Raw genomic sequence first — 144179 nt, 5'->3', positions numbered from 1 at the left:
TCCTTCTCTGTGTTATCTTGGCAATGAGGTCGAGTTCTCAACGTCATTGCAGTCACCTGTTTGGGCACTGTCTCACTCAGCTGCAGTCGCTATCTCACCACCGATTCTCTTAGCAAGCCAGGTCTCCACTGAACTCCAGACATGCACATATCCATGTATGCAAACATGAGCACACACATGCAATGGGCACACAGGCTAAACATGCATACGGAAGTACATATGCACAGATATTTCACACTTACATAAACACATACAGCAGCAGCATTGACTTAAATACACATAAACATTAAGTACATCACACATGCACAATATACAAACATTACTAAAGCATTGGCACAAACAATATGTATTTGATTTGGGTATTTTCATGCACGTGTATGTCCAGTATGACAACATTAGCATATAGTATCACTCACCAGGAGCCATAGAGGAGCTGTGCTTAAACTCCTCCACAGCTGCAGCCAGCTGCTCTGCATCCTTCCGCTGCACCCGAACCTTCAGGCTGTGAAGTCTGGCCAGCTCTATGTCGGGCATTGTCCCATTAGAAAGCCTAACGAAGAGCCCTTCCACTGTGTCAGGGCACAGAAGTGGTCTATCTGCAGTAGATGTGTCTGATAAGAATGATGGAAAAAGAAAGGTAAGTTAGCAGTGTTAGGGAACAGGTAGGTTAGTGGAGTTATCAGACATCTGATAACCCCTCGCCTTCACAAGCAAAGTCAAAAATACATTCTCTGGTAGTGATAGAGTTCAATGTGGTTAATGCTGAGAAAAAATCTGGAGCGTATGTATACCGGGAATAGATTTACTCAGAACTGTGAACTTCACCCTCCAATGAGAGGGTGTGCACTCTTCATTTCAGTAAGAATTTCTCCCTTAGATATTTAAAACTCTGCACAGGTCTCGTGTCACATCTATAGCAGGAAGCTACCCACGCAAACGGAATTGAGTTCAAAGCTTTCCGGGCCTCGGGAATACACATGGGACAGTTTAGTGGCATACTGGGGCATCCGTGTTCATCAAGGGGAGGAGCCCTGAGCCCTGAAACCAATGTAGCTCCTCTGAGCAGGACCAGAGGCCAGTCTGTAGTGGACTACACAACCAACCATGAACTATGTTCGACAAGCCTTAATGTCTCAAAGTGAGGCAGTGAAGGATCAAAGGCTTACAGATTGGTACAAACACTGGAACTTTCCATGATTTTTTTAGCACTTAACCTGACCTGATGTTGAGAGGTGATGGGAGCTTGCTTACAAATGTTGCTACAATACCAGTTACAGTAGGTTCCCATAAGGACCTGAAAAGAGGAGGCTCAGTGTAAGCTTTACCTCAGCCTCTGTTGACACTTAAGGTGTTTTTATTTCTATTTATGAACTGTTTTATCTTTTTTATCAAATGCTCACATTTTTCCGTACAATTTTACATTTTGTTTAATAACTGAAAACACACTCAAAACTACACTGATTAACAGTATTATTGACAGTGGTGCCTTTGTCTGTGGTAAATTTCCAAATAAACAATAAATAAATAAAAAAATCTGTTTCATGCCAGTGCACCATCTTTTATGCTGTGTGTAATCTTGTTCTTACTGTTCTCATTTGTAAAGCCATTTTTGCTCTGTCAGCCTTTGACTTTTGATACAGATTTGTCCCCTCTGGTATAGTATATAAAAAAATAATATCAGCATTTTAATGACAAGGATGTGACTTCTTAAGTGGGCCTATATGTCAACAGGGGAGAATCTGTCCTTTAAATGTGACTGAGGGATGCATATGGAAGATGATTAACTTTGAGCATATGACTATAATCGTTCATCCAAAAGCACTGTAATTGACTTTGTAATGCATTTGTTTTATAGCCTGCAGGGTCTTTAAAGTCCTGTTTTGATCAAACCAAAGCTTAAGCAGAACATAACAGCTCATTTACAGCTTTAATGAACTGTTATTGGGTAGAACTGCTTATACTTAATTGCTCTTTTTCGTGCATTGTATTAAATCAGATCCAATACTGGATGCTGTTGGAACAGATTAAGTTGGTGAGAATGAGGTCATATCATTCTCTCTCACTCATGCACTTACTGTCTGAGATATAGATCCTCTGAGTGGTTCTGAGGAAGTCCAGCACCTCTGCGGTTCTTTGCTCTCTTTTCTCTTCCTCTTTCAACTCATCCTCCTCTCTGCTTTGTTTGTAGGTGAACTCCAGAGCTGTAGCACGAGGTACGAGTCCCAGAGCCAAGAGCTTCTCTTTATGTCTTTTCTTCTTCAGTTTTCTCTTCTTATTTCTGCTTAGTCTTTCTGGGCCATCTGTGGAGTTTAGCTCCGTACACTGACTGGTTACAGCTGTTTCTCCCTGTATACCGCCCCCTGCTGGAGAGCTCACAGTCCTCTCAGAATTATGCACGTTGGTTCTCTCAGGCAGAGGTCCCTCTCCTAAAACTGAGGCTGCCTTCTTCTTTCTCCTTCGCTTTCTCTTTCTCACTTCCACTTCATTAGTTTGACAGACATCTGCATCTGAAAGAGCCAAACAGAGTAATGGCTCACATGAGCTTAAAACTGAACAATGTAAGCCTCTGGAACTGTGTCTGCTTCAAATGGAGTATTAATGGGGTACACTTTGAGCTTGGATAAATGTATAACTACTAATCTAACAAGGATTTGTCCAGTTAACAAATGCATTCTTAGCCTCCTGCAGCAATGACAAGTGTACACCCACACAAACGCGCACACACACATTAACACACACAAACACAAACACATGCAAACACACACAAACACACACACCTCTGCTGTTGAACTTATCAGTTTTTGCTGGCTCTGTCCCCTCTCTCCTTGCTAACTGGGGAGGTGGGACAGCATATGGGTGCTTTGTGTTCACAGAATGGCATAATTGAAATGTCTTTCAAAACATACCCTGTTATTTATTAATCTCAACCCAGAAAAGGAACTGGGAATTGGCCACAGAGCAGACAAATGGTAGCTACTGATTATAGAGGTTATTACCATAACCCTAATTATAATAAGAAGAAACAATTTGCTGGTAGAAGCAAATGTGGTAACAGTGGTACAGATGGGGGATGGGAGGTGGGGTGTTACTCAATAACACAAGCTTATTTGCAGCAATTCAGGTTCAGCAAGGTCCACAGCAATCAATAGCAAACGCGCCACTGTGCAGGCAATGAGCAATCTGCATAACCCTACTAAATCATAAGGAGATACACAAAATACTTTCAGAGTAAAAATAGGGTAACCAAGGGATCAGTAATGGTAATGACTGTGGTAATAACAATTATTAACAGTTACTTACTATTTGGTACAGCATAACAGACAATAATTTGCTTCTACATGTCCATTACACAGCAATGACATCCAGACATGTTGGTAATGTACAAGAATTTAGAAATGGATGAAGATATAATATCATTAAAACAGGTACCAAACATTGTTTAAAAAAAAAAAAAAAAGTCCCTGAAAAGTCCCTTAGTTTCAAGACTACACTGCAGTCTCTGGGACCAACCCCGGTCAGCAGACGTTTAGAGAACCTTATGTGGTAGAAGAACAGATGATTTCCAGGCGCAGCATTTGCGCAGTGCTTATGATATCATTCTTGGCTTAAAGATGTAAATTAACAGAGTCCCGTTAATTAGGAGATTAATTCCCCCCAAAATTAGGTCAACCCTGCAGAGAACAGTTTCAAACAAAATGTCACCAGCACCATCCATTTCATACAGAACTGAACTGCAATCTGCAAAACTCATCTTGAGAAAATGCAGGAGCTCTGAACACTATGTAGCAGTCATAAAAACAGCCACTAATGAGTTCATGCGTGTCACTTTCTTCCACTTGCACATAAAATAATCTAAGTGTATCTAAGCATGGAAATATTCTGATTTACCTTCAAATGTACTGCTGTAGAGAAAGAAATCATGAATAACTTGCAAGAGATAATGTATCGAACACTGAGTCTTGTGTTTAAAGTGCATTGCTAAAGCCAGATCTGAGAAAGTAATGATATCTGATCTTCTCTAATCTTTAGTGACTTAGAGAGGCTGTGAAGGATGTTTACTATTGCCTCTTTCCTGCTCACTCTGAATGAGGTGGTGCTTTCTTAAAAGCTAGAGGAGAAAATGCAGCACCATCATACGATTCACACACTGCCACTAATGGCCTAAAACCATTTTCTCCTCTTTTTGTGATTTACCTTCTAACAAAGAATACCACGTCCCAATTTCAGTCCTGGGGACAGGCTTAATAGCATGTTTTAGCCAAATACTAATACACGTAGTGCTCTTAATTAAGGGGATGTTGGACAAGCTGAATGAGGTGTTTTGATGCTGGATTAGAACAACTAGGTCCTAAAAAGAACAAGATGATTTAGATGAGGCAACTGGTTCTCAGCTGAAATCTAATTTGAGATGCCAAAATAAAAAGAAGAAAGGAATAGCTCTGGGTACTGAGGACACAGTCCAGCATTACCTTTTCATGCATTCCATAGTGCTTTATAATACTTCACATATACAAAAATAGTTCTACATGCAATTAGGTGATAAAAACATTAACATATTAAAAATTCTAATTGATGAACTTAAGGTGAACATTGTGAAAACACACTGCCCAGACTGATTTAACCAAATATTACTAAATAAAGTCCTGTTCAGTGGAATTTTCCACAAGTTAACAGTTTATTGAATTGACATAGCACTGTCAGGTAAATGGCTCACATTAGGGGTATTTGAATTTGTCTCTCAAATACGAATTCAAGGGTAATTAACAGAACTACCGGTGTAATTGACTGGAAACACTGAAATCAAATTTGGCCAAAGGCAGACAATTTGCAGTGTCTGATCCTTGAGGACAGTGAGTTCAATAGCCCTGGGTTATGTGAATCACAGATTTTCTGAAATAAATGTTTTTCTCTGTGAACTGACAGAGGAGAGAGACAAGACACAATGAAAACATTTATTTGCTTTCTCATTTGACCAACTGTACGTAGACAGAGCCTGTGGGAGATACAGCAGTGTTAAAGTGCTGACTGCTCTTTCCGTCAGTCCTCTGGGCATGTGCATCACATTCTTAAGAGCCACTCATGTAACGTGGCCATATGTGTCACTCCTCTGTCCCATCTGAGAGTACCTTTACTATGCAATATTTAAGATGACTTCAATTAGTGGTTTAGTGGTTGATTAAATATAGAGTATAGAGGTAGCAGCAATAATTTTGCACAGGTTTAAATAGGAGGTATACCCATTTTTCAAAGCTTTTTCAGATGTTTATGGTACATTAGCATGCACTTATTTTTAGTTCAGATCCTTCTCACCATAGCAACAGCAGAGCTATAGACAAATATATCACCTCATATAAGGTGGTGCAGAAGTACAAGAAAACATTAGAAAGGATGTACAAGGTACATAGAACTCTGCTCTTCTTCTTGTTGCCGTTTGAGGAACTACTGAAATATAAAATTTTGTGGGAAATCTATGTGAAACCATTAAAAAAGACCCAGAATCTCTTGTTTATAGGGCACACAGCATTGTATACATTATGGGAAGTGATGTGTTTGTCACATCTATTTTACAACACTTCAGTGTCCTCTACCTGAATGGCTATGCTCGGGTGTCTGGCATCCAGTGCTTCTCCACTAATGGAAAATACTTTCCATTCAAATCAAATTAAAGGAATCAGAAAAAAAACTTAAAACACACTGACTGATATTGCTCCGAGGATCTGAGATAGAAAAGTGGATGAACAAGTCCACTGCATTACTTCACAGTGTTGACTGTTCAGAGAAAAATATAATGCTCTTACCATCCGGGTCTGTGGCACTGTGTACGGGCTCCAGCTCAGGGAGTGTGGCAGTTTCCTGTCCACTGGTGGCTCTGAAATCATCAGGAGGTGGAAGCACAGTGTAGAGTCTCCGTCCTGCTAATGCTGGCTTCCCTCCATCACCTAGGAAACCAGAGCAATACACAGGTTGACAGTGCACTGTGCTGTGCCTGCAAATGCTATATGCTGAGAAGGATGATCATAGAATCAAATGTAGAAAGCATCAGTATTAGAGTTTGAGGTTGGTGCCGTTTTTCTCCTCTGCATCAGTCTGTATTTCTGAGTTAGGATAGCTTGTGTCTGAAGCCTGTGTCTACCAGTTTGTTCATTACAGGTCAATATTTAAAGAGGGGAAGGAGAAAAACACAGATACAGCAGCAAAGCCATTTTGATGATAAACCATCTATGCATGAGAGCAAATACCTGTATCTTATGAACTGTTCCTTGAAACATTTTATGACAAACAAGTAATACAACACTCTCTTCACATATACGTTGCTACGAAACAATCTGAAACATTTTCTTACCAGTCACTTTGCCTGTGAGAGGCTGTACTTTTTTATTTATTTTGGTGTTTGGTTCAGAGGTCCATGAAGTATTGTTAGGATCCTGGATCTTTTCAACCTTTGACGGAGTACGGTAAAGTTTTTGAAGTACTTTAGCCTGGAACACTATAAGAGAAAACCATTTCAACAGAGAGAATGCACAGAGGGCGCACATTTGAACAATAACGTGCTTTCATCAACATTTACCGTCCAGATTACTAAACCGCACACATATCAATGTATATCTTTCAAACGATACAATGCAGCTATGTTGACATTTGCAGACGTTGTACGAAAAGGTTACGGATTGGGTAAGCGACCCAAACAGGCAAATATTACTCTGGAAAGTGTTTCGTAGTTGATGCACACATTCACTTAATTAAACTTTTATCCCACACCTTTTATCTAATTAACTTTTAACGTTACATCTCACATGACTTAAACTTCAGCTCTGGACAACTCAAACCTATTTTTATATTCACGTAAAACCTCACCTTCTTTCCTGTTAGATATATCCATGGCTGTTTTCATTAGGTTCAGCAGAAGTCATAGACAGTTTTGCCAGCTTTGCATAAGGTCAGCTATCGAAGTATCTTCTGACATTTTGTTGAATGACTAGCACTCTTACCTTGATAACTCTTACACGCTCCCTGGATATCATTTAAAATCTAGCCAGATAGCTACATAGCTAAGCGGTAACCAACAATTAAAAAAACGACCCACGGTTTTTGTTATTACAGTCCCTCCCAAACATCCAATAACTAGACGCTAGTTTGAACATACATGCCGGGGCAAGATATGCATATTTACCAACCAAAGAATTTTCTTGTTCAAGAGAAACAACTGATGTACAACGCTTGTTTAGACCTCACCAAGATGGCGTCATGTCTGCACGTAAGTTCCTTTTTCTGCGTTGCCGCCTCATTGACATGCGCAAACAGCGCCAGCTATGGGGATGAGTTTGACAGCAGCGCATGGGAACCAAGACGGGAAAACCAAATAGGTGGCACTGCCCCAGCATCAGGACCAGTGCACGCCAATGTGCACACTCTCAAAACTTAATCGGCGATCTCAGCATGTAAAAGGAATTCGAGGAACAGGAACTACTTAGGATGTCAGCGCTGAAGAAGGTAATTAAAGCTTATAAGCAGATATTTATTCTTTTAGATCTATTGGAAAAAGTCACAGGGGGTGGTTTTGTATGCTTGGCATGCCTATATACTATGCTGCACGCGAACTCGCCACTGGATGATACTTGCATCTGTATATGGAAGTGAAAGGATGTTCCCTCGTCGCATTATTTATAACTGTTCGGTGTGAGACATTTGCTAGAAAAGTCATTCTTTGCTATAGAATGCAAAGTTATATACTCTTTCTGGGTATTTTAACACTAAAATGTAATACTGTGGCATGTATAAACTTCTCTGAGTCTTTTTCAGAGGTTAAAAAGACTGATCAAACTTTTCCAGAAATAATGGGGCAAAGGGTCGAGCACATATAAGGTTTCTTAGACATCTTCCTTCTGATATATAAACAAAAGGGGTTAGCACTCACAGCATTTTCTTGTAAAGTGGTATCACTGTACAGTGCTCTAATTATATACTGTCACTGGGCCAGCTTGGGCATTATAAAATGTCTTGTACTCAGTACAGCTTAGATGCTCATGTAAGTCCCTGCTTACATTTTTCTGAATGGATTCCATGCTGACTCGAGAACTTTTTGTTGTCTCTGCTGGACATGAATTCCTGAAGTTCAGGCATTTCATCCATTTCATCTCAGGCATCCTTTGTTGTTTCCTGACTTGGTTTCGTGAGTACTGTTGGATGAAAGACAGTTCCTTTACCTTGCAGCACACAATGGGGATGACAGGGTTAAAGATGCTGGCAGTAGCTGAATAGCCCTTTCAGAACAGAGCTGAGAGAACCTTAGTAAACACGTTACATAAAGTCAAATCACTGAAGATTCAGTAACAAAACACCTGAGACAGAGCAGCCACAAGAAGAAGAAGAAGTGAACACAGTCCATCATTCAAGACAGTGGGAAAAGGATGAGGATGAGGATGGACACTATGAGGATAGTGTGTTCAAATTGGCATAATGTGTCTAGATGTCACTTTCTGGAAGTGTATGTTACATTGGGTGCATGTGTTTATTTGTAGTGGTGACCATGCCCACATACACTTTAAGCAATGTCCTGTGTCAGTTGTCTCATTGAGGGAAAATAACAAAGAATATTTTTGAGGTGATCATCATACCACTGCAGAGAATGCTGGTTCTATTTAAAGAGTGAATGAAGTTATATTGAGATATTGAATTATGGATTTAATTTCCGGGGTATCAACATGGAGGTCACTATTAATTTTCTGAGCAAAATTTAATCCACTTGCATGGACAGTAGAATACATCTGGTGAATTTTCTTTCATTTGAATACTCTTAGGGGCTCTAATCAGATCAAATTAAAAAAAGTTACAGTATTACCGTACTTATAGATAATTACAGATCTTCATGGGTGTGTGTGTCCAATATTGAAAGGTAGAGAAACAGGTTATTCTCATTTGTCCCAGTTTTCCCTAAACACTTCACAGATGTTATAACCTTTTGAATAATACAATGAAGGAGACAGACTTTATTTTTAGCACATAATGGCAACTTTGTCTGTCAAGCTTGCAAGGCAGTGCCCAGAAATCCGCTTTTGAAGTGGTTTTTCATGTTGTGTTGAGTTTGTGTGTGTGTGTGAGAGAGTGAGAGGGAGAGAGTCAGAGAGAGAGAGAGAAAAAGAAAGACATACATATCTTGAATAACCTGGATGATGATGCATATCCAGTGATGAAATTGTTCAAGAGACTGTATGGTCTATGGACCAAGTTTATTTTTGTTTTTAAGGTCTGCATTTTTGTATATGTGCATTTTTGTGCGTCCATTCACTGGGAGGTTGCATGTGAGCTGTAAATGTTGTAACCTTATGCTGTGCATATGAGTTGGTGTGTGCAGTGGTACGTGTGTGTGCGTGCGTGCATGCGTGTGTGTGTGTGTGTGTGTATGTGTATGTGTGTGCGTTTGACAGGGCTGCATGGGGCATGACTTGGAGACTGGTATGTGCACAGAAACTCTGAAGCCTCACATTAGAGACGTCCAGTGCAGCTGGGCCAGGGCATCGCATGTCTTCTGTGTAGAAGTGTGTCCATGCGAAGTGCCTGTGAAGGGTCTCACATTCATTTGTTATGCGAGCATACGCTAGAGCTTTCACCCAAGAGTGCCACAGAGGAGCTGAGCTGCATGCACAGAAAGCAAACGAATCAATGAAGCGGGTGGAGGGACAGGCTGGAGGTTGACGAAAGGATAAAATCACAGTTGGTCAGGTGGAGATGTTTTAAATGCAAGGCGTATATGATTTGATGAAAAATCATCAATAGACCATAGACCGTAACCTTCTGGGATGCGTTTTCCCCTTATTCTCATTACTTTCACCCATGGCCACCCATCTTGGCTTCCCATCAGCAGATTGGCACCGAAATACCAATTAGTAGTGCTAGCTAGAAAAAAACAGACACTTTTATTTAATTTTTGCTTTTTTATTCTCAGTAGATGCTCAGTTTTGAAAGTAAGGAGTCTAATCAAAGGTAAAAGAAAATCACATATTTAGCTGACTAGTAAAATAAAGCAAGATAAATAGTTTGGCCAGTAGTACGAGAAACTGACATTTTTCAGAAATATGGAATTATATGAACCGTTTTGTCGAGCTTTTCCTCAGCAGGTGTGAGAGCAGGTTCTTCAGCAGAATTATGTATTGGCCTCGCTCAAACTGTGATTGCTTGGCACAATTAAGTCGTTTTTGAGAGGCATCAAGCTGCGATGAGGAACGAGGCAGTGATGTCATGGTCTGCATGTCATGCAGCATGATGCACATTCTGTTTAGCTGCTGCCTCATTTTCTCTCTGTCTTTCCTCTCATTTTGTTGCATCAACCCCAGCCCCCCTTCACAAACATGCACACATATATATATACACTCACACCTACACACACACCGAATGTCTCAAAGTATCTCCATTAGTATGGCTTCAGAAGAGCGTTGAAGTCCAATTTGTTGCAGAGAGAATATTTAACTGTACTCAACTGGAGACTGTACATGAAAAATGTGAGGATTTATATGTGTGTGTGTGTGTGTTTGTGTGTGTGTGTGTTCATGTGTTTTTTCCTGTGTTCCTGTAAGTCTCTGTCTCTAACTGTTTTATGAGTTCATTCACATGCTCAATGTATGGTCAGGTACACCACAGAAAACCTTTAATTCACTGAGGGCAGTGATGGTGGTTGGCTCACATTGTCAGTAGCTCATTATTGCCTATGTGGGCAAAAAATGCTGCCATCCAGTCTTAGGATACAGTAACTTTGTAAACATGTCTGTTAGAAGCCATTTCTTCGCAGTAGGAAGTCATAATTGTGTATCTATACATGGCAGTCAAGAGGTGTCTGTTAGTTATGTTTCAATAAAATTAAAATATGACATTTTGAACATTGATCAGTTAACAGGGTCATATGAAACTATAAAAAAAAATACCATAATGTCCCTACATATTACCCAGATGAGGCCAAATTACTGCAGATAGATGGAGTATTGCGGTGAAATCAACTGCAATCCGACTGACATCACACAATTGGTCCGGAAGAAATGAGAGCATTCGATTAGCACATTTATATCTAAAGACCACTTTAGCCATTATGGACTACATCGAAATGTCATTAGCCAGATAGTCCAATAAATAGCAGCCTATTTTCCTGGTTGATCCCCGCATACAGAGAGTGGGATGTTGAAAATTGTACAACTCATTAACGGGCAAAGCTTTGAGTGGTCCTGTCTTGTCAAACTTTTCACAGGAGCTAAATTGCAGTCTAGTTCTCTAGTGTTACTTTAACGGCTGACATGCCCTCTCATATTCATCTTCAAATTGTGGCAAAGCCCTTGGGTTTATTGCAGCACTGTACTGCTGCATGCTCTGTGCATCACTGTCAATGGAGCAGAACCCAAAATGTGACTATGCAGTTTCCTCTGGAAAAAGAAAAGAAAGAGAAAAAAAATGAACTTGCAGAGTTGACAGCACCTTTGAGGCTGTCCTTCTCCCTTTTGGTCACAGAAATGGATATTTAGCTGAAATGCAAGCATGCCAGCTCATGCAGAAATTAAGTTTCTTAATTGCTGAGCTATGTCTTAATGATTTAATATCTACCTCATTTTTCCCTGTTTCTTTCAAATCTTGTCTCTAGAGAAGATACAAACTGAAACAGAAGACACAATGAAAATGAAGATATGATAAAGATTTACATATTAACATGTTATGACTAGCTTTTTAAATTGAATGTTAGTGGTTCTGTGTAGTATTTCATCTTGCCACATTTCAAACGGATGAACATTCTTATCTGCCACGACCAAAACAGAGCAAAAGAAGTCTGGAGTTATCATCAAAACATTCTCCTGATATTTTGATATTCTTCTGGAACTACTTTGTTTTTTTTTAGTGGAAATGCTCTGGTATGTTTTTAGATAAGACAAGGGATACTTCCCAATAATTTCTTCCTGTTCTTAAATACATTTTATCTCCCATTGCTCTCCCCCGTCCATGGGTGAGAGGTGGCAGTGGTAGCTCACTTCCCTTGCTCTGTGATGTGATGGTAGTCAATGGCCTAACAGGCTTCATGATTTAAATCTAAGAGCTGACAGCTTTGGCAGTACTGTAGAATCTTTTGGCAGCGCTGATTTCCCCTCAGCCACATTTCTCCCTTGTCATGCGGAAAAGGCGGCAGGAAGCGGCTTGAAGTTCTTTTTTTGCCAAAGCACTGTGTTCATTCAAAGCTGCTTTCCGGTGTCAGTAACTCAGTCTTACATTGCTTTAGTTCTGGGGTGTTAACGATGTCGGTAGAATCTACTGGAGGGAGGTAGATTCTGTTGACATCTTTTCGACTTGGCGAGCTGTGGTCGATACACTTGGCACTCCATCAAACCAAGGAGGTGCTATAGAGCATTTTTCCTTCTCAAACATTTTCCGCCAAGGCTGTGTCATGGTCCCCTTTTGTCTAATTTCTAGACAGTACTCTGTTCCTCATGGTTTCCTGTGTTTATGGTTCTCTGTATTTTTGGAGATAAAACTCAGGAAATGTTCCAGGTCTCAGCATGTGAACTGAAGCAGCAGTCCATTGATGGGAGGAATATAGACTTCTGTTATCTAGTAGATTCAGATGAATAAAGTCTGACGTTGCAAAATAAACAGATACAGAAAACTCCGTCGATAGTGATGCTAGAACCGTTTGTTAGAGTGATGCTAGAACCGTTTGAACTTCTGTAAATGGAGGTCAGTCAGTCGCAGTGTTAGGTCAGTGGCAACGGTATTGGTTGTTGTGGACCCATGTGGCAATACTCACCTTTGATGTCATAGTTGTGTGACCAGGCAGTCTGTTGGATTGCATAAAATGTGATTTTTTTTTCTCTCCTGTTGTGGCTGAGTGTTTATGTTGTGCTCAAAGCCACTCCCAGAGTTTGGACTTGCTCTTCCGTGAAATTACTCTGTGGCCAAGCACCATCTTTTGTCAGTCAAGAGCTAACTCTGAGTCCTGAAGTTTCTGCAGCTGGATTTGCATTCCAAACATGTCTGTAGTCCTCTGTAGAGAAACAGCATATCGATGCATGCAATTGGTCAACTGTTTTCAAAACTGTCCATCAAATTCAAGATTAGTTGATTAGACATGAATGTATTCTCCAGTACTGTTTGTTCTCTGTAAGACAGACATGGGAGGGATGTTTGTTTATTTTGTGAGGCTGCCCTTTCTTTTGTGTTGCCCATAAAGAATTTATGATTAGAAGATTTTTAATGTAGGAGTATAAGAGGCATTGTTTCACAAGCTGCACAATAGTTGTTACCTTGTAGTTGGTAGAGTAATAGTAAATATTTTGATAAAAGTTCATTTGAGATGTGGCATAACTCATACAGAGTTTGGGATTTGCATTGCGTGCTATAATGTGGGTGTGTTACTGGGACAATATAATAAGGCAGCTATTAACTTTTCATAAGCACAGCATTACCTCCACTCACTCACTCACTCATTATCTAAGCCGCTTATCCTGATTAGGGTCGCGGGGGGTGCTGGAGCCTATCCCAGTGCTCATAGGGCGAAAGGCGGGGAAACACCCTGGACAGGTCGCCAGTCCATCGCAGGCGTTACCTCCAGGTGTCTGAAAATGCTTTATAGCTAAGTTATGAACACTAATAAAGGTAATGTTCTTTTACTGTGTCTTCAGCGTTATTATTCATCTCTTTTGTGTAAACCTTTCCCTCTGAAGTAACTCCTATTTGACAAGTACACAGGGAAGTGTTGTATGTTTTTAGACACTGTTAGGGCTCCATTCTGAGTATGATGCAGTGAACACATACACAGCTGAGCCGCAGAGGACGAACCCATGACTATAATCAATAGCCAAGTAATGAGGTCTCCTCCCACCCCCCTTTATGGATCATACACCCACCCAAACATATGCCACACAGTCCAAAGCAAGAACTTACAGAGATCACCAGGACTGGTCCAGAACCTCAAATATCATATTCTCATCAACAAGAGATTCCTTTTTAATCACTGATTGTTCTCAATGTCACAAGAGCATTATAAGAAAATGCAGTTTTAGGGATAGACTGAGAGTGATTCTCTTGGATGTTGACATTGTCATAACTCTTGGTCATTGTGTACTGAACTTGCCCATCCAGCTGCGTGTTCTGATTCTGTTGTCACTTACATTCATACTTCTCTTACATACCCAGGAGCCAAGATTTTTATGATTGGTCTGTGTATGTGTATTTCATATCCACAAGATAGTCAGAGGGCAAAGATTTGCAAAGTTTAATATTCAGATGCTTTTACTGCTCATACCTTTACAGGGGAGCTGAAAATGAAAATGAGGCGCAATCTTAGACCAGCAAAATACTCCGTTTAAAAATGAGCACCCTTCTGTTTTTCTTTTCTTTCTGTCTTTCTTTTGCCTTGTCTGTTTCAGTTTTAATTTAAGACTTGGCCCATTTAGAATGTGTATTTTGTGTTTCCTGTAAACCAGCTGCCTTGTTAAGCAGGGCGCCATAAATCCTCTCTCTGCAATCATCTTCTGTAAGAAACTAAAAACAACAAATGAGCACTTCAGGGCATTTATGGGAAATTATGTGCTATGGCCACAGGCTATCTTTCTGAAGCCGCGGTAGATGAAGGATCTCTTTGTCTCATATGTACACATTTACAACCATGTTCACACACAGAGAAAACACATGCAAACACATGCAAACACACAAACACGTACACACACACACACACACACACGTAGGAGTGTCTCTTCTCAGAGCTTTGCTCTCTGCCAATGCCAGTCATCACTTATCCCATTATGCTGAGTTTGATCAATGCAGGCCAGAATCCTAATCACTGACCCTTTGTTGGGTCTCTTGATCACCTAAACCCCAGCTCTCTATCCAGTCATCACTTCATGGTGATATTTTAATTCACAGAGCATCAGCATCTAACGTCAAGAGGTGGCAACTGATAAACTGACACCCTGGAAGATTGAGAGAGACAGAGAGAGGAGGGAAGCTAGTTCTTATATTCTACGAATAATAATGACACCACAATAATAATGACACCAAAGCACTTAATCCTTTGGAAGTACAAAGAGCAAATGTGTTGGGTAAACTGAATAATTTCTTTAAGATTTACTATACTGAATTGACTGATTGTCTTGTAGATTCGGCACATTACCTGGATTCTGAATGCAAACAGAAACTTGATCTCTGAAGTTCTGCTCATGTCTGATAAACTCTGATAAGCTCATGTCTTATGAGCCATAATTTAAGCAGTATCCATCTTTGGAACCTAATTGATAGTGAGGTTTCTCAGTGATGGCTACTGAGGTCCTGCAGTTTCCATGCTTAAATTATGCTAAATCAGACTCTGTTGGTATCCAACATGTACAAAATGTTGATAACAGAATATCTTTTCTGCGCAGAGTCATTAACAAGAGTCATTTTACTCTCTCTGAATGTGATAAAAAATGTCACAGACAATGTGTATGGTACATCTGAATATGTGAATTGCAAAATTAGTCTGATGTTATTATTTTTGTGATTTTCAGGCGGAAGAAAACTACTTATTGCATTATTCTCTGTGGCTTCACCATACTGAGTGATGTAGGGATGTTTTTAAGGACTTTATACTGTGAACTATAAATACCAAGTCTATTTACTGATATCTCAAGTACTTCCAGGATGTCAGTGCTGAAATCCATTTGCAAATGCCTTTTTCAGATCCATTTTCTCCACTCATTTAGGAGCTTAGAAGTGTGCATTTGTGTCAGGTCTATTAAAGGAACTCATATCACAAAACCACAGTCATTACCAAAGGCACTTGTAGATTAGTAGATCACAAGATTCCTCTTCTGCTCTTACCCCCTCTGGAGTTCTTGTATTGCTGTATTTTATTTCCATTGGTATTACATGAATCCACCTATGTAGTATATGTATATATATATATATATATATATATATATATACACAGAGAGAGAGAGAGAGAGAGAGAGAGAGAGAGAAGAGAGGGGGGAGGGGAGAATCTGGACAATTGTCATGCATGCTGCAAAGTGTAAGCATGAAAGGAGATCGAACTGTGAAAAAAATTCAACTGCTTAAAAGAGAAATACAAAATGTGAAAAAGAAATACAGTATGTGCCTCTGTATGAATCACTGGTCATTCACCGTATGCATCTTTGTTCGTGCTTTTGTCCTTCTTTTTCTCACTCTCGGTCCATCCACCCCTCCCTCGTCCTCATCTCTTTCTCTCCTTCTTTCTGTTCACTTACAGGTATTGCCAAGCATACTGCAGAAGCATTGCTGTATTTTACCTGACAGGAACACAGGTAAGCTCTAAAGCCTTCTGCTCTAACACATCACCTGGACAAACAGCCTACAACAGTATCTCAGTTGAGATATCTTCCATATGCCACTCAAACACTGACAAGCCCCATGACAGCTGTTGATATTGTGATGACATATGCCACCTGACTGGCACAGGAGATGGATCTTATTAGGATGATGCCTGTCAATTCAACCTGTTACCAAAGAAGATAAGTGCACTCCATTGGATTAATTAATATCACGTTTATTTGAAACAAATCTGTATGCTTGCTATGGGTGAATATTTAAACCTGTTTGAGTTTTGTGTTGTGGAATCCATTCAACACATTAAGCACATGATTTGTGGTAAAGCCATGGGGATATCACTTATTTATTGGATATCAATTTATTGGAAAAAACATCAGAATGTTGAAGTATGCTGTTTTTTTTTTAAAACCCGCAAAGCCTTGAAAACACATAATTAGTGGTTAAACTGAAAAGAAATGAGAGAATCATGAAGTGTCAGATGTACACATTTCTGCAACAGCATTTCATTTGTGAGCTCTGTGACAGACGTCTTATGTTTTAGCAAGTGCAAAGTCTCCCTCCTTACCTAGTGTAAGACAGTCCAAAAGGTGCCTTGCCCTGGGGTTGATGGGCTTGTTTACATTGTTGCAGGTCTGAAGAGGTGGCTGGTGAGATTGAAGAGCAGGGAGATATATTCAGGTACTGGTTTGATTCTTTAAGTGTTTTCTTTCTGGGTTAAGCATTCCGTTTTCCCAGTGCTCTTGCACAAAGACAGTCATTAGTGGCTTGTTCTGCGAAGTCAAAAGTGACAAGCTGAGATTCAAAACCCATTTATTTCACAATTACGTTTGGAAAAGGTTACTTACATCTCATGTAACACAGACCTCTGACATTTGATGGAAGACTTTAAAAGCTTGGCAAATGGAAAACGTATTGACTCCTAGACAGCGTAAACTTTGTGATTGCCTCACTTAAAAGGTCAGTCATCATACTCATTTTGTGCCTTAATTTGTGGTCTGAATTTGAGATAAATGTTCATAGCCACAATTTGTGTGCATTTGTTTCCCTTTTTATCGTTTCAGATTGACCAAGATTTCATATTAATGTGTTAACAGTTTGGTGGGACTTGGACAAATCACCAAATTGAAGAGTTTTGCCCCCTTAAGACCATTCCCCATCATTTACCCTTAGCACCGACATATGACATGATATCACTACCCTGTCTCTGTTGTCAGTGGCAGTCCCCTGTGTGATTGCCTCCCAGTGCCAGGTCTGTCACACTGGACATAAAGCAGTACTGCAGAGGTACAGCAAGTGTTTGGCATTATAGTCAACCTGATGTTGAGTTACAAATCTCTGGAGCAGTGCACCTGGTTGAAGCACTGGATAATGATTGTGCAGAGATGTGTCCTCCAACTGGGACTGACAACACAAACCTCAGCAGTGCCTCAGTTGTTGATGGTGGCTGGGAGTCCAAGGGAACATGGATGCTGCTCTCCTGTTTTAGCAGTGGTCACTGACATTCCTGTTCATATCGAGTTGCACATAAGGCAGAGCACATAACACTCCTCCAAACATGTTACTTAGCTTGATAAAAGCATGGAACTCTGAAAAAAAATACATTGATTTCCTTCATATGTGTCAGAGGAAGTGTGCGTTAGCTTCTTTTCACTGTGGCTGAGGTGACTGCCAAACAACAGAAGGAATTATGGGATTGTGCATGATTGCACACTCTGTATTGGTAATAAAATAAAACAGAACAAAGAACCTTGACCAGAACTTGCAGCTTTAATATGTTTCCAATGATCCTGTCTACGACTGGTTGAAGGGCCCTCCTGGCGGTGGTTAGTCACAACTATCAGTCTCTTAGCATTCACAACCACAGGACGGCTGTAGTCAGGGAGTAGAGCTTTCTGAGTTGTTGCTCTGGGTTGCTTGAACAAAGATGCACTGGTTCCCCTGGCTGTGCTAGCACCAGTATATAGCCCCAACTGCTCACAGCCCTTCCAGCAGTTGAACAAGATGCATCATTCATGCAGTTCCTCTGTAACGCTCAAAGATTCAGCATCTTTGGCCTCGTCCTTTACCAACAGCAGTACTCAGAGCCAAACACAACTCTGTTACTTATGGAGACTGTCAGCCCCTGGGGACACCATCTGGTTCTCCCTGTCGCCCCCATGAATGGCAGGAATGGCTGGAACGGTTGAGCACGTGTAAGGGTTTCAGATCAGTCTTTATTATTCTCTTGCTTGTCACATGAACAGCTTGCTTGCGCCCAAGGGGTTGTGGGATGACAGAAGTGAAGCTAGATATTAGGGACAAAATAGCAGAGCCAGGTTTTAGGGTGACAGCAGAGACACAGTTCTGACGGGAGGGATCCTGAGGAAGTCTCAGGGTTTTTGTTTTAGAGAGCAGCTCACAGTCACAGTCTTATTGCCTCATCCAGAGCAAGTGTTTCATTGTTTTGTGTAGGAATGTGTGCCTGGCTCTGCAGTAATCCGAAGAAGTCTCCTTTTGAAGTGGACAACATCAAACTTTGAGTTCCATGCATTGTGATGCTGCTTGAGACACATGCTGAACAGCTCAGCAAGGGGACAAAACCCAAAACCCAAAACCCAATACCCAAAACACCAGAGAGATAGAGAGAAAAGAGGGAGAGAAAGTATTGTAGTTCAGATAAAGTGATGAAATAACTTTCTAGGATTTTATTTGAAGATAACATAACACATGCTCTTAGAAAACAATATGTTAACATGTTGCCATTTTGGGATATCCAACTGACTTTCAGTTACAGCCACTCTCAGGGACAGGACTGTTTTCTCTGGGAGTCACTCACTGTGAAACTTTACAGCTCCCCACAGAGCAGAATGAACAGGCTAATATTTGCCGAGCGCTTCATCATGTTTGACTTCAGATTTAAATATGCACGGTGTACTTTATGGCTTCCTCAGCACTGATTGCCGAGGAATTGCTATGATGGCAAGGACATTTATCAAAACAATGCTTTATAAATATGTATGTGTACCTCATGGGGAATAAGCACACTGTGGCTCATTGCTTAGGGAAAGATGGAGAGAGGGGAGGGGGGAGAAAAGCAGAAATGGAAAGGACCCCCCTGGCTTAGATAGAGGGAAGTAGTCTGGGGCTTCTAGAAATGTTATATAAGTATTGGAGGCAGGTTTAAAACACTCCATTATAGAATCAGTGTGATTTGTTGTAAATACCTGTGTTGGTTATTGTTTGTTAATGGGTCATACTGTGAATTATATTCTGTTGAGTTGAAACTGTGATGTTAATGCTTATATTATTCGTACCCACATCCTTCTTAAATTTGAGAGATAGCTGGAAGTCACAACCTCACGCTTCCTTGATGCACAGCAATATCAGCGTCAACTGTACCAACAGTTGTTTTTAGACCTTTTCTATATCTTTAGCCTCTACAAACTAAGTGTCAACTATCAAGTCAAGAGTACATTTTCAGCACCTTTCACGGACAGAAGATCATCGTGGTGCTTGCAAGAGTTAATCCTCAGTCCTGGCTCCTTGCCTTCTGTAATCGTGATAAATGTGGGAGAAATCATTAACTGAGCGTGATATATATCTAAGAATTGTAGCTGTCACCTTTGAACATGGTGGAGATTTGTCCTGTTCCTGTGTGTTGTCCTTTTGGGAACCCATCCAGGTTCTCATTGGTTGTTCCTATGCCTAAAGCTCCAGCAGCTCACGTCCACACCACAGCAGCTTGGGGCCAATGTCTTTTTGCGTAGCATCAGACACACACCAGGCAGGTGGAGACTGGCTCAGTTGCACGGTGGCGATAGCTCATGATTGACCGCCCATTTTGTGCCTCCATTAGTGCTGGCAGATTTCCTGGGCTTTCTATGCTGCAATGTCTGAGGGGAAGGATTGCACATGGCAACCTGTCAGTTTGGTTGTGTTATGGAGTGTATATAAGTACTGGTCCTGCTCACTTGAGTTGACAAGACAATGCCTTTCACGTATCATGGCAGAGTGTGACAGTATGGTAAGCAGCTCTCCTTAGACAGGAGTAATCATGTGGTTTGCATTGTTGTTGTCGGTAAGTGAAGTTAACAAATACAAGCCAGGGTCTTGTTTACAAACTGTATATAGAGCTGAAAACAGTTGTAGTGGTTGTGAAAAATTTTTAAGGGGCACTGAATCTGTTAGCCATAATGCAGTGTATTAACTTAGTGTTCAGAGGTAAATAAGGAAAAAAGCAATGAAGGTTGTGAATGAGGGCAGATGTGTCTATTTTTTTAATAGGGTGAATTGATTTTTAATTCAGAAATTTATTGAGGAATATTTCATTGAAACATCTTTGACATTCAGAACCACTAGCTCATAGAAGAAAATAACCTATTGTGTCAATATACGAATATTGTATCTTCTATGGTGAGAGGAATCAAAACTGGCTGGCTGATAATTGACAAGCGTTGATGGTTTTGTGATGTTTATAGTGTTTTATTTCTGGATATGGTAATTGAATAAAATGCAGATATTGTATTTATTGTGTCATAAAGAAATAGCAATATATGACGAATATATAGGAACATTATTTCCATTATGGGGATGTGGTCTTAGCAGAAATATGGAAAGCTTTTTTTTCTTTTTATAATCTTGTTTATCAAACTCAAAATCCAAGCTAGTCTGAGAAGATGTAGTGACCATGGTTTCATCCAGTTTCTATGGAGACAATGCAGGCAGTGTCAGCACAGGTTAACATGGTATTGTGCCTGCTGTCACTTAGTTCATCTCATTCGCTGATTCAAAGATGGATTCAGGACTATTAGAAGCTATTATGTTGCATCAACTTTGCATCTAGAATGAAAGAAAAAATAAAAAATAAAAATATGAATCTGAGAAGAGACAGACTTTGGTATGTGAATTATAATGAGTTCTTTCCCTAGGTTTGGAGGGCTCGGTACATCTTAGAAAATGGTCTGTTTTTAGATTAGAATTGCTTGTGTCAGATGAGGTACAAATTATGTTAAAGTTATGTTGTTTCCATGGTACGTTAATTCATAGACTTTATCTGAAGATGGCTTTAAAGTAATGAAGGCTTTTGTTGCAATAATAAATTGATGAACACTGTGAAGCATAGAACCAAAAAAGCTGATTTAAAGGGGAAGTTCACCAAATTTGACATAGGTGCTATTTATGGCCCTTACTTCAGAAATTACTGCTACTGCAAATGCTTTTTCTTCTAAACAGTGGGAATTTTTTGTTTGTTTGTTTTTTCATATTTTTCACCAAAATGCACATTTGCTGTAAATGATCAATATACACTGAAAATTACATTGACCTTTTGTGGTGGTGTACATATGATCGCATATGAACCCGCAAGTAAGTAACTTTTTAAACATGAGGGGGGGGGGGGGGGGGGGGGGGGGGTAATAAAATCCTTTTTCTTGTACTCTATAACATGTGCAAACAGGTCTCATTCACAACAGAACAGGCATTTAACTACCAATATTACGTTGTTAGACTTACAGTGTAATGACACTGGTATAAGTGATCAGTTAAACTGATATGTCAAAAAGGTCAACTTCCACTTTAAGAGCCATCTCTTACTCCACTCTGAGAGTGAAGCCAGAACCTTCAAGGACTGTGCTGATCTTCAATAACCTTGGTCAGCTCATTTAGTTTGCTGTAATGGGGTTCGAAACTCACATTCAAGAATAGGACTTTTTGGACATGAACAAGTTTGATAGTATTGTCGAACTGTTTACGCCTTTGAAATGTGCACATGCATGCGATCAGTGAAGGGTGTCTTCTTTCTCTAACAGTGAAGAATTACTCCCTCTGCTGTATGTGAGCCAGCTCTTGATGGATGCTTTGCCTGTGTATGCCATGTACTGTAGGCTATATCTATTCTTAGCTTTTAATTAGTGTGTTAATATTTTAGCATTGCGTCTCCATTTTTCACATTTTTGCCTGATTTATGCTGTCCCAGTATTTGCACATACTGTCTTGTGAAGTTGGTTATTTGTTGAGTATGAAGCTGAATAAAGTGCTTGTATTTAATGTCTGTTTATATTCCAGTAGAAATTACTCTCTTACTCTCCACACTAGCACTGCGCTTGCCAAATGAAACATTTATTTTCCCTGTCTTTGTTAATATGTCTCACTTACTCTGGTTGTGATGCAAAGACACCTCAAAGACATTAGCATGGTACCTGGTACCTCTATTGTATTCTATTTGTCTCAAAACTTTTTAGGTGACCCTGCTTTACATTCAAGGTTTGGAGCTGGTATTGATTTTGGTTTCTCCCTCTCTGAGGTCTCCTGTGTGCCACATCCCATTCTCAGACCTGTTACTTCACTGTCAACTCCACTATACCAACTTCTCTCCCTGTGCCCATCTGAACAGAGAGAGGGAGAGAGACAGAGAGAGAGAGACAGAGAGAGAATGAAAAGGAGAGGAGCTAGAGGAGAGAGGGAGAGGGACCAAGCTTGTGGTATTTGTGCGTTGGTGTGTGTGTGTGTGTGAGTTCATGGCTGTCTATGTGTAAATATGTGTACATTTGTGGGACAAATGCTATAGGAAAAGGATGATGAGAAATATAATCTCTCTTTCTCTCTCTCTCTTTCTCTTTCTCTCTCTCTCTCTCTCTCTCTCTCTTTCTTGCTCACTCAGTCCTGTCTTTGATAAAGTATAGCATCGTCGTGTCCTCTGTGCAAGTTGGTGTGAAAACAACAGCTGCTAAGCTGCTCTTTCCTGTACCAAATTAATGCTGTGAAATGGTAGATATTGTTACTGGTACTGCCTCCAGCACTATCATCACTGTCTCTGTAACCAATACTTTTTCATCACTTTATCATATGACTGCTGTCACTGCAGGTACTACTTTTGTCCATTCTGGTTATGTAACTAACTCAACACTTTTCCTTCTTCTGTTAGTGACACTGCAGGTGTCTGTCTCCTCTTGCTCTTTGTGCTGCTATGGTAATGTCATTAGGATTCCTGCTCCAGTCAGGGGATGAAAGTTACAAGCATAGCTGTGGTTGCAGACTCTTCCATGCTTAGTGGTGATGCTCTCCTACTTTGATTTGATTTGGCAGGCTTTGTTCCCGCTGACAAAGAGCCAGTAGAAATGACTGTACTCTCTCTCTCTCCTCCTGCCTCTCTCTGTGACGTGAATACTGTCCTCAATTCAACTATTACATCGTACAAATGTAGTCACATATATACATAAAAATCCCACCCCAAAGCATCAGTCACTAGAACCATTCAGGTTCTACTAAGACACTGAAAGTGCTCGAAACAAACTGTAGACTGTGATACTGTATGAAACAATTCAAACATATTAAAAGATAAATTCAGTCTCTATCTTTCATTCTGTTTTTTCTCTTTGCCCTCAGAGTGACACTAGAACGTGTCTGTTTCCACAGAGCAAATCTGACTGACATGCTGTAATCAACCGCAGCTATATTAGCTGTTGTAATTAGCGACTGCCTCCTCATCAGCAGCTGTCATGGGAAATTGTCTAGTGTTAAATTTCCAATTCAGCTTTATCCTTATGTCACCGAACACACACACACACACACGCACACACATACACACACACACACACAAACATCTTTCACCATCAAAGACCACCCGTGACATCGCTCTCATCTGTTTCATTCCTTGAGAACCTGTTAGCTGCTGATATCCTCCCAAGCCTGACATCAGTAACAGGGGAATGAGTGTGTGTGTGTGTGTGTGAAAGAAAGAGAGAGAGAGAGAAATAGACAGAAAGAGATAGAGAGAGGGAGAGAGTGAGAGAAAGAATGAGAAATCATGAGAGATACAAGAGGAGAGAGAGAAAGAGAGAGAGAGGATAGAAAAGGAGAGAGAAGCTTTACCTGCTGTCATATAATGAACACTATCTCCCTCTCTCAGCTTTGAGAGTCACGTTTAAAATTCAACTGAGCAGGTATCTTCCCCTTTTTCCTCCTCCCTTCCCAGCAGAGCAGAAACATGGTCACTGAACTGCAACAGAAGCTTTGACTGCAAGAGACTGCATCAAAACACACCCTCCTTCACACGACATTCTTGAGTTAATTTCAAACAAATACACAGTCTGAAGATTCAGCAGCATTTACAGTGCCAGAATTTTTGCAGCCTCAGAGCAGGCAGATGTTCCTAGTTCACCCATGGCAGGACAGGATGGGGCAGGCCAGGGTGGGGAAGAGCTTTGGGAAAGCAATCAATGAAAGTACTTTCGCCACTGCTAAAATCTGCTTGTGTGCCACAAGCGTTTTGAAGTGTTTCAGTTAGCAGACTAGGCTTCTTAATCAGCATTGCTAATTATGCATCGCCAATTCATTAACACAAATGAAATCTGCCCTGTCCTTGTAACTCTTTCTTGGCCTTCCTTCTAGAGCACAGTATAGACCTCTCTCTATATTTCATCCTTGTTCAGTAGCATCCCATGTCCTTTTGGCATTTTATTAAGTGGATGTTTGAATAAAATGGCCTCACAGACCATGATAGGACATGACAACTGAACATTTCAAAAGAAAAAAAAAGGGGGGGGGGACTTACCAGAGCAGTAATGAGATTTGTGTAGAGAGATTTCACAACCAGACTCTTTGTGAATGTGGACTTGAGAGTATTCATTTTTACTGCAACATTTTGCATATGCTTACACTGGAGCTTTTCAGGAGAGAGATATCAAGGTCCCAGTCAAAAATGAAGCATTACATATGGCTGATAATGATAAGCTCTATGTCTAGCTTACTTAGTGGTTGTTAGACTGAAGATCTTTCTGTTCTGTTTGAAAGAGCAAGCCTGCAGTATCTCACTGTGATATCAGCCATCTCTCCTATTACTTACCACCGTGCAGAACAGGGAAAGAATGAGGCCCTTCACTAGTCCTGAAATGAGCCACGGCTAAATGCTTATTAGGACAGAGATAGCAAGAGAGTGAGAGAGAGAAAGAAGAGGCACAGAGACAAAAAGAAAAATAGAAAAGACCAAAAAAAGGACAGAGGAAAGGGACAAATGAGGGGAGAATGAAGCTGGGAGAAAACGCTGTGTTTGTGTGTGTGTGTGTGTGTGTGTGTGTGTGTGTGAGGTCATGTCTCTGAGAGAAGAGTGAAAGGAGACAATGAAAGGAAGTAGAGCAAAAGAATGATCTGATGAAGATAAAATACTCCAATAGAAAAAAGGAAACATCAGTTACACACACACACACACACACACACACACATAGAGGGAAAGAGAGAAATATAGAGACAGGTTTGCGTGAAAAAGCCTAGAGCAATAGGGAGAAGATAACTGCAGCAATACTCTCGTATTTAAACGAACTTTCTCTGTATGATGGGGACGGGATACTGAGGTTAAGAGAGGTAAGCCATGATATAATTTATCTGTGTATGGATTGCATTTATTATTCGGAATGGTGTGTGTATGTGTGTGTGTGTGTCTGTGTGTATACCATAACCTCAGCAAATATATGTGGCTCTACAAAGAATGTAAACTGGAAAAAGAGACTGAAAACATGCCCTCAACTTAAAAACCCACAGAGAATAAAATAAACGTAATAGGAAGTCCACAGTGAGTCTTAAACACTCTGCAGGTGAAGGAATTCATATAGAGTCTAATCTGATGTTTCTTGAATAATTGCCATCTCCTTGTTGACATTACAAAAGGAAGGTTTTGACTCCACCTGCATGATAGAGTGCTGCAAGACTCAAAGGTCATTCAAAACCAGACCTAGAAGGTCATTCATAAACCAACCAGTCTGGCAGTCTTAGAAAATAGCCAAAAATCAGTAGAAATTTTCATTCATGGCACTATGCAGTAAATCTAAGGGTCTGAATGTGTGTTAATGGGGTTCACACACTTATGTTTGCGATGAAACTCTCAGGAAAGGAGTGTCAGTACACAGAGCCAAACTGAAGAGTATAGCACACAAGAGTGATCCTCATCCAGTGGCACTAAGCCCATCCAATTACTTTATACTGATAATGGCAGCCGGCCCACTGAGTGTTCCTTCCCCCCACCCCCCACCCCCCCACCCCCCACCCCCCCTCTCTCTGCTCGCACATACTTCAACCTTCTCTGCAGTATAATGGACTTCTGAAATAGCAAACAGATAAGCTTTGACCAAAGCTTTTTTTTTTTTTTCTTTTTGATGGCTCCCCCATTTGTTTAAGCACTTTCCATGTGATTATTCTCTGTCCATCCATCACTCTGCTGCTCACTGCTCTGAGGGGTATGAAACAGTGCCCTCGTTATGGATATCCATTTGGTCATCATCATTGGTATGTTTGGAGTGCCATTACCTCAGCCACGGTTTGGAGCTGACCTAGCAGTTCACTCTTTTAAGTGCAACTGTAATTGAAGTGTAGTCAAACAAACCTTGCTTTCTTATTCATCTACTACAAAAGCAACTAGCCTGTGGAGGTCTGAGTTTTTGTGCGCCATTTGAGATGATTTCTGCTTGCCTTTCTCTCTTCCTCGCCAAATCCCCCCCCCCCAACAAACACACATACACGCAACTTTCTTTCAACTGCGTTCTCCCTCCATTTACTCTGTCATCTGCAGCTGTGGCTTATGCGTCCTGTGTGTTAAGAAGAAAGAGCATCCTGCATATTCTTTGCCAACACAGCAATTATTGTAAAATGTCACCATTCATTTTGCCTCTCGTTATCTGACTGGCGCCCCTGCCCGGCGGATGACACATCTTTGGATTGCTCTGTGGAGCACCTGCTGGCTAATTGATTTTCACCTGTTTTCCAGCTCCTCTTAGCTAACATAGAACTGGCTAATTCGTTGGCCTGGGCTGAGTGTGGTATTGAGCAGTCAGGCTAGTTTGACAGAGTATGTGTCAGGTTTAGTAACAGTTTTGGATTTCATAAGGGACGCCAGAGTTTGTGTTGTCATATTAAGATAAATTCCTGCACGTGTGGTGCATTTGCAAGTTTGTCTATGTGAATTTCATTGGAGATCAGTTTGAATGAGATGATTTTGAGAGATACTTTATTAGTTTGTTTTTAGTTATTTTTGACAGCTGCTGCTTGTCCCTGTTTCCTATTGTAGGATTTGAGGGATAATCTGCAAACGAAACTGTGACTAGAATCATCATCACTCTCTGACTTATTAACCATAAATGATTGCATTCAGATATTGGCTTAATCATTCTCATATATCATGTTCACTCCACTGTCTTCAGTAATGCTGTTGGGATGGGATGTGAATGTCCTTGACATTCATGAGAGAAATATGATAATATATCTGTTCTAATGTCCTGTCTGTTTATATTTGTCCAATTGGCAAGAGTGAACCACCCTTGAATCAGAGATAATATAGTACCCTAAAAATATACCTATGAATTAGGAGTGCAGTGTGAAAACAAATGGAGTCCCTTCCTTAATGTGGATATACAACACGTTAAGGCTTGTTTACACTGAACATACTGAGCCATAACAGACCATTCATTAAGAAAGATATTTTTGTTTCAGCAAGTTTGAGCCTCCTAGCTGCTTGCTGATTCATTGCTGATTGTGGCCACGTCCAGTCAAATAATCTCAATACGATATATGCAGTACAGCTTTAACACAGCCCCTGAACGGATACACTGAGCAAAATCAGCACAATCACAGTCAGCCTAGGAGTTCTGGTCACCTCAGTTAGATCATGCTGATGTGATCAGAATACTGCTTACTGAATATTTAGCCTAATGAGGATTTAACAGTGGTTACAACAGACTAACAGATCAACTTTCCAAAAAAGCGCAGACTAAAACAAAAACAAAACGTCAGTCTTGACAGGGCTCGCTACCGTCCCTGGGCTATTGGGCTGTGATTTCACGCTCTCCTCTTGAGTCAGTGCGTAGGAGAACTGAAGTTTCTGGAAGGGCTTCCTCTGCCTCTGATGCTGTCACCCGAACAATCATAAAAGATGACATGCTTCCATGTTTACGTCTACCTGTCTGTGTTTCCCATAATTGTTCACCTTTGCTGTCACATCCAAATGTGTGCAAATGAGCATCTTTCCTGATGTGATCACCACTGATGAGTGCACATTTGTGCAGTGATGGATTTTCCTTTTTCTTTTTATCACAACGATCTGGTTTCCTCAAGGTAATGAACTGAAAAATGACCCCCTTTCTTCATGTAAAATGAATGATTACAACAGGGTATCATGTGATAAACATTGCTTTGTTTGTGCTGATTGTTAGTCTCATGGTAAAAGAACTCTGTCAGCTCAGATATGAATAGATTCTTATAGTACCATGATGTCAGCTATGAACTGATACTTATAGTACCATTTCAGATATGAATAGATACTTATAGTTCCATGTCAGATATGAACAGACACTTATAGTACCATGTCAGATATGAATAGACGCTTATAGTACCATGTGAGATATGATTAGATACTTATAGTACCATGATGTCAGATGTGAATACATACTTGTAGTACATCACTGTACTCAACACTGCCATGAGACAACAACAGTAGCAAACTACTAAATTAAGACATCGTATTTGTGCAGAGTTGTGCAGTAAATGCAATAGAATCAGCTCGATCTCCAGTGAAACATTAAAGAAAATGCTTCTAAGCAAAATCTATTAAAAAATGACTTTGTATTTTTAATAGTAGTACTTTGTGCCATAACTGTTATATGCATAGTGATGTTAACATGCCAGCTCCTGACATAAGGTCTATACTCATTTGGGAATGTTGAAAAATGGACAATAGATGAAGAGCTCCAGATGAACCACCTCTTAAGTCAGGCATTGCTGAATCTGGCTCAGGACAGTGCTGGCATCAGATGGGCCTCTTCTCCCTGTTTGGATGAGAGAGATTCTGCTTTGCTCAGAGGCCCTCACTGACCACCCCTCCTACTCTTATCCCATTATTCCCACATCATCTCCTCAGTGAGGGCAGTAGCAGGACATCTTTATCCTTCAGCCATGCCAAATTTCAGGCTATCTCGTGTGCAAATTAGAGGTGTAATGATTCGACCAGCTCAAATCGGTGGACTGGGCTTAATGTTTATGATACGGCTGCATCGATTCAAATAACGTGTATCAGACAGAAACTGGGAAGGAAATGGGAGGGCGTCTCTGTATTAAGTCTGATACCACCTGGGTATCTCTTCCCCCTCTTAAGAATCAAGCACTTTTTTCCCCCATCGTTAAACTTGAACAAAGAATGTCGAGTAATGGAGAACAAATTTATGATGCACCAGAAGAAGTCCATAACCATTGCAGCAACTCACTAATAAAAACAGCCTCTTTAAAAGTATTATGTTAAGTTTGCTGATTTTTTTTTTTTTTTGTCTGCTAAGATTCGTAAATTATAGCGATGAGATTCCAAATAGGATGTTATCATGGTGTTTAGAACCCATTGTAGCATAGCCTACATTTCTCTCTCTCTCTCTCTCTCTCTCTCTCACTCTCTCTCTCTTTCTCTTTCTCTCTTAGAATGAAACTGTTTGCACTATACTTAAGCACTTCGTATCGTATTGCATCAAAACAGGGCTAAGTCATACTGTATCGAATTGTCGGCTGCCTAAAATGTATCTTTCATGCACTGGATTGTTGATCACATGAGATATGTATTGGAGAGACACATGCCCTGTTTTGAGTAACTGACTCATATTTTTCTGCTTCAGGACCTGTGAAATGTATGCTTGGCTCAGCTGTAGTAATTGCCCTGTTTCAGACAGAGGCAGCCTGAAAACCATTCTGCTCTATCTTTTAAAAGTGGACTGCCTGCAACTGACTGTTAGCAGTTTTTAGTTAGGGGTTGGCACGACTGGACAAACCAACCAATAGCAGCATGTTTTTCATTCTCCCTTCTCTTACTGAGGGAGAGGGATGGCAGTGCTTTGTGTTAACAGCTGAACATGAACAAACAGCGTGCATCTGTTTTATTCAGCCAAGGAATCTATTTTATGAATGGATATTCATTCATAGTTATTCATTTCTTTTTACTCACACAGAAGTCCTTCACTAGCCTCAGGAAACAAATTATTCTTTTTTATGTGTGGCGAATTAGATCTGCTCACTGAATGTAATGTATTTATGTGAGGTGGCGTAATGCAGAAAAGACCAAATTTCCATCATTATATTGGGCAACGATAGTAAAGCTACAGTAACTGTTCACTTTGGAAAGGAGGACAGAGATAATATATTTTTTTAATGAAACAACTTTAAATTAATTAAGAGCTAGAGGCTCATTTAAGCAGTGTCACATTTTGATTGTGGTCCAAGAGACTGCATTTGGCTGTGTTCACTTGGGTGGTCATGTCAGCTTGGGTCGCTCTTATTTTTGCTTGTTAATGGTAACCACAGAGGGTGTGGCAACTATGGTAGTTTTCACATCAAAGAGTATCATTTCACAATGTTAAGCGACTCATTGTTTTCCAGTTTCACATTTGCCAGAGGAAGAATGTGCTACCCTCACTTACACTGACTGAGAAACTGTTTATGTGACAGGGAGACCTGCAAGATTACAAGAACGCAAGTATTCCAAGTTTTGAGCAAAAGAGAGAGAGATGATTTTATGGTATTTTCTATCAAAAAAGCACTGAGTATTGAAATATTTTTCTTTCTTAAATGCAATCAAATTGCTAGTTTGCATTGTAAGGAGCAAAACATTTTTCAGTTCGAGAAAAATGCTAGAGAGAGACAGTGAGAGCAGGAGAAATGATGACGTTTAGAGATAGAAGAATTTTCTCTTACTAAATCCATTATTCAGAGCTGAATCTATGCCCTACTAGAAATGTACAGTGTAGCCTGAATGTGCTTCAGTGCTGAACTTAGAGGATCCGCTATGCAGTTGACTCCCTCTAAAGTATTCTGTGCTGTTCTGACCTCTCCTGTAGTGATGTAAAATCAATTATTCATCTCTTTCTTCAGTGGAACTAAGGAAGACAGTCCTTCTGCACACACAGTGAGAATACAAGATGGGAGGTTCTCATCTGTATGACAAATAGGAAATGTAATGCAGGAGGAAATACTGGGTGTGACCTGGCACTAGTTGTGTCAGAGACCCCGTTCAGTAAAAGCTTTGGCCCAGCTCAAACTCTCTGTAACAGGAAGGAGGAGGTGTCATGACCCCATCTGAGAACTCATCAGCATGGCTGAGCCCTCTATGCAACACGAAGGATGAGGGAGAAAAATCAGGCAGCCAAAAAAGAGTGAATCATTCACAGAGGGCGGAAATGGAGGATCAAACTCTCTGTGTGTGTGTGTGTGTGTGTGTGTGTGTGTGTGCACGCACATGTGTAAGTCTAACTGTGTTTGCCTTGCTAGCAGTGTGTGTATGTGTGCGTGTGTGTGCGCACATGTGTAAGTCTAATTGTGTTTGTCTTGCTAGCAGTGTGTGTGTGTGAGCAGTGAGTAACTCAGTAATGAATATGCAGGGTTATGGTGTTGGCCATGATGATGTGAAACAGACAAATCAATATTCTCATTCTGTATACCAAACCATCCCATCCCAACCCTGTGTCATTTTCTGTCCTTTCCAAATGAGAACCTTTCTAAACAGTCCAGCTCTTTATCCAAGCAATGGACAAAAAAACTCTCTTTGAAAAGCAACCAGTTGTGTTTGTTTTTCTGTCTTCCCTCAGTACACTTTCCCAGAACACGCACTTTCTGTGAGGGACTGTGTAGCAATTGGCCAGGCAATGACTAAGGCAAATATTGGTCCTTATCTGTGAGCAGAGGAGGTCCCTGGACCCCCGCTCTCCTGAAGAAATAAAGCAGACACTCATGAAGATAGATGACTGGGCAGGATGCTCCTGTACATAGCCTTAAAGCCACTCTGTGGCCACTGCCTGGGATATCATTAGAGGATCTAATGGTATCACTGCAGCCACACCTGCTCCTAATGCTGTACATTATTCAGTTCACACACACACACACACACACACACACACACACACACACGCACACACACACACACACACAAATCCACAAACATATATGCATGCTTAACCACTGAGAGGAATTTTGGTTAAAACCTACCAGAGATGATGATATTTGCCTTATTTTCAGATGAACGTGTCATGGTTGTCCTACTCTAACATAAAGTCATCATGATGTGGGTGTGGTGACGTTCAAGAAAAAACAGTAGTTAAATATAAGGAGTCTGTTATTGGGATGCATTTGGACTTAGTCTGATATTTACAGCAAAGTTTCACAGAGTTCACTTCAATCTTACTAAGCATTCAGTAACCCCTACATTGTTACAAATGTTTGAGGCTGCTGTTCTCCGGTGCATTCAGGATTACATTCACTCTAGTGAGTGTTCATCTATATCAACATATATTAACAAAAATTGTTAGTTCTTGGAATTCACACCTACAATTTTAATTCACGAGTGGTGAGTTTGCTGTGTTGATATAACTTCATCAAGGTAAGTATGTAAGACTTTGAAAACATTAATTGGGAATTGTGGTTCATCCCTTGTGTTAATTAATGCTGTGAAATCTAAGTCGTTGTTAAGTAGATTTAAATATAAAGAACTACTAAACTGCTGTAGTTTTCCAATCATGGCTGCATATCACTCAACCAACAGTCTTAATATGGGTTTGATTAATGTGCATAAATGCATTTAATTAACATTTAGGACAAAGTTAAAAAAACAAAAGACTTTAATTAGCTAGGAACTTCAGGGACAGGTATGAACAAAGGGAACTGGGGGTTGTCCTCAGACTTTAAACCACAGCACTGTTTTAAAAGGCTGTAAAAATACTTTATCTGTATGGTGATGGAAGGTCACACTGATTTTCTGAGCAGCAAAAGATCCTTTCTTTGTGGATTACATACCTGGCTTTTCTTTGCACCAGTTGCTTTCAGCCAGAGAGCACAATGTTTTGCTCTTTGGAAGTGTGTGTGTGTGTGTGTGTGTGTGTGTATGCAGTCAGAAAAGATTTGAAAGATCGGCCACTATCTTGTTAGCAGAAGCCAAAACACATGGAATAATGTTGCAGAGAATATGTTTGTTAAGCATAATCTATGAAGAGTTTGGAACTGTTGATTTCAACTGCTTAAAACCATCATGAGAAATAAAAGTATTTAATATCAGAACCTCTGTAACATCAGCTGAGTCATATAAGAGGGTTAGGTTTGTTCTGCTATTAAAATTTCATGTTGATGTGAAGTAAATGGGCCATAAATCATCACAGTCAAGATGACAGTCATGGTCTGAGCTGTGTGATGGATGTCTGCAGGTTGTCAGTGTTTCAGTCCTCATATCCTGTTTTTGTCACGCCTGTCTCACTTCTCTCATATGAGGGATCAATAACACTGATAGATAAACTCTGAAAATGCCATTTAGTTTATAGTTTTACAAGACAAAGAGAAGAAAAAAAGAAGAAGAGGAAGAAGAAGAAGAAGAAGAGGAGTGGTACGTGTAGATAAACCCTTATGCAGTACACATACATTAAGCATCTAGAGTCCATAAGCCTGTAGGTAAATGAAGGTTTTCAGACTGTAAATTTCAGTCACAAGTCCCTCAGCAGCACTTGCCACAGTTTCTACTTTATTCCTGTCGTCTAACTGTTGTTTGCATTATGTATCACCTTTTCTTCAATAATGTCTCATGTGTCATTCCAAGACATTGCAATAAGACCTGCGTTTGTGGTTGGAAGTGCTTATCCACTTGTTTAACTCATGAATATACTAGTTCCAAAGCTCTATGTCATGATGCAGTGAGCTTCAAAGGAGTTATTTTGATCCTCCCGATTCTTTCTTGTCTGTCCATTTGTACCTTAAAACATTAGACATTCAAGAGTTGTATTTGAGAAAAAAAAAAACCCCACTATCAAAAGGGGAGGTTTTTCTTTGCTCTCTGCTCACGGTCTTATCTTTGCATGGATTTCTGAGCAATGCCATGAGATGGTGCTATATACCTATTCTAAATTAGGAGCTGTATTGAATAGTACAGGGATCTCTGATTCCCCTGCATGAGCGCAGCGTTTTGCTAAACCACTGTCTAAACAGGTTAATAAAGTCAGGTTAATAAACAGGTCTTATTACTGAGTGTAGAGGACTTAGAGACTTTGATAAGCCAAAGGCATTCAGCAATCAGCACGCAGCTGGTACGCTTCCATGTATACGGATCCTGAAGTAATCACTGCATAATTGTCACCTGCTCTGAATGTAAATTTTACATTATAACTTTTTATATCATAAGTCAGGCATTAAGGATCTATATAAGCAAAAGAATTGTTGTAGAGGTGCAAATTTAAATCAGAAATGAGCTTGAATCCGATTCGTTAGATAGCTTAAATGTTCCATAACCAAACCCACCTTTTATCCTTTCATCTCTTCCTGATAACACATGAAGTACTGTGTCATTTAAACTGCATCTTGTCATGGCTGCAGGGTTGCCTTTGTCCTGTCATTTGACGCGTGGTTCCTGATAGTCTAGATCTCCAGTGATAGGAGAGGTCATAGACCATTGTGAATGCTCTGGTTGTTTCCCAGTTTCTGGCGTCAGCAGGGGGAGAGACAACTGTCGAGTTGCACAGTATTTGTGAACTGTTTGATCTGAGAGCCATCAGAACAGCTCACCCTCACGGCCCAGACTGCGGCACCCACACGAGGGCAGCTTTTCTTCACACGTGCACACACACACACACACACACACACACACACACACACACACACAAAACCTTGTTAGCTTACATACAGAGAGATGTCATTGAAAAGAGGAGATCAGAGAGAGGGGGGGGGTATAAAATTAACAGTTCTGTATATCTTGCTAGATATTTTGAGCTCAAAACCCTGAAAGACCTCTGTCTTTAAGAGAGTCTAGGTGCCAAAGAGTGCAGTTTAAGGTCAGACTTAAACAGCGTCACTGTCTTATATCAGTCAGTTATTCAAAGGCTCGTGTATAGAGCAGTCAGGTTCAAAAACCTGGACTTAAGGACATGACTCCTTCTATTGCCACAGCAACAGAGCTGGCCAGAGTGAATGTGACAAAAGGTGTGTTTGGATTTAATTACTAAATTGCCAACCAGGATTTAAATTTTGTTTTGATGAAGCTGTACAGAAGAATTCTGTCACACCTACCACAGCACTCTCCACAGACTGAAAGATGAATTCACACTACCTGAGAATTCTGTCTCACCTACCACAGCACTCTCCACAGACTGAAAGATGAATTCACACTACCTGAGAATTCTGTCTCACCTACCTCAGCAGTCTCCACAGACTGAAAGATGAATTCACACTACCTGAGAATTCTGTCTCACCTACCACAGCACTCTCCACAGACTGAAAGATGAATTCACACTACCTGAGAATTCCCAAAGAGCAGAGGGAAAGTGATTGCTGAACACAGAAAACCTAGATTGTAGTCTACCAAGCTGAAGGTTGCCAAGTCTTTTGTGTAAAGTCTATGGTGTGCATGGCATTTGGTTTTTACTGTACTTGGATATTTTGGCTAGCAAAACCATAGCACCTTCACTGTTTGGTGTCTGAGATCAGCCAATAGCATATAATGGTGGAAAATGACCATTTATTCTGGTTTGTACTGTTCCAGAGGTGGATTTCTTGGCCTTCTCTTGAGTCTTGTTCAAGGTCTCTGTGTACACAGAACATAGCCAATTACCTGTGCATGCGGTATACCTGATATGCATTATTCATACATATGATATGTGCCAGGCTGCAGTAGTAAAAAGGGGATGGATGGATGGATGGATGGATGTGATAGTTATCTATCTATTAAATACCTTGTGGCAACAGGAATCTATCAGGTAAGAATGACCAAGGTCACACTTCAGTGTACCTTGCTTAACGTTGTCATCAGACAACTATAGATGATTGAACATTTTACAGTTTTTCATAACTGTCTCATTGCCAACCTAAATGGTGCTGGTTTCGGTTTTGAAATGATGTGTAGTCATGGCCAGTCGGCAGTGAAGTGATTTAAATTATAGGCTTTGAAATAACATAGGTGGATCCATGACAATTTAACAACTTTCTCTGTTTCTCATTTTGCGTTTGAATCTGGCTTGTTCCAAACAGTGAACAAGAATTTCAGGCCATCATGGCAACCTTTTGTGATGGTTCTTTTGTGACACTAGTTAAATATATCTGTCACAAACATTGTTCCAGATGTCAGTTTGTACATGTGCACAATGTAAAAGAATCTGTCTCCCGGCTTTGATAATGAAATCAGTATCAAATGACTGAGAAGTTAAACTTACCAACTGAAACTTTTGAACTGGTGCACACAGACATGAACAGCTTTGGATCGGGGAGTGCTGCTTTGGGCAAGTTTATTTGTTAGTTTTGTGCTACCTCCTGAGTGTCCAGACACATCACAAAGACAACAGAATCCTTTTAGGGAGGAGGCCAAAACACTAATATCAGCATCTTCCTAGACATGGGACTTCATCACCTCACAGACTCTCCAAAGCACAATGGCTAGGGATTGATGTTTATGCAATATTGGGGACATTTGGTGCATAGATGTATTTTTTTTCTTTTTAAATCTGTGACAAGTGCAGTGATATTTTGAAAAGGACACAGTGTTTGAGGCGAACACTAGCTACATTAAGGACAGTTTTTCACTTCAGTGTGACAATTGGTCATGTCCTCACTAAGGGTCAGTCAACTCTTTTCCTTCTGGGTGTATTTTATTTCAATAAGTGAATGTGTTTTTCACACTTAAAAATAGCATAATTTAAATAACTAGCAATAACATAATTTGCAAATATTGAAATTATTTGGATTTTAAAATAATAAAAATAATACGACCAAAAATTAGTTTATTACAAATATTTTGACCAGTCAGTAACCATGTTACTGGTTTTTACATGCTGCATTAATTTGCACCCACTCATGGTTAGTATGGGACTACTGCTTACCCAGCATTAATGAGTCATTCTCTCAAAGAATCAATGGATGTGTATAATTATTTGAATTGAGGTCTAAACTGCAGGACGTCTCATAGAATGTGGCTTTAAGAGGGTGTGTCTTGTTTTTCAGCGACACAATATTCTGGACTGTTAACTTTTTAAGCAAAACAGCACTTGCATTAAAATGTGTTGACTCATTTGGCCAAAGCTTTCCACTATAGCACATTAGAAGCAATTTTGTATCACAATGCATTGCACACACAATAGGAATAGGAGGGTAAACGTAGAAGCAGATACAAAATGCTGTCAGACAGAATTACGAGTTTTAGTCATAAAATTAGTTTCAGGACTTGATTTTTACCAACAGATCGTTTTTACTTATGTTCTTTGATTATGATAGGATCATATATTTAACGGTTCCTAAGCAAATTAATATAACAAGTTTAAAAATTTTTCATCTGTTTTATTAAAGAAAGTAAATAGGTTACATCAGAAAAGCACAAGTTTTAATATGCTCCAGTCAGGTAGTAGTATTTTTTGTCATTAAAAATGCATAGCTAGCACTTGAATAAATTGAATATACTGGTGCAGAGTAGGAAGGGTAACAGCTACTCACCATAGGTGGCACTGTAAACAAGGAGTGAAACTAGCGGCCCGCAGAGAACAATTTAGAGATTTCCAGAGTAGGTTAACAACCACCAGTACAAAGGCTTATATAAGAAATGCTTACATTGCCTGTGTGTGTGTTCGTGCACACGCTCACTCACACACACACACACACACACACACACACACGTGCGAAATGGTACTGAAGGCAACGTCAACAAATAAGGCATATTGTACAGAGACAGCTGTAGCTCCAAGGAAACAAAGCATCGTAATGAAAAAATCCCTCATATCTTGGCCACACTTTTTCACAAAACATTAGCAAGCTGAGCAGTCCTCAGTCACAGGAGCTCCTGCCAAACATGCCCCAACAATAACCCATGTTTTAAAGTCAACCATGTCTGTTCTTCTTTAGCCTTGGCAGCCAAAATAAAGTACTGGTCAACATATTTATGAATTACCCTAAACCTGATGGGATGGTAATATTTTACCTCACACCTTTGTGGAAGCGGCTGTTTTCAATAGTTTATATGTTCCTTATTTATTCAGGGGTTCCTTTATTTGGCGGTAAATTCTGTATTTGCTAGCTTACATGTCCTAAAACATACATGTTATGAATTTGTATTGCATACACTCTGTCCAAATTAAGTGTTAAAGAGCTATGCAAAGATTGTGTTAGAGCACACAACCTGATGAGTGCATCAGAATAACTCATCAAAGCTGGTATGTGAGACATCTCAGATGCTGTGAGCAAAGTGTTCTAAGCTCCCACAAGCTCTTGTTCTTATCAAATATATATTCATAGTGTATGTGGCAGGGAGTTGAATTAGCAGTGTCTTCTGACGTGTGAGCATTCACCTCCTCTCCCACACACACACAGACACACACAGACACAAACACACAAACACACACAACCACACACACACCTGCACACAAACACACACCTACACACACACACACACACACACCCACCACACACACACCTACACACATACATTCACACACACACACACGCGTGTACACACACACACCATTTAGGAGGAGATTTAGTAAGATATGTAGAAGAGCAGTTTGCATTGGTGACAATGTTTATCCTGCCAGTCAGGTAGGATGTTTATCTTTTTCCCAGTGAGGGTATCTCTCTCTGTTTTTCTCTCTCAGATGGATGGATGTTCCCAGTATTCTGGAGACACTTCAGAGCTGAAAGAAATCTTGCCTAAATCCCAGCAGTGCCCCACACTAGGAGACAGCACTTCTGTGTCTCTGAAGTGCTTCTATCAGAGCTATGTAAATTAGACAAAAATGAGCAGACTCAAACAGCAAACTTGGAGGACTTAAAACACAATCCATCCCTCTCACTTCTTCCCTCTCCTTCTCTTTGCCTTGCTCTCTTGTACACATACATATACAAACACATTTATACATTTTGTATTGTCAAAAAACTAATTTTCTTTCCCTCTATGACAAAGATACACATGCATACACACACACACGCACACACACACACACACACACACACACACACACACACACACACACACAAACATTTAGTAAAGGTTTTTCGTTCTATTTTTAGGAATCACATTTAGTCATTTCAATCTATCTCTCTGTGTTTAGGAATCACATTTGGTTATGTACAGTCAGATATGTAGGAAAATGAAGTCTGTTGAATGAATTCTGTTTTCTGCATGAGGTCCAGTATGAACGTTAGATCAGCCAGTTGCCATGGTGTTGCTGCTACTCTCGCTATCTTTGTGAGTCATCTACATAGCTAGACAGTGCACTTCTAAAGTCAGAATATAGAGTCTGAGACCACCTGAGATATAGACTTTCATTTTATTATGGAAGAACTTGCTCTCGTTTCTTGTATGACTTGATCATTTAGCTTAGAATCGTAGGTGGGAAACTGTCTGTAAATGGTGATTCTGGCCTTGGGTTCCGCTGTCCACCCCCGCTCAGGGTTCTGCGTTCTCGCAGTCTGTCCTTAGGTAACACACAGTACCACTTTCACAGAAGCGCGTAGGGTTGTGCTGGTGTTTTTTTTTATGAGTATTTGTGCCTTTCAGCTGCAACTGCCTTTGAACAGTAACTATGAGGCATCACCCTTACTACCAAAACAATGTTGTTTTTCTTAACTGCGCTGTGGTTGATTTACTTTTCTCATTAGTCACTGCTTTGTTAAATACAGCTGTAGATGAGAATTTTGACCCCATGTGCCATGTCTATGTTTATATGTGTGTGTGTGTGTGTGTGTTTATAGTTTAAGCATAATGATGTAATAAACTGTGAGTAAATTTAAGTTTGTTTGATATGGATGATTTACCTTTGCTTATAAGTTCATTCTTGAAATCTGTCATCTTCCTTGTGTTTTTGTGGTATATAGTCTGTGTATTCAACTGATTTGTGTTTGTTATCTTTTGGATACTGATGCATTACTGTAAATGTGCAGCTTAACATTTATTGTATGTTTCCTCAGCCTTGACTACATCAGCGTGAAATTGAGTAACACCTGCAATAACAATCTGATCTTAAATATTTCTCTGTCTGGCGTGTAGAAAACATGGAGCACAGGTCTCATATTAGATCTAATTGACACTGAATAGATTCAGACAAGACTTAGTGATGACTGAGTGTAGTCATGTATGTCATATGTGCCTTTATTATTTTCAAGATTACTGTCATCTCTGCGGTGTTTGTTGAATATTGGAAGATATCTCACCTTTAATGGACTGCAGTTGCTTTTGTATTTTTAGAGGTTTTGGTAAAATCACAGTGCCTTCACTGTGGACTGTATTTATTGAAAATAGTTGTTTCAGTGTCTCTATTTTGAGGTAAAACATAAGACTTAATGTTAGATGAAGTGGAATGCCCGAGATGATTCTATGTAAATGAAAAGAGCAAGTGAATTTTATCCATTTGTATTGACTACAAAATGAACATAATCATGACTCTTAATCTCTGCAACTGCCCTCAAACTGATATTGCATAGACCAGATTACATATTGTTTTCCAGTACAATGATGTGAAATTAAAAGTGCTATGAGGTCGTCATTTACACTGTTTCGCTTAGAAAAGATTTTCACTGTCTCTGTTTCATAATATATGGGCCAATTTCCACCAGAGTAAATCCCCCTTTGATGAAAAACAGTACAGAGGGAAAACAACAATTGAGATCTGTTCGACCAGCTGGTGTCTTTTGCTTTTTAACCACACACCAAGAATCGGACCACAAACCCAGTACATATGTGCCATCAACCTCAATAAATGGGATATAAATTAACTCACTGACTGCTTTTATTTCTTTTGTCAATGTAAAAGCATGACCCACGATACATCATGTTGTCATGGTGCCAGATGTTAGATAAACACAAAGTGGTGCAACACGGGCCATGAAACCTGATGAAGACCTGACTTCATTTATATGAAGTTATTTTAGTGCTTCACCAGACAGTAGCATAATTTAATCTTTACTGTTTGTGTTATAACTCATCAAGGAATAGCAAAGCGAGCCATTCTCTTTTGATTTATTTTGATCACATGGATAACTTTCTTTAAAAGCCTCAACATTATGAACCACTCAGTAAATAAAAGAGATAAATAAATAAATGCTCAGACCTTTGTTTCAGTAGAGAGGTAATATTAGCGAAGGTGTTGTTCATTTACCACCTTCCCAGACACTACTAATTTTGTGTGGTATTAACGCCCTTTTTCATTTTTCATTTCAGGCGTTTGCCTCCAGTCTTATCCATACAATACAATTCACTCTAGACATACAGTATCAGTCTTTGGTTCCAAAAATGGCTCTGCTAGCTTTTTCCTCTATTACTGTGTCCTTTACCAAGGTTTGTGCCATATTAAGGAAAAGTAATTGATTCTGCAGCCACTGAAAATGCATGCTCAAGGCTTACAGAGTTGCTGATGCCAAAATGTGCCTGAAAGTTTAGAGGTGTGGTGAAGGTGCTATTGGTATAGGTCATTAGAGGTGAGGAGACTTCATTCAAGATTTCTAGGTTGTGTGTGTGTGTGTGTATGTGTGTGAGTGTGTCTTTGTGTGTGTGTGTTTTGAAGTTATTTAGTATATGCAACGGGTTTGCTGTCAAATTATATTGAGAAAATATGTTAAAATACCCACTAACATTTAGTATTTCAACTCCCACATAAATCTTTAAGTAATTTTCACTTAAAGAAGCATCACTTAATCTGATCCTACATAATGTGACAAACATTCAGCAAAGAAGCTCTCGTAAGTATTAGACGGAAATGGAACTCTCCGCATTACCCCTTACTTTATAAAAGTGTAAATTGTGTTAAATGACACTTTAATGCATCATTGTTTGTTTGTTACAGTTCATTGAAATCCCATGACTCAAGTCCAGATACCAAGGTGAACTATCTCATCTAAGGGGTTGGTGCTAATGGCAGAGTGATAGCTGTGGTCATGGTTGAGAGAGAGAGAGAGAGAGAGAGAGAGAGAGAGAGAGCACTGTAGTAATGGAAAATCACAAATGACTGAATCCCACAGATAAGACTATAAGTCAAACTGTTGCCCGTTGGGTAATTGATGTGTGTGAAATGTGTTGAAAAGGTTAAACCAGCCACAAAGCTAATATCACCCAATTAAAATAGTACACTGTACATCCACAATGTATGAACTATTTGCAGTCTTCAAGTTTCCAGCAATTTTATTTGTAGTTTCAGGATTTGCAAAAGAATGTGATGGCTCATCCTAGCAAAAGTGGTTAACGTCTTGTAAATACATAATGGTAAAAGTAGTTTTAGATAAGTCATTCATCTTAAATATTTTAATCTATCTGTAGTATTTTCAGTTATGAAGCACTGGGTGTCTGAAAAAACAACACTATGTTTGATGTCTGTGCTGTTTTTGACCTTGCATGTGATGAGTTTTGGTTATAGAATTCACTATATTACATTACGTTACATTTATTTAGCTGATGCTTTTATCCAAAGCAACTTACAAGAATTCATCATTTAGTTCTTAACTGCAATTTCTGTTGCTCACCATTTCTGATAAAAATACCACATTGTGTGGAGGGTGAAGGCTTAATAGACTCACCAGCTTTTGCAAAGTTTGAGGAAGCATGCAAAATTGAATCGCTTTGTTTTTTATGCTACCTCAAGGTTGCTCACCCATGAAAGTAGCTAATTTTTCTCCAGTCAGTGTTTATGCCAGCAGGCCTTCTGAGTTCTCCCACTGCATTCCCTGATCTGGTTATTATAATTGTCCTTGTTCTTTGTCAGTGCCAAAGGGACTGATAGAAATGTCAATGTACATAAGCCTAAAGTGTCATCTCAGGAAAGTCCAGTAAGTGGTCCTTTCTCTGGGTCATGTATCACACACAAAACACACACATGTCTCTAGAAGCTAATTTGATCCACTGTATGTGGTAATTATGGATGTTAGAATATGTGCTTTATTTGCTTAGCAAAAGTGAAAAATGAGCATCACAAACTAGCCCCAAAATACAGTTTCTGTAGAAACCATTAACAACGATGGGACTAGAGATGGATATAGCTGAGACTAAATCAGTAGTTTGTACATCTGATATACCCTCAATGCGATTTCCTGTTCCTTGTTGGGCTGTTTCACTTCTACTAAAGTTGAACCCATGGGTTGACGCTATGTGGAGACAAGGATGTAATACACACATTACAAGTATCAGTGGATATCTATCTGTGAGTCAGTGGTCTAGTTTTTACTGTATAACTGACCTGTGACATTATCGAGGACATACATGACTTTGGAAAATAGGAAACACAGAGTGAAAGAAAGATAAAAATGGTGAACAAGCTAGAAGCGTTCAGTGTGGAGTTGACCATGTTCAGAAATGTCAGCTATGACAATGACAGGCTAATTTTGCCTTTAGCCTATCCTAAACTTGGTTTCCAGCCACGCGCCATATAGCATGGCCTCTGACCTCCGTCATCGTCAAGCTCAGAAAAGCTTGTGGGGAGACTTTCACAGAAGGCAGCACAATGGAGAGTTGGTCTACTGTGTTTCTTTTTTTTTGTTGGATGCTGACACATCAGTGAGAATTGGCAGCCTTACTCACTATGTTTGATGTCCACCTTGTCAAACATCCATAAAGCAACGTATTGAAAGCTTCCTACCTTCTCTGCCAGGGTGCTAACGCTGGCCTGTCTATTCGAAGTAAACATGCCTTCACTGTTATTTCACCAATCTGCAGCAGTCCACAGAGTGACTAAGAAATCTCCTAGTAGGCTGAACTGAACTGCCCCAAAGTCTAAAGCAATAAAATGGACTGATCTAAAAAAAAATAAAAGCACTTTGGTGAGGTGATTTTGCAGGCATGCTGGTGACACAGACAGGCAAAATGGTTTACATGAGGATTACTCTCAGCGTTTCTTGCGTGGCACTTAAAAATTTATTCTGTCACATGCATTTATGTGCAGGTCTGATTCACATAAGGCTGTAAAGGGGAGAGAGAGAGAAATTTTCCTTAAGGACAAAGGAAAGAATCAGTGAATTGTGAAAATATCTAGCACACCCACATTAGCCCAGAGCTACTGATGGTGATGTTTTATGTTAAAGAAAAACAGGCAAGTGTCTGTATTTTAGTCTTGTCGCACACCCTCAGTGTAACAATTTGTAATGGCTAAATACAATAATAGCTCACCATTGTATTGTATTATTGTATGAACAGAAAAAAAAAACTTATATGTTGGATTGAAATTAAATTTTCCAACTGAAAGTAAATTTTTTTTACACACGTTTGTAGCAGGTTGCGCACAGAAGTTATAAATTTGGTGTTTGTGCTAATTATGTAACATATATGAATATACCTACATATGTACCTATATGATTTATAGTGAGATAAGCGTTTCATTTGTGGAATGTTCCTGGTGAGGCATTTCTGGTGTCAAGTCTCAACTGCACCACAGATAAAATGTGAATTACTTGTGAAAGAAACAAAAATACTTTTGAGATTGAAGGAGTGTGCCATGTGGCACAGATACTCATAATTTATATTTAGACTTCTGTGGATTTGTGGATTTTGTTACATAGAGTCAGTTGAATTACATCTCTTATTTACTAATCCTCCACTTAACAATAGGAACACACTTATTTATGACGGCCAGAAGCTCTCTGACCAGCGGTGCCTGTGGAACTCTGTCTATGTGTGTGTGAGAGTGTGTGTGTGTGTGTGTGTGAGAGAGAGAGAGAGAGAGAGAGAGAGAGAGTGTGTGTGTGTGTGCGCGTGCATGCGAGTATGTGTGTGTTACAATGAGTGCATGTGTCTGTTGTGTCATTGTATGTGCTTTTGTCATTGGAGGCAGTGGTTCTGATCTAATCTAATTGAATGAATTTGCAGTTACCTATTCCATCTGAAGGACAGACTATAAATGGTGATGGTGTTGCAGAGCTGCTGTTCTCCTTGTCCGGTTGTCATTTGAATAGAGCAGAAAAAAAATGCTTAATTTCCCCAGCTCCTAAAGCGGCGATTACTTCATATGGGAAGCTGGCCTGTACAATGAATATTTGTGGGAGATTAGGTTTGTTACGTACCAGGAATTTCACCTTGTTCTATGCATTCCCTGCACCCAGCCAAGTAATCATTAGATATTGCTCAGTTCTGTTGGTGTGATGGGACCTGAATGCCGAAGACGGTAATACCTGGTCTTACACAAGCAACAAATTGTGGTGGAGTATGATATTAACCTTCAAAACAGCTAATTCCCAATAATAGTCATCATAAAATACATTACAAAGAGAGGGTTAGGAGTATATAATCATTACAAATAACATTATTTTGTTTTAATGTCATATTCTGTATATTTCAAAGCCCTTGGTAACTGAAACAAAATTGGAAGCATACTCAAGTAGCGTCTCATGTGCATTTGCCCTGTGAGAAAGGAAATAAAAAAAACGTCACTGATATGAATAAATTTAGCATGAAAAACATTTATTTATACAAATAACCCTGAACACCTGAGGGTTGTTTTGCTCTAGCTGTTTGCCAAATGAAAGAAAAAAAAAAATTCAGGTAAACACAGTACTGTTTTTTTATTTCCACCTCTCTCCATTATTCATTTAAGTCTGACACAGCAGAGCGTATCAATATTCGGAAATAGTGTCTGTGCGGTTTATGCAAGTATGATGCATATTTCTGTGAAAGGGGGCGTAAATTTACCTACTTTAGTTCATCGGCATGCCAGGCACAGGGCCCCCACTCTCTTGGCCTGTGTCGGTCACTCAGATGGATGGGTCGTCCATCTTCTCCGTCCTGTTAATCACAAAGGAAACCCTTATGAACAGCATGGACTGACCTTGGGCCTGAGCAGCGGGACGGCAGTAAAACAGGCTTTTAAAACTGTTTAGGCCTGTGTCCTCGCCCATGTACCTCAGTCACGAGCAAAAAGCTCATGAATGAAGGACCACACCAATAAACATTGGCTCTGGCTCTGTTCCTATTAGGGATATAGTCTAAAAAGCACAGTCTCACGTGCAGTCCTCAATGCTTTAGTCCTCTGTGCTTACACGTAATTTTGCTGATTTTGTGCATGTTTGTGAGTTTATATATTTTTATGTATTGTGGCGCGATACTGGACTCTTCTGAGTAGTCTGTGCAATGACAGATGCTCCTGTATAATGACAAAAGTCTTGCAGTTTCTTGAATAGGATGGATGGCTGTGATCAGTGGCAGTCATGGCAATTATGACAAGGAAGTAGTCCTTATTTGGATTGCATGTGAACTGTTAATGTAATGTCACTCCAGCTGATGTGTCCTTTTAGTATAATTATTTATGATTATTTTTCACGACACAAAAATGCACTGCATTGAAGGGATCCATGGTGAAAAGAACTGAGACAGAGGGAAAAAGATAGAGAGAGAGAAAGAGAGAAGGAGCATGAGACACATTGAGGCTGTGATCAGTAAAGAGACTAAGCTCGGTTTTGCCGCTGAGCTGAGACAAAAAAGAAGAGAGGCAGAGAGAGAGCGAGACAGAGAGAGAGAGAGAGAGAGAGAGAGGATGAGAGCCTTTGCCGTGTATCAATCCACCTCCAGGTTTTCATTGTGACTGGGCATCAGAAGAGCAGGCAGAGAGAGTGAGCGTGAGAGAGAGAGAGGGAGAGAGAGATAGAGTGCCTGCCTCCTGCGCTCTACTGCAGTGGAGAGTACGACGCTGAGCCGTCAGCTACTTTGTGTGGTGGAGGGCACTGCATCCTGCCTCTATTTTTCCTCTCTCCCCCCCTCCTTATTTTCTGTCCTTATCTGAGGGGTTTGGATAAAAAAAAGACAATAATAAAAGAAGAGACGGAGCAGAAAGAACATCTGTGCATCGCTTTGACTTGCAGAGAAGCATTCCCCACCCATGACTCTGTGGTATGCTTGTCATCGTGTCAAAGCCAAGTCCATGTTTCTCACATGTCATTCTGCTTTCTAGCTTTCCTGTCAGGTAAGGTCCCTCTGTTTTTTTGTTTCATTTTACCTCTCTCCTCTGAGACAACTTTGTCAGGAGTTACAATCACCTGTACACATATCAGTTCCTTCAAGCCTGAAGAAAGAGAACTCAAAAAGAAAAAAAATCAAGATTGTACACTGTACTTTTAGCACATCAAAACCTAGGATGTGTATCAGGTAATATACTTGGATGAACAAGTACTGGACTTTACTTTAGGGCAGGTGGAGAAGATGACTGAGGGGGGGACGACTTTGAATGGGAAGAATTTTGTCATGCGGGAAGGGCAGTCCCAGAGCCAAATATTACATTTTATCTGCCACTTCAGTCAAAATGCCAGTGATCTCTGAAAAGAGCACTGCAATCGTTTATGTTGGGTACATCTCTTGCTGTAAAGTGACTTGCACTTCACCACAGTAGCTGGATGGGAAATTGGGAAATCCTGTAGCCTCACCATTTGGGAATGTCCTGTGGCAATCATGTTGCGTCTCTCTCACACATATATATGTATTATATCAGGCAAATATTATTTTGTAGCGTGGAATTTTTCTGCATTTGCGAGACAGCTCTATCCACTAAAAAGGGGGGATCCTCTACAGAGTGTCAGTCCACGTAGTTGTGTCAGCTGACATCACTCTGGAGGTGCAGCGGTTGAGGCAATTTCAGTTCATGAAGTGGCTGTTATGCAGAGCACTCTCACACTTTCTCCCATTCTCTTTCTCTTTCTTTCACTTTCCCTCTTTCTCTTACTCTCTCTCTCTTTCTCTTTATCTTTATCACTGTCTTGTTCTCTCGACGTCAGTCTATTCATGTGTTGCCGGTACGTCATTCAAAAGACATGCGTGTTAGTCTATAAATAAGCTTTGCTTTACACTTTTTGTGCTCTCATAAGTAGTTACATGTCTGCTCTCGCCGTTTCGTGTGACTGATTACATGTGTATTTGAGTAACAGTGATGTAATGCTGTAATCCCTCTCTTTCCTTCACCTCATTGACTGACTCCACACTGGATGGAGTCACACAATAAAAGCCCCTGAGCAGCACTCATGAGAGCCTTTTGTTAGAGACGTGTGTGTGTGTGTGTGTGTGTGTGTCCAGTGTCCACTCAGACACATGTGGAGGGGCATGCTCTCGGGGACTACCCTACACCCCATGGTCCATAAATCATAAGAGTAGAGCTGGGAGGTAATATAACAGGGATTGAGTGCTCACCGCAGTGAATCCTCCTTCTTTCTCATCAGCTCTCATCTCATCATGGCTTTAATGCATACAGCTTTTTGTGCAAACAGCAGCATGTGAGTGGTCTGGGCTAATGATTCCACTGTACTCTGGGAACCTCCAAAGTGTGTGATTCAGACATACTACCACCTGAGACTAAACACACACTTTTTTATTTTCAGTAGATATAAACCACCGTCTTTGCAATGCATCCTCAACATGTTCCTCAGCTCCTGACATATCTAGGGACAGGTTGGAGTGAGCGATCATAAATTTTGAGTGCTTTTTTTGTAAGCCAACCAATCGCTTTTTCATCTTTGGGACGGTCAGCGCTGTCACACGGCTATTAGTTTAAACCCAGCGGAGACCAGAGCCAAAGGCATGAATATTAATCAGGCGGGCAGCGTTACCTTACAGATTGTCTGTCAGAACTGAACCTGTATCCAATATTTTGTCTTTTTCCATATCGCACAAAAACAGTCAACTTGGCCCTGAACCGAAATGAAGAGGTGTAAGTCTTACAGATACAGGTCTTATGGAAATGCTGTTGTGATGGATGATGTTATCAGTGTGTGTCAGGACACCTTGAGTATGGTTGTTCTCGTGCCTAATCTGATGAGAGGAATGTGCCTGTAATGGATTGATGAAGCAGAGAGATAGCAGAAGGAGGACAATAGTGTGTTTAAGCCCTTGCATGAGAAGAGCTCTCCTGGGAACAAGCATGTGAGCTACAAGGTGTGTGAACTACCCCAGTGTTTGAGAGAGAGAGAGAGTGTGTGTGTGTGTGTATATACAATTTTGTGTGCAGCTGTAATTGATTTAAATGCCTCAAATGGCTTTGTAGTGATGCAAAAACAGATCCACATCCACATACACATCCAACCACGCGCATCACACCTACATTTACATTCACTAACACGTGCTGAACCCTTAACAAATGCAATTTGTTGCCTTGTAACAAGGACACCTTCATTGTACAACACATGAATATTCAGTGGTTCATAAAATTAATACAATTTCTACAGACAGAACAGACTTTACCCTTAACAAGCAATTGAATTTGATAGCAGTTCAAAAGGATTTATGATTAAAATAACTGAAATAGATTTTAGTGTTTGGTTTGAAGAAGAGGATGGATCAGTGACATAGGACAAGTGTTGCAAATGAAGACTGTCCCCCCCTGACACCTGTTAAGCTGACTGGATGACAAGCATCTCACACACACTTCCCTCATTAATATTAATGCCGTGTGGCTCACATGACCTTAGATGAATGAACAGCTAGACACTGGCTTTTACTCGTATTTGAATTTCAATCCCTTATTCAGTGCTGTCAAAGATGATCATGTTTAATGGAATGACTTCAGGTTCTCCATTTTCATGCCAATTTGTTTAGTTTAATATACCTGACTGTCATGATTTACCGCAAATGTGACCACAGTTTCTCTTTGCGAGAGTATCTGTCAGTTATGCTGCAATTGTTACCTGTTCAACAGAATCTCCACAGTGTAGCAATCATCAGTCTTGGTTATAGGAGTTTTGAAAAATCAGTCATCATATTTGAATGAATTAAGTTCAATCATTAAATAAGAGAGTGCACAGCCTTAATGTGTTTCCTGCCCTTTCCCTAAGGCCCGGGAGAGCTTTTGAACCCGAATTTTGTGATGTCGGTGTTGTCATTTTTATGAATTTCGGGGTGGTGTTATTCTGAGAGGCGTTCTTCCACTGTACATGACTGCAGTGAAGGCTTTGTACAGAAATGAGAAATCTTTTACTTGAACGGATGCGCAGGCAAGAGGAGAAGTATTGTGTCTTTTGGAAAGATCAAGGTAGCCAGGTAATGAGTTCTGTTCCTCTCTCTGTGTTTATACAAAATCTCTTTTTCTTTCTGACTCTTCTGCTCTCTCTCTCTCTCTTCTCTTTATCTCTGTTTTTTCTGCTTAGGTTTAAATTCCTCCGTTCTTTGACAGTGCTTTGCAGGGCTGTGCTCCCCTTGTTGCTATGGAGACGTAGCCATGGCTGTGTAGTCTGCGATTCTCACACAGCTCTGCATACCCACAGAGCAATGAGGCTTCTTGGGACTTATAAGATACAGGAGTCTGTGAGTGGGTGGAGGAGTGTGTGTATATGTGCGTGTGTGTGTGTGTTTGTTAGGTAGGCAGACAGACGAGTGGTAAACCATAAGGGATGGACAGTGAGCGTGAGAGGGATGGACAGTGAGCATGAGAGATAGATAGATAGAGAGAGAGAGAGAGAGAGAGAGAGAGAGATAGTCGAACTCACTCACTCTCTCCTCCGCATGCTGAGAGAGTGGGAGGAGGATAAAGGAGAGTCGCACACTCATTCTTTCACACATGGAGAGAGAGAGAGAGAGGGAGAGAGACAGCAATTCTTGATCTTATTTGACAAAGCTCAATCTTTGTCACACAGTATTAAAAAACGTGTTTGTGACAAATTTTAGCCTTAATTATGCCGCTGAGTCATTACTGTATTCAGTGTCTACAGATATTTCCTCCTGTGAAACATACCTCTCTTAAAGAATTCATTATAGAATTCATTCATTAGGAAATAAAACTTACTCATTTTCAACAATGATTATAGGACTTCATTTCTCTCAGAGCTCTTAAGACTTTTCCCGCATGAAATCTGTGTGACTCTGCCATATTTCCTCCAGATGTTCTGTTTTTCTTCTGTGGGGCAACACCTCTTTCTAAGAGTATTGGCAACTCATTAAAAGTTAAATGGTTTGTGACAGTTAGATCAATCCAGCTTTAAATTGCCTCCGTCAGTGACATCTGTTTGAGGCTGTGTTGCCAAATGGTTATCTCAGCTATACAAAAATGTTATAAAGGCATTGGATCACACACTGCAGCACATCATTCTTGTCTTGTCTGTTTTTTTTTTTCCTTGCATTTTTAATGTGCTCCGCTTTTCATTATGTTGTGAATGTTCACTGCTCTTTATTACCGATTGCAACATATTACTTGGCAGAGTGTAATTTGCTGTATATAAGTGCCAATTATTATGTAAGTACAGTGTCATACCTGCTTCAGTTCCAGTACAAAATATGGCAAATCTTGAGTAAGGTCGGTGTAGGGTGCTTGTATATCAGTCTGGCTGTTCTGATTTATTGAGTTACACCAGTGCATGAATGACGCGAAGTTGCTTTACTGATGTGCAGATGAATTTCATCAGAATTCAGTGTCAGACTGATATTAAAGGATGTCATGGTTACTGGTACTGCATGCAGTCAACACTACTGAATAATCACTCCCACCTCCTCCAGTTTCATCCTCTGTCAGACTTTAACGTAGGAGTACCGCACTCAGGAGGCATGGCAGAGAGATACTGCTGCCATGACAGGATAGGGTGACTGAGAGTGGAGAGGAAGAGAGAGAGAGAGAGAGAGAGAGAGAGAGAGAGAGAAAGGCAGACAGAGACATAGAGAGAGAAAGAGACAGTCGGAGAGAGAGAGAGAGAGAGTAACAGAGGGAGAGAGAGAGAGAGAGAAGGAGGGAGAGCAGAGACTCTATGACAGATGGCTCTGACCTCCGCTGTGTTCTTGTGCAAACGCCCAGGGAGCGAGAAGGGGGGCGTCGCCACTGAATCAGAGGCTAACCAGAGGGGCTTCTACACTCATCATCCTCATCCCCTTCCCACCTGGAATGCCCACTAAAGGCCTGTCTCAACTGAGGAGTGCAGTGGAGCCCTCTAGATCAGAGAGGTGGTATAAAGGGCAAGGAGGCACTGAAAGACAGGACAGAGGGAAGGAGCGATACCAGAATAGACTGGGACATTATAACAGGTAGAATGATACTTGTGAAATAGGGTGGTCATTTTCCCTCCATAAAATGTGCCATGAGGTTTACTACAGCAGTGAGTTTATGTTTGAGTTTTACCTCCCAGTTGTGTGTAGGACTTTTTTGAGATGTACATCAGTCTTTTTCCTGCGTATTAAAATGTGCCAGCGGTTTCCAGACTGTTGAGAATATTGCCTGTTGAGAACTAAAGACAGCTAAATAGGTTTTGTTCCCCTTTCCCTGCCATTGTTTTTGGACACAGTAGGTAAAAATGTACTGACACATACTTAAGTTGTTAACAGAGTCGTTAATGATGTGCAAAGCCAGGATCATGACAACTGGTGCATGGTGAATAGCAAACCCAAGCAATAACCGTTCAGTGTGCTATTTTTACATAAGTAATTAATGTAAGCAACACCATGGCTCTAGTAGATCATGTCTAATGATACAGTTATTTTGAGTAGACTGATTTTGAAGATAATAAGGTTGAATGCTGATATAATTGGCTGCATTACCTTATATGCAATCAATTACATTAGCGGGAGGTTTCTACTCAGGTTGTGCCCACCCACAGAAAATGTAATCATCAGTATGGTGACTGTCACAGATAATGCTTGATAACATTTCTGATTATCTGTTTTAGCCTTTGACTGTTGGAAGGGATTAGTGATTTCATTGTTATCAAGCTTGTAATGTGCTCCAAATTGAACCTACAAGATAATTTGCTAATTATTTCTGTGTCATCCCTCTTGCTCTTTACTTACTTTGTCTTGCACAATTGTCTAGATAATAGATCATGACCAGTGTTTTTTCTTGTCTGTTTGTCTTAATGATTTATGCAGAATCCTCGATCAACCAGAGACCACAGCCATCTCATTTGATAGTTATCCTAACATTTCTTGCTTATGTCATTGGTTTCTAATCTTGCTTAGCTCTTTCTCCATGTATTTGGAATGCATTACATATCACTGACCCTTATTTCATCATCATCATCATCATCATCAACATCATCATCATCATCATCATTTTTACTAGGGCTCTCCACAGTGTGATTTGTCATGACAGATTTTTGCATTATAGAAAACTGATTGGTATTTCAGTGGAGTCGATCATAATTGAAATGATCATTATTTATTATCATAATGTTCTTGGGCATGAAAACACTTTATGCTCTCAGAGTAGTCCTCGCACTTCAAAATGTGGAACAAAGAGGCAAAGATTCCCGAAATATGACCCCAACTTCCTGACAAAAAATTTATGATTTTTAAACCACATCGATCTGTATGACTGTAAACCTTACACCCCAAAACCTCATTTTGAGGAAAAGCAAAGGGAACGGATGGACTTGGCACAGATTCTCACGGCCTCACCACAGGCCCTCCTCACCGAGATTATTTGTGACGGCTGCCAGCTGCATGCTGGGAAATAAGAGGCAAAGTCGTTAGCCGTGCGGGATAGCGGGAGCCCGTGGAGCACCACATGTTTGCATTTGTAAAGCAGGCTGAGGGAGTACTGTGGAGAATGGGCAAGTCGAAGGTTTCCAGAGAGAACACACAGCATACACCAGTCAGATATATTAAGATATTCATCAAGATTACAGGCTGCAAGGCTGCTAATTAGTGTTTGTGAACAGCCTTACAATATATTATGAATAGTGTCCTGTAAGGTGCCATAGATGTACTTGTGTAACGAGGAGAGCTCTCAAAGGAAGTGTAAGTGGCTGTCTAATGCTAAATTCATGTGGGTCTTTAACACCCTGGCTTAAACAAATTTTCAGTTCCTTACAGGTTGTCTCTGATTATGAAATGTGCACAGACTTATTTCCAATCATTCAACCTATATGAAGACCATGAAATAGCTTTGCATTTTGCATTTGATGTATGTGGAGCTTTTCTGACAGCCCTCCAGTAATGCTACTTTGTTAAAAAAGAAAAAAGAAAGAAAGAAAGAAAAAGAAAATGGGAAAAGAAAAACAAAAAAGCAGGTTCAAGCTGTACTTAACATGTAAGCAAATTTGCAGAGTTGAAGCCCTGTGAGTTTTCCTGTGACTCGTTCAGTGTTTTGGCCAAAGGCTGAGAGTCACTTGCTGGTTTTGAGCAGTGTCTCTGGGGAGAGACGGGGCTGGAGAATTGCAGAGTCGGATGCTGACATAATCTGACACACTTACCAGGCATGTCATCTTCATTGAGGGACTTTTCAGGAGAGAGATTTCAATGCTTTTTGCCCTAAGCTGATTGCCCTCCTCCAGCTTCTTTGCAAGATGTTTCCCAGTTGTTCAGGGGAGTTGTACAAAAACAAAACAAAAATAAGTAAACAACAACAACGACAAAAACAACAACAACAACAACAAAAGTAATAATAATAATAATAACAATAATACACTGCCTGGCCAAAAAGAAAGTTGCCATTTGCATTTGGAGCCTCCGGAGGCAGTGTTATCAGCTGGGGTTGCTTCAGTTGGTCAGGTGTAGGCTCAGCAATGTTATGTGGCAATAAAAAGTCAGCTGAGTGCCTGAATGTACTGAATCACCAGGTTATCCTATCAATGGATTTTTTCTTCCCTGAGGGCACAGGCATATTCCAGGACGACAATGCCATGATTCATCGGGCTCAAATTGTGAAAGAGTGGTTCAGGGAGCATGAGGAATCATTTTCACGTATGAATTGGCCACCTTAATACCACTGAAAGTCTTTGGGATGTGCTGGAGAAGACTTTATGGAGTGGTTCGACTCTCCCGTTGTGAACAAGATCTCAGCCAAAAATGAATGCAACTCTGGACAGAAATAAATGCTGTGATGTTGCATAAGGTTGTCAAAACAATACCATGGCGAATGCACGCTGTAATCAAAGCTAAAAGCAGTCCAAAGAAAGTATTAGAGTGTGAAACTTTTTATACCAGGCAGTATAATAGATCTTGTCATTAGTTGATCTTAATACTTTTAAGTTATTATCATTACTATTAATATTATTATTACTTTTCTCCCCCTGTTGTTTTATATGTTTCCCCCCACAGTTGCATCTTTAGTGCCTGTTATCAAGTAACATGAAGAAATAGATAATAACATAAAAAAAGTGGTCTGCATAACTGATCAGATGTGGCATACATCAGTTATAAGTAAATCTAAGTCAAGTCGTAGTCATACAGCCTCTCAGTGCTATGTAGAATTTAAATGTGTGATGCTATAGTATAACTCGAATTGCTTGGGTTGACAGAACTAGATGTTCCCCTGTTTTCCACCACACAGACACAACCTCCAGAGGCAATGCATCACACAGGCTATTGCCTCTCAAAGTGAAGAGGACCAGGGATGGATAATTTGATTTCAGCACGATCTATCCTCAGTCTGTCTCTGTCTTATGCCAGGGTTTGGGACATACAAAATATATTCTAAAAGGAACTGATCTGAATGAGATGATAACATTTAAAAACACTCAAATGTACAAGTAATTTCTGTAGATATATTTGTTCATTGTGTGAGACTCTATGTTAGTTGACTCAAACATCACCCTTCATTAATGTGACGTGATTCATGTTGCTTTTGAGTGCGTGGACACAACAAGCCTTTCTTTGTGTCCCACTTGAAGATTAGGCAGTTTAATTTAGGACTAGAACAGCTGTTGTGATGAAATTATATTCACACATAACAGCCCTCTGAAGAGTTTCTTAACTGCCCTGGCCCCTGTTTTCATCATTGCTTCATACCTGGCTATACTTATCTCAAAAGCAGATAGCTGCCGCTAACTGTCTTTATAGTTACTACACGCTCAAGTCCCATTTCAAATGCCACCTGCAAAAAGATCTGCATGGTCTGGAATATGTGGTGGTTACCATTCCATCGCTTGTTTCTCTGCTCTGCTTTGCATTTTTCTCTCTCTCTCCCGTACTCTGACATCTCTCTCTCTTTCTATTCAAAAATACTTCATCAAACATCTTTCCTCTGCTTGTTTTGTGTGCACAGAGCTCATGTATTCATGTTTGTCAACTACCATTTTAGTTACTTGGATGTCAAAGTTTGAAATAGGATGTATATCTATAGCCATATTCATGTTCCCGTGACAACAGTGTGTGATTTACATATGCATTTTGACTTATTGATGTTGGCTGACACTGAAAAATCATCACCCAATAAAAATGGCCTGATTTAAAAGCAAAGTTAATCTTCACATCTTCTCAAATAACCCTCTTCACTTTTACTCTTCAAAGGCAGGGGGGGAAGGGGGTGATATATAATCATTTGGGACCTCAGAGTAGTAATGAATCAAAGGCAGCAGTTTAAAAACCAGGCTCAATAGGTCTAATGCTTCAGATGCATTAAAATGATGATTGGAATCGTATTTGAGCTCAGTCATACAGATAAGGATTTATGCAGGTTCTCTCATGCATGTTTCACATATGGGATTTAATTAATTTCAACAGGGCCATCATATTGAGCATGGTTTGTATTCTGAGAGTCTAAATCATAGCTGCTCTGCAGAAAGTACTGGATGCCACTTGGAGAATGGCTGGTGTGCTTTTTACATGTGTTTCAAATTGAATATCACTTTGCTCTCAGAATATCTTTATAATTACATTACTCAAAACATTAAAGTCAACCAAAGTATAGAATAGTAACTATCGAGAATTAATGGGGCTGTAGAGAACATCATATGAGTAGCTGTAGAAAGGTTCTCACTACCATTGCAGGAGTTATTATACTTGAATTAGAGCACAAAATGTCTTGCAACCTCAGTTTTAGTCCTACTTCAAATATAAACTAAATCTAAAATTTCTTTTGTCTCAGTGTAAGCACTTCCTCCAGGGTATAGACAGCTCTGATGACCTTTTTTGATCAAAAACTTGGATTTTCTCTGGCCCTCAGGCTTAGGAAAATAAAGTGAAGGAGAGAGGACAATTATGTCACAAAAGAGACAAACACACAGCCTAATGGAAGTCAAAATGGTCTGTTTCATAGAAGACAACTCATTGCTCATGGTTGAGTGGTTACTTCCTTAACTATTTTAGACTGTTCTTGGCCCCTTTACCATGTTCTGACTGTTAGTGAGACAGAAGTATTCGTTCAAGACCAGTTCCTTAGTTTCTGTCAGTGACATAGCTTGACCAACTTAGAGTTGAGATGACTAAGAGAGAGGGGCCCCATTCATTTCAACTGTTTATTCTCCAAAGCACATCCATCTACCTTTCGTCAGAGAGAGGAAGACTAATGGAGATGATGTTGAGGTTTTACTCTCTTTCCTCTTGATGGAAAATGAATGTCAGCACCATCTGGCATGAACTGCTCCAAACCATCTGTGAAATGCTGACTTGACTCCATCTTTTTTTTTTTTTTACCTGATGCGCTCCAGGCAAGAAGGGATCTTAAATCAAGTTAGCATGCGGCTAACCACATCAGCAGATGACTCTCCCTCATCCCTTAGCTCTTCTGGAAAGGTAAAGAGTAACAGCTTAATGCTTTATGCCATCTTAAGCCTCAATTTTTCCTCAGTCCTTTTTAGATGATCTCTTAAGACTTTAATCTTTTACGAAGTCTTCCCACCTGTAACAGGTTCATGTACTGTCTTTGGCCATAAAGTGCTATGGCCAGAAGATCAATAAGAGATTTGTTCTTTGGAGACCTGTGATGTGGTGAACTAAACAGATGCTTACCCAGAGGACTGTGTTAACTCTACTCATTGGGGACCATGATTCTCAAATGTCTTCATGGCTGCTTGGCTGAGAAAAAGCAGAAACAGCTCGGGAAGGCCTATCATTACCACCTTTGAGGGGAGGCTAATTTGTGGGTCAGTGCTGAAAAGGCTTGGTGGATTCTGGAAGGAATACTTTTGTGTCCCCCAGAGACATACTGTTTCTGTGTTAAAATCTAGAACAGTCAGTGAATTGCACATCTGCTTTTCTCCCTCTTTCTCCAAGTTTCTGATATACATGTAGTTACATGTTACAAGTCATTTCCATTGTGTAATGGATGGGAAATATTCAGAGCAATGATGTAACGAGGAAAGAGTGACATTGAATTTTTTTTTGCTTTTAACTACAGCAACCAGTGTGATGTCCAATACTTTTTTTGTTTTCAAAGCCCCCATTCATGGAGTGTCTCAGCTGTTTATGTCTCACAAATTATCTTGAAAAGCAGACATTATCTTGAAAAGCAGACATTGGGTTTTTACTAAATAAAAGAAACACTTATGAGTTCATAAAGTTGCTCCAGAACTTTTCTTTGCAGCCAGAGTTAGTGCAGTCTCAGTCGTTCTATGTGTGGCATAAGTGCCAAACAGTGACGCACTTCTCAGTTTTACGTGGTGGTGCTGCTTTTGTTGAAGGAGCATACAAGTGAGAGAGGTGACAGTTTTGAGGCAGGCATGAAAACCAATCACATGGTGCTGTACTTATGCTCCTTTATGACTCTTTAAAGACTGAGAACTCAGTGTAGAGGGAAGTCATATACACTGAGAAATCATTTCGTCGGACACTTATGACCAGTATGTCAATGAGCCCTCACTAAAATAGTTGTGTTTTAGCATGGTTTGTATTCTGAGAGTCTAAATCATAGCTGCTCTGCAACATTTAGTTTGTGATGTTTGCAGCAAACTAGCATTGTCACGAAACAGAAGCTGTGTCAGTAGTGTCTATACCAGCTCTGACAATTATTCTTAATCCTTTCTTTAATCTCTCTCAGTATGTTGGTGTGACAGTAAGCTCTCTGACTGTTTTGCTTGAGTGCCCTTAGAAAAGATCTGAGCCTTGACCTTTTTGATCACATCTATGTCTGTCTGCAACATCTGTTCATTTGTACATTTGTGGGACGTGTGTGTGTGTGTGTGTGTGAGTGTGCACGCATGTGTGTTTGTGCGTCTGTGTGTGTGTGTTTGGTTAATGAAATTTTTATGTAGGTAATAGTAGGAGCATGATAGTCTTGGATCAGGGAGTGTGACTTAGTGACTTAATAAACTGTGCGTGTGTGTGTGTGTGTGTGTGTGTGTGTGTGTGTGTGTGTGTGTGAAAGCGTGAGAGAGTGTTTGTGTGTGAGTATGAGTGTGTGTGTGTGTGTGGATTAAGGTCAGCTGGGGAACATGGCTCATTGCACTTCACTACCTTACTGTCCTTCGGGCACACAGGTTTCGGCCTGTTGAACATGTGTTCACCGTACAAACAGTAGGAAACACATCATGAAGCTAAGAGCAAGGTGTTAGTGATACTTATGCTGATAAAACATTAGAGACACTCCAATGACATGATGTGGCTTCTCGCTGGAACATTATAGACAATGTTATTCTTCCATTCCACAATTCCTAATTTGTTTGGAATAAACACCATTGTCATGGTTCTAATTCTGTTGTGATGTTTCTTTTCTGTTCTATGCCCCGCCATGCTATATTGTAATGTTATGAGTAAAATGGTTCCATGACAGTGAAACTTCAGTCTTGATTTGGACCTTGTACTTTCTTAAATGAACTGTATGATTAATCTATAGATGGATTTGATTATCAGGATCATCATAAGGCTGCATCAAACACATGGATTTTTTAATTAATTTTTTATTTCATAATCTTGCTGTGGATATCTCATGAACACCACCCCACTTGATCTGACAGAATGTCTGTGAGAATCCCAGGCATGAGCATGACTTACAGTAGCTTAGAGAATACTCTGTGGAAATAGAGTGATGAGTGTTCTTTCATTATTAAACAATGACAGAATGAAACCAGGGCACATTAAATCAAGTCTGGGAACCTCTGTGCAGGGAATAAGCATTGCATATTTGCATATGCTGCAGGAGAAGCTTGAGCGCTCACAAACGACTCTGTTCAGCAAATTGTCATGGCAACGGGATCTGCGATCTTCATCTCTAAGCTGATTCATGATCTTTTTTTTTCAGCTGTTTTTAGGTGAAAGCAGTCATTTTTTGTGAAATGGAAGTCTCACTGGCCATCTTCTCTTGTTCTCATGTTCCATGATGTTCCTTGTGTCAGCTTCAGCTAGTTAAACCCTTTCTCCCAACAACTTATTACCTCTGAAGTACCTCTGTAATCTGTACTCTGTGGACTGAAAGGAGCTGCAATGCTGGCTGGTTGCTAGGCTACTAAGGACTGAAACTGTCTCCCAAGATTCTTAGCTGTGTTTAACATAGTCTGTTATTAGCTGTCAGAGTGCCACAACACTCTTTCCTGTCACCTTATGAGAAAAGCTGAAGCAAGAAAACTTTAACCTGAAAGGTTCAATGAAAAGTGGCAGTCAGTAAAAAAAGCAGATACGAGTATAGAAGCTGACCTCAGAAATGATACGACGAGAACATTAAAAGCTGTTTCTTTGTCTATCTGCATGGTAATCTGATATTTAAACTTGTCAGGTCCACCACTTGAGCTATTCCTGATTTTTTTGTAGGTGATAATTACTCACTGTAATAACCAATTTACTACAAAATCATCTCCCTTGTGTAGCAGAGAAAAGTAAGCTGAGGGGTAAACATCTCTCCCTCTTTGGCTCCTTTCTCTGGTTTTGTCAGATTGGGGTCAGCTTGAGGCAAATCACATGGTTGAGCTTGAACCATCTCTGCAGTCGTGTCTCTAGAAATGATGAAATAAGCCTCAGTGACTGTTTATGTCAGTAAATCTCTCACTACATGAGGCTCTTGTGTTGCAATTTCTGATGTTCTGGGTGCAAGTGTTTGCTAACAGTCTCTATAAACGTAATCATTGCTCTATTCACATATGCGGTCACAGTTTCCAGGCAACGGTTGTAATCATTCAACTCCAATCAGCCTTTCCTCTGTAACATCCTTTTATTCAAAGTCGATGAAAAATAATACAAGGTTTACGGGGCTCTGCTCCCACACTCAGCACTGTACTTGAGATTCGTGGTGAATCAAGAAGTTCCTAGACTCTTATCATCTCTTTGTATCTTAAAATTATAGCTTTTCCTCTTTCCACATTACTGTTACAATAAGACAAATGTTTGTATGGGAGTGGTTTCCTGAAATTGGTTCCTTACCCTTTAAGTGTATTGGTATTATAATAATATCTCACATAGTCCCAAGGATTAGAGCAACTGAGTCAGAAATGCTATCCCACTGTTAGCTTTAAATGTTACATTACCAAAACAGTGTGAAAGTTTCTTTGCATTACTCGTATAGTTAGAATTGCATTGAACGCATCAAAAATACCACATTTCTACAATGTTTGTCTGATTTCAGTGTGCCATTTTTTAGCTTGCAGTTAAAAGTCTCTCTAGAAGTATGTTAATTAGAAATGATGAAACTGTCATCATTGACACTCACATCTGATGTGTCTGTCTCCAAGGTAGCAATGGCATTGACAGCCAGGGGCAGCAGGTGTGTACACTGAAAGCCACAGGATTGTGACCAGGCCAATTACTCATCATTATATGATTGAAAGCAAAATGGACAAAAATAATGGACCGCATGGATGGCTTTGAAGTCTGTTTCTGTGATAGGGCCCTCCCCTTTTTTCCCCCCGCAGTATTGACCACCACCTAAAATTGTTCATTCGTTTATTAACCACTTGTTAATTAAGACATTATACAGAGAAATGTTCCTGTCAGAAACCATGAGCAAATCCAGACAGCAAAGTTCATCAGTGGTAAGACAGAATAGTCCCCTGCTAATCAACCCACGCAGTCTTCTCTGTTTATCACATGAACATGTCAGGCCGTGCACATTACACTGATATTGAGTTGCTGGGTCAGAAAGCATTGACCTTTAACAAGGTTACAAACAGACATCAACCTATAAATTGTCTGTGTACAGATAGATGGGCAGCTGAGCTTGGCAAACCCATCATTTGTTTATGCTTGCAGACCACAGGGCAGACCTGCCCTGATGCCCACCCACCACAGAACACAAGCTCTCCGTTCGCTGACCCCATCTTTCATGGTCTGCCATTAGACACATTGGAGGGGGTCAACCTACAGCTATCATGTTGAGATACAGTTGCACTGGAGGCTTGAGAGAGTCAATTCATAATGAGAGAAACAGAAGAAAAAAAGAGAGACGCATGGACGTGGGTTTGTGATTGCAGACCGCTGATACACTGGTCCACAGGGCAAATGGCTGCTGATAGATGTTCCAATAAGACATAACGCTGTTCGTCCGTGAAGGAGGCTATCAATTCTTCCACCACTGCACCTTCTCCATGCACTGAACCTGAGTGTGTCAGTGCCCATGGCACACTATTCTTACCACATACACACATACACACACAGACTCACACACACACACACACACACACACACACACACACATACACACTGCTTAGTCATGAGGTGATGGACCTGAGAAGAGGGGAGACACATAAATCTGAGATGAGGCCCCAAGGGATGATAGGAAAAATATGTGGGAGTTGATGCCCTCCCCCCTCACCTCCTTTCCCCAGTGAGCGCAGGGGAAGGTGAGTCTGACAGTAATAATAACACTAGACTTTATTTATATGTCTCCAGTTATCAACTACATTGCCACCCAAGCAGCTCTTACAGATACCTTAGTATTTTTTTTAACTCACTACAGAAAATTATCATCTGTAGCACTACATTATGTCAAGGTAATGGAAGTGGTAATAAAATCAGTAAATAACATGAATTTAGACTGTGATAAAAAAGAACAAATATCATAGACAATGCTTCACATGAATTTGACATGCTTTCCGTATGTTTATCATGATTTCTCACAAAAACCCATGAGTCCAAACTGGCTACCCAATTATTCATATAATAACTATGATAAAAAATATATCAGTAGAATATTCAATAGTTTAATATGCTGAGAACATATACACACTGTCATGGATTTTTTTTTACAGATACTATGCAAATATGTCCCTGCAATATTCATGTTGGAGCTTTGTTGAATGTGATTTAATACAAGAAAAAATTGAAAAAAAATTGTTTGTTTTTCCAAATATATTTATTTATGTAAATTAATGAGAAACCCGTACCAAAACACATATGTACATTTAATGCACTCCTGGAGAGTGATTTTCCCAACAACTGGGGCACACTCCCATACTTTCTTGCACACAGTCACAGCAAGAGCTGCTTATTTTATGGGTTGTTTACCAGTTTTGTGGGCAACAAAAATGGCTTTGTACTGATTGTACTATGTTTCAAAAGTAAAGATGGGGGAGCAAGAATCAAAGAAAGACAAAAGCATCCAAGGACTCAGCTGCTCTTCAGACGTAAGTCGTGGAATGAAAGCTCCCTGGTGACATGCAGACCCTGCATCATTCTCACCCTCCTCCATAGAGATGCTGTTTTCTGATTGCGTAAGTAATCACTTACAGGGAGAGAAACAGTCTAGTGTTCAACAATGTGAACACCCCCATGAGTGCTTTTCTTAAAAGGAAAAGCATGCCTGTTGACGTAAGCATTAATGTCGCTTTAGCTACAAAAGCCAAAGAGACACCAAAGAAATCACAAGGGAGATACTATCCAGGACTCTACGCATTTATAAAAACAGTGCTGTCTACAGTAAGAGGGATACTTCAGGCATTCAAAAGTCTTAATAACAGCATTTCTCAATTAAGATTAGGTGAACTTGAATCTCAAACTACATGCCAGCAGTACACTAAATTCATTATGTAATGTTCCGTAGACCAATTAAGATCAGGTCCTTGACCTGAATTTGTTTCTGACCATTAGATCATTGCTGTCCCTTGTTGATGAAATGTCTCCTATAAAGTTGTTCTTTATTGTCAGGTGTTATGCATTGCCCTGATTAAGAGAAGCTGACCTGCACATTGCGAGGCCTTATGGACCCATTGGAGAGGTTTCTCCTGTTGACGCAGTGCAATTAGCTTTACCTCTCAAAGCCTGTATAAGGTGTTGATGGGGTCTAAGGATCAGGTCAGAAATGCCTCCTCAGCTCCTGAGGGAGACATCAGGCTAGGGTAGAGGTGATGACAGTCTAGGTAAGCTGAAATCAATGTCAACGCCCACAAGGGCTGATACATGCATAACTATTAAGTGTGCTATGTGTGCATGTAGGTGTACATGTGTGTATGTGTGTGTGTGTGTGTGTGTGTGTGTGTGTGTGTGTGTGTATGTGTGTATACCTGCACTGGTGTGTAGTAAATGACAGTTCAGTTGGTCGTGCGAATTGAGTGAGAAGGCATTTCATTGTGCTCCCTCCATGTTGACTGACTTAGAATCAATCTGACCAAATATAGACACCATAACTTGTTCAAAATGACACAACTGAAATTGGCGTCCCATCCAGTATAGAATAATTACCACATCAGTCCTCCCAGAGCAACAATAGTGATGTGAAAAAGTAAGTTCAACCCACGAAAATGTTTGTCTTTCTTCACGTTTTTGTGCAAAAGAATATTTAATCATCATTTCAACGATACTGATAGATAAAAGGTGATGCAATTTGTTAAAATAACATTTAAAATTACCTATTGCACGCATTTTTACTATTTAAATGCACAGAGATAGAATGTGTTCCTTATGCAGAAACAGTTTGTACACCCCTACATTTATCATTGCATCAAATGCCTAAAATTAGTCAGGTGCACCGAAACAGGTGCGCTGTTTTATGTAAACATCAGAACCCTGTGGTCTGGTATGGTCTACACAGTTAAGATAGGTGGCTACATCATGCCAAAAGAGCTCTCTGAGGCCCTTAAAAGAAAGATTGTTGATGCGTATGAGTCTGTGAAGGGTTTTAAAGCCATTTCCAAGCAATTTGTAGTCAATGACTCCACTGTTTGAGAGATTGTCTACAAATGGAGAAAATTTCAAACCTCCGGCAATCAATCCAGGCCAGGTCGTCCCACCAATTTCAGCCCAAGAGCTGACCAAAACATGCTGCAGGAAGTCTCCAAGAACCCCAGGTTAACATCAAAGGAATTTACAGGCAAGTCTTACCTAGGCCAGTGCTCAAATGTGTCAACCATCCAAAGGAGACCACACTACTTTGACAAGCATGTGATATCAGGAAAGAAGAAGCGTCTGCTCTCAAAAAAGAATTCGGATACATGGCTGAAGAGCGAGACAAGATCAGGGTGAAGATCAGGACAGTTGGGGCAGTGTGGTCTGGGTGGATATGATAAAGGTAGAGCTGTTTGGCCACGATGCCAGATGTCACGTTTAGCAAAAAACAGAAATTTCCTTTGCTCAAGAAGGCATCATACCAACTGTAAAGCATGGCAGTGGAAGCTCTGGTGGAAGCATGCTTTGGGACTGCTTTTCTGCTTCAGGGCCTGGCCAGCTTGCCATCATACAGCCAACAATAAGTTCCACATTGTACCAGAGAGTACTAGAGGAGCATGTGAGGCCATCAAGAAGCTGAAGTGAAAGTTAACCTTGCAACAAAACAAGAACTCCAAACAGTGAAGCAAATCCAGAAAAGAATGGCTTAAAAAGAAGAAATGGAGGGTTAAGGGATGGCCATGTAACAGGCAGTACGTTACAAGAGGGCCCTCAAACATCACACAGTTGAAGGTATTCTGCATGGAGGAGTGGGCAAAGATTTCTTCAATTCAGTCAGAGGAGACAAGTGATTTCTGCCAAAGGTGGCAACACCAGCTATTGAAATTTGGACATGTACTTATTTTCCAGTGCAGATAACTGCCTTTTAGATTTTTTTGTTGAACACATGATTGCAAAAACAATTTTCATTGTTAGCAGCTACATTAGATCATCTTTATCAATATTGTTAAAATGATGATCAGATATTTATAAAAGCAAATATGTTGAAAAACACATACCTTTTTATGAGGTGTACTTACTTTTTCACAGCACTGTAAATAACTGAACATTCAGACCAATTCAGTGGAAACGGAAGTTAACTTTCTCGTCTTTTCTATTCTCGTGTTTTCATTGAAATTATTCTCGACTCTCTCTCTCTCTCTGTTCACAAGGCTAAAGTAAGCAGTCGTGTTCGCCAAGACACAACAAACCTAATTAGCACCGTTGATTCTCACTCCTAATGCTCCACCAACATGCCTTTTCTAACAAGACTATGTGTGAGCAAACATTGCTTCTATGCAAATGCTGAACTTAACTCTGTCCTTTCTCCTTATTGAATGAGCATGAGCTTTCTGCTGTTTGATGGTGAAATGTGGGCAAAAAGAAATCAGCCTGTCTCAGCATTATGGAACTCAGACTGTCATGGCACAATGCTTCATTTTGTTGAACCGTCATACCTTAATGTGAATATGATATCTTGAATAATACACTACAAGACCTGACAGCATAGCATCCAGTTCACAATGGCTACATTTATGTTTATGTTTACATATATATTTATATAGTCTCTGATTGTACAGCATGGCTAATTGCTGTAGTCAGTTTTATTGAACTTCAGTAACTGTAGGGTTGGAAACTTTTTCTTTTTACTTACATGGTGAAATGTCTAGTAATAGGACAGTGAATCTCTTTTGTCATGTCTGATGTTCTTTAATGCACAGTTCTGAGGGTTCCCTTGACAGAAGCGGTACTTATTGTCGGGTGGGCATTTTTGGGGAAAACGTGATCCCTGCTCACAGACAACAGTATGTAATAGTGGACCTTCAGTTACAGCATGCTGTGTCTTTCTGGAAATTATTTATTTTTTATCACTTTTTTTCCTGACTTGAAATGTTTTCTTGAACTAGGATTTACAAACAGCATTCAGATCATAAACTTTGCTTTGAAGAGTGGCTAGGCTTTTGAAAATCACTCTGACTACTCGCAACCCCTCTTTAAAATCCTCAAGCTTTTCCCTTGTTATTTGAGCCCTGAAATCTTGTCCTGGTCCTCACCAGGACTTCATGTTTTCATTCTCATAAATCAAATGCAAATTAGTTGATAAGATAATGTGCAATAATTATCATATTTGTACGATAATTTTGCGATGTGCGATAATTATCATACTTGTATGATGTATGATCAATAATGCCAAAAGTCCCATAATGTAAGAAATTTGATAATTTTGTGACACTTAGTATTTGTAATCAGTCTAGTGCTTGGCTATCTCATTTTAATTCATTTCCCGATACGATCAAAATAGTAAAATATGGATCCTACGTCTGTACGCCTATATGCATCTCTTCTCACAATCATTCCAGCCAATCATGCTTGTTGTGATGATGAACTCATGAGCGCAGCTGTAGCTAACTTAACCATTAATCAAATCTCTTTACAAATCAGAAATTTTAGGTATTTTATATTGAATGCAGTAACTTATGGGCCAGTACTATATTTACCCAGTGCAATGCAGTTATCATTATAATATTAGAAGTTAAATGAGCTTGTCAAATGAACAACCGCTCTTTTGAAGAGAGTTTTCACTAGATATAGTTTACTGTTGCATCTAAGTGAATAAAAGTAAAGAAAATGAGTGCTGAACAGGGAGGTGAGGACAGGCGAGAGGCGAAGTTTGTTTTTAAACAATGTGGCTAGATTTGTAGGTGGTGTGAAAAAGTCGTTCGTCTCAATAAATACGTGTTTTCTGAAATGAAACTTTTTCGCCTATATGTTCTCTTGCAAAAGATAATTTCCCTCAAAATAGAATAATTTCAAGCCTCTGGTGTGATACTTTAACATCTCTCTTCTGGCAATGCTGTTTAGAAGGCAACAGCAGTCTGTAAAGGGCTAGTTCAGAGAAGATAAACACATGTGCACAAATTTAACATGACTTTCAGAACTGTTTACTTTTACGTGAAATGATCTTATTTGAGTTTGTGTTTTCTTTTAATTGTTGTATACTTTTTTTGTCATTTAATCAGTAAAAATACTAAGTATCAGAATCAGTATCCTCCTTTGTTCAGTGTCTCAGATATATTTGTTCGAGTGGTTGTTTATTGCCTGGCTGTCTGTGTTTAGCTCTGTGTATATTTTGTGCTTGAGAGGGGGAAAGAAAGGGGGCGGGGGGTTGTAACAGTAACATTTAACTATGAGGCTACTTGGTAAGAGAATGGCATTTAAAATGAGCTCTTACCAAGAGGGGAGGGGAATTTAAGGACTCCTGTTTGGCTCTCAATCCAAGCTTGTTGGATGCCCTAATGAAACCAATTGCTCTGGCTCTTTGGATATACACTGGAGGGAATGGGTAGTGAAAGGGAAGTAATTAAACCGGTAAATTTTCACTGCATTCAACTGAGTCCCTGCTTTTAGCCCTGCTACAACCACATTCATCATTTTGCTTGGACTCCACTGCACTATATTTCAAAAGAGACTTATTTACAGGTACCACTGTTACTGTTTAGACACAATGACAAACAACAAATGCAAGCACCTATACCAGAGGATGTTTAAATCGAGCCTCCGTAATGCATTTCAAAGGCCTTTTATAGCATTCTGCTAACATCATCTGTGTGGAATTTGGGAGTGTGAGACTTGACTTTGACCATCCCATCCTTCCGGGGCCCTTATAAGAAAACACTGTAGCATTCATAAAATATGTGGACTTTAAAATTCATAGACAAGGTAGAAATGTGATAATACAAGTGCAAATTTAGTTCTCTTCTTAAAAATCCTATCCCTGTATGTTATTTTACTAGCTAGCCGTCACTGTTGTGTGGGTGACCATGCTGCTTTTGACATACTTTTTTGAGTTCACTGTTACAGCTGTAGTATGATGACAATACTCAACAGCTGCTGTTTAAATCTAGGTATTTTATGGATATGTCTGCTCAGCCCTGCCTGGACTAGCACAGAAAATATGATATGTTTCTGATCAATCTTGTGCTGCAAAATTGAGATTTTTTTTTGTAGAATAATTGTCTAACGCCATCCATTACACCTCTGACAATATCAAAGATATCAGTTGTGGGTTAACATCCAAGGCTCGCTACAAATGGATTCTGCTGTTGTTAGTAATGCACAGACTTTTTTTGTATATTACACACTTTCAACTTCTTAACAAGGAGGGTGGATGCCGCTTTTTATCTGATCAGTGGGTGTAATTATGATGTAGGTGCTCTTAGAAACCCTGTAGGGAGAGGGACAATGCTACCGTTGTTCTGTGTATGCATGTGCATCCACGGAGACAGACATCACACAACATGAGAGAATCTGGTCAGTGTTTGTCTTACTCTGAGTCAATTGTGAAAAAGCTACAGGGCAACTGAAATGAAATATAACTTTATTCCATTTAGAGGAAAAGACTTTTTTTTTTCTCTCATAAGAAGTCACTTAAAGTTTTCTTCTCTCAGCCAGTATATTTATGGCAAAATATTTGAGTGTTTGTGTATGGGTGAGCACTTTGATAAATTATCCTGATGTCATTATGTGTTTACTTCAAAATAGCTTTACCATTTTACCAGCTTGTGACGCATGGTTTGGGAACATTCAGATGTGGCAGCACACCCTGTTCTCTTGCAGGTCACACATTTAATGAGTCTTTATTGGTGTTTTCAGAGGATATCTCTATATTCAGCACACTCTCTTTTTGAACTGATGTTAATAATACAACATGTTACTTGGAACAGAGTTATTTTTAAGCTCTTCCCTCTTTTTAGTGTTTAATTAGCACCTATCGTTTATTTCTGTGTCTTGATGAATAATTGTTATTACCATAAGTTAATTATCAGATCAGAACTTTGATTCACAACTGTGATTGCTCACAATTACAACCCATCCGTGAGTGCACCTGACTAAATTTTTCTCTCTTTAAAAATTTGAATTCAATTTGGCCCTATGGCTACAGACCTTTGAGAATCATAGCTCCTTCATTCAAGGAGATCTTAATCAGGCAGTCTGAATAACTTGATTTGGTCATTTTTTGAGAAATTGCTATGGTCTATCCTTTGCTAGTCTCCAAACTGTTAATCAAAACGCTTTGATTTCACTCAAGGTGTTGTATGATGGCTTGGGTCAAATACTTATTTAGGCCATTCTGAATAGTAGGCTCATGCAAGTACTGCAATGAATAACACTGAACATTGCTTACAATTTACCAGCACAGGAATAGGACGGGAATCCAATGAGAGCTTTTGGGTTAGTGCTCTTCAGACACATTCACAACAGATGTAATTGACCCAGGTCTACAAAATAACCACCTCGCCTTTGCGATGCGTCTCCTTTTTTACACTCTGCTCTGTCCCATTCTCTCAAAGTTTCATGAGGAGTTCAGACAGTAACAATGTCTCTCTTGTTTCTTCCTGGCTTTCATTTTTTATAGAATCACAGTGTACACTTTGTGGTGAGGCTGAAGGTGAGTGTGACTTAGTTTTATCCAACCTCTGTATCCATCGATGCTTCTGCTAACTGGGGCTGGGGGTATAGCGTTTGGATTTACTGTGTGTGTGTGTGTGTGTGTGTGTGTATGTTTGAAGGGATGGGTGTATGAGGACATCAGAGGAAACCGACTCCTCTAAAGTTAGAAGTAGCGCTACCTCTGATATTGTCCATTCATAATCTGAAAACAGATTTAATTAAAGCGTTAAGGATTGCATTAACACCAAACTGCAGGTTTAATTATGCCCTGGCCCCTGTTTTCATCATTGCTTCATACCTGGCTATGCTTATCTCAAAAGCAGATAGCTGCCGCTAACTTTTGCTAGCTGTCTTTATAGTTACTAATACGCTCAAGTCCCATTTCAAATGCTGCCTGCAAAAAGATCTGCATGGTCTGCAATTTGTGATGGTTACCACTCCATCGCTTGTTTCTCTGCTCTGCTTTATATTTTTCTCTCGCTTTCTGTCTTGTCCTCTGACATCTCTCTCTCTCTCTCTCTCTCTCTCTCTCTGCCTCTTTCTTTCTCTCTGTTTCTTGCGCTCTCATTCTTCCCCATTTTCTGCCTCTCTCACCAGGAATTAAGATTCTGATGTGCTATGTGCGATGGTGCAATGCTGCTGATTTTTATATTGCTCCTTTGCTAATTTGAATTTTGTTTCAGTTTATACACATTTTGAATATGTAACATCAACAGCTCAGTGATTTCAAAGATAAAAATAAATCCTTGGTGGGAAAATTTTAGAAAATACAATACTGAAAATGTCATTGTAGACACATTCTAATACATTTTCAAAACATAAAACAAGGTAAAACATGACATTTTTTATTAAGGGAAATTTTGGAAATGTCATCAGACATGTTGGAAAAAGCAAAGTCTTTTTTTTTTTAACCTTGCCAATATTTGCCGATATACATCGTCAGTGAGCTGAGTGATTCCTCACGTACAGAATCAATAGAGCTCCCCCTTGCTGCTTATTGGATTAGAACTTAATCAAATTGACTCCAATAACTGCAGGTGACCTTACTGCAGAGTGAAAGAACAGAGGAGGGGAAGGAAAAGGATAACATGCCTTTCTTTCACACAACCAAACACACACACACACACACACACACGCACACACACACACACAAACAGAAATGAGGCTGTCTTTAGAACTAGCCCCTGGGGTGGTGTTTGAGAAAGCTGTGCTTTTGCTTCTCACCCAGGGAACAAGGCCATGCCAACAGGCTGGATGTCCACAGTGTCACTCATTCCCACTGGGTTTTCTACCCAACATGAACCAAAGCAAAAAAGATTTTTTTGAAAAAGGGAGCCATAGGAGGAAGGATGATGTAAAAGAGAAAGGGGAGAGATGGTATTGTGAGAGAAAGGGAAGGGGTTCCATCTATAAAAGAGAAAATGATTGGGTATGTGTGTGGGAAGCTGGATTGATGGAGTGAGAGTGTTCTGTGTAAGATAGAGAATCCAGTTTTGTGAGAGGAGAAAGGGAGTGGGCATTAATGGATGATTATGATATCTCTAAGAATGTCTGTAAGCAAGTGTTTTTTTATGTGTGGGTGAATGTATATTAGATACAGGGACAATGTTTAGGTGAAAATGTTTGTGTGTGTGTGTGTGTGTGTGTGCGCGTGTGTACGCTTATACATGTGCGTAATAGAAAATGGAACTGACACAGTGAGTCAGGTTAGCATGTTAGAGTACGTATGAAAAAGCTTGAGTTTCCTCAGGTGATCTTCCCTTAGCAACAGGTAGGGTTGGAAAATCCATACAGGTACCGTACATGGTCATTCAGGGCCATAGACTGTGGCAAACGCTGAGGTCTCACTCTCCTCCTTGACATCAATCAAGTGATATCAGAGAATATAGAAAACAGTAGAAGGTGAAGGCTGGGGTGTAAAAAACTTGAAGAAACCATGGTTAATATTCAAACATGCAGCCCACATACCAACGAAAGAGAGCACATTTCTCCCCCTTCACATCCACCTCTTCATGCCAAGTCAGATGCTGCTATCATCCAACTCCCATGATTCTTAAGTGTAGATCAGAAGGGTTTGGTAGAACCTGGTCTTCCATTGCTTGAGTCTTCTCCTATCTCAGTATATATTAGTGGCAGCTATCTTTGCAGTTTTAGAACAAAGGGAGAGAAGAGAATTAAAAAAAAAAAACATGGGTAGTAACAGAATTTTCATCACATCACTTTCAAATGGTCAGCCTATCTTCAGATTCAGCTGACTATAAGATTTTTTCATGGCTCCCCATGACAGCTTTGGCTCAGAAATGTGCTATAGGTGTGCATAATCCAGTGAAAGTATATAGTAAAATATCATACTGAAAGTAATTTACTATTAGAAAAATTGACCGAGTTCTATAAAATGCAAGTTACAAATAAAGGGACAATGATGCACTTTAATTTCAGCAAATTACCAGTCCCTCTATCCCAGATCTATCACACCAAAGTTCTTTTCATCAGCCTACTGCAGTCAGACGCTTTTGTGATTTGGGACACCATCAGCAGATAGATTAAATTTATGAACTTCAATCGAATTTAAACAACTTGAAAAAAAAAAATCAGTGAGATCCAATATTAGCACTCTCCATAATCAGCATCCAATAAACCTTTCTGTGCAGGAGTATCCTGCTGCATGGAATAGGGCCTATGTTTGTTAATCATTTAATGGCCCATACAAAGATCTATAATGCAGGATGTTATACAGTTTTTTTCCCCTTGCTGTCGGTACAATCATAATGATATGGAAATGAAAATATGCGTATTAATCGCCCAGTTCTGTTCAATATTAAGGTATAATTCACACTGAATTCTAATTGTTATGCGATGAGTTAGAAAAAAAATGGCTAGAGTGTTTATAGGCCTACACATGGGGAAGTGAATATAATTCTGTGTAAGGGTTTCTCTATGAGGTTACGGTCTGTTTTACAGTTTTGTGCGCAGACACATATACTTCCCACAGAAGCATTTATTTCCCCTGTGGTGTAAGAAAACTATCTATTTTGGGCCTCCACATAGTCTGTTTCTATAAGTTGAAATACCGGGTTTGTACACAAACAAGATGAACATCACTAGTTTCAAAGATAAAATATCCAAACAGACAAAATGTAATGACAGATGCTCAGGGGGGTGGTTGACTGTATCTACAGTGTGGGTGAGAGGACTGTTTTCTTATTCAGAGCAAGAAGCAAACAAGTTATAAACATCACAGAGATGAGTTGTTCTGATATTTCATTCACGTAACAAAGACAGCACTGAGGAGGAACCATTTCTATTGAGTCTCTTAAAACATGAAGCTTAAAATAGATGTACATTTTTTATATAGCAGGGGTTTGTCTGAACTTTGTACAATGAGGGAGAACTCTTAGAGGGCACACTTAGCACAGTGAACTGTGATTAAACGGAAGTAGATTGGGTTGAATTGGTCATCTGAGTGGGCCTGGAGAATGAAAAGGGTACTTTTATTTGTTTCCCCTGTAGTGTAGACTCAAATGGACTTTAAAGTGCATTTTTACAAGGTTCCTCAAATCTTGTCGTCGAGTTATGGAGTCTGGCTGGTTTTCATGTTAAATCTAATTGGCTGAAGAGTGCACACACCTTTTTACAGGTATAAATCAGCTTCTGATTTTGAACTGAGGGCAACCACAAGGATTGTGGATCTCCAGAATTGCACTTAAAGAGCCCTGTGAAATTGTATTGCACCGATCTATAATATATAGGAGTAGTTCTGGGTAATGGCTTAGGGTATAGGCCTACATTGTTTAATACTGAAAAGTGAATATACAAGCATGGCAGGTGGCATAACAGCACCACACTCCAACACTAAAAAGAGGTTGCTGGAAACCCAAAATTAGTGACAATATCAGACTAAACTGGTCAAACTAAACTGGTTAAACTGGTCTCCCCATATTAATTCACACCCTATATTGTAACAGTGGTCATTAATAAAATTCCTTATTAATGACTTCCTCTTTCTTTTTACACTCTATGGTCCCAACTCAATTAAACAAAGGGAAAATTCCTTCATGTTTCCCCCATGCGGTTTGCATCAACCCTAATCCTCTTGTTTATCTCCTCTCCCAGCATAGCCCCTGCTATCATGTTGCCAGGGGAGATCATTGCTTACGCTGCAAACAAGAGATTCACCTGATCCAGATTTTCCACAAACCTGTTGATTTTGAGCGTGTGTTTTGATAGCATATGACTATTTTCCTGTTCAATTCCATAGAAATCTGCAGAGAATTGAAACATTTGCTTTCTGCAAGTTCCCAGCTAATATTGTGAGAGAGCCATCAAGTGAACGATTAGGCTGATGTGTTTTCAGTCCATGTCAGAGACACCCAATGCGCTCCAATTTTTTCGTTATTAGCTCAGCTCTGGTATGTCTAATTCAACCAACAATTGATTACTAAGTACACAATGAACAGAATCAGGAGTGTCAGGACCAGGCAAGAACAATCAAGCTGTGGGACTGGCTTTCTGTTGGAACGGATTAAGAAACCAATCAAACTCTGGAGGTTTTTGGGAAACACTGGATTAGAATGATATGGAAATATTAGGGAGGCTGTCGTGATATTTGTGTGTAAACAGTTTAAATAACTTTGTTTTGAGGACAGAATGCGAGAGCATACATAACAAAAATGATGATTTGTTAGGAGCTGTACAAATGCTCTTTGAGTAGGTAAATGTTACCTGATCAGGGCCAAGTGTTCTCTTATAAAAGCAGGAGTGAAGACTGTGGAAAAAGGAGCAGATTCCAAACAAGCGATTAAGCTGTAACTTTCATTCGAGAATCTCTGGAAAGACGTTAGAAATACGTTCTGGCAAGTGATGTGATGAGATGAGTACAAGGCTGTTTCCACTGAGGGAGGAAGCTTCTCTAAACCCAATCATTGCGAGGCAAAATAACAAGTCTGACCACTGAGTAAATTATGTCCTGAGGTTAAGAAGACATTCACATTAGTTTGGGAACACTGTCTGAGTCTAACTGATGACACCAATCAGACAAACAGCTTGATTTTGAACTTCCAGCCATTTTGGGAAAATTACCCCTTACTCCCTCAAGCAATATTTTATTCTGTATATCATAGTCCTCAGATGATAATATCCCTGACCAGAATTTTTTATCATTGTTATATCGTTTTATCATTAACCATGAAATAAGACAGATATATTAGGGCCGCATACAAAACAAATGTAGGAGACAAAAAGAGCAGCAGACACTCATGGTCATTTGATTTCCTTGCCAACAGAGTGATGTTGCATTCTCATTTATCATCATACAAGTAGGAATAAGGAAGCTGGAAGGCTTCTTCTGTCCATCTTCTTTCACAGACATATTTAGTCTAACATTCTGCAAGACCAGCTTATTGCATCTATTAGAGTCTCGTGGGCTTTGCATTTGTTCGGGAACTATTGGTAATGGAATTAGGCCTAATGTATATTCCCACTGTGCAGAGTTAGGTTGTTCCATATTGAATTGGGCTGCATGGATTTTTCATCTTAAGAATCCATTTACATTGTTTAGTAGCCGGATGAGCAGGACGTTTGCCAGGGGGCAGTGAAGAGTTAGACCGGGTAAAAGTCTGCTGTAAGGTGGGGTTTGTCCCAGCATGAAGTCATGCAAATAAGCTCACTCAATGTCTAATAATGCTAATAAATATGTTGTGAAAAGTTCAGTTTAACTGTGCCATGAAAAGTTCAGTTTTGAGTCAACCCTGTTGTTAAATATATGGATGTCACAGAATCATATTTGACCATTTATGTAATACTATTCTAAGCATCAGAAATAAACCTAAAGAAAAATGTATAGTTGTCATACATATACTTGTAAAACGTGCGTATCTTGTTTAAGACTATTTATTTTACTACTGGTAACAGCTGATTGAGCTAGACCGTTATGTTTGTTGTTCAAATTAAATTAGATTATCTTTTCAAAGGCATAGTGAGAGGATGGCAGAGGTGGGATGGGGGAGGGCAGCCAGGGAAGGAGACGGAAAGAAAAAAGCAAGAAAGAGAGTAGGAGCATACTCAAACATTGTAAATATTAGCAACCTTCAATATAATAACATTGGAGCTTAGAGGAATCATGTCAGCCTCACCTAATGGAGAACCCATTATCCTTCCCCGGTCTCACACTCCCACATTTGCGGCAAGGGCAGACATAAAGATGAGCAGTCACAATGGAGCAATTCCTCCCATCAGGTCATCAAAGAGTTTTTTTTTTTTTTTTATCACAGTTTCACAATTCCCAGGCTTAGCAGTTCTGCACTTGTGAAAGTGGGAGTTTTGTGTCACTGTCAGCCATCTTTTTTAAAAAATGAAACACCTTATATTGCCTCAGGCAGCACGGTGAAGTGGATTAAATAAACAGGCCATTAAAACAGCACACAACTTTTTTTTTTTATTTCAGCTCAGTCAAGCAGCTTATTGATGGCTTAGCACAATCTCAGCAGTTTAATAGCAGTTTAACCTCATTCCTGTCACTGCTTCTTTGTACATAATGAACTTCAACTTGTTTGTAATGTTTTTAATATTTTTATTTACCCAATCAGAGGTCTTTTGGAACACCAGAACAGCAACTGAAAGGTTGAAGGTCAAATAGATGCACATTTATTTAAGGCATTTAAGTCCTAGCTTCCATCAGTTTTAGCTCGCTTAACACTGGAAACAACATATATCAAAGTTGCTGGTTCCCACTATCACATTAAATTGGCTTCATTTGCCATAATTAAATAGGAATTCCTATCATGCATGCATTTTTTATAAGTCATTTGAATTGAGCGTCAGATACTTACAATATTGTAAGTCTTTTATACGCTGACTAAGGTTTGAATATTTAGCAAGAATGGTTTTATCTCATCCTACCATCTCTGGAATTCAGAGAAATTGCTGAGTCTGTGGCATGAAGCCATAAATTAATTCTAATTAGACTGAATTAGACCTAGCAAAGCAATATGTCATTGATCTAATTCCTTATTGACCTGAATATGTACAAAATGTGGTAAGTGTGATAACTGTCAGGAATAAAGTTCACCTCAGTTTATACAAATCAATATATAATGCAAATTACAGAGAAACTACTCAAACACTATTTTTGGTTTAGGAAAGATTTTTCCTTTTTGTTTGTAATTTGTAGCATCCTAAATATTTACAGACTTTCTTAGTGTTAAGGTAAAAGTCAAAAGTAAATGTATAATTACACACACACAGAAAAAAAATGAGTGAACCCATCCTTTAAGACATAGTTCAACAGTAATCCTCTATTATAGAAAGTCACTTGGGGTCATTTGTAGTATATGCCAATTACTGGAATCTTTTAAGCATTAAAAAAGGAAATACTTTCCTTAATATGTTTTTTGACCTTTTGCGTTGTATAATGGTATCTAACCCAATTCATAAGCGCGGCAGCCGGACAGCTGGTTTTCTTCAACGTCCCTCAACACAATCAAATTAGACTAAATCTGTATTCTGTATGACTGGTGTTTACATATATCCATCCAGTAGTGAAAGATAGAGAGTAGAGTTTCTATCTACTTCTACTCAGAGATCAATCTCTCAGGCCCATCAGCCCGGTGACACCCCAAGCTCTGTGGAATGAGTAATGAGTTTGTTTCAGAAACCAGACTTGTTTCTCAGAAAGACACAGAGGTACAGCTCTGTTTCATCCCTGTCTCACTCTTCTTGCTTCTGTAGCCCAGGGGAGAGACATTGTGAAGATGGTTTGTTGAGAAGGGAATTGAGAAAATATGTCATGGTAGGAGCAAAAGACTGAGTTGTGGTGGTCCTGGGGAGACATTATTGTGGTGCTGCTGAGGCAAGAGGATAAAATATACCCTTTGTGGGCCACTGCTAAAGTCATACTTAATTATCACCGGGGAGCATTTCAGGTCTGTTTGTTCCAAAACAGTGAAGGCTGGTGTGAGAAGCTTCACAATTAATGTTGCGCTTGGACAGTGGCAAACATATGCTTCATAAACCAAAAAAGCTATGTTTAGAAGGTTTTGGCCTCAATACATTACATTACCAATATTTAAGGATGCTCAAGGAACACATTTTCTGGACTGATAGCAACAGAGAGCTTTCAGGGGGTTATCATCTCTTTCGTCTTTTTCATGAAATTTTATTTGGGCTTCGGAACGACTCAACAGCTTTTGAAAAGCTTGTTAGAAGAGAATGTTGGCCTTGGGTAACTCTCTTCCAACCCAGCGGAGGTCAGGCAAACCTCCTTCAAATATTCAAACTGGGGAGAGCCAATTAGTCTAATAAGACTGCCCTGTAATCGGAAGTCTTCCACCTCAGCTCACTGTCTGAGGCCTCTCAACTGAAACTCCAAACTAATTAACAAAATAAAGTAAAGCAAACAATTCGTTTTTCTTTTTTTGTTTTAAGTTTTGAAGCTGCCTGTCACACTACATAAAAATACTAGCATAAGTGTGTAAAAGTAAATGGTTACAGTTTCATAGTTATTTGTTTCTGAAATACATGATATTGTTAACGGGTATTAGATCTTGATATGAGGTTACGAGGTGAGCAAAGAGAGCTAATTTAAAATTATGCAATTTACATAAATCAGCTGCAAAATGTCAGACTAAATGTCACAATATATTTGATATTATAAATGATGTCTTATTAAACTTAACTTTTTTCAGAGAAGATTGCTTCACTCATCAATCACTCTTTTAAAGTAATTTTAAGAGTATTTAAAATGATGTCTCCTCTCAAGATTGGCTTTTTCAATTCAGTGAGATATGGTATTTTCTCAGTGCTGCCATATTCTGGAACCAACTCAATACCAAATGAGAAAATGAAAGCGGTGGGGAACATTGCTCAATAAAGTTCTGTGAGAGGACACTCAGCTTTCTCATCAGTCCTGAATGTATGCCATGCTGTTAATTTGGCCTGTCTTTCTCTTTTTCTCATTTAAGCTGGTACTGCCCATGATACAGGGCAGCAGACTGCATGTTCAGTCTCAGGGCATGTGGGCAGTTCAGTGGATTGGCATAATCAAGGTTGTCAAGCTGTAGAGTGTACAGCCTCATTAAATACAGGAATGTGTATTTATTATACAACCTGTGAACACAACCAGGCTTGAGAGAAAAGGCACAAAGGACTCTTAGAGTCTGCCATAAGTCTTTCTCTTATTCTGACACCATAGACAGAGAGGCAGAGAGAGAGAGAGAGAGAGAGAGAGAGGCCAAAGGTATCAGCGTGAATTTTCACTCACAGGATGTCACAACTCACGGTCGTCCAGGCATGGGCATTACTGTTGAAGCAAAATGGTCAATTACCACACATCTGTTAGCCATCCATCCACCTACCCTATCTTTAATATACTCTCCAGTAGTGTTCCTCTCTCTCTCTTTCTCTCTCTCTCTCTCTCTCTCTGTCTCTCTCTTATGCTCCCCAGTCTCGATCAGTTCTCAGTTCTCACTAATGAAACCAACTCTTCTGACCCTTGAGTTAGCGGCTAATAATAGATTTTGACACAGCAACAGCTTAATAAACTTGTTCCTATGTCTACTTAAAGGAAGCACTATGCTATTGAAACAAACCAAACATTAATGATTTGTTCACCTGCTTCTCCCTTTTTAATCAGAAATGCTGCAGATTCTTGGCAGGTCCCATTGTTGCAAATATTTTTGAGACTCTAGAAAAGAGCATCGGGCATTAACATGACACTGTTGTGTGTCGTTTTAGAAAGAATTTGCTTGAATGTGCTGTGTGAAGCATAACTTTCACGTTGACTAAATCCAAAAGGCAGTGATGCAGTTGATGAGGACACACAACGTGTATCCCATGATTACCCATATGTCCAAGGAGAGACGCTGTGAAACCATTAGCATGCATGGCTACTTTCTCATTTACTGAAAAGCCTCAGTTCAGTATCAATGCAAATACACTCTGGATTGAAATAACACAGGGTCCTTGAAAAACCTGTCAGAGCCTGTAATGAAGAAATCTGGTCCCCCTCTTCCAGTCTTACACCTTGGATGCGCTTGCCGTTCTGTCGGCAAACCGTGTCCCTGTCTCATTTGAGACCCCATTAACACGTAACCGTTCATTTTTAAAACCGTCTTTTCAGTATGAGACAGCTATGTCACATGTGGTTAAGACTTGTGTGTATCTGCAGGCTCACAGGCTGTTAACCTTCCAACAGCAGAAGTAAATACAGAAACCACTACCACCAAACAGATGCCACCTTTTCAGTCCTGACTAATATGCTGTCTTGCCCTTGGGTTTTGTTCCTCTGCTCTCTCATAGCATTAGAAGGAATTTATCCTGCAAATGCCAGAAGTGTCCTGGGAAATGTAGTTTGTTGCTAATATTGCTGGTGGTAAGCTCATAGTGAGCTACCGAAATCACAAATATGGAACAGGTTTGATTGCTTAGTCATAAATTTCTTCTGGAGGAAAAATATGCAATCTCAGTTCTTTAATATTGGTTTAGCTGTTCTCTCTTGGTCTGAACACTGTAGAATTGCTATTACAGGCAGGTTTAAAATGTCTGTTTGGGGTCATAGCATCCTGTTCAATAGGTGATTGTCTATAATACATTTGAGGTCACTTTTGGTTAAGTGTCCTTACTAACTGTATTTACATACTGGACTGCATACTTTAACTGCTGTCAAGTTCTGGCTGACACAGTGCACTCTATATACTTGCCACCTGTTTAGTTACCAACTTGTCATAATGTTTGATATTGAAAAAATGTCTATAAAGAAAGGTCACATATGAATACTTATATAAGGTATGCTGCACTTCATTATATACTTATTACAGAATTATATGATTGTTAGGAGAAGGTAGTATACAGTTTATTTATTTCCAGCTTCCACTAGTCAACATAGCTGCAATTATGAGCTGAACTTTTTTCTTATGTTTTATTTCTATAACTGTATAGGCCAAACCCTATAGCCTCCAGTTAGCATGCTTTTTTACTATTCAAAAATAACATTGTTGTCTTTCTATATGAAACTATGGTCAGATTTTAACACATGAGTGCAAGCAGACACTAAAAAGCCCTGATTCCAACAGAAGCACAAGAAAACAGTTTAAAGTTGACATGACCAGCAGGTCCTCTACCCTCTGAGCTGGCTGTGGAATGCTGACTCACTGGAACCCACACAGATGAATGGCCGTTAATGTATTTCACTGGCCACTGAGAGGTCCACACATAGTCTGTTGAGCAGCCAGCCTCTCTACAGAGTGTCTGGCTCTTAAAGTACTTACTATTTCATTGTTAAATTTCCATTATTAATTACACGGTGCAGTTCAAACAAAGCCTGGCACTCTCAGACTCACTCCCATTCACTGTAGCAGCCTTTGAACTGCCTCTGAGGCATGGTTCAGACACCAAAGGTGCTCACTATGCACCTAAAAATAGCATTTACATCCCACATGGCAATTGGACACATGCACACAGACACATTCTCTCTCTCTCTCTCTCTCTCTCTCTCTCTGTCTCCCTCTCTCTGTCTCTCTCTCCTTCTTTCTTTCTCTACTCACATACAAACTTCATAAATACAGAAGGGCTTGATCGCTCCTGGGAAGTCCATGAGCGATATGGTTTACGGTTCTTTTCCAAAAAGTCAAACTGACTCATATATGCACACCAAAGGGGAATTTTAGCTGTCACGCTTCAAATCACAGACGTGGTGCTCCAGTTTTAACTGCAGCTAACCCACCCCCACACCCTGCCTTGCCATCTCTTTTGTTCAAGTTTTGATGAAATTTTACTTCTATAAGTTGTTGTCAGCTACTCTTTTATTAATTAAAATTAAAATATCCTTTAGCTTTTCACTGAGGCAAAGGAGGTACCAGTTTTTGAGGACCTATAGAAGATTATTATTATTATTATTGCTGTTGCTGTTGTTGTTGTTGTTGTTGTTGTTATTGCTGTTGTTGTTGCTATTATTTGCTTTTAAAGATGTGTTCCATTGCTAACATGTCAGTGGTGTGTATCAGAGGTTGGGGAGAGAAGATGCTCTACGATGAAAAATGAAAAAAGAAAACATTTGGTATGGATGTATTGAAGTATTTGCAGTCTTGTACCGTCAAATAGACACCAGTCATGACATTTTCAAACTGCTTGCGGTATCTGTACAGCCAGTCTCTTTTTTAACTGTGGTGTTTGCTGGCTTACTGAGCCAAAGCTCATGCTCATTAGAGGTTGCCATAGTGACGCACTGTTGACTCAGTGATTTGAGAATCAGCTACACCTCTCTTTGGCAAGTGCATTTGGTGGATTTGTTTGCTTGAATGTGTGTGTTTGCACGCTGGTGTGTGTGTGTGTGTGTGTGTGTGTGTGTGTGTGTGTGTGGATGAATGGATGCAGTTTGGTGTGGAGGTTTGACCTGTCATATGTGTTGCTGTTTGCAAGACTCAGGTTGGTGGAGGTGAAACTTACAGTGCAGTCCAACCATCACTGATAGCCACAATGTGACAGATTTGGCCTACATACAGACCTAGCTGTCTCCAAATGCTTAAAGCCAGATATCCCCTGTGTCTTGTGATCGAATTGTTAATGACTTGTGAATACTGCATGACTGTGTTCTTCAAGTCATGTGGTTTACATGATTACTTATAACAGGTAATTTGAAAAATCATAGTCTCATATTCATAGTGTAATTGAGGTTGTGTTTCATGATATATATCATACAACAAAAATTACGTTGAATTATTTGCTTCTGTTCTTATGTGCTTCTATTGTTTCATCAATCGGCCCTGATATTTGTCAGAACTGTAACAGTGAACAACTTTTTCAGTGGGGTGAAATCAATTATGTAAGTAATTCAACTATTCAATTCAATTTCTGGTAAGACAGTTGTATGATTTCCTAGCTTCTAGCTACACTCATAGATTGTAAGTTTTTCACCGAAATTTGCTGAGCTGTTCCCCTAAAAAAGAAAATAAAAATACTCATGGTTTGCTGAAATATTTTATGGCTCAATAATATTAGTTCTGCTTCTCAGTACTATTACAGTGGATAGATAACTGGATGGATACTTTTATAATCAGCATGGTTTTAGAATGTATGAATAATATTTCTTCATGTTCAAATAATATTAATATTATTTACTGCTCTGCTCGTTGCAAGTACCAGTTGCAAGTACATTGTTTATATTCAGATTCTTCCAATGTGAGCCTCACCTTAAAACAGCATCTCATTTACAGCACACAGAAAAGCCATGTGCGTGCAAATGCATTCATTCCCAACAGGGCACACACATGCCCTGTTGCATTACTGCACTGAGCCCGGTGGGTTACTCTCAGCATTTTCCTGTCAGGCATGCGATTAGCAGTGCCCCGGCATGCTGAGAACGGCACAGATACTCAAGTGAAGCCATATCCCTTGGGTTAAACCCTTGCATACCCCCCCCCCCCCCCCCCGCTCACCTTGCCATACCTCCACAGTTCAGCTCAGACCTATCATAATTACCCCTTCCCCAAGAGCCTGTGAAATGCTGACCTCAAGTCAATTCAGCAGAGGGGATGGGGTTGTCCTGCTTCTGCCTGCATAACAGTTAGTATGATCACTTAAATGCAAGTGACGTGATTCGTCCTCTAAGCCACACAAACCATGTAATGTTATCCTTTATGTGACATTGTTGGTGTATGACTCTCGGGCTCAGGGCTACACTGGCTGTTACATTGTTTGAGCTGTTTTGAAACATAGATGTCAGTCAGTGGATAGCTCCTAGTCGTGAGGATATCAGTTAGGTATTGCTGATGCATTTCTGTCATTTTAGTGGAACGCCACACTTAGGTTGCCTTCGTGGTGATGCAGGCTTTTGTTCATTTCAACTGTTTCACATAATCTTCAGCTGGCATGATGTTGTTTGGAAAGTGAGGGTACCACTTTCTGTCCTGAGAATTATACTAAATACTGAGACTGTAAAAGACGTTGCACAGAAACTGTTATGTTGTCTTGTGGCTATTGTTATATGACAGCCCGGTTACTTATCAAGTCCAGTGTCAGACGTTATACATTACGTGGGCATTGTGAGGTGTTGTGAAGGCTTTATAACGTCTCATTATGCATAAAGTTTTCATAGGATGTATTACTTAAGTAAAATACAAAACTGCAACATTGTAATTAGAGCAGTTCTAAATACATATGACATACTACATACATATTACACACACTGATCTTGCCAGTTCTCTTACTATGAAGCATGACAGAAATGGTCTTTACTTGTGTGCTAATTTTTAACTGTGCTACACTGATTTAATGTTGAGCCAGAAAAGTCCAGTTCTACTTGTGCTCCCTAAACATATTTTCGTCAGTATCAATGACAGTCAGGTAGGAACACAGGAAGAGATTGATTAAAAGAGAGAGAGAGAACAAAAGAGATTTTATTTCTGTATAGGTGATAATGCAGGAAGAGCTTATTGTCAATTGCATGTCCTATTTTTATCTGTTGACTGTAGTTAAACTGAAGTGTCTGTTTTGACTGGCCTGCGGCATGAAGGACAGCAAATGACATTGTAGACTTGTTTTTTTTTTAATTCACAGCCAGTCATGGAAGATTTTGCAGTGAAATCTTGCATTGTTCAGTACATTATGTTAATGCTCTTTACATTTGTAAAGTCCAGGTAGGCTGTGTGTTAAGTGTATCACCAGAGAGATGGGCTTCTGCTTTGCCTCATTGTATTTAGCTGCTGCACATGCAAATTTAAAGTACCATCTTATGAAAAACCTTTAAAATGCTCTCTCTCTCTCTCTCTCTCTCTCTCTCTCTCTCTCTCTCTCTCTCTCTCTCTCTCTCTCTCTCCCTCTCTCTCTCTCTCTCTCTCTCTCTCTCCCTCTCTTTATCTCTGCCTCAGTTACATCCAGTCTCTCTTTGTGTGCTTCCTTTCCGCTGTGGTAAATATCTGGTCTTGATGGGGATGCCACAGGTGTTGATGTTATGTAATCAATACTGAATAAAGCAACACCAGGTGTTAATTACACAACAGGTCTCCACTGAAACACCAGGTTTGTTTGAATGACATACAACACCACAGTGTCACAGTGTCTCTCTTTTGGCATGGCAACTTCCACTTGGCTCTGTCAGTTAACCAAGCTGTAACTCAATTACCAGCGGAAACATATCCTATTTTTGTCATATTATGAATGATATACTCTGGCTGTAACTGCCAGCTGCTCAAGAGGGTTGTCCCATACTCCTTTTAGAGACAGAGGTGAAACACCCAAACACCCAAATACAACACATTGCCAAAGCATTAGAAGTCTGATCACAAGGCATTGGGCAGCATCAGTTAAACTCCCAACTCTCATTGTTCATATGTGAGTAGCATAAAAATGACAAGTGAGACATAATTAGGTATTAAATTGTATTCAATTGACCATAGAGTGAAACAGATTCATGGCATGTGTAATATATTCCCTGTTAATTCAAGCAAAACAACATTAATCTGTCATAACTAGACTCTCTGAGCCTTTGTCTTTTTCAAAAGTCCAGGGTAGCATTATTCATTCTTGCTCCTCCCCATCCTTAGGGACTAAAACAGAAAAAAATGAAGGGATATTTGTGTTTCATTTGAAAAACCTAGGAGGTGTTGGGATGCATCATTAAAGTGATAATGGAATTAATAATTACTCATCGGTTATCATCAGTTATAATTTAAGCCAGATGCTTTGTGCTTTGAAATTCCAGCCTCCAGAGGTAATGTGATTTGGAAGATTCAGGAAGTTTGTTGTTGATTGATTTTGGAGCTTCTGTTATTTTAGAAAGTGTTGGTTCCCAAGTATTCTAAGTATAGAGCTCTCTGTTAGTTGCAGATTTACATTATACTATAATTCACATGAACTAAGAATGAGCAACTTGACAGTATAATGTTTCCTTTAAATAATAACAGATGACCAGCTGATGTGAAACAACTGCTAAAAGCTCACTTGAATTATACATTAAATTTGGAGGAAAAAAGCCAGGGTGCAAATTACAGAGGGGATTGGGGGGTCTTACCCCCCTAATTAAGACCCCCCAAAAGAGGTAAAAACAAGAGTTCAGGGAGGGGGGGGTTGAAACATTTATTTATCCTATGGTATATAGCCCTGGAGAAAAACTTGTCCCCCCCAGTTGTCATTGTATAATACACGCTCTGAAAAAAGCTCATTAGGAGTGGACATTCTTTCAGTAATTTTGATGTGAGGTTTAGTCTTAAGAACAATGGTAGCTCCCCCAGGACAAAAATTATGGGTTCAGGATCAGAAATATCCACTACCCGAGTTAGCTGTAGACTTTGGTATGCAAATGACTCAACAGTTATTTAGAAAGAGGGTGTTAACAGATGTCTTTCAATTACCAAAGTCAGTAAATGCAGTTAAAATACAGAAGATATTACTATAATTTGCTTTTGACAAATAATGGATAATCAGCATCTATGTGCTAAAAATTTAAACAAGCTAGTTGTGCAAGAATAAATTATTATAATGGGACATTAACCACAAACAATTATTTTATTAAAACATTTTCTCCTGTTACTAAGGTTGCCCTCTTTACAATACGACTCAGGTATTGAAATCAGATATTTTGTTATGGCCTACTCTCTGAAACATCTCAAATTGTAAGGTAAGAAAAATGGAACAGTGCCTTTTCAAATCAGTGCAATATTCTTAGAATGGATGTAAGAAACTTCATGTTTTTATAATCAATGAGATGATCAAAACTTATTGTTAATTATCAGTCTGATAATTACAGTTTAATACCCTTAATCCAACTGAAATAATTACAAATACAGTTATTATGTGGCCAGCTCTTTGAACACAAAACCAAGAAATGCTTAGAATAATGCATAACCTGATTTCATGGAAAGAAATCAAATATTGACAGTTTTCACTTTCTTATTCTGATTATCACATTTGTACTTTGATTTCATTCAATGCCTCAATTTTCTTCATCTCAGTTCTCATTTTTAGGACCAGTTGGTAGAGAATCATGCGTGTGCATAATCCAAATATTAGGTAAAATCTTGGTTAGTTATTTGGCTAGTTTGAATTGTTTTAACTGAAACAGCCCTGGAACTGCTGGATAGGATAAATTAAGGAGCAGATTTTTTTTTTAATCTGATAAATTTGAATTCATTTGAATCTACAGTGAAGACCCATGGTAGGGGTATAGAATAATAGTTTATTCAATTTGTTTTGGTTTTATTTGTTTTGGATTTTCTTCTTGGCTGCATTTTTTAGGGTGAATTTTTAGTGAGCTCAATATTAGTTTCTTTTGAGAGTCTCGAGAGTCCTTTTGGCATTCATGTCATTTTTGCTTACCCTGCACTCGTATGCATAAGGGAGAGAATAACATTGACCAGAGCGCTTGGCTACTGAATAACTACGCACAGCAGTAAATAACTGATTGACCAGTAATAATAATGGGTCCTGTAAATCTAGAGGTGTGAATCTTCACTGGTGTCACGATTCAATTCGATTACAATTTAAAGGGTAGTGATTCAATTACAGAATGATTCTCGATGCATCTTGTCCTCCACGTTTGTTTGTTTTTTAATTAATACAAGAATACAAGCCCTTAGATTTGAACTGTTTCTACTTTTCAACTTCGCATATAACAGCTGTTTTCAAAAATTACATCAAGTCCTATAACATAAAAATCTTTTTTCGAGTTGACACCATGGCTCGCTGTATGGTTGGCTGATTAGCAGCTACATACTTGGGGTTCGCTAAGTTTAGCTCTAGGTGGAAGCGGGTGATGTGATTCCTCATGGTTGTTGTATTGCCGAAGTATTTAATCTTCGCTCGGCAGATCTTACATACAGCATATGTTTTGTCAAGCTCGTTTTTGCCTATGTTTTCATAAAAACTGAAATGTGCCCAAACATCTGCTTTTAAGATACTGGATGCATTTCTAATCTCTGGCTGCTGGATATGTTGTTCTCCCTCCGCCATGTTTCCAGTCACACCAGGCACAAGTGATAAACATAGTATCTGGGAAGGGGGGGTGGGATACTTTTTAGTTACTTAGCCTACTTCATTTACAATAAAACAGTATGCTGGCATGTATGTTATTTAATTACAATTTTTAAGACTCGATTGTTTTTTCTTTCTGTGTTGATGCAGAATCTTTCACTTTTGCATCGTGATGTGGTTAGTAAATCATTTTCTCTCAATGCAGTCAAATCATTTTTTCTGCTAAAAAGCAAATATATTATGTATCCATTTATTATGGTCTCATATGGATGTGTTATTCCCATCTAAATGTGATATTAATGTAGTATATCCATCTAAATTATGTATCTATAGACTGAAGTCTTGCTGAACCAAACTGTAAAGATTCTACTATACAGTCAAAAACATTACAGTGTCCTTAAAGCTCTAGGCTCATGATAAATGTGAAGCAGCTCAGACTCAGATCCCTCACTCTAAGAGAGGGTATGGACATGGCTCAGTGTTCAAGAGTCTCTTAGCAGGTCTGGGATCTTCATTGCTCAAACATCATTATAAGAGTTTGAGCTCAGAGAATGGAGTGTCTCTCTGAGTGAAGTGGTACACATGGCATTCTGTCTTGAGCAGGAGATACTGGCGTGAAATGCTGTACCAATGCTTAACCACCTGTTCCCATGCAGCCTCACACTAGACAGACTTGAGGAGGTGATGTCAAGCTGTCTCAGCTGTACTTTGAGTCTCTGGAGGTCTGGTGAAAATAAGCTAAATCCTGCCAAGTCAAACATAAAAGACTTCACTCTGGGGGCTGAGTGGGTGATACTTAGCTGTTGTTTATTGATTTATTTTCAAACTAATTATATCAAAAGCCTGTTTACAACAGCCAGAAAGTGTGTGATATGCTGCATGTACCAATGAAGTTTCAAATGTGTCTTATTTGTTGGAGATATAAGCCATAATTCACACTGTGTTAATCTATCATTTGTTCTTTCCCTATTTTCTCACAGACTTTCTCAGCCTTTTTATCAATGTCATGTATTACTTTGCTCTCTTCCACTCTTTGTTCTTTTTCTATATCATTTGCTTTCTCACCAGCACTGTCCCTTTTCTTCTGATCATTTCTTCATAAGAAACATATCCCTTTCAACCCCCATATCTCACATTCTGCCTACCCTTGACTTGCTACAGTGCTGACTTATCCTGTCGCAGCCTGTAAAGAAAGAGAGCAAAGAGACTGACTTATGATGTTCATACCAATGAACAGATGAACGGAGGAGTGGAGAGAAAGACAAGTTATGAAAAGTTTTGGCTGGGTAAGAAAGAGAATTTAATCATAAGGGAGAAATATGAGAACCTGGATGAAGGTCTGGAGTCCAGTCTGCAAAAAGGCCAACTTTATGCAGACGCTAGCTTGCAAGCAATGGATCCAGGAGTTTTTCTGGATCCACTGCCTGCAAGATGTTCAAGCCTCTGCCCCCTTCAGGATCAAACTTAGTTTCCAACTCTCAGTTCCACTGAGACAGAACCTGTAGGTGGCGCTGTATCTCTTTCATAAAAGACCCTAATTAGTTGATCAAAACTTTGAGATACCAACAGATGGAAAGAAATAGTTTCTAGTGGCTGCTGCAGGTTGAGGTGAAGGGAGAGGGTTGGTTTAGCATTTGAGGTTTTCTGTTCAATGTAAACAACCTTGCCTAACAGCTTTTGACGTAGTTTGGCTATATAAGCTATTTAAAAAACCATCAACTTCAAAAGCGTAACATTCTAATTTGCTTTCAGATATTCTTGTCCTTCCATGATGTCTTGGTCAATTCTGCACATCATTCACAATCAAAGTCAACATGGTGCTGTCCTACAAATTAGATTTAGGTAGAAGTAACATTTTATATCCTCTGGCTAAAATAATATAAAGATATACCAGACAGTTTTTATCTAAAGGATGACACAAATCCTTGTATGTTTGATCCGTGTTTACAAAGTCTAAGCAGACAGATGTAGGAACTTTTCTGAATCCTTTAATGATCAATATTTGGGAGCCACACTGGTAAATGAATATCATTCAGACAGTGTAGTTTGAGAAGGTTTTTACGTCCCAGAGCAGCAGTGTACAGTGTGTCTGTGCAGAGACTGAACCCGTGGGCTCTTTAACAAGGTTACAGAAGCTGGCGTGGTGCCTGTAATCAGATTGGAAGTATATCCGTCTCTATTTTGGTGACTCACGTGTCGTTTCATTGAGATTCTCTGCCAGAGGGAGTTGGCTCTGGGAATGTTTATGATGTGCGGTATATGCTGTTTGCTGATGCAGTTGACTGTCATTCTAAAACATTTTGCACTTTTCTGTTGATAATGCTCAATGAAAGATTAGCCTGTACTGTGATTTTTAATTTTGTAGCGTTCTTTGCATCTATGTTCTTTCACAAACTATAGTGAGAAATAGTGTGAAATATGAAAAGTCTCATGTGATTAATAAAGCACCAGTATAAGTTCTTCCAGTTAGTCACTGTTTCATCCATTAGATAAAAACTATTCTATTTTTTATATAAAACCTCTCCCGGAATTGTGTTGACACAGGGTCTGTAGCTGTGCACATCTCAACAAGGTTATCAGTGGCTTTCATGAAGTCGTATTTGGTGCTTTGGTGCCCGGCAGTGGTAAATTTTCTTTTGTGTGATTGGTTTAGAGTGTTCTCAGGCCGAGGTCAATGGCAGTCTTTTTCATTTCACTGTCTCTGAAGCAGCCAGTAAAACACGGGCCCTCTCCACTTAAGCTAATTAGATTTCACAGCCAGCTCTGCTCCTGTCCATCTCTTCCCTGCAGCCAATGGCATACTCTTTAACTCAGAGTCTGTTTGTGTCTGTTTTTTATTTTGGAGAATGTTTTTGTCTGTGCATACGCATGCTCCTATGTACTTGTATGTCTCTCTCTCTCTCTCTCTCTCTCTCTGCATCACGCTTTCTTTCTCATGCGAGCTGTATGTGTAGAATAATGTTGTGATCATATGCACACTTCCTCACTTTTTGACTTTTAATCTAATCTAAAAATACAACCCATTACTTTGCTGAAAGGGTTGAGTATGGTTCGTGCACCTCTGCAATTTGTTTGTATCAAGACTGCCAGTCAAAAGCTTGTGTGTGTGTGTGTTTGTGTGTGTGTGTGTGTGTGTGAGCATGAATGTGCATTTGTACAGGGGTTAGCACATGTTCTAATGTGATTCTGCGAACATTATTTCTCTGCTGAATGACCTCAGACATGTAATTATGCGAGACCTGCAGCAGCCTAGTTGGTTTCTCTATCTTGGTATTAGAGCGACATCGGCGAGAACACAGATATGGGAAAGATAACATCAAAGCAAATTATTTAACACACTGGCTGTATCATAATATCTCCGTTTTTTTCCATTAAAGGAGGCAGTAATCTCAACCTAAATGCCTATCAACTCAGTTTCTAAAGTCATTAACTTCCGCTGTCCACCCTCACATAGGAACACAAGAGGAATAAGCAGAATTGGTTAAAAGTGTACATGATACTTTTGATTCATCTGTGCAGAAAGGGGTTTGATTTTTTTTTCTTTTTTAGCACATAGTATTGCTGGTTTGAGTTCTGAACATTTTGTGTCTTGGTCACACAGTGTTTCATAACCAATAGATTGCTGTTGAATTTTGCCCAGGTCACTTTTTTGTTACTTCTCAATTTGCAGTACACATAAAATAGACCAAGTGCAAAATGCACTCTATATTCAAGTTTAGTAAACAACAAAATTCATCCAGTCATGGTACTTTTTTGTTGTAAGTGCTTGGTCATTTGAGATAGAGCATGATGACATCAGCAGGCATTTTGGCCACTGCCGTTTAAGGGTTTGTTCATGACTGGATACAGAGTCATTCATTTAAATATCTGTAGCCAGTAACTGTGATGTTCCATCTAAAGGAACTTTTTGTTGCTCTGGCCTTTTAGGCTATTTTATAGCTTCTTGGAAGGCTAGAAATTGAGGGGTCATGTCCTTTTATTTATGAAGTAGTCAAGCCATTGCTCATGATCCTTTAATGACGCTTTTTTGTTTGTTTGTTTGTATTTGTGTGTGCATTTATGAAACTGCAATAAATATACACATTCTTCCCCGATATGGAGTAGGTAAAACTTTTTTAAGCAATTAACTTTTTGAATTAGTCATTTTTATAAGATTTATATGATGTATTCTGCAGATCACCCTAAACATGGACTATATAGGACACTAGGTCCAGATGTGCAGCAAATGTCCTTTAAATATAGTTTTAAAAACATCAGATTGCTGGACTAATCATGCGGTTACTAACATGTTATAACAACAATGTCAAATAAAGCTGTCAACCCTCAAGAGACAATGTATGAGGGCAGCTCTGACAACGCACCATGATGATAGCACATCAGAGTTTTGAACTGTTTGTTACCGAGGTAACAGTAAATCTTATTTTAAGCACTTTTGACAGACTCAGATGCCTGGGAGTGTATCCTTTAAGGTTACATAAGAGAATTACTCATAAAGGGTTTTTCCTGTGGCTGAGCTCTGTGCTGTTCAAGCAACACACTGTATTCATGAGCTTTTCTTGGTGTGCTTGTCTTATGAATCACAGTTGTGTTGCAAACAAGTGGGCTCAGTCAAGACCACCTCTTTATCTCTGTCGAGCAACTTGAAATGGTTAAAAATTCAAAGAGTCTATATAGGACAATGTAGGTACTTTTAGTCATTAGGTCACTGTGATAGTTTTGATTTTTTTTTTTAACTTTTGTGTTCTGCTTCATTGACACTACAGATTACCCCCAGAGTCCCGTAGCTCAGTGAAAGATTATGAAAATGCCTTTTTTGAAGAGTTTCCCCACTTTAGATGCCTTAAGGCTTGAGAATATAGATCTGCTTTATTCATGAGCCTGATGTGGAGACCATGTTTTACCACAAAGAGCTGAGCAAAGCACAGATAACACTTCATCACCATGCTGCTAATTCACTTCTTTTTGATAAGCATTTAAACATTGATTCACTCAGCTTATCACAACACCATATTCTCTCACAGGCAGGACAACATAAACCCCTTGATCTGTCCCAGAATGTTCCACAATTGGAGAAAGATTTTAGGAAAGAAAAGAAAATCATTGCTCTGGTGGTCGTGCGTAGGATGGATTTTGTTATTAAGCCTTTCATATTTTGATAGAACATCAAGACTCTTGGGGAATGGCAACATCTCTGCTTAGCATTTTTTTCCAGAGAGAAAAAAAACCTTGAAGGTACTGTTTAAATGGTGTGCTATTTTGTTAGATTGAGATCATTCAATCTTTAATATACCTCTCCTGAGAAAGATGAACTGGAATACTTCTTGACACTTCTCTTTGCAATTTTAATATTTGTAAAAAAAAAAAATTGGATGCAGCGCACTTTGATAAATCAGTGTCTCTCCCATTGTTTTCCTCTCTGTTACAAAAGGCTGTTAAAGGCTATTGTGCTATCAACACATTTGCAATGTCCTTAGTGTAAAATGCGTGAGATTCAGAATGTGCCTTCACCTCTCTTCCCCCGGGGCATGCGTTCTCTCTCCGGAGTGACAAAGTATGTGCAGTAACGTCACTACCCGCTTGTCTCTGCAGAGAGAAAAACAGAAGGAGGGGGAAAAGAGAGTCAGCTGCATCATTACATTCTGTTAGCACACAGAGGGTGCTTTAGCTATCCATACCAGTTACAAAGGTGTGGTGCCCCTGGTCCAACTCAGTGGGGAAGGCTTCTGAAAAGCCGAAGTAACAACACCACAATCACTGGGGGTGAGTCTCAAGGGCTACTGATTACAACCTTGTTGTAAGTCACGGTTCAAACCTCAGGACCTCATCTGAACCAGCTTGTTCAGTTCAGTTTAGTTATGGAACTGTCAACCACAATGTAAGATTTCGAACAGTATCTTAAAGCATGAGTAACAGATCTTCATAACCAGTTTTCTCATTTTAAGATCGAACCACTAATTTACGTGTAAAATGAAAAAAATGTTGTCCCAGTAAATCTGACTTGTGCAACTAAAAGTTCATTTCGATTTAAAGCATTCACTACAGCCAAAGACAAGCCTAGCCCTATCTGTGAAGCCTGTTGGTTGAAAGCACGTCACATCTTTCTTATTTCTTTTTTCTTTATAAAGCCAAATGTATTTGATATAGCTTCTCACCTCAGAGTTGAATACAGTAAAGTGGGACATTATGGGGGGGATGTGGGTGCCAAACCATGCCATTGACTGAAAATGTTCATCTCGAACCCTTCCTCTCTCCTTTCTTGGTGATGTGAGAAAGAGGACGACTGAATAACTGTTCTCTGTTGGTGCTCCCTGTCTGAATTATCTACCAAGCGGCCTTCAAATCTAATAGTGATGGTCACGGCCATTTCGCTCAAGGGGGTTAAGAGCAACAATTTTTCTCACTTTGGGTCTCTAATGAAAGGCCCATGCTCCTTGGAGACCGCATTTAACCTTTGGGAGATGGATAATGAAGTAGCCATATCAATTGCTTTGTTTACTCATTGTGGTGTTTTTGTTGGAGGTGAATTTGTTTTGCGGTGAATTTGTTGTTTATTTCACAGTAATATAAAAAGTCTTTTTTATCTCTTTGTCTTTTTTTTTAATCCCCTGCCCTTCTCTGGCACCACTCATTCTTTAAAATTACCTGCGTGGATATTTACAACTATAACCTTTGTATGTCAAAGACAGAGAGTCTTCCTGGGTACAAGAACAACAACACTCTGCCCTCAGAGCTCTGAAGTAAAAAACTTAGGGAAACCATTTAGTTCAACACTGAGTTGACCTGAAGAATATATGAGAAGACTTGAATCCCCCTTTTTTCCCTCTTAAAGAAAAATGGCAGAGTATTTTGAATACAGAGCATCTGGGCATATTATCCTTTAGACTGCAGAGGTCAGCCAAACTGCAACTGAATGTTCCCAGAGAAGGGACGTTGTTTAATAGCACTGTGACCTCATTCAGCCTTAGGAAGCTCAGCTATGTGTGTTGGCTAAGTGATAGCGTAGAGGGTGATAAACAACAACTTAATTTTCATGTATTTTGGGAGCAATCAGGTCATACTCACAACAGATTGGCAGTATAATACATATATTTAAGATAATAGTTGGTAACTGAATACATCTGTTGGCGTACTTTGATTATTTATGGTATGTAATTGTTTAGCAGTATTACAGGAAATGGTACTTATCATTGAAATGTTTCTGGTTATAAAGATATGAAGAGGAAACAATGTATTAAATCTTTTCAACAGTGGAATATACAAAGAAATAACCTTAATGTGTAACAGTTTATAATAATTATGTTATAAAAAGTAAGAAAATGAGTTATTAATGAAAATTATTATTGAATGTTACCAACCGTAGGACAATAGGATGGAGAAGTAACCTGTGCATGTGTGTGTGTGCGCGCGCGCATGCATGCATGCATGCGTTTGTTTGTTTGTGTGTGTTATGAGTGCTATCTCAAAGCTTACATGTCCATTTGGGGTTCTGTCATCCCATTTTCATGTGTTCACTCCCTCTCCTTGCAAAGGGTACCCTACTCTGTACTTACTCTATTAAGATTTTCTGCAGTCTACCCTCCTTGCAGTTGCTTATTGATGCAGAACAATGGATCCGCAATAACCGTAGTTGTTTTTTCTATGCTTCTCTCAAATTGAGGCATGGCCAACTCTGAAGGTTATATGCCTTGGTTTTGATGTCTGTTCCTGGACTGATTATCTTCTAACTTTGTTTTCAAGTCCTGTAACAAGGCCAAATGAAGGGAGAGTTTGGGACTGTCAGACCAGACTGTCAGAGTAGACGTAATGCTATTTAAATGCTAATGTGATAAGACGAGCACAATGTACTTTATTCATATAGTGGGTGCAGTGCACAGACCCAAGTAAAGATGACTTGAGACTCTTCACAGAATCTTTCATCCGTGCCCTTTGGTCCAAAGAAGCAGAGTCACTAATTAGGAAGAAAGTAATAGTCGGGATCCGGCAAGACATAACCAATACATGACCAGTTGACTTAAACAGAATTGACACTGATTTTGGTATGAGTGTATCATGTGATGGTTGTTCGGTTAATTTTGGCCCTACAAATGATGTCAAACAGATGATATGTTCCATCAATACAGAAAAAGCACGAAAGGTGATCAGGTTTATGGAAAAGCTTTATGAAAGATGCCTTGCTGTGTTGAATTGTAATTAGAGACATTGATTCATGATTCAGCGTTTATTTAGGTGTTCTCAGTACACTTCACACGATGTTCCTTTCGACCAGACCTTGGTGAAAGTATTTTGTTAAGATCGTTGGGCCCTTTGTCAGTATACCTTTATAGCTAATTTCTGCTTATGCACCTTAAGTTACTTAAACTCTAATTTGACTACATATATTCAAGCAATAACAAACAAGCATCAGATGAGTATCTTCTAAAAACTTTATCATGGTTTTTTCCTACCCAGTCAGTTAAGGTTAGTGTATAAGAGAGGGAAAAGCACAGAGACAGGAAGCGCTGGGACAGTCATTCAGCTGATACACATTTGTTCCAGGTCCACCGTAGACAGAGACGTAGCATCACACTCTTCTCTGGGAACACGGCTGCTTGGTACTGTCATATGACTCAGACTATTTTTCCTCCATCGGCAGACAGGCTCACCAGTGAGGAGAGTGACAGTGTGAGCTACCCATTCATCTTGCCTTCATCCACAGGTTCTGGACAAAAAACATTTCGACATTCTCCCTCTTAGAATTCAGGGATCTTGGCAGAGCTTCCAGCACATACTGTAACATCAGTCACAGAAATGCAATGGAAGCTTTTCATTTAAGAAAATGTGTATGTCAGCCTAGAGGAGTCATCAGCTTTGTAGTGTCAGCTCTTTCAATCATCAGAGTTCAGTGTTCTAAGTACTTTACCACATGGACATTTGAAAGCATGACATATACCTCCAAATGTATGAATTTTTCTTCTGCATTACATATTTCCTCACATAAATTAATAATTGCCCTCTTAACCAATTGAGGCTTCATCCCTTTCTGAAGTCACTAGTCTTTTTCTGTCCAGTTTTCTTCTCCTTCTCAGAAATGATAATTGACCTCAATGACAATCAAATCAGTACAATGATTAATGATTAATCACTGATTATTAGTTGATTCAATAACCGATTTGAGCTTATGTAAAAATATTATGTCTTGATCTATTTGACACCAGTTGTAGCATAGCTTGGGTTCGTAATATGTGTTCATTCCGATTTCCCATGAGTCTCTGTAAAAAAAACCCCAAAAAAACTCCTTTTGTCTGGGGCACCTGTTTCATTGTAACTGTGGGATTCTACATGCATCTTTTTGTGAGCCTTTGAAGACAGCAAGGTTTTTATCTAAATATAATCTGAGAGAAAGACTGAGTAAGAAATTCCTCTTATTCCTCCTATTCCTATTCCTCTTATTTTTCAGCTTAAAGCTGCAGTGGAATTGACCTTATTAGGTATACAATACGTTATCATAACGCCGGGAACAGCAACACCTGAAGGGTTTTTTTCCCCCATTCATGTAACCATACTATATCATGTTAAATGATTGAATTCAGTTGGTGCGGAGTTAGGTCAGCAGAAAAGCGACAAAAAGGAACATCTAAATGAGGTAGCTGAAGCTTCCCTGAGATTAAATTAAATGCTAGGCCTCTGTGCGTTTGCCCTTGATGAAGGAATACGGGGAATGTAGTTTTAATCTTGCAGCGATGTTTCTCAAGGACATCTACAGATGCACCTCAAAAAATTCCTCTCCTCCCCCCCAACCCTGACTTGGCTTTGACGGATGACACCCTGATGCCAAAATGATAGGCTATTATTTCACTTTGCATTGGATAAATGGGAACTGGAGCTGCTCGTTGTGTCCTTATATGCTACACATGAGCATACAAGGAGGGACCACAGTGAATTTTAGAGTTTAGCTTGTGCCATGCTATATTTTCACTTTTTACCACCTTTTTTTTTTTACATTTGAAAAACAACTTATTCTTGACCAGATAAATACATATGATGCACTGAGCTGTACCACATTGCATCATACTGCCTATTGTTATTTAAAACAAACCTCTAACCAACTCATTCTCTTCTTGTCCTTCGCAGACCAGCAGTATTCATGGTCCCCGTCCCAGTATTTCGATGAAGACAGCTACCCCTCCCCACCCAGGAACATGAAAGGTCTTTCAGGCGGCCGCCCCCAGCTCACCATCACACCAGGACATACCTGTGGCATCGGCGACTGCGAACACTCCCTTGACCATCTTCAGCATGGCACATCTGAAGCCCGGCAGTCCTACCTGCTCAGCCCCACCGAGAGCTGCCCGCTTGATCACCACCGCTGTTCCCCTCGCAGCTCCATCCACTCAGAGTGCATGGTGATGCCTGTCTCCATCCCGTCTGACCATGTCTCAAGCAGTACTTTCCCCAGGATGCACTACAGCTCGCACCACGATGGTTCAAGGGATGACTGCTCCACTTCACACAGTGGAGGAGGTGGGGGAGGTGGAGGGGGTGGAGGTGGCGTAGGGGGAGGAGGGAGTGGGAAGATGAACCGTATCCCTCCCAACCTGCTGGACCAATTTGAGAAGCAGCTACCAATTCACCGTGATGGCTTCCATACTCTCCAATACCAGCGCACCTCCACCACCGCCACCAGCGAGCAGCGCAATGAGAGCCCAGGCCGTATCCGCCACCTGGTCCACTCTGTGCAGAAGCTGTTCACCAAGTCTCACTCACTGGAGGGCTCATCCAAGATGAACGGCTCCTCCAAAGGTGACTCTCGCTCAGATGGAGGCCACCACCACCACCACCACCATCACCATCACGGTGGGAGTGGCCACCACAAGCACAGTAAGCGGAGCAAAAGTAAAGAACGCAAGGCCGATTCCAAGCACCGTTCAGGGATCGCTGGATGGTGGAGTTCAGATGACAATCTGGACAGTGACAGTACATACCGGACTCCGAGTGTCATGAGCCGTCACCATGTGGACCACATCAGCCACTGTTACCCAGAGTCAGTGCAGAGTCACTTTGGAGACCTGTCACTCAAGACCTCAAAGAGTAACAATGACGTCAAGTGCTCAGCATGCGAAAGCATGGCCATGGCACCTGAGGGCAAGTTCATGAAGCGAAGCTCCTGGTCCACACTGACTGTAAGTCAGGCCAAGGAGGCTTATCGCAAGTCCTCTCTCAACCTGGAGAAACCTATGACACCAACAGATCTCAAACCTTCATTGAGGCCTTGTCATTACTTACAGGTAAATGCCTCCAATTCCATTTGACATTTTCTAAATTTAATTACAGTGCAATTGATATAATGGTGTTAGAATCTTACATGTATAGCTCATATTGGCAACTCTTTACTTACAAAATGTCCTTTGGCAGTTTTTAAACTCAACTCCATATGAGCTTGACTGTGTTTAGTTACTGTATGTGGTTTAGAGGTGAATTCTTCCGATGTCTTGCGTTACTGTATGGAAAGTTAACATATTCTCCGCTAGCAAGAATAAAAGATGAAAATTGGGTTTCTATCCATTTTGATTACTACTATCCACAATTTATCTGTCTACTTCACCTGTATTTTTCTGATGGATGTCTTATTGTTGTCCTGCTCTGTAAGATGAAGTGATGTCCTGTGCAGAGATAAATGCAATTTATCCAGAGGCTATTGCAATCTTGTCAAAGTAAAACAATTTGGTCCTCAATGACCTTCTCCAAGGCCCTATAGATATTACACTAATTCAGCTAATGCAGATTTATTTTTTATATAATAAAGTAGCCTATATGTTTTCCTATCCATTGCTCTCAGCAGCTTTATCAATCATGCTCAGTGTTGTTGCTGCTGTATAAATGCATAATGTGTTGTCTTGTTGAAAGACGGATTTATTAGTTCTGTCATTGAAAATGAACGGCCGCAAACCCAGCTGAGCTGTGCTAATGTTTAGAAATATTGCAGACAATGAGGCACATTGATCGGCATCGATTTCTCACTGCAAGGCTGTGGCTTGCACAATACATTGTTTTTATCTGGCTTCATTATTCACAACACACTTAATTAACCAAACTCCTGGACAAATATTTCGTGCATTTTGGTTTGCATTTGAGAGTCATGCTCTCGCTGCTCAGTTTTAATAGCATGCATTGCATTGAGAGCACTGCTTGAGTGAGCGTCAAGGTTTACCACCCAAGTAGAGTAATCAATACTGGTATCAATGTCACACTCCAGGGATGGGGTAGTGAGGCAGAGGAAAGGACAGTAGGTCGATAGTGTTCTTGTCCTGTCAAAGCCCCAACATTCTTAGAGGGAACCCTCTTGTGTTTAAATTGACTCAGCTGAAAATACTCTCCTGGTTTTCCAGAGTCCTTTTATGTCACACCAAGGGAAGAGCTGAGACTTAAATGTGAGAGATCAATCTGCGTGAATCAACTGCTCGGACTGGGATGTCATAAGTAATGGCTTTAGCTTTGTGTTGGATTGTAGAGGTTTTTAGGGTCAGTGAGTTGGATGTCACACCATTGCGGTGTGTTGGAAACCATCAGTAACTATTGAAAAGGTGCCTTTGCGTGTGGACAGAACCATGCACTTAATCAGAACGACTGCAGTTGTAGAGAAATGATAACCCTGGCGTCCTGCCTGGAAAAAGTGCCTCTGAACTGGGAAATGTGCTAACCACTGCTCTAGTGAGCTGTAACCTCAAAGATACCTTGATATAACTGAGAACCATTTTGTCTTATAGTGTTAGAATGACATACAGTTTTTCCAGTGTCTCCTAAGACGTCATATAGAGGGTAGTGTCTCTTTAGGGCCATGATAACTTGTTGTTACACATCTCACTTTGCATTACAGCAGCGACAACAAAAGCTGGTGTGTAAACACTGAGTTGCCAGTTGTGGCTGTAGGTATTTTAAGTCATGACATCCTTTAACAGGTGTAATGATACTGAGGGTATAGTCACTGAATGATTATGACAACCTTTTTAAAACAAGAGGTACACACATCCCCTCATAATTAAGGGAGAAAAGACTCTCAGGTGTAGACAGTCAAAGAGTACTGTTATCAGTGAGCAGGTTGTACTGAAAGAAAAAGAAAACTGTGTCCACAAACGTTACAACTGTTTATACATTCAGGCAATTTTTTTTCCAATTTATTGTTGTTTTGTTTATTGCATTCACACTGAGATGCATTTAGAGTAATCAAGTTCAGAAATGTGGTTTGACATGTTCTAGAAGAGTAACAAATTGCTCGACCACAATATGCTGTTTTGCTTGAGATAGAAGATTAAACAATGACATAGGGCTTTGGTGAACTGAACAGGACGACAGTGAATGATTTTGATGCATTTCACCGTCAGGCGTCTAATAGGCCATTCCAGTCACGATAAACACTCAGCTCTAAAAACAGAGTGGCCGTCTATGGTGGAGCTATTTTTGTCTCACTTTATCAATTGCGGCAGTGGTGACGCACACTCCAGCAGAGGAGATTTATGTGCTCTTTCTGAAGTGAAAGTATCCAAAAGGTCATTGAGTTTGCGCCAAATCACAGAATAAGAAATAAAAGTGCTATTTTTGAACACTTTACTCATAAGCGAAGTCTGTAAAGTGACCAGATGGAACTGTTGGTCAGGGAAATTATTCTGAACAATTTCAATACAGGCAAGTTTCTAAAACTTGATTTCCTTCATTGTCTTTTTTGTTTCTGGATAACTGATTTCCTTTACAACTTTAATAGTTTAGTTAATTCTGCTACTGGTTAAGATGTTTCTTCTTTAATGTTTTAATCTACTTTGCTCACCTGCTCAAGAGAGTTTCATGTGTTTGTCACACGTCGGGCGGTGTCTTGAAAAGTCATGTAAGATGCACTGGGGCACTGATTTTGTATGGTCAGTCTAGGAGGACAAGGCAAAAGGGCCTAAAGATAGAGTAGTGAAAAATGAGGTAGGGCTATGGGCGTTGCCAGGGATTGCAGTGCCATGAACAGAGATTATTTTTTATCATTTCTGATTACACACTTCCTCAGTCCTCAGTGTTACAGAGGGTTTACAGAGACTTGATTTAGATGATAAACATGATAGAGGCAGCAGTAATGGCCTGCACAACAGCATGGTTCATTGCAAACTACCACCTCATTCACACTTTAAACAACACTCTACCTTTGGGTTCTTCCCCCTCCTGTCTCATTTGGTGTCATTTACCTCTATCCCCATCTCTGCCTACAATTTTTGGGGTTTTTTTTTCTGTTTTTCCCTCCATTCCTCATTTCCACATACTCCTTGTCGCTGTTTGGCTTAGGCGAGTGCTCATTTGTATGGGCTCTACTCACCAGGCGATAGTCAAAACTGCTGTGGCAGAGTCTCTTCAGTTAGGAAGGATCAATGGGCACCTCTCTCTCATCTGTTTGGCTCTCCTAATGCCCTCTGTAGTTTGATTTTGTCTGGGGTTTTTTTTTGTTTAGTTTTTTTTTTTTTTTTTGGTCGCACTTCATCTGTCTTTTCTCCCTTCTTATTCATCCTCTCTCTGCCTCTGTCTCTGCTCTGCTGCCAAGACAATGTGCTGTTTTTCTGACTATCAGTGAGGTGCTATCTTCTCTTACTGCCAGTGGAGTTTCAGCTCTGTCACTGTAGGCTCTTAAGATAACCAGTGGCAATAAATGGAAGGAGAACCATGGAACATTTTAAAATCATCTTCCCTCATTCTACCCCTGCAGTTTATGCACTTTGTGGGATTCAGGGTATGTGTAGTTGTTGTTGTTGTTATTGTAATCATTGATATTTTGTTTTTTTGTTTTTTTCCCCTTTCTTTTATGCTGAATAGGTCTTTCATCTTTAGAGGCAGCTGTTTCTGATTTCTGTTACTTGGAATTTGGCAGTTTGCTTTTAGAGGCAAATTATGTCACTATCAGTAGCATTTAATCATAGTTAGTTTTAATCACATTTTAACTACATACCAGTAATTAGTGTAGATGACAGTTGTAGAAAAAAAATAATGTGTTTTGGTCACAAGTTTTTAGTAAAGAAGAGTGATGGAAAGAATATTGCTCGCACGCACACACATACTCACACACACACACACACACACGCACACACCACCTATCTAGGAAATAAATAACCATCATAGTTTTCTGAACCCAATTGTTTGTAACAGTGACAACACACAAAATTTGTTTTTTGCTTATGATTTGATAAAATTTCTGAAAATATCAGATTTACAGAACTGGATGGTTTGCTTAACAGTCAAGCAAAAGAGAGACTGTGTTGTAACCTAATAGTGTGAGCTGATGTAATCAGATCCTCTTCCCAGTGCAGCAGTTGGCACTGCTTCTGTTTTTATGGACTATTATTGAAGGCTGCTACGCTGAAATCGGCACTAAGGTGAGCAGAATATATTGGGTGAGCGCAAGCAATGCTTATACGTGTGTCACTCATCTCCTGTATCACTACAGCACTGCCGCAGGTCTTGCCAAACTATGTCTTAGTGAATTTTTTGATAATTTCCACTCTAATTAATCCAGTTTTGTGAGAGATGCATCTATGCTTTTTTTTTTCCTTTCATCCCAAGGAGTACAAAAGAACGATTTGTCTTTGATAGCTTTGCTGATAGGGCATTGCAATGGGATTTAATAAGCCAATTAACTGCCATGTTGGCTTGCCAAAGGTGGACAGTCCAGTAAGGGGAAAAAATTGTGATTAAAGTCAAGCCAAAAAGCTTAGCTGTAGACACAATAGACGCCTTTACTGAGGGGTGAAATGGACAGCGTCAACTCAATAAACCATTGCTGTGGAATGAGGGATTAAGTGGAGGGGAGTGGGGTATTGTGGGAAACACAGAATGTGATTTATGAGCCTTTGTCTTGACATTTGTTGAATACTGTAAAAAAAAAAACAACAGTCCTGCTCCAGCATTAAAAGCAATGGAAAGCAAATGTGGAGTGCTGAGATTATATGGAAGTCTTCAAGTGTTTTGCTGGAGGAGAATAATGTTGTTCATTCTGATCACTGCTATGGGAGTGTGTTGTGGGAAATAAATTGAGAATGGCATAAGACCCTAGCGATTAACATCTTTAAGTTACTCATTGCTGCAATCCTTTCCATAATTATTCAGACTGCAATTATATATTTTACAACACCTACCTTGTAGATACATCTTTTTTATGTACAGTTAGAGACTATAGTCTGGTCTTTAACCATGTACAATTTGTTAGCCATCCTCTACCCCTTCATCAATGGTCAGTTTTTGGTAAGCAGGATCATTTTTGGCTGGATATTCCTTTGTGACAGATGACTCTAAACCCAACAGAGAAACAGACATGTGTAAAAACCCCAGCAATTATGATATGCCTGAAACACTTGTACCATCATGTCACCCATGAACATGCCACTACCATGTCAGTGTCACTGCTGTGTTGAGAGCGATCTGCTGCCTAAATAATATCAGCAGTGGTCCTGTGGTCAGAAAGCGACCATTGATGAATGTCATAGAGAAAGACTTAAGGACTGGGGCTGGTAACAGATGGACCTCAGTCTGTAATTGTACTTTCATACAGTGGACATAGAGTGGTCATATAAAATGATATAAAGTGTCCAGTGAATGTAGGCTCAAGCTGGTGGTCCTGGTTAAACGGCCGGTGAGTGTGTATCTGAATGCACATGTGCTTAAACTGTTCCTCCAAACAGGTTCATTTTGGAATATCAAGGAAATAGAGCTCTCATTAAGGGCTGAGGAAGAGTAACACTCAGCTCATGCTCACAGGTGCTCCACCTCAGGGCTGGTGACTAATCAACTGTGATCTGTCATGAATGAAGCAAGGAGTAGAGAAGTTCTGAACCTCTGTAATGTTGGAGAATACACAATCTTGTCCATACAGGATGGGTGTTAATAATAGATGTCAATCTTTTGAGTCAGTCATGTTTAACATAGTCTGGTTACAGAGACACTGAAGGAGACTCTGGAGGGTGATCCATCCTTCACATCAGTGGCTTCCAATCTCTCATGTTTTATCAGAGAATTCAAATTAAACAAATCTCACCACAGCCTGTGCCTGTCCTCTGGCATTCTCCCTAATTAAATGTCTAAAAATATCTCACTCCTTGAAGACTTAATTAACCCCGTGACTTCAGTGTTTTCTGTGTGTGTGTGTGTGGCTGTGCACATGAATGAGTTGGGCAGCCTGCATGTGAATTTGTGTGGGTATGTTTGTATTTATGTGTGTGTGTTTGTTTGTGTGTGCATGTGTATATAGGATAAATGTGTGTACACACTTTACCAAACTGCTGACATTTATGGTGCTCATTAATTCTTTAATACCTTGTACAAAGTGTAATTCCACGGAGGCATAAAGCAATACATATATTTTATCATTGAACAACGAGTTTCAGTGTGTGGTTTAAAAGAGAGGTGAGCGATTAGTTATTTCCTCATGTATTTTTACACTCTGGTACGCCTTGTAGTTATCACCAATGTTGAACTTGCACAAAGGCAACCCTTTGTTGCTTCATTTATCCTAACATAGGATTGGAGGTAACAGCCAGGTTGTTTTAATTTTGTATACACACTCTGACCTTGCAGTACTTTCAGGGGTTGTATTTAATGACTGCATACCATTAAAATGCATGTGTCCCTTTATAATACCTGACTGGTATAATGCGGATGCAATTTTATTCAAAGCTTACATTGTATTTATTTAGTCCTGAGCCCTGATCGACTAATAATTTTTTTCTACACTAAAGCCTGCTTTCCTGTCACCCCTCACTTGGTTACTGCCAGACATGTAACACACTACTCCTGACACTGCTTCCAACACGCCGTATGCTGGGCCTTGATCAGCCTGACAGTTCCAATTGCTAACAGCTCTAATGAGCCTGTAATTGTGAAAGAAGTTAAAGCTACATATGTGTCTGACAAAAAAAGATAAGTGATCTTTGTATCAATGGGAAAAAGGTTAAGGCATCAGCAGCAAAGTTATTGATCAAGGTGAATATCAATTTATTTTTTTAATTAATGAATCAGTTCAAGAATCTGTGAGCAACATTTTTAGGGCAATGAAACACTTTCTTAACGTTCTCTCTCTCTCTCTCTCTCTCTCTCTCTCTCTTTCACTACCTTTCTTTCTCTCTTGCTTACTTGCTGTATCTGGCTGACTTGACAGTGTCACTTTTGTGGTGTGACATGTTTAATTCTCTGCAGCTGTAAGGGATGTGTATTCAGTGTGTCTTCAGACCCAGGGGATGTATGAGTGCATGTTTTGTTTGAGCCTCTCTCCTCAGTTCCCTGCAATGCATTTTATGTATCAGTGTGAAGAAATGAGAGGAGAGAGAGAGAGAGAGAGAGAGAGAGAGAGAGAAAGAGAGAGAATGTGGAAGAGAGAGATACGCTGGAACTCTTGGCCAGCTATAGCTTTGATGATGGTAAATGAACTTCATTATAGTTCTGAAATAAAGTGAAGAAATTACTGGGAAATAAGAACTCCTCTGACCAGCACTGACCCGAAACTATATTAAATCTTTAATTCTAGAACCGTCATGATTTTTGATGACAAAATTGGCAAGGCCTGACAATATTCTGATCTTCAAGACCAGGCTTGAGGTCAGTAAGAGCTGAACTTTGAATCAGTTCTTGGCATTAGAATTGACACCATTATTAAGAATGCCAAACTCAAACTCTACTGGAATTCTGATTCAAAACAGGATTTAATTCAATGAAATTCCTTGAAGTTGAACGACCAAGAGAAGTGTTATCTGCAGTTAATAAACAGATATGAATTACTACATCGAGGAGAGGTGGGTTTGCTCACACTGTTGTAAACTGTTTTGGCCTGAGTTTTGATGATAATGTCCCTTAAGCCTGTCAAACTGGGGACCCCCTCCAGTGGCTTGAGCTCTTTTTCTGACCACAGTGACTTGGTTTGAGCCCATCAGCACTAACCAACATATTCTGCATAAGAAAACAAATATGTTAGTGTTCCTGTATCGAAAACTATAATGGCAAATTGTTGTTATTCACATGGTCTGTGAAACGGAATAGTCTGAGACCTTATACTGTTGTAATTACAGTGAAATGAATAAAAGCAACCGATCAGGACGATCAAAAAAAAAAAAATCAGTCAGGTAATCAGAAATGCTTTAATTGCCCCATGACAACAGTGACCAAATGACTGATGTTTAGGCATTGAGTGAAAATGCCACTGATCACTCCGTAGCCTTTTGAAGTAGTTGTAATCAGATCAGAAATCATTCTATGTGTTGTATTAATCAGATCATGGCTTAGATCATCACATGTTTTTCTAATATAGGAAACATGCATGTAAACATGTTACAATATGAATTGTAATTGTAATTGTAATTAATTGATTGTTAATAAATAATTCTGCTCCCAAATTAGAATTGATAAATTAATTCCTGTCACAGTTTAACCAGCTCACAGTTAATAGTTAAGTTCTACCCTTAGTACCCATGTATGAAATATAGTTAAATGTGTTTTCAAATGTGTATGTTTCTTGAATGCTTAAATTTCCAATTATTCCTGTTGTATAATATTTCTTTTGGTTCTGCCTTTTGTTTATGACTTGACTTAATTACAACATGAACACAATAAATTGTGCAACTCAGTTTTTCCATGTGTGAAATCCTAGCATATTAAGAGCTTAAGACAGCATCACTACTTGCAAAAGAATTCCCCAAGTATAGGCCTGTCTAATTGTCCTACTTGTCTCTGTACAGGTCCCCCAAGATGAATGGGGAGGTTATCCAGGCAGCAACAAAGATGAGGAGATCCCATGCCGGAGAATGCGGAGCAGCAGTTATGTCAAAGCCATGGGTGATGAGGAGAGCGGCGACTCTGATGGGAGTCCCAAAAATTCACCCCAGAAGACTGTGCGCCCCGATGCCCTTGTCAAATCAGTGCTTCAGAGGCAGCTGTCAGACTCCCAAAGGTAGGCCAAAAACCACTGACCCCCCCCCCATCACTACTTCATCACAACTTCCAAAAACCAACTGTGGAATCAGTAGGCCATGGGTTCCATTTTGGCTCAGCTGACAAGATTTTGAAATAGCATGACACGTGCCCCATGACCAGTCTTGAAATTTGATGCTGCTGGTGACTTTAGTGCATCAAATGCTTTGTCTTTTCTTGAATTACCATTTATTCTCTTACTGTAGTTTCAAGATGGTTACTGCGTGCAGCAGTAGAGAAAACAGACTCTTAGTAAAATACACTCTTCAAATCAGACCTTTGAGGAGCTAGCTTTATAGCTGACATTGTTGGAGGTTAAGACACCAAATTCTGATGCATCAGATAAGAACCACAGCACTCCACAAAAGTGATCATCTGATATGCATCAGTAGATTTTCATTGTACTGAGAAATAATATAAGTCAGGAGAGTTCCCTCTGCAATCCATATCATATAATTCATAGCTTCTTTAAATAGCTTCACGTATGCACTAGTCTGACAGGTTTTTTTCATCTTTGGCTGCTCAAGTTGGGTGTGGGTTACTGGCAGGAAAATGATGTAAGCAGAAGCACATCTCAGTGCATAACTGGAGCTTAGAATTGTATTATCAGGACAATTGGAACACATCTGTTTTGGACTTACAGTAGTCATATGACAGAAGCAGGATCCTATCCTCCTCTTCTATGTGGAAGTTTGATCAAAACAACTGAGCTGAACCCCAAGTAGCTGCAATGTAATTGGGGTTTTTCGTTGTTTCTCTTTGTATTGTTATTGCCCTAATGATTTGTATTGTTCCTTATTGTGTAATATTGAAATCATATCCACCTCAACAGCAAGTCATATTCTCATTTATGCTTCATGTTACTAGCCATGCATAACATACACCAGACGTATGCTATGATGTAACAAATGAGCAATAGCTTCTCTGGGGTTTTTACAGGAACATCAAAGCACACCTAAACCCCACCTAAACATAGTGTTAAATGAACTGTAAATACATTTCAATTGTCCAGTGACTGCTCTCTTACTCAGTTTATATGCTTCTCATGGTTTTCTGGAGGACGTTGTAATGGAGTGTCAGGCAGGTGTAACTTCTGTAGGTTCACCACAGCTAAACACGCTCAATGTACTTAGCACTCAGTAGATTAAATCCCTGAGTTTCTATAGAAGTTCTCAAATAAATATAAATATATGTAGATGAAACAGATTGGATGTTAAGGCGTGGATGTTCCCTGGTGAGCAATGTGTATTCAAATATGAAGTACCATCAGAAGGCTGTGAAATGTTTGCCAAATAGCAGATGATAATTACCTCATCTTTTCCCTTTCACAGTGTAAGATAATATGTGTCTGGCAAAGTATTCACATTTTTCATCTATTTGATAATCAAATGTTTCTCCCCAGAGAAAACAGTGACTATTTGAGTGCTGTTAACAAGTTGCTAAGAGATGGCAACATTATTTCACCAGTGTGACATTCAACTCAATACGTTTAATTAAGTCTTACCCATCATCACAGTGGATTCTCTGTTGATTTTAACAATTGTAATGAATATGTGAATTCAGGAGAAACAGAACCACTGACTTGACCTCCCTCTTGTCCAGTGGGTCAACACTCTAAAGTCATTTTCACATATGCACTACGGACTATAACGGCAGAATCAGGTTCGCATTATGTCCGAAGTTGCCCTTTCACACGCAGCACACAGCAGCAGATAGTCCGAGTCAGACGGATTCACACATAGTCGAAATACTCTGTTTGGCTCTGTTGGTCTAAATGGGTAGTAAGTGGTTTCAACTGGTATTCTTAACTGGGCGAACCATTAGAATGTGAAAACCCAATTGGAACCAATTGAAACCAGTACAGACCATTTGAGATCAGTTCATCCCAATAGACTAGCTACTGGATTTTCAACTGGAATTTCCACTAGGGTAGGCGGGGGGTGGCGCCTGGGTAGAGCGTGCAGGAGGCAGGACATGACGCAAAAAATACTCTGGGAAAATCGCAGTGTTTTGTTTACAACGAATCGAAAAAGGCAGACGAGGCTACTGACTTTTGTCTGACTATTTCGGCGTCGTCCTTACTGATAGAAGTTCCCAAATCTCGTCTTCTCTCCAGTTAGACATTTTCGTTGGCATCTTCATGTAAATGACCCTGCTTCTTCTCCCTCGGATGTTTGTATTCCTCCAGTTTTGCGCCAGTCGCATGTTAGCAACGGCATCAACACGCCCACTTGCTCTCTGCATACTCTGCATACTCCAGAGTATAAGTGACCTCAGCAGTATGCTCAGCCAGTGATGGGACACCAGAGGGACATTGGACTGTAATGCTTATTTTATCTTTCAAGACTTTGGTCTTACTGTGTTGATGGTCTCATTTGTATTTACTTACTCTATGATGATGTCTCATCTGTGGATTTTAAGTCCCTTTTTTCTGTCTTTTCGTTTTTTTACATTTTTAATATTCTCATTACCTTAATGGTGTTGTTGTCATTTGTTTTGTCAAACAAATTTTCATGTAAGGAGTTACCTTTTTCCCACTGATTTAGTCAGAATGAAATATGGACAGAGGATGCAAAACACAAATCATTCTCTAAAGCTCTCAAGAGATTCATTAGTGGAAATTAGTGTATATTCTATTAAATTCAATCAATGAAGGTTGCACAAAGTATTTAAACTTTGTTCCTTTTTCGTAGCACTTGTCTTGAAATAACTGAAGGGTCCTGGGCTTTATTAACCTTGTTGCTAATAGAAATAATGATGTCAGATTCTCAGATGTGAAATATGGACAAATACTACCTTCATGTGGCTTTACCTATTAATGATCTACATTTGCCATTCAGTTTTCAGTGTAAAATTGGTCAAAATCTGTAGCTGTGATTTCGCACCTCTATCTTGGCCAGTAGTTTCAGCTGCTTCTAGTCTAATTGCAAGCAATCTGAAAGACATGAGAACCAATTTTTAAGGCAGTAACAGCATTCAGAAAAATCCTGCAGGACATTTATGCAGATTTCATGCTGTGTTTAATTGGAAAAGAATATTGACAAGAATTGATTCCTTTGTTTAGATTCAAAGCCCATTGATCTAATATCGACTGGCTGGTTATTTCAGTAAATAAATAACTGTTTTTCCTAGTTTAATTTCTTTAGCATCATTTCTGAAAGCCAAACTGTATAGACTATAAACTCTTTTACCTTTTTCCTAACCTGTTGAACCTACTTTAGTTGTTCTGATGCTGCTGTGGTCTGGTTTGGTCAGATTGAATCCTATGAACCATACCAAGAATGTTAGTATAATGCTGGGACAACTGATACTATTATATCAAGACACATTTCTGCACCATGCACCTCCTTTCTCTCTCTCTCTCTCTCTCTCTCATTGTTAGCCCAGTACCTGCAATGTACCTGCAGTCTGGTAAGACAGGGATATCAAATTTCCTAAGAGTCAAATTCAAAAACATGGATATGCTCGAGAATTGAGGTCATTGTTACAATATTAAATTGAAATGCATTTATTCTTGGCAGTTTACTCTCTCCATTTTTGAAGTTTCTGTTAGTAGTACAATGCTAATAGAAGTATAGTGTTGTGTCCATTCATCATAAGTCTGAAGTGAGCCCTTGGAATTAAACAACAGGTTTTGAGTGGCACCTCTCCACAAATAGCTTAACATATCACTGTAGACTGAGGCTTGTTTGGAGCAGGCTGGATGGAGGTGAGAGAGTGGGAACAGCGCTGTGATTATATTCCCTCCTGTAGCGGTTTCACAGCCTGAGGGGACGAGGCGGGGGAATGGGCCTAACGCAGGAGGTGTGAATTTGACAGGCAAGCTTTGGGAAGCTAATGGCGTTAAAGTGAGAATAACCTTCAATTGCACGTCACATGTTTCCATCCAAAAGTGACAGGATCGGGCACACTGTTTCTCACTGATAAAGAACGCATTATGGGCACTTGGCCTTTTTCCATGGCTATATCTCTGCTCAAATCATACCTGCAAAAGAGCAAGAGAGAGAGAGAGCGTAGATTGACAGGGGTAATCATATCAGCTGATTATTCTTTCCCATCATCTTTATTCCAACATTTCTCACACAGAGGCTCAACCTACAATGAATGGTGTTTGCATCTGATTATTTATTTGATACATGAACTTTCAAGATTGGTTTAATAAATGTATTTAAGATGTTACATCAAGAAAAGGATGTAGGTAAAGAATGCGGAGATATAAGACCAACACAGTGAATCGCTTGATTATCAAAGCAGTGTTTTATGATAAAGCCATTAAAATATCTTTACTGTGATTCTCATACACTCACTCTGCCTCTCTCTGTCTCTCTGTCTGTTTTTGTCTGTCTCTCACTCTCTTTTAGTCTCTGTTTCTTTACTGTTCAGTTTCTCATTATAAATCATTGAAAGGATGCAAAAAACAATATAATCATTCTAAGTTCTTTTGAGAAGCTTTTAAAATAATGTGATGTTTTCCACTGTGATTCCACTGCCATTAATCAAAATGAACCCAAAATGAACCAGTAATGAATTACTATTATTTATTAGTGTGATGTAAGCCGAGCGTTCAGTGCCTCATGTAGGCCTTGTCTTGAGAATTCAAGGTCAAGAGTTAATTCAATCATATCATTTACTGAAATGGATGAGGAGTGATCCTATCATTTGGGGCTGGGTCTCCTACCAGCAGCTCTGCACTGCATGACTCCAAAGATCATATTCAAGCAACACTCATTTGTCATCTGCATATACAGCTTTGTTCTCCCAAGATTATCATAAACAAGATTGTTGCAGATCAAGATTCATTATATTTTGGAAAATAGGGTTTTCTTGATCAAACACTCATTTTTAATATTCACCCTCTTGCATCTAGTTTGACTGTTCAAAGGACAACAACTATAGTGTCCCAAAGCGTTCTGGCGATATTGAAGTCCATGACATACTAATCTGGCCATCATATCTGTGGCAGCACACAAGCATGAATTTGTGACAAATATAGCCAAAATATAAACCATTCAACAACAGACCACACACTAATCAGATAGCTTAAATGAATACCATCCCCTCCCATCTGTGAGAGCCATCTTGAAAATTAATGGTGAATATTTATTGTAGCGAGGGTTACTTAGTTTATTGATTTTATTGCCTTAGTTTCACCTTGTGATTAATTATGAAATGGCAGCTTGAAAGCTCATAAGAATCATGGGAATATGTTTCTTAGTTTGTTTGTTTGTTGTTTATGTGATTATTAGTTAGTTTGCTCCTTTGTTTAAATGAGCACATGACATTAAGAGCTGAGACAGTTTTTTTCAACTGTTACACTGTATTAGGGTCTAGCCTTTCAAAACAAAACCATTTTTGCCCACCTTCTTTTTAACCCTTGTAAGTGAAGACTGCAAAAGTGGTGCCTGGAAACCTTCCTGTTTCTTGGCGTTATTGAATATGCCTTGTGTACTTGGAAATTTGAACAGAAAGCCATAACACCATCCGAGAGCAAGGCAGACATATTAGTGCGTCTGTTTTTTATATTTGTGTCGACATAACAAAATAATGGCCATGCCCTTCTTAATGGGCTTAAATGAATTTGCTACATTTCCTAGCAACCTTGTTTACTGACTGTTGCTCTTCCTCTTCTGTCCTGGGCAGGCCTAAATTTCAGTACCCATTATGGGATAGTCTGTTGATGAAAAAAAGGTATAAATGTGGTTACTTTAGCAACAGATGTACAGCACTGTCTGTTCCAGAAGATATTTGGGGGGGTCAGGGTGTATATCACACAACAAAGGCCGAAGAAAGCAAACAGAATATTTTAGACAGGTACTTCAGTGACATGTCAAGATGAAATTTAAAACTTGACTTTAACTGTAATGATATAAGGTGGGAGGGGTTGTACAATACGGCAGTCATAACCTTACCATATTACCATATTACCATCTGTATGGACCATCAGCATAGATAAATAGAATTTTTGTCATATATAAAAATTGATGATACTCTATATTCAGGGATGAATTCTTTGGGGAGAGAAAATATTTAGGAAGTACATTTTTACAGCCAGCACAGAGCTCTGTAGTAGCTGATGTCAACAGCAGGTCGTAAGAGACAGAGTCTGTCTGTCCCTCACATACTGTAGTTCTCTTTTTTGTGTTCTTTTCTTAGTTTTCCATTCTTCTTTATTGAGTTCACTTTCTTCTTTAAAATCACAGTATCCTTTGAACTAGAGTATTATTCTGCTGTCTTTGTGGTGCAAAATCTCTGTCTGTCCCTCTCACACATAGACATTGTCTTTCTTTGGGTCTGTTTAATAATGTCTGAAGAAAGACATTAAGACCTTTTTGCTGTGAGCTTTAGAAGGCATATCAAAGATTTCCATCACCTTTCCGTTTAATAAGGGGGAACAATGGAAGTCCATTAACAACAGTTGGACGGACATCATTCGCAAATTAGCTGAAAAAAACAGTCTTCAACTGATTGCAATGGCTCTCTCAGCTTGAAAGCAAGCACATCATACATGTTTCTTTCTTAAAACTCGTGGTTATTTAATGCAGTTAACAAAAGCCAGAGTGAATTATTTATCAAAATATTCAGATTACCTTGTAAATGGCACTGACTCCTGTGAATTTACCTCTAATGTGAATTTAGTCCTGGTTTCAGCTGACTAAAATATATGGTTGATGCAACATTTCATGTGTTTCCATCTTATTTCTGTGAGTGAACATACAGATTTGTTCAGTCCACCACCATCTTCACACATCAGTTGTTCACTTTGTACAATCCTCTGTGAGAAGCAGTTGACATTACATATAGACGCAGTGGACGACACTCACTCCAATGTTTGCTACTCCACAAACCGTCAAAGCAAATATAAGTTGCCTGAAGGCAAACAGACAGAAAATGAAAAAGTGTATCACGCATTTTCACAGCCATCCACCCCACACCCCACCCCCACCCCCACTCACGCTCTTTATAACAGCATTTCTTCTCTTTGCCCCCACAGCTCTTGCCGTTTGGATAAAACAAGCCGTGACGTGTTTAAGTACCTCACCAATTTTGCTGCAGATTTAAGGTGAATACAAGCACAGTCTCACCCCTTTCCCTCAGTGCCCTTTCTGTATACTCTGCCCGCTGCTGGTGTCTGGGCTCAGTTGGCAGAGAGAGATGCTGAAATGGTCAATAAAGATGAGTCAGCAACAACAACAACAATGAATATTCCTGCTGTTCATTAAGGGTTCAGGGGCAGCAATATAAACCTACAAAAAACATATGTATAATTATCACTCTGTGGACCGAATAGGAAAGAGAAAGCTTAAGTAGTTTCATTTACTCTTGTCTAAAACAGTTTAGTCTCACTGTGTTTTTGAGAAAAATCAACATGATGTTTTCTGAGGACCGCTCTTTAAAAAGCGTTTTGAAAGGAGTAAAAAGATTTTTCACTGAAGACTTATGAAAACAGTAGATGAGCATAAAATAGAAAACATGAGAAAAAGATGTTTTCACCGATGGTTTGCCAAGAGGTGGTACGGTGCTTCCCTTGTTACATAGAGAGAAACACAGCACTAATTTCCTAGATAAAAACAGCGTAGGTCTGGAGTTCCTCTGAATTCCCCCTGCTGTATCAAAGCTGTCAGTGGCTAATAACACAGTGTTATTGCTGAACGCATGTGTTAAATCCACATTTGACGACTGTAAAGTAAAACATGTACTTTTTAGTCAACCAGGGATTTGATAATGATAACAAAAATTGATATGCCTGTTATAGTTGCATTGTAGCCTTGGCATTGTAAATTTGCAGTGCTGTTGGCCCAATAGGAATGAACTTGTAGTAATAATACAGGCCTCAATGTCTTTTTTTCTTCCTCTTTCTCTCTTTCACTCATTCATTTTCAAGTTCTTGTGACATTTGGTACTTGGTATTTCAGGTTTATAGATCTATTTTTTTTTTTTTTATGTCTGAGCTGAGCGTCTGTATGCTGTGGAATTTTGGCCACACTGAGCAGGCTCACAGTCTTCTGCTCTGTACTGCGACATTGCATTTGCTAACTAGCTCCTGATTTGCATTTTCCTTCATTTCTCTGCATTGATTGGATGCTTCAGCACAATAGCTAATCGAACTGCCATTTTAGGTCATTGTTGAACACATCAATGGCTCAGAAAAGCAAACTTCACTCTTATTACCTGGCAGACGTGTCCTTGCTGGTTTCACTCTCAGGTTCCAGTTACTGATGAAAAATAATGTGTATTGGATAAGAACTGACCTGTTGATTATTGATTATTGTAATGCCAGCACCAAATGCACTAGATAATAACTAAAGTAAATGTGTGAACTTAAGTGTATTGACATGCATATTTAACACAGTGTATGTCCAGTACTTCAATCTGCAGAGCAAACAAAGTAATTTAAAGGGGGCATAATTGAAAAAATCTTAGGGTATATACAGTATATGCATGTGGTGTCCCACAGTTTTAACATTTCACAGAGGCAAAAATACTCCAGATAATTTTGCATGGAGTATCCTCCCAAAAATCTTTGACCTCTGCAGCTAAAAGTCCATATAAGTATACTCTAAACTGTAAGTCTCCAATTAAGATTCACTCTTAACTCTTGATCTATCTATCCTCACCTTCTCCCGCACCCTCTCTCTCTCTCTCTCTCTCTCTCTCTCTCTCTCACTCTGTTTAGTCAGAGCTACCATTTGCAGGCTGCAAGAGATGTGCACCCCAGTATTTCCTTGGATCCCTCTACCAACTACAACTCCCCTAAGTTCCGATCCAGGAACCAAAGCTACATGCGAGCAGTCAGTACTCTTAGTCAAGCTAGCTGTGTCAGCCAGGTGAGTTCAGTGTGATTACCATCAGCTCTTATCTTTGTATATCCAACAAAAATTGTGTACTGTGTTGTATAAGGGTTGTCATTAAATGATTAAGAAATTCTTCAAACTCTTATGTCTGTTTATGACTTGCTCTTATGATCAAGTGTTTCTTCTGGGATATGTGATATCTAATGACTGAGAATTTATCTGCATACATATTCCAGGGGACCTCTGTGTTTGAAAACTGCATTTGATCTTTCACAACACTTGCAAGAATTCAGTCTTAAAAGCAGTCACTGCTTTTTGAAGTATTACACTCTAATGATTCACAGACTTTAACACAGATAGATATTGCATGGCCTCATTTGTGCTTTTCAAACATGTACCTTCGTTAACACCATTTGTCCATTGATTAGCCAAATGTTTGTATTTCTCAGTGAAAATCCAGCCATGGATTGCAAAGGTTACTCTTTTTTCAGCCTTCATCACAAATCAAGATCTAAATCTCATTTTAAGAGCACCGTTGTGTTGATTTGGTATAATGTTTCTGAGGTCAGAGCTTCTGCCTGTTTGTCTCTCTCTCTCTCTCTCTCTCTCTCTCTCTCTCTCTCTCTTTCTTGCAATCACTATGCCTCACCAGAAACTTTCTGTTGTCATTACCTGATAATACCTTTTTAGAGAGGGACATGTTGGCAGTTTCAGATTTGCCCAGATTGTCAAATTGGAATCATGAGGTCATGAGATTTCTATCAAACAACTTCAGCTTGGGTAATTTAATATCACTTAATCACAAAATGGGATTTTAAGATTAACACATAGGATATCAGTCACAATGGCTGGAAGCATCTCATCTAGATCTTGAGAAAAATAACTAACTGTATGCTATGACCTCCATTTTCTCCAGTGCTGTTCACTTCAATGCACGGATTTGCAGCATCATCAGAATGTGTTCAGGAGTGACATTCTGTGATACTGGGGCATTGTGATAAAAAATGCCCATTTAAAGATTTCTATTCTTTGACAAAATGTACCATCTAATCTCAAGATACCGCAGCTTAAATATTACACCCCAATGTAGAATTAGACTTGAGAGGCAGTTAGATAGAATGTTAGACACAAAGGTCAGCTGAAAGAAATAAACAAGCAAACAAACAAACAAACCAATTCAAGGATGCTAAATTATGATTTTCTTGTTTCGTACTGGTCAGGTGAGTGAGACAGAGATCAATGGGCAGTTTGAGTCAGTCTGTGAGTCGGTCTTCAGCGAGGTGGAGTCTCAAGCTATGGAGGCTCTAGACCTACCTGGCTGTTTCCGCACGCGAAGTCACAGTTACCTGCGTGCCATCCAGGCTGGTTACTCCCAGGATGATGACTGTGTCCCATCCATGACATCTTCCACGGTTACTTCCACCATCAGATCCACAACAGGTAGCTTCTGTCTTTATCTGTGATTCTGTCCACCGCTTATAAGGCTGAGGTCAAATTGGTATTTAGAGTTTTCATTCTCAAAATGATCCTAATTTGCATGATCGTGACATTATTTGAACTCTTTACCTTCTAACATCAGAACAATGTGACACTCAGGTGTGCACAGAATGTGCAGGTGTGCGGTAATTTCTCATAGCCGCAATTCTAAATATACATATTTGACCCGTGCCTATATCCCTCATGTCAGAAACATACACACACATGCACACACAAACATACACACACACACACACACACACACACACACACACACACACACACACACACACACACACACACACATGCACACACACACACACACACACACAAGCACACAAGTCTTAATTACACCTGCTTTTCATGGTTATGGCATTTGTATTTGTCCAATTATTATGCATTGAATATGAATGTAAATGAATATTAGCATAACGTGAAATATATTTGGCTGCCCCTAAACCCATTTATAAACATTCAGTAATTCGGTTACTGAGACTTACTTTGTATTCAACGCCGTCAGGGGACTTTTATACACTATACAGATCTGGACTTATTTCTGTGAGATAGCCAACCTGATTAGATTCTCGGTGAAACTGACTGATAAGCTTTGACCTTTGATATGATAGATGTACATATACTGTATATATAGGGGCCAGTTTGGGGTTGAAAGTGGCCAGGTTTTCTTTGGGTGTGCCTCTCGTTCCATGCTGTGTGAATGCCTATTTGTATGTGTGGCATGGCCTGCATGCTAGCTGCTTTGAGCCAAGCAACTATACTGTGTCCGTATCTCATACTGCAGCAGGTAAGTTAAGGTGTGCCTTAGAGAGTTAGGCTATGAACCCTATTGAATTCAGATTCACAAGTTTTAACGTGGCAAAAAAAAGGTGGATTAAGGATTATATTGTCACTTCTTCTTCGTGTTTTTTCTCTTTTCTTTGATTTTCGATTTGGATCTTTATCTCGCTCTATTTTCTAATTCCTGATGTACTCTTGTAACAGACAGGGAGGGCATGGAGGAGTAGTGAGGAGGAATTCAAAGGAATATCATCCAGTCCTGAAAAAATGTTCCCAGCTGAAAAACTGCCACTCTAAGGGCTACTTCTTTCTCCCTTTCCCAGCCATTTCATTTGTTTATTTATTTGAATACTTTCCGTAATGTGCTACTTTCCTCCTGACCACAACAGTTTTGAGCTCTCTCTTCCACAGGCTCCACAGCGGAGTGTACTTGAGCAATTTCAGTGACTTTAAAGATGAATGGAGTAACAGGTTGTGAGCAGAAAAAAGAACAAACGTACAAGGTATTTGGTTGCAAAGGGAAATGATTTCTTGAAGGTGCAGTTGGTTTAGGGGCCCAAAAGGGGGTTGAGGACAGCTGGAGAACTTCTTTCAGCTATTTTATGGAAATTAGTGTGCTCTGTAATATTTACACTGCCTTCTCACTAAACCAAGTTTACAGTTTGTTTGGTAACATTGCAGATTATTTGATAACTTTGGCAACATTTCACCTGAAATTAACTAGACTTGTAAAAGTCTCAAGAAACAGACTGGTTACAAAGAGAACCAACAGACATGGTCAGTGACTACAGGGTAGATGGGTCATATAATGACCTTTCACGTTCAATAGGGTTCATACCTGCTTTGCTGAGACACACAGGAAGTCTTGGATTCTGAAGCTTTGCTCGCCTTTGCCCCTTTACTATGCACAAGGCACAGACCTCTGCTGTCTCAAGATTTTTTTTTTTACGTGTTCTTGCAGTTAAGATTACTATAATTATCTTTATGTTACCACAGATAAGAGCTCTCTGCATTGTGCTGTGAAACATAGAAAAACTACATACAAATAACTGTTTGAGTGAGAAGGCAGTGTCATGTTTTTTAACTAAAAGAAACAAGCTAATGTGAGCCAAAAAGAGATTATTGTGCCAATATTATCTTATTAACTCAAAATACTCATCTGATGTCAGGAAGGGAGTAAACAACATATGTGGTATGCCATCTTCCCAAGGAAAATGACTTAAATTTATTGTACATCATTTGAAAGTATTCAGACATCTTTAATAAAATTTCACGTATGATGTTGACAATGTGGATGCAATGTGTTGTACAAACATAAATTTAAATATGTATTTTTTATATGGTAATTTGATAATCAGTTGATTGAATAATTAATTACTAGAATAATAACTTATTTGTTGATATCTTTTATATCACTTCCCTAAATTAAAAAGTACAGTTAACATTTTGCTATATTCACAACAGTCATTAAAAAAGAAAAGTCATGCAAAGCTAAAGTTAGGTTAGTGTTGAGCTAGTCTGTATCTTATTTTGGCTCACATATGTTTGGTTGCACTGTAAATGGAGCCTTAAAATAGCATGCAATATCTCCAGCTGTCCCCACCTGTGGGTGCATATACACTCGAATGTTTATATTTGTCTTCCAGAGGGAAATGATATGCTGGAAGGCACTAGTTTGCTTAATGAGGACAATTTACGAGACGAGGAGGCAGAGATAACTTCTTTGGCCCACGGAGATATAGACCATCCCAGAAGAGAAAATGAGCCCCTGAGGCGTTACAGTTACCGCTCCATGTCCACGGCACACTCAATGCCCCCGCTCAAAAAAAACAGCCCTATCAAACCACGACCTGTTCAAGCAAGTGTTCAGGAGACGGCAGACTTGGCCCTGGCCCTCAGTCAGCAGTGGAGGGATGACGTGTCAGCCATGCGGAAGGAACTGGCTGAGCTCAGGAGGGACCTCTGCACTGAGCTCAGAGCCTTCAATAGTAATTTTTCCAGCTTTACGCAACGCTACAACACCTGGTCACCAAGCTGGGGTAAGGAGGGTCAGCAGCAGACCACACATGTGTCAGTGAGTATCCAGGCTGGAAACAGGAACCTGGTAAGGCAAAACACAGCTGATGCAGCTGTAAACTGTCCCTCTCCCGTAGACCCAAATGTCTTAAGCATGCAATCACCAGATCATATGGATACAAATGTTCTGAATCTCCCTACGCAAGGTTCTTTTATTCCGACTGCCCCACGTTCTCAAATGTCAGAATTCATTGATCCACATCCTCCTAACAAGACAGCACCAGAGCCTGTTGACCTGGCTACCTTGCACTGGCCAGAACTGTGCCCTGACATAAGCACTTTAGAGCCAGTATCAGATGTAAAGTCTGAAACTGTAATCCCAGCTTTTTCAAAGCCAACTTCAGATCCAGTGAATGTGGCCAAATTGCAATGGCCTAAACTGGACCCTGACATTATTAGCTCTCCAGACATGTCCCCGCCATCAGAACACCTGGATCCCACTGTTTTGACACTACCTACTTCAGACCCTCTGAATGCAACCCTTCCAAGTCCACCTACTTCAGAGCTTGTGGAATCCACCGTCCTAAAACGATCAGCAGTAGACCCTGTGCACAAAACAGAACTAACAGAACCAGTTGTTCCAAATGTTGAAGATCTACCAGATCTAGATACAGACGCTATTGTCCTGAACCAAATAATTACAGAATCTGTGGATCTAGAAGTATTAAAATGGCCAAGTCTAGAATCTTTAACTTCACAGGGTTCAGGACAAATGGATCCAACATTCCCTGACCCACCAACTCCAGAACCTGTGGAGTCCTTTGTTCCAGATCAAGGATCTGAGGGACCAATTGTTTCTGATTTCACTTCTGCAGATCTTTTAGACACTGCTGTCCAAGCTCTGTCAGTTTTTGATCCAGCACATTCAGAACTCCACAGTGCATCTCCTCTGGAACCTTCGTCCCCAACTTTTCCAAATCCACCAACACCTGAGCTTCTTGACCACAGTATCTTTATGTGGACTAATACTGAAACTGTAGAGTCAAATTTACCAAGCCCTCCATCTTCTGAACCTGTAGATGTGGCTGCTCTGTGCTGGCCAGAACTACAAACAGAAATTTTGAGCCCTCTTGAACCAGGCCTCTTGAGCTCAAGCTTGGCGTGCACAGCAGAAGTTTCCCCTTTGGACTGTGATACCACACACATTACTGAGCCAATTCTTCCAGACCCACCCGCTATTCACCCAGGTGAGCCAGATGCTCTTAAGCCAGTTGTCATCTACCCACTTGAGCCAGAAACTCTTGACCCAGCCACTGTTAACCTACTGGAGTCAGAGACTCTGTTTTCAGCCATCTTGTGCTCAATTGAATCTGATATTTTTGATCCTGAGACCTGTAATGTTGCAGAAATGTCAATGCAGGATCCAGAGACCACAAGCCCATCTGGACTGGGCACTATAGACCCAGCGACTGTGCACCCATTCAAGTTATCACTTCTGGAGCTCCAGGATACCTCTCATGTCCCACAGGCAGAGATACCTGACGATGGAACCCTAAAGACCATTGTGGATACGAGCAGTCCTGCCAGGTCCTCTTCGTGCAGAGATTTCCTGTGGATAAGGTGGCAGCGGCGGGCGCAACCACGGCTACTGATGACAAGGAGTGCCAGTGTAGAGATATATCACAGAAGATACTCCAACAATTCTGAAATGTCCTACATGTCCTTGTCTCTTTGAGCATTTCATTAGTCAACTGTGATTCGCTGGGAAGTACAATAGGATTGTTGATATTAGAACTATGAACGAAGGTGTTTCTTAATTTGTAAATGGTCTTTAGGAGAATATCTGAAGTTTGGAGACCTGTCTGAAGCATGAGCTTGTTGCTGACCAACAATGTATGTGTTCTTGAGAGAGCAATTATTAATATGACAGTTAGTAATGACTCATGAAGAGAAGTTGAGGCTTTTAGACAAATCAGTCCTCTCTGTTACCGAAGAGTCTGTGCTTTCTTAACCCGTTTGTCCAAGACATGTATTTTGGAATATACTGTGATAGTCAGTGGACAAGAACCTCTGAACAAGAGCCTTGTCTGTTCTGTTAAGCTGTCTATGAGGAACCAGGACAATCAGAGATACTTTTCTTCTCTTACCTCAGACATGCAACTGTATAAGCTGTAAAACATGCAGACATTTCTAATGCAACTGGCACAGAACAGGTGATGAACTTCGAAAGGTTTTACCAAAGACTCCTTAAGCATACTACAGACCTCTTTAATACATTTTGGGATTTATGACCATTGTTTCCTTTGGATGTGGACAAATGATAGTTTATATGATTTATTTCATTGTGAGACATTGCGGAGAAACTTTGGACTGATCATTGAATTAATTATTCAAGTTTTCAAGGCAGGAGCCTTGCTGGTTTATAACTGTGATATTTTTGAAGACAAATCAAGAAGACAGTTTGCGCAGTTGCACAATAGAAACCTTTTGACCAGATTTTGATTTCTATACACACACACACACACACACACACACGCACACACACACACACAAATAAGAAAAGTATGCAGAACGTTGGACAAAAAAAAGAAGAAAACTATAATAATCTCATTCCCAGTTAATTGTTTGTGAACATACAGCTTACTGTGACCTGTGATTTGTTTAGTACAAACTTTAAAGACTCCCTGTATATGCATGGTTGTCATTCATCAAAATTAACTGGGAAGAGCAACTCCTCCATGCTCCATACAGTAGTCAAATGCCAATAAGGGCGCAATTTTGTAGCTTGGAACGTCACGGACTGATTCTTTGTTTATTCTAAATCTCATTCTGAGGCCTTATAATATGCTATGCTACGGCAAATCACAATCATCTTCAAATCTACTTAGCTGCCCTGTGCTTTTCCGAGGGAGTTTTTGTTTGTTTGTTTGTTTGTTTTTTGAACAGGGAGTGATTAGCTCATACAGGCAGATTAAAACAATCCTGCAGGTACTGTTGAGTGCAGGGAAAACTGTAGCAGAAGAAAGTACAGATGTTTGTATTATCCCCAGGGTGTGTGATTTCTTGTACAAGTTAGTACCTGACAAACATTCAGATAAATATCTATATCTATGAAATATATAAATACCTATGAAATAGGCACACATTTGCTCTTCTAGAAAGATACAGAGATTCATCCAAATATGCTGTGCAATGTGTAAGCTTACCACTGTCTATTCCTATGGCTTCTTATTCATTGTGTGCCTTTTGCTGGCATGTGAATGTGAATTTTTCAACCATTTTGCCTTTTTCCTTTCTTTGCTATAAACTCACTGTGAGCTTTTCATGCTTGCCTTCCGTGATGTTAAAAAGTTCAGCGGATTAGCAAATCACCCCATCCAGTTCTGTTTCTACAACTGACACTTAATATGCCCACGGGTGAAGTCATCTGCTCTAAACTTCTTAATTCTGTATGGTAGATGAACTGCATCAAAATGTAGCCAACTGCTCAAGCTTTTTTCAATCTAGAAACATACTCATTGCTTCCCCTACTCACTTAATCAGTTTGTCCCTCTCCTATCATTTGATGTGTACAATCCGAACTATTTGTTGAATGTTCTGAATTTCAAACGTAATAAACTGAGCAATTTTCAAACAGAGACTACTATGCACAAGTGTAGTGTTCTGACATATTCTTCTTCCTCTTCTTAGTGCAGAGGCATGATGATCATTGTCATGTGGATTTTCTCACAGCACTTTTATTTTATAGCTACTTTGACCAGGAGGCCTTGTTTTGGATGCCTTCCATTGGTCCATGTGAATCATGTGTTAAGTGAACAGTGAAAGGCTCACGCTGTGCTGTCTGCCATGACAACTGTGGAATTAAGTGATCTCTTACTGCCCCATATGGTCAGCAAAACTCTGTAGCTGAGGGGGGAAAAACAATCTACAGCTTTAAGAGAGTAGAGAGAGTACTTGCAGCCAAATGAGATAGTGGAGCCTGTATGATACAGTGCATCTATTGTTTGTGTCATGACAAACAATATTGCTAATAAATGGCGTACAGTATTGCTTCTGACAAACAATATTGCTAATAGTAATGACATAGCAAGTGTATGCTAAGTGTGGTATACTTTGGATTAGTTAACTGGTAATTACAAATTCCAAGAACTTCTATGTAATTACAAATTCCCCGGGAAAAAAAAGTTATAATTTAACTACAAAAGCATTACACCCTTATTTAAAGTTTGAACTGACGGTTGTACAGTTGTACTGTGCAGGCAAACTAACCCAGTAACGATACAGTGTATATGTATCAACGTAGCACATTATCATAATGTCTGCCATATACTTGGCAAGAGTTTTTCACCAGACATTTTTTAACATGGTCATTGTTTGTGGTATGTGGCATACTTTGCAAAATTGTGGTAAGATCCAGAGTTTGCAATTATACATTGGGGGTGTTTATTTCTGAAAGGTAGGGGTTGTCTCAGGATAATGTCTGGCATCTGCTCATTGTAGGAATCCAGTTCCGCCTCCCTTCCTCAGGCAGTGTGGACAGACCTATCCAGCAACCTCCAGGTAAACTATTACCCTAAGCCCAGTGGTGTCAATGTCTTTAACAACCATATACTTTTTAAAGGTTATTATACATAAAGATTGTACAGATATGATACATTACCCATTTTCAAATAGATTCCATACTGTGCTCAGTGGAGAATGTCTGCTCAGGAGAATTATGCTCAAAGTATAGAATTATAAAAATAAAAATAAAAAAATTTTAAAAAGTGTTTTTTAAAAGAATGTACAATTACAAGTCTGTTTGTTGCATAGTTTAGTGGAGTTGTCATTCATGAAGAAATATTTCAAATATTTAGAGTCATTCAATTTATCAAATATTCATTCAATTTATAGTGCGAAAATATTTTTTCTGCTGTCACATTTTTCAAAGCGGGCACTGCGAGAAAGTTTTGTCAAAACATGACAAAAATGAACAGCTTGCTGTTACGCACATGTGTCAATACATGCTAATTCAGTGTTCATTTAAATGGCTTAAAAGTCATTTGAAGAGTTCATCTTCAAAGCCCAGATAGAGGAACATATTAGTCTTGAGTATGAAAATGGTCAGCAGTGTTATGAGAATAATAACATCTGCATTAGTCCAATGAATATCCAACTAAGTGAAGCTCATCAACTCGTTACTAATGGCAGGAGAGTTGTTGCAAGCCCCATCACACACTCTCCTTTTCTTTCACTTTTGCTCTTTGACTGGTTTTCCTCTTGAGACATTGTAGTGAACCAGTATTAAAAAAATCATTGTGCATAAGTGCTTATCTGTCTCTGAGAGATGGTGGAATTTGAAACTCCCTCTATTTTTCTGTCACGTTAACTCTTTTTCATATCATTCGTCTTTGAATGAACTTTTAAGATGAACAGATGTGTAAGGCATTGTTTAATGGTGCTGTTCTCTGTATGAGTATGTCTCTATGCTTTACATAAATTGTGAACTTTTTGACCAATGTTACACCCACCTCTCTCTCTCTCTCTCTCTCTCTCTCTCTCTCTCTCTCTGTATCTCTCTGTCCTCCCCTTCTCTCACTTTCAGAAACACATATACATAAATACCTATCCCAGACTCTTATACTTAACAATTATCTACCTGTGTTGCACAAACACACACGCAATCACACACACACACACACACACCTCATATACACTTTCTCTACCCACATTCCTTTCATCCAGCTGCACACTGCTCTATATTTAGGCAGTCATGGTCTTACCATCCATCTGGTCAGGGCACAGTGCTTCAGCAAGTGCCTCTGTTTTACTGCATAAGTTCAGACAGGGCATCTACATTAATCACCAGAGCGACTGCCATGTCGAGTTTTCCGTGGTCATTGCTGTGCCAGTGCTGGCACCAACTCTTCCGGCCGCTCTCTAGGCACCTTTAAAGCAGCTCCATGAAAAATGTCCTGTTTCCTTAATTGCTCTGTCAAAGCAGGAGTACAAAACATGGAGCGATAGATGTATAAAGCTCCATGTAACATTTTAGCCAGGATGTGTTTCTGAAAAGATTATACTGTGGAATTTTCCTGGTATGACGAAGTGAATGCCTGATAAACTTAATTTATGTCTAATTAAATTAGAAAAGAAAACGGCCCTAAAACTTTGTCCAGTGTTAATAAAACTTGGGTTCAAGAGACTAAACACAGAGCGCAAACCAATTAAGGTCTTTGAGATTTTCTGAATTTAGTTGATCCTGTGGAAACCATTAGGTCTGGTTATTGAGCACACAGTTGGTGGCGGTAATTTTACTGCGTCCCTGGAAGGCAACATCCTGTCAAACCAAATCTGGCTTAAACAAAACCACACAAAGCCTCCCACTTCACCATTTCACAGTTTTGAATCCTGTGCACCACATCACAATTTCACATACAACCTGTCACACAAATATTAAATATGAAACATAGGATATCCAAATTATTTACTGTGTAGTTTTGCAAATATGCCTCTCCCCCTCAAAAACCACACACACACACACACACACACACAGACACACACACAGAAAATGGTGTGTGGGTCCTCTTGAACACCTTGTTCAGGGTTGGACTTGTCTATTGGCTGCTAAGCATTTGGATATCTAGGGCTGTGCATTGCTGTGAGTGATTTAGCTACCCCCTGCCTAGGATGGCAGAGTACTGTAGAGACTAGTTGACAGTGACAGTGACAATAATGGAGCTTTCCATTAATCCTCTCTCCAGTGTATTTGCATAGCTTTAAAAACCTGCAAAACCAGCCACTGTTTTCTGAGGATGATAAATTCAATCCAGGAAACATGTTTAATGACATTTCCCTCAAACCTCCCTTCAGAAACAAAGATAGAGAGACAGAGGGGGGAGGGAAAGGCACACTCCAGCCTTAATGCTACCTTCAGACCTCTGATGCATACAGATTGGTCCTTAAAACCACTTGCAAACCTCTGATGAATAGAAATTGATAGAGAGTTCTTGAATCATAATCAGTACATCTGAAGTAGCTGAACAAACCTTACTGTCCAGTTTGGTTTTAATGCTGAATGGTACTCACTGTGTTCCTTATGTCTTTACCTGAGCTATATCCAGTACATATCTGTAATGTTCCCTCTGAACCTGAGAGACCATGACTGCATGTCAGAGCAGGAGCTAAAGTGTTGACCAAGGCAGTGTTTTTCTGTGTGAAGAAAATCACAGGCAATGAAAACGGTGCCATTTTAGAGTTCATTTCAAGTTCTAAGAGCCTCACAGCAGAGCTTGAAGAAGGAAATACCTAATAAAACAGTTAGTGTTTGCAGTTTAATCACAGTAAAATAATCTGGACTAATGTTGCAACGCAGTGCTAATCTGTAATGAATATTTAAGATCTTCAGAATTTTCTGAGGTAAGTGATACTTGATTTTGGTTCTCTGGTTCAATCTCTAAAAGACCAAAAAGAAGTATCAAACATTATAGTTACCACTTTCAGCTAAACATCTTCAGTCTTATCAGACTCTCTCTCTCTCTCTCTCTCTCTCTCTGTATAAATGTGTGTGTGTATATATATATATATACAGGTTGAGCATCCCTAATCCGAAAGTCTGAAATCCAAAATGCTCCAAAATCCAAAACTTTTTGAGCACCGACATGACGCCACAAGTGGAAAATGTGTACAAGGTGCATATGACACATAAATAGATTTTGTGTTTAGACTTGGGTCCCATCCCCAAGATATCTCATTATGTATATTCAAATACTGTATTCCAAAATCCGAAAAAAATCCAAAACATTCCTGGTCCCAGGCATTTCAGATAAGGGATACTCAACGAATATACACATATGTATCTTTCTCTGATGATGTGAGATTGCTGTCTCCACTCCAGTTCATTTAACAAATGACTATTCTGTGCAGAGATACTCAGCCAAGACTAGGCAAGAATTATTAGTTCCCATTGCATGACTTGTTTGGTAATAATGTCTATTTCTGGACTCATGCTGAATCATCTCTCTCTCTCCTCTCTCTGTCTCTCTGACACACACACGCGCGCTCGCGCTCACACACACACACACACACACACACACACACACACTCAAGAGGTTGCACTCTAAAGTAATTGCAATTTTTTTTTTTTCCAAAAAAAATTTGATTAATTGATTTATGCTGTTTACTTTCTTATGTAAAGTAAAAGAGTAGTTGTGGCCAGCAATGGAGACAGGATGTTAAAAATTCAAGATCATTTAAACACATAACTTAGACCACTCTTGACATAGCCAAAACAAATAGATGGGTGTCAATCCACAGACACTGGTTCATTAGCATGAAACCAGTTACAGATGGTGGGACAGTGTATGAACTCGAAAAAAAATATTTCACTGTTGGCATACACTCATCGCAAAGCAATGCTGGGCACCATATCACAAAGCAGAGCTCTGTTTAGCTTGGGAACTTGAAAAAGTTCCTGAACCTCAGTGGAAAAGCACCTATAGTGGTGTTTTGATAAAGGTTGAGGTTGATGACTTTCACAAAGAGAGTCCAATCCAATCTATAAATAACAGTACATTTACCTTTATTTGTTGAAGTACTGCCAGAGTACTCTGGAGTACTGGTCTTGGGTTTAGCCATGCTAATATCTGGACCCACTGTTGCATGACTGCTCCTGCATTTTATCTCTATGCAGTCTATGCAACCCTTAAAATTCTCTCTCTCTCTCACTCTCACTCTCTCTCTCTTTCTTTCTTTCTTACACACACACACACACGCATACTTCCCATTTAGGGGGAAAATGGAAAAACGCTCTCACTCCCAGTTTTCAAATGTTTTTGGTGCTGTTCAATAAAAGAGTAAGAAATAATCTTATCACACCTCTTTGCCAAAACGCTGACACACCTTTAATATCTGCCGTATAATTTTTAGTAGGTTCAGAATTTTGCTGGCTTCAGTCATGATTCTTTTTCACTGAGTTGAGGTAGAAATATATAGCTCTCCTTACAACAGTTAGTTTGGTCGAGTAATTTGATTGGACAAGAGAATTCAAAGAGTGCTGGAATAGATTATAACAGCACTGGTACGTTTTACTATTACGGATCACTTTGCTTTACAGATGCTCTGATGCAATCGTTGATTACACCAACGCAAACTTAATTCGCATTTACCGACAGCACAAATGTGGATACGTTTCCGTCACTGGTGTGTGGTGGGTTTTTTACTTAGGCAAGCAGATGTCAGGACCACCCAGCCAGGAATCAAACCAGGGACCTACTTGCTGTGAGGCAAAAGCACTACTCACTCACTGTGCGCCCCTTAAGTGCAATCCTGAAGGAACTATTTTTGTTGGCAGAGCCGAACAAACGACAAAAAAAACCCCCATAATTTGTTGTCTCAAACTACCGTTACTTGATAAACAGCTTTGTTTGTGGAACTGTTGCATAAAAACAATGTCACTCTCGAAGTCATGCTGTACTGTATATCAGCACGGCTATGATTATCTTCGGCACTTGGCCTACTGTCTTGTGCCTACGACCGGATCACAGCTGTGCTGATATACAGTATAACAGCACTCCCTCTCATGTGGAATTGCCTGAATATCAGACGGTAAGTCTGTGTTTTTCTTTACTGATATAAAAGATCAAAGCAGGTCTTAACCAAATCCAATACACTGAATGTGGCAGTTAAGTCAGGTTTCCCTAACATATCAGTCAACAACACAACTTCACAATCAGTATATATTCAGGATATGTACTTACAGTTTATTTGAATTTTGACTGTGTAGCATCAGGAGACATTAAACATTCCTACTGAATGTACTGAATGTACAATTAAGCATTCAAACTTTTGCGTTTTCAAGGGGTTTGTAACCATATTGTTACATGGCTGACAAATGGCCGTGTAGAGTCACAATCAAATACATATTATAATGGTGTCATATTGCCAGTGTAATCACAAGTCTATGAAAAATCAGCACAGAGTTATGTTGTTTGGATGCAGTGTAATTAGCTGTGTTTCGATGAGTAAATGAAAAACCCTACCCTCCACCTTCTCCCATCCTCCATATTGTCAGTAAAAGTAAAAACATGAAGAACAGAGAAGTCACCAAAGCTAATAAGCAGATGGTAGAATAAGTAGCTAGATTAGGTAGAATGAGGTGGAGGTTGTAGGTTTCAGCTGATAAACCCTATGGTATTACCCTCTTCAAGACTCATTTTTAAAAAGTCGACAACCCCCCCACACCCCTACACCCCCCAAAAAAGCCATTTAAGTGCTCAAGTCCATCTGTGCGGATTAGGAACTCACTCTCATTTGCACTTGAATGAAAGACTTCCTATGCTAATCCCTCGCTCATCATGGATGAAAGAATGAGAGAAAGATAACTGTCAGCAGTCTTCATCAGAGTCTTCACACGAGGTCTTCAAATAAGGGACACCTGCCCTTGGTTACTGAGTCATGCTTTGACATTTTTAGTGATTCACACTGACCACCGTCTCGTCTGAACAATTAACTAATGGGTGTAAACACAAACTGAAATGTGTTTGTTGCATTGTTGTACTTCACTACTGTGAAATGTATTCAGTTCCTATGTCCTACACTGTTCTCGGTCTTTACAAAAATTCCAGTCAGATACATACATATGGTGATATAATAAGTTCCTGCTAGTGTTATACTTTGACCTTCCCCAACTTTTATAATGGCTGTTCTTGATTTACTTAAAATAAATGTTTGGTTTATCTAGCAAGGAAATCCCATTTCTGAACAGTCACAACTCTTTTATCACTGACCGACTGACTGCAGTGCGTTTCCTTGGTTTTTAATTTTACTGAAGTCCCATCAGTGCACCTACTCATTCACCTCATTTGTTTTATGTGTCTTTCGTTTTACAGCGGTCACCTACACCCCCAGCACTCCTACATACAAGCGCACGCCTCCACCTGTGCCTCCTCGCACCACCTCTAAGCCGCTCATCTCCGTCACAGCCCAGAGCAGCACTGAATCCACCCAGGATGCCTACCACGAGGGACGGACACCTCACGGGGGTCTGTGGTCCCCCGACGGACTGGGTCTTGCTCGGGCCCGCTACAACTCCACAGATAGTTTGGACAGTGCCAAGGCTGTCACTATCGCTATGGAAGCAGCCGCAGTGATGGCGAGCAAACGGCACCCGTCCACAGACAGCCACAGCTCAGTCTTGACCTGTGACAAGGCAGTTCTGGTGTCCAAGGCTGAGGAATATCTGAAAACTCCCAGGTCATCTATAGGGATACAGGTCAGTTGTCTTATACACACATAGTTGAAATGTGGCGTGGAGGTGGTTGTGTACATACATACATACACAAAGACAATAATTTAGGAGCGTACAATACACAAAAACAGGTAAACACACACAGAGAATCTTCCATACACACTTACCACACACACACACACATACAAACACACACAATCAACTGATAAAAAGCAGTGTCTGTGTTTGTTGCTCTCTCTAAAAATAGCAACCTGTGAGTCACAGTACCGCAATCCATTAATTAGAATTCAACTCAGACCAGCAGCATGTCTCTCTCAAACACTCTCATGCTTTTTCTCCCTGTGGCTCATCCATTCTCTCAGACTCTCTCTCCAGCACTTACCTTTCCCTGGTATACCTACTTCTGTCTTGCTCACTTACTCTCCCCTTTACTTGGCAATCTCACTCCCCCCTTGAAAGTTCATTCACTTTCTCTCTCTTTCTCTCTCTCGCTCTCTCTCTCTCTCTCTCTCTCTCACACACTCTTTCTTTCTGAAAAATGCACTTCTGTTTTTGATTAGTCTTTCTCCTACTCTCAATGCTCATTCTTTTTTTTTCCTCTTTCTCTCTCCCTCTCTGGTTCTCTCTTTCACTCTCTTAAACTACTCTAACACAAGCAGTTTTACCTGTAACTGTTCCAGCAATTTATCAGGACGACATTATGGGTGAATGCAAACTGGAGCGGAAATGTCAGGAAAGTTGATCCAGCAATTTTTGACCAGACCGAGATCAGTAACATTACTGTCAATTTTCCAATGAGATTCAAGCGTAAACAAAAGCAGGAACATTGTTGGATAGATAAAATAGAATGGATAGAAGATCTGATGACGTATTTGTTGTTTCTGATAGCTTATTTGTCCTGCGATTTGCTCACTGCAAGTTGAGCAGGGAGATTTAAATCAGTTAAAAGCCAGTGGTCCAGTGATGAGGGATCAGTATCATGTATAACATAAAATAATCCATTATCACATGTAACAAAAGATAATCCAGTATTATGTATAACATAAAAAAAATCCAATATCATGTGTAACATAAAATTATCCAGTATCATGTGTAACATAAGATAATCCAGTATCATATGTAGAGAACCTGTTTTAAATTAGTAACACTGTCAGCAAATCAACACTCAGTAAGATCTGCTCACCCCTCCCGTGTTCAAAGCAAAGTGTCATCCATCCTGCATGTTGGAAGTACGCTGCCTTTCCGGGAATTTCATGTCAGATATTAACACGCTGCAGCTGGTAATGTTCCAGCACTGGAACTGCAAGTGTGAAAGAGGCAGTCCACCAGCACTCCCGGAAAAGTTAATCTGACAGTGTGCTTGGTTTTTTATCTGAAAAGAGCTTTATACTCATTCACCTGCTCTCTCTCAGCGCCCCCCCCCCCCCAGCCCCCCGTCCTTTTCCCTGGCCAAGGGCATGTGTGGGTATGAGGGGTGTCGTCTCTCTGTGGTGTGTGTAAATGTCAGGTCTGTCTGTGAATGAAGCTGCCTGGCTCCTGCTGACTTGTATGCAGGCCTACTCACCTTGCCACCAGCACAACCTGCATGTTCATTAGCTATTCATCAGCCCCTCACAGGATCCAACCTCCAGAACATCAAGAGTCAGACATTTAAATCTCTCACCTTGGATTGCTTGAAGCTTGCCATGTAAGTTAGTCTTAAACTGTTTAAGAGGAGCATAGGAGAAATTGAAACTACTCAAGTTGTGATAATGGTGGAAAATGTTGGTACATTCCAGTTTAATGGCTCAACCTCCTTTGCCCTATGTACAGCATTTCAACGTCCTATTAGAAGTGACTCATTTCACAGTCTCTGTGAATCTTATTAATTTAGCAGTCGTTTAAATTCCAAATTATTCAGCAAATATATTAATATTCGTATTACAAATACCTTAACTAATCACTCAATTCTCATTCTCTCTCTCTCCCTCTCTCTCTCTCTCTCCTCAAGAGCATGGTGTGTTGGTGTATTGCACTACCTGTTGGTTTATTTGCAGAGGCCATTGACTGGGTAGACTGTCAGTATTGATGGATGGTGATTTTAAGTGGCTGTGCTGCTCTGTGGCAGGCATGCATACACAATAGCACTGCTGTCTGTGAGAGTCAGCATGGGAACGCCACCACTGATCTACCTCACCCATAATCAGCCAGAGTGATAGAGAGATTAGAGCCTAAAGGAAGGATACCTCTCTCTTTCTCTCTCTCTCTCTCTCTCTCTGTTTGTATGTATGTACATTCTTATTCTGATGGATTAAGAGTATGATAAGAGTAAATCTTAACCATAACAGCTCTCTGCTTCACCCTCTTTGTTAGTCTATTTATTCCCTATGTCGTAGTAATGATGTATACATAAATAATGCAATTTATAAATAAATTCAGTAGAACAACATACATCATTGAAAATGTGTAAATGGTTTAATAGATACATATAATTTGTTCTAGAGATATGCCATGGAAGAATTTTTACAGAGAGACAGAGTTAGAGAAAGAGAGAGAGAGAGGGGGGATGCAGGACAGTCTTGAATTATATTGGTTTTCAAATTGGCTCTAGTGATGTGTGTGAAATACAAAAGCACTTTCGATTACTGATCCTTGGCAGTGTGAAAGTCAGCTCATATTGAAACATTTGAACAGTACTGCTTGCAAGAGCCTCCCTCCACTAGAATGCACCTGCATGCATTTCTCCTTACATAAGTGATCCCAGTCGAGATTTTCATCATTCCAAACAGCCAGCATCACGATTGTGACTGGGGACTGGGGCAACTCTGGATACATATGTCAGCTCCAGAAATCTCCACTGTGTAGGTCCACTCATTAATATTACATTTCTGTAATTGTCAGTGTCATTAGAATACAGTGTACAAGCCCACACATTCCCACTGTATTTTTCATAAGACTTTATAAATTGAGTAAATACACTGCTCTGAAGGAACACACCATGAAAATAGGTCACCACTGCAGTAAAACAGTAAGCTTGAGTTTGTTGAGTGTAACTGAACATGCTGTTTGTTCCCATATTTCACTAGCTTATTCTGTAAGCTAACCATCTTTTATTTTAGTCTCCAGGGTTCATGGTAGCACTGTGTTTGTCTCTCAGTGTGTGTGTGTGTGTGTGTGTGTGTGCGTGCACATGTGGGCAATGCTGCATGTCTGACAGATTGGGATGGGTTGTTTACAGTGACAAGCAATCTTGTCATTTGTCTGAGGAAAGATGACAGATGGACAAAGAGTAGCGGAGGAAAGGGGTCTGAGCAGGAGAAGAAAAATGCATGCGTTTACACTTTCCACACCTGTCTAATCTTTTCTCATTTTATTCTGTGTGTGTGTGTGTGTGTGTGTGTGTGTGTGTGCTCCCATGTGCATGTTTGCATGTGTGTGTGTGTGTGTGTGTGTGTGTGTGTATGAGTGAGTGTGTGTGTTTGTGTGTGTGTGTGTGTGTGTGTGTGTGTGTTTCACAGTTACTCCAGCATGGGGTCAGTCATTGTTATAGCTGAATGTTCTTGATGCAGGTGCTCCTTAGACCGGAAAGCCTCTGTATCTCACATATACTGACGTGGTCCTAGATCAGAAGCTTCTCCACTGTTTTAAGCACAGGCCACTGCTCACAAAGCCAAAAGAATGAGAGTGTCAGAGATCAGGAAAATAACATGAAGAAAAGGACAGCGCTGTCTCGATAGAAGCTATAGAAATATCTGTAGGCAAAAGGGCAGGGGCAGGAGAGGGCAGTGATGTCATAGAGAATGTTCTTGAACTTGAGCCAGAGCTAAGAAACTTGGAACCAGTTCAGGCTTTGGCTCCCAGTGCAAAATTAGAGTTTTGAGGCTAGCTCTCTCTCTCTCTGAGATATAATCCCTGACATTTCCTCATTAACTTGACATTTTCCTTGATATTATCTGGACCATTGCAGCAGGGCACAAGACAAAGGAAGATTTTAACTGAGTTTTAGTCAAACATTACTACATTACTGTGTCTCACCCACAGTCAGACTGCTGTCAACATACAATTTTTGATTGAACTTTTGTAGAAATGGCTGAAATCTGTTTATTTAAATGGAGGTTAACACGCAGGGTGTAATATGATACACCAAATGTCAGGGATTTACCTGACTTAATAAAAAAAAAGATCTTATATGCATTTATTAACCGTTATGCTTATTCACAGATAATTTCCATGGCTAAGAAAAGATGGTTTTCCTCAACCATGATCAGTCATCATAATCCTTCATATCAGTGTAGTCTCTATTTTCAGACACTTCAGTGTTTTGCCACATGAACTCTTTTATTATGATCACAATGCTATAAAAGCATTGTTACAGAATTTTATTTGGAATTTTGCATGTCTATGTCATCATTCACACTCACAAGCATTAGAAATATACCTATGCTATATTATAAAGAGGATTTCGCATGGGAAGTGTTGCCAAAAGGAAAGGCCAACAGGCATACTTTGTCATAGCTATCTATATTGAAAACAGTTACGATCCACCAAAAAGCCCATCACTATGATCACAGCAACAATGATCAGTTCAATTATACAGCAATTTCTGTGCCTGCTGCTAGATGCCGTTTCCACAGCAAGTGCTGTGAAATGAAAAATTACAAAAGAAAATTATCTGGAAAGACACAATTTTTTGACACCAGTACACTAAATGAGAAAATGATGGTAGTTGTTCTAGAATTGTTTCTGGGACGTGGGAGTATCATGATTCTGGACTTCAGTCAGTCTATGTACATCACAAAACCATTTTGACAAATGAATTATTTCAATTTTGCACAAAAATCTGGGTCTGAATTACTTTTCCCCACCCACAACATTATCTAACTGAAAAGTAAACTACAGTGGCAGTTTCCGGCCGGTGATTTCAAATGAACAGCTAGCTCCAAACCTGCTTGTTTGAACCTGCATGTGAATGGGCTGGAGTTCATTCTGAAGGTCGAGTCATTAAAAGTGGATGGAGGGTGATGAGGAAGAGGAAGATGCTGTAATATGCATTTTTCTCAGATGTTTGGGATTAAAAAGGGAAAATCAATTTTTAAATTAAGCCCCCATTAATGCAGTAAATAATGGAATTAGCTGACTGATGTCTCCAGTACCCCTGCCTCCTGTTGGCTGTTTTTTGCAGAGGCTGTGCATGAGTCAGGCTCAGAGAGTGCATTAATAGCTCTGATGCATTAATCCACACTACCTGCACCTGCCACATGAGCAGAGATAGAAGAGGATTTTTTGGTTGAGAAAACGTATTCCAAAAAGTAGTTTCATGACTTCAAGCCCAAACATGACTCATGACTTGTTTCTGTGATTATTTCTAAATTGACCAGACTCAGTTGAATCACATTTTCACTTTTAGTGTCACTTCGAAGTGTAGAGAGTGGAGACAGTGTGAAAATTCAAGGGAAAGTGGGCAGCATTAGTGAGGCATCAGGAAAAGGGATATCAAGAGAGAGGGAGTAGAAAAAGAGGACTAGAGAGTAAGAAAGAGTGCAAAACTACGGGAAGAAAGAGAGTGAAGCATGGAGATTTGGAGAGATACAGGCCTTTAAACAACCCTCAGCTTTGCATCTACACTAAAACCGTTAATGAGGAAATCAGTAGCTATAGGTAGTCATTTCATTCATTCACACTATGTTTTGTTCTGCCTTATACAAGCAGTGAGTTAACACTGTGTGATTTTCTTTCAGTTAAATGCATTGATTCTTCATTAAACACAATTCTATTGGTACGAAAAGGAAAGTATCAGATTCTTAACAATTAAAATAAATTCATGTCATTTTTACCATGCATAATTTCACAAAACCTGTATGACTGCTATATATCAGGATTTCTTGTCCTGGTTAGCTCTCCACACTAAAGGAAGATTTTTGACTGGAAATTTTTAATATTTCTGGACGGTGTTATGTTGCTTAATCATCTGGACATAGTTGAGTTATATTTTTTGGTGCCTCGGTAAATCAGGCATTTATAGTTAGGTGCAGTGCATTCCCTGAGCCAATAATTCAGCTCCACCTATGAATGATTTGAATGAGGTAATTGTTGTCTCTGATCATTTTAGGTGGAGGCAGCCACAGACTCTGAATCAGAGAGCAAAGGGCTGAGAGAGTACCACTCAGTGGGGATCCAAGTGGAGGATGAGAAAAGGTACATAGGTTTTGTTTCTTTCTTTTTATTTTGCTGATGTGTGTGTGTGTGTGTGTGTGTGTGTGCATTATTTTGAGTTTAATAACTGTTTAATAAACATCATTGTGAGGCTTTTGTGACATAAACTTGATTTGAATGTCACATCATTGCATGGCATATATGATACGTCAAAATATATTCATTCTACTAACCTCATTCTAGCAAATGAGCAAACATCGCAAAACTTGTGGAGAACCTCATGTTTACCTTATTTCATTTGTGTCGTGTCTCAATCAGACAGGGCCGTTTCAAACGCTCTAACAGTGTGACTGCAGCTGTGCAGGCTGACCTTGAGCTGGAGGGCTTTCCTGCCATGGAGGATAAGGGCCTGCAGTTTGGCGGTGGTTTCCAGCGCCATTCAGAGCCCAGTACACCTACGCAGTATGGTGCCGTGCGCACTGTCCGCACCCAGGGTCTTTTTAGCTACCGCGAGGACTACCGTGGTACCCCAGAGCCCACCAGTCCTCAGCGCAGCCCAGAGCCCTGGCTGGAGCCATCGCCAAGGGAGACTGTCGCCCCCCCAGTAGCAGTGACAGTGACCCCACCCTCTGCAACTGAGTCGGGCCGCGTCTCGCCCTCCTGCAGGCGGGACGGCAGCTGGTTCATGCAGCTACTCCACACAGAGACCAAAAGAATGGAGGGATGGTGCAAAGAGATGGAGGGAGAGGCAGAGGAGAATGATCTGTCAGAGGAGAGTGAGTTCATGGTTGTTGGTGGGTGTGTGTGTGTGTGTGTGAGTGGGTAGGAGTAATGCAGTCACTGAATGGGTGGGTGTTGATACTGAATGCGGCACTTAGAACTGAGTTGCCTGTTTCCATGGCAAACGGCCTTGAGAATGGAGTGGGGAGAGAGAGAGAGAGAGAGAGAGAGAGAGAGTTTAGCAGTATGTCAGTTGCCAGTGAAAAGGCACCTCTGTCTGTGATGAGTGTTTATGTGCATGCGCGTGCGTGTGTGTGTATGTGTGTGTGTTCTTTTCAACTGCTCTGAGGTCCTCTGACCAAGTGTATGATACAGACAGTTGTTCCTGTGAGTGTGCTCATAAGTGGCAAGTGTCAAAGATATGTTCTGTTTCTGGTTCTACACAATATGATGAAATCAATACAGTCTTATCAACTTACAGTGTTACCACATGATTATCTTAGAGGAGATACGCTGTCTGTTTTAATCATGTGTGTGTGTGTGTGTGTGTGTGTGTGTTCTTACATCTTGACTAACTGGGTGATGCTTATTTTTAAGTCTTAGGAAAGATCCGGAGTGCTGTAGGCAGTGCACAGCTTCTTATGTCTCAGAAATTCCAGCAATTTTACTGGCTGTGTCAGCAAAACCTGGTATGTACCACGACACACACGTTTACCCTATTTGATCATTTGTGCCTGCATGAAAGCGTATGTGTGTATGTGTGTCTGTGTGTCTGTGTGTCTGTGTCTGTGTCTGTGTCTGTGTCTGTGTCTGTGTCTCTGTCTGTGTGTCTCTGCGTGGTCTGTATGTGGTTATATCTCAGAAACAATCTGGTATGCTATCTGAATATGTTAAAAACTTGAACTTGAATGGAGAGCCTAAATTATTTGCGGTTCACTGTGGTCATTCTCTGGTCATTCAGCTGTCCAACAGATTTATCCAGACAGGTTCTGATTTCCCTCCATGGGCATCTCTTTGCTCTGACAGCATCAACCTGTGGAGAACAAAAATGTTTGACAATCAAGCACCACCACAGGGAATGAAACATTATAAAATAAATCAATACTGGTGTAGTGTGTCCGTCTACCGTGTAATATTTTCTTATGGATGGTCAAATGGATGTTATCTCACTCTAGTCTTTGTAGAACACCAGTGTGTTTCAGGTCATTTTAGTTTCGGCTTTCTAAAGACTGCTTAATTGCCAGTAAATATCCACTCGTCAGATGGTATATTTAACTGTGGATATACCAGAAATACCTTGATGTTCCATCAGAACCTGTCTCAGTAACGTCCATATTAAGGCAATAGAAACAATGCTTCTAGTTATATTTTTCTAGAATTAAAACAAATGACACAACTATTTTCTTGCATGCAATAATATTAAGCTTATTCCACAAAAATTAAATGTGCATTGCTCTCGTACATTTTACACTTAAGCAGTACTCAAACAGGCTTGGGTTTTAACATAACGTGCAGTCTCTTTTAAATAAATTCTTACATAATACATATGCAAAGTTTCAGAGCTCTTGAATTTGTTCACTTCATAAATCAGACACCAAATAACGAGGCAAACAGTTTCTGAACATGGATTTGGGTCCGTTTGAAAATGTAACGGTTGCAAATAAGAGGCTTAAGAAGTTGCCAAATTATGTTTGCTGAGGCTGTCATCCTTTCTTAGGGGATAACTTTCCAAAGCAGGACTTTTACAAGCTTTCAAGAGAAAAAGAAGGGACTTTCTCGTCGACTCTGGAACTACCTAAAGGATTAAGTCACATGCTGACACCAACACAGCTTAAAACTTACCAACGTATTTTAAGACGTCAGCTATGGCTTTTAGAACATGTGTGTGTGTGTGTGTGTGTGCACGCACGTGCATGAGTGTGAATCTACATCTGTGTGTGTGTGAGTGTGTGTTTGTGTGTGTGCATGCGCGTGTCAAATTTATGTGCAAAAACAAACACTCTGTGTATGCACATGAAAGTGATAAGCGTGTGTAATAACTGCTTAAAGATCACTGTAAGAAACATTCTTCTGATGATTGCCTAAAACACTGAAAAGATCTGAATCAGGCTCAACACATTATTAACATCAAACAAATCCAGTAACAGCAAGTCCATTTTTCAAGCTCAAAAATTCCCAAATTCCTAACATGTATATCATGTTGTATCTTATTATTATATCTCAGTAGATACTGTATGTGTCACCACAATGTCAGATTTAGCTGAAATGGTACATCCTCAGAATCAATCTTGTCTGATAGGACATCCGTTTTAAGCCAATTCAGAAAGATGAACTAATAATTCAGTATAATCTGATGTTTATCATATTAAACGGATTATTGATAATTATATCAAGGATACAAAACCCTTTAGACAAAATAGAGTTATTTTTTTCCTCTCTTTTTTTTAGAAGGGTGGATGAAGTTATTCTTTCCCAGACTTGATTTCTACGCAGCCAGAGTTTAAAACACTTAAAAACATCAACATAATGAGAAAGATAAACAATGCCCAAATATGAGATCATATCATGCTACTTTGATGTGAATCCTTGCAGCTACTGTTTCTCTTGCCATCGTTTTTTTTCAATTTTCAATATTTTTATTAATATATCTCAATATATTTTACTGATATATTGATAAAACCCAATGTTTAACACTTAGTGCACAGTCACCCTTTTTTTCTTTCCTGCTCATCTCTGTGTGATTTTCCATGACATAAGAAAAACTGTAAGCTTATGGCTTCAGCTGGCATGATAACATCAAACAGATAGTGAGAGTAGGTGAAACTAATGAGGACTATGTTTTTCTTTCTTAGTTGTAATGCACTGGAATCAAAGTCAAAGTCAAAGTTGGTGGTCAAAGTCAAAGAGCAGGCACTTTACACGATATAATCTGAAATCTGACATTTTTACTCCAGTTTAGTCCCCAGACAAAACTGGTGAATACTGCAAGGCCAACACCATTTTTTGTTGTTATATAGTTTGATGGATACTGTTTATGAGTGTGTCAGTCATACAGAATTTTCCAATAAACTTGGTGAAATTTCATTTAACCTTTAGTGAAGAACACAGATTTCAGAAGAAAGGTTTTGCTGAGCCTAAAATGTATGGGATTGTGACAAAATCAATGAAATGGGAAATCTCAGTCCTGTGGAATGATCCTCACTCTTCTGTGAGTTTAATAGAAGAGATTATTAAGTTTTGTGGAACATACTTCTTACTTTTTTTATGTTGGCCTTTTGCACTGACATACAGGAAGGACATCTAGTTCAGATATTTGTCAACTAAATTAGAAGGTCAGAATAAACTTACACATGTATATTAAATACCAATTATCAGTTCATCAAATGATCGGCTTTTCGTGTTTTCAAATATTTTGGTGTTGGGGAGTTCTGCAAAAACAAGACCAAAGTCTTTAAGTGTCATGAGCATACTCTCTTCTTTTCAAGCATTCAGCTCTTCTGAAGGCAGGCTTCCAGCAAAGGTTACATCTGGGATTGTGTAACACATTTAGTAAAGGGTTTTCTTGTGTGTATATGTCTTTATGTGTGTTTATGTGTGTGTGTGTTGAGGGGGGGGGGGCGTATAACTTGATCTCATTCACAGTACCTTTCAATACTTTTTCCTACCAACTGCTTTGGTGTTTGCAGGACCCCAGTGCTATGCCAAGACCCACCTCTCAGGACCTGGCTGGATTCTGGGACCTCCTACAGCTCTCCATAGATGATGTCACCTCCAAGTTTGATGAGCTGCAGCGGATCAAGAGCAATCGCTGGAAGCTCATTGAGAGCCCTGTAAAAAAGGTGAGCTTTTATGGGTTACATTTTTTTATTTTCACTCTGATTGGCTTGCTGTTGCCTTAAAGTTATGAAATGTTCATTCTCAAAGCTGATACAACGGGCCAATTAGAAACACAACTGACAAAAATCCATAGATATTCTACACTGAAGTTTGCTAAATATTTCAAATGTTTTGCTTAACATGTCTGAAACAAGTTAGCACTCAAACGTACAAAAAGAAAATGCATGTTTTTGCACATGAACAGTTGCCGCCTCCTGTACCAAAGAAGACTTTGCGGAAGAGTGTGACGCGAGAGAAGTCGCTGGACCTACCGGACCGACAGCGGCAGGAGGCCAGAAGAAGGCTTATGGCAGCCAAACGGGCAGCGTCATTCCGGCAGAATTCAGCAAGTGAACGTGCGGACAGCATCGAAATCTACATCCCTGAGGCCCAGACACGACTCTGAGTTCAGGAGGGAACCGACCCTCTCCACATCAACACCACCACTCACGTCATCATTATCACCTTCAGTCAACATTAACCCCAAATTTTCTCCACCTCTGGATTCAAATGAATATCATCAGTGATGTGCTCCAAGCCCAGGGCCAGCAGAACACTTAAAGCAACTCTGTCACTGAGAAATGTATGAAGTTAGTGAGCAGCACTTTACTTGAACCCTGTGACTGTGGCTCAAGTTAACAGTCTCATAAAGTTGTGTTTAACAGGTGTCTCAAGTAGCTTTAAAGGCTTTTTTGGGAGATGATGTGGATAAATGCGACCGTAATTTTTTAGTAAGAGGCTAAGAAACTTTTAATGTGAGGTATCATTACAGCCAGATAGCTCCACTTTTTCACATGTTCATATTATATTATTGTGACCACTTGTAAAACCTGTTAGGACTACTTTATGACACCACACCACAGTGGGTTCAGGTAAACTGTCACTGTTTCAT

General features: G+C 39.7%; 2 protein-coding genes across 2 annotated transcripts in view; one reads left to right on the top strand and one right to left on the bottom strand.

Annotated features, from left to right (window-relative positions):
• erich1 (glutamate rich 1) overlaps positions 1 to 6931 on the bottom strand; it is an 8599-nt gene extending 1668 nt beyond the window's left edge. Inside the window, exons 1-6 of the mRNA XM_030787456.1 lie at positions 6856 to 6931; positions 6344 to 6487; positions 5799 to 5939; positions 2076 to 2507; positions 417 to 611; positions 243 to 268 (exon numbers count right to left, since the gene is read on the bottom strand). Of these exons, the coding sequence (XP_030643316.1) occupies positions 243 to 268; positions 417 to 611; positions 2076 to 2507; positions 5799 to 5939; positions 6344 to 6487; positions 6856 to 6892 (975 nt within the window). The 5' untranslated portion in view covers positions 6893 to 6931. The remainder of the gene's footprint in view (positions 1 to 242; positions 269 to 416; positions 612 to 2075; positions 2508 to 5798; positions 5940 to 6343; positions 6488 to 6855) is intronic.
• Positions 6932 to 98421: 91490 nt separating this feature from the next.
• On the top strand, positions 98422 to 143693 carry dlgap2a (discs, large (Drosophila) homolog-associated protein 2a). The gene is made up of 11 exons (XM_030786315.1): positions 98422 to 98794; positions 98846 to 99567; positions 108022 to 108233; positions 116928 to 117078; positions 118266 to 118485; positions 132201 to 132583; positions 138648 to 138733; positions 139010 to 139467; positions 140009 to 140100; positions 143098 to 143250; positions 143466 to 143693. Exons 1-11 carry the CDS (start codon positions 98482 to 98484, stop codon positions 143691 to 143693), a joined length of 3018 nt encoding a protein of 1005 aa, XP_030642175.1. The 5' UTR covers positions 98422 to 98481.
• The last annotated feature ends 486 nt before the right edge of the window (positions 143694 to 144179 follow it).

The sequence above is a fragment of the Chanos chanos genome, chromosome 10 (assembly GCF_902362185.1).
Source record: "Chanos chanos chromosome 10, fChaCha1.1, whole genome shotgun sequence".
Lineage (NCBI taxonomy): Eukaryota > Metazoa > Chordata > Actinopteri > Gonorynchiformes > Chanidae > Chanos > Chanos chanos.
Note: the sequence above shows the minus strand (reverse complement) of the source record. Positions and strands in the feature narration are given on the sequence as shown.

Coding starts and splice junctions, on each gene's coding strand:
- dlgap2a (XM_030786315.1), top strand. CDS start 98,482: ATGAAAGGTCTTTCAGGCGGCCGCCCCCAGCTCACCATCACACCAGGA. Junction 108,234..116,927: donor CAGCTGTCAGACTCCCAAAG/GTAGGCCAAAAA, acceptor CACTCTGTTTAG/TCAGAGCTACCATTTGCAGG. Junction 138,734..139,009: donor CAAGTGGAGGATGAGAAAAG/GTACATAGGTTT, acceptor TGTCTCAATCAG/ACAGGGCCGTTTCAAACGCT.